The sequence below is a fragment of the Oreochromis aureus genome, linkage group 6, assembly GCF_013358895.1.
Source record: "Oreochromis aureus strain Israel breed Guangdong linkage group 6, ZZ_aureus, whole genome shotgun sequence".
Lineage (NCBI taxonomy): Eukaryota > Metazoa > Chordata > Actinopteri > Cichliformes > Cichlidae > Oreochromis > Oreochromis aureus.
Window position 1 is genome coordinate 17,004,312 of NC_052947.1, and position 144,179 is coordinate 17,148,490.

Consider the following 144,179-nt stretch of genomic DNA (forward strand, 5'->3'; position numbering starts at 1 on the left):
TCTCAACTTCTGACTGTCGTGCAAACATTTCCACTTCCTCAACATTTCATCCAGTGACACACCAGCCGCCTGTGGCTGTTAGTCTGAGAGGAAACAACAACAAAAGACTCTTGCATTACCATTATTACCGTTTTGGGTGCTTGCCAGCAACGCTCCGGATTACCTTGCATGGCAGACAAATTGGCAATCGGAACACCAGTGTAATGGAGGCTAATTGCCTGAGTGCAGGGTTAGTTTGTATTTCATGCAAATCTCATGTGCATAATAGTGAGACTTGGCTGACAAACAGGACAGGCAAGGGCCATTCTGAAGCAAAACGTAATTGAAAATGGCTCTTTGACACGGGCCGTTTACCTCATATTCACTGATTATTGCTCACAAGCGCTGATGAGCTCATCCTTACATTTACTATTTTGTGAGACAAGGTCCCAAGACAGCCATTGATGCAATAACTTCTGTGCAACCTAAAATTACCTCCTACCAAGTATTAGTAACGGTGAGCTTTTTTTTTTTCTTCCTACAGTATGATGTGGTCAGGAACTGCACTGGAATAAAATTACAAATACCTTTCGATGTCTTATCAGAGGAAAAAAGATCGTGTAAGGAAAGTTCAGCAATATGACAGCAGAGCTGTTTAGTCAAACACTTATTATTGAAGAATAAACTTTTTATTTTATTTACCTAATTGCTTATTTTTATGGATTACAGGAGTTTGCTTGAGGATCGCACATTTTTAGCCCGAAGCCTCGCCTCTTTTTGCTGACAAAGGCACAGAAAAAGTTCACTAAGGGGGACAACAGAACACAAAACTAACAAACCTGTTTTTGGCCTGTCGAGAAGACTAGTGATGATGCGCTTTGTATTCATATCCGTAAAGCTTATTGAGCTGTAAGTGGGTCAGGTCACGGTCAGTGCTACAGTACGATTAACATGTAAGTGAGTGTGTTTCCAAAATAGACCCTACTGTTGCAGGACAGCTGCAGAGTCTTTCAGGGGCCAAGGTTCAAGGACTCACATGGACCGTGCTACTGGATCGTTCAAGACTTTTCCTGCCTTCCTTAAGAGTAAAGCTTTTACTCTTCATAGCGTACACATGCAGCACACTGAGAGCCAAAGAGCTGCTCTCTAGCGTCCTGAAGAGCACCTAGTCACACTCCGCTAACTTTGCCATCTGCATCGGGCTGTTTTGGGGGAAGATAAATCACAGAAGACCCTGTCCATGCTGGAAATAGAATTTTTCCAGTTAAGAAGGTCAGGGGTCACATTTCTGGCCATGGCTGACTGTCCTCGAGGCTAAATAAAGAGCCTAGGGGTTGCAGAACAACACAGGCTTGCACAGACCTTCACACTCAATTAGGATCAAAACAGCCGTCAAACTTGGACGTGGACGAAGGTTCCTGAAAGACAAGGAAGTGATTCTGAGAAGCTTGCGGATCAACACACAAGTAATGCACACCTTTTTTCTGCTGATACATTGTCTGAATGAATGTGTTCGCAAGACTCAGTATGTGTATTTTTTGCCTCCACCACATTCACAGTGGATTTGAAATGAAGCAATAAAAACATGATTCACTTAACAAAAAAACAAAACTGTGTTAATCGTTTAGCCCTTTTTGCACAGTGTCTGCATTTGTACAGGCTCAAACCAGCATAATGTATAAATATGAGGAATATTATTGATTCTTGGACACAAAACTTTGCAGCCATTGACCACCTGAAGTCTGGAACCAGTGGATATCTCAAAATGATGAGTTCCCTTCCCTTGAGATCCTCCGCTGGGCCTTTACTGCAGCCACCTTTGGGTGCTTTATATTTGCGAGTCTTTGCGCCTCAGGAACAACTAATGTGGTTAGTGTGTGAAAAGCATACTTAGGTTTGTGGTAAGATGACTGTATCAGCCTGTTAACAAACTTCCATTTCTTTGCTTTAAATCTTTTCAACATTTGATTGAACCTGAGCAGAAGTTGTAGCTGTACAGGCTCACATAATCAGCAAACAACACAGACCCAGTTTCATTGCCACTATACATGCACGTGCCATTACACTGTGTTACCATGGTTGACAGATGATGATAGCACCTTCTTTCTCTTCTTTTCCACTTCTTCTGATACAAGACAATCTTAACTTGACAAATAATCTTTTTCAAGAACTAGACAGGCTTTTTTATAATCTAGCAAAAAATCTAATCCAGCCTCTCTGGTCTTTTTGCATATCGGTGATTTGCACTTTGTTGGAAACCTTCTGTATTTACATTAATGAACGTCTCTTTCAATGTCCACAGGCTTGACCAGCTGTTGTGAAGAGGTTTGTATTTACAGAGGAAATAATGCTATCGTCACTTTACTTATTCTCCATCAGCTTGCAAGAGTTTCTGCCATCTCTCTTCAAGTCTGTTTAGATTTTTCACTTTAATGGTAATGCCTAGGGTTAGGGTTAGGGCACATATCGAATTCCCACTTCTTAGTTTTTTAGTGAAACCTGTCATAAAGCTTTGTATCACTTGATCTCTGATGGTTTACTTTCAGGCCTGTGAAAATGGAGGAAGAAATGAGTGCAATTCTTAAACAGTTAATGCAATAGTTTATGAATTCCCTTGAATCAAAGCCTCAAGTGTACACTTCAATCATATCTTAGCTGCTTCACTGTGGGGTGTGTGGAGGGGCAGAATTATAAAAATCATGTTTCCCATTACTGATTCGTGGAATAATCAGCTAACGTGCAGCTTACATTCGGCGTATGAATCAGAGGAACGTATTTAAATTTGTCAGCCACTGCCATGCTGTTTCTAAGGTGTTTGTTTATTCTGCACTTTCCAAACAGCACCTCTGACCCAGCCTGCGAAACGTGAGAGCGGAGCCGCTGAGCGTGAGGTCAGCGCCATCATTTACATCCTAAACACATGACAGGCTGTCAGGCAGAGGTCAAAGCAGGTCAAGTTCACATCCTAATACAATGTGAGCAGGGCAATCTCTTTACACACGCAAAAACAAATAGCTGCTCGCATCTACACGTGCAGGCCGTAGATGCAGCGGAAATGTGGTAATTGTGCAGGAAGAGCCACCTTAGTTAAAGTTATTGCATATTTTTGTGTATTTTTCTTCTCTTTTGTTTGTAAAAATTTACTCTTTATCAAGCATTCACATAAAAAGTTCCACACTGTGCAGCCAAACGTTATAAAACAGATTCTCAGGTTGTCCTTGTCTTCCTTTGATCCCTTATGAAAAGGCTAGACAGTCATGCTGCAGTGATCAGTCAGGGTCAAAGTCATACTCCACTTTCCCCTCCCTCCCTCATCCCATGTCGTCTCCACTGTAGTTTTGTAGCTCTGGCAGCTGGTGGTGCTGTAAGACTTGAGTCTGCCCCCCCTTGGCTTTCTCTCCTACATAACAAGGCTGTCACCTATTCTACCCTCCTTTGTCCTCTCCCCTCCATCACTCACCTCCACACGTCAACAGCGAGCCACTGCAGCATCCTCCGTCAGCCCGCTGCGATCAGGCGAGTGGGGACCAGCGCTCTACGCAAAGTAAGCCTGGGCGAAGGAATGAAGTGTCTTCAAATGAAATGTAAAATAAAAAAGGAGGCGAATTTTTGGTGTTTAGTGATCTAAAAGAAAAACAGGGTGGTTCTGCAGAGGGTTTATAGGACAAATGCATGCACATGCAAGATGAAGAAGAACCTGCATTGATTCAAGTGTTTTTTAAAATAAAAAAAACAAAACAAAAAAAAGCTCACAGTCCGAGAGCACGATGTCTGCCACCAGGTCATTTGTGTGAATGGTATTAATTGGGTTCCCTGTGAGGCCACACGGCCAGCGGCTCAGTTATGATTCCAGTGGGTAAATATTTGCCTGCACTAACCCTCGCCAAGTGCCATAATGATTCTTTGTGTGTTGCGCTGTGTGCCGTGCCTTTCTGTGTGTGTGTGTATATATATATATCACTCAGCGCCTATGTCCGCCTGTGTGTTTTGTGTGTCTGTGTTGCGGCTCAATCTCCCTCCAACATTCCCTCTCTTACAGCTGCAGCTCGCCAGAGTTTGATCAATAACGCGTCCTTCATTCTCAAGTCAGGCCTGACCTTGGCAGCCTTTTGTCTCCTTCCAGGGGCCAGAGTGCGCATGTACAGGTTGGAAAACAAGGCTCTCAAAAAAAAAAAAAAAAAATCCATCCTTGGACGAAAAAGAATCCCCCACCCACCCCCAACCCCACCCTTCTCCTTCCAATGCCTCCACGCTACAGCATTCTCATTAAGAAACTAATGAATCATATATTTATAGCATTCTTATCTTAGCGTAATGAGGTGATGCCACTTTTGAACTCATTTGCTAAATGACCACAGGCCACACGCAGAAATGGAATAAACTTCCAATTCCTCGCATGTGCCGCCGCATTGATTTTCACGGGGCAAAACACGGCAGAGCCAATTCAAACCTGACTGAACAAAGAACACCTATGCAGTCACGGATGATACAAAAAAAAAAAAAAAAAAAAAAAAAGCAGGCCCGTTCGCTCAGAGACATTTTTAAAAGCATTACAACATGGAAGACTGCAGCAGTAGGCAGTCAGAGTTGATCTGACAGATCTGTTTACATGCTAATGCAGCCTGACATAGCCTGCAGGTGGCACCATTTATAGATTGGTCCTGCAGTCTTTGTACTCTTTGTTGGTCGGTGATACATATTTGCATGGCACATTTTTTCTTTCACAGGTAGATGTTCAATCTGCGACGGCGCATTAAGTGATCAACAAGTGTATTTTGCAACACATTCACCAGCAAAGTTCAGATGTAGGGGTTTAAAAAAAAAAAATACATATCTATCTATATCTATATATCTGCGCACAAAGCAATCAAAGCATAATGTCATATTGAGCTAAATCTTTGTGATCAATTTGCAAACTAAAGAGCCAGAGACTGAAGCTAAATGAGCCTCACAACAGGAGCTTTTGTTTATAAATTCTTGTTTTGAAGCACTTTATTTGGAATTATAAAACGGCCGATTGTCAGATTATGTGTAATGATGAGTGCATTTGTACACGAGCCATTCAGTAATGGGTTTCTGCAGGCCAGTCGCATCAAGATCAATTACAAAATTAGCACATTAGGACTGACAAATTACAAAATTATGTTCTAATCCTTTTGAAGCCTTCTGGGAAAACAGTGGTAGATTTGGATGTCTCCGCTTGCTCCGGGGATAAACTGTGAGCGAGCGATTTCACTAAAAGGACAAAAAAAAAAAGAAAAAAAAAAATAGATCATTCGTCTTCCACAGTCAGACTTCCCCACGAGCAAGGGGGAAGTCTAAGAGACGCCATTTAAGATTTAAATGACAATTATTAAAATCATTAAGCATGTATGGATATATCAGCCAGAAAGCACTTTCATCATTGTTGACTGCTACTGGTAAATAGAAGACATTTGCTAGTATAGCAGCGAGCTATGTTCATCTGTTGAGTCACATCAATTTTGTGCTGGCTAAGTGTTCAAAGACAGTTCAGTTCATTTTTACATTGAACATTTCTTTGTTTCCATGGCACCAAATGGGAAATAAAAACCACACCAGATGATGCATCTCTACAAATAGTTTAAAATTATGTTATTTGCAGGTTTGGACAGAGCCAAAAGAAATTCACCAGCTTTCTTAACCACCTTTTATTTACTTAAACATTAAAGCCCTTCTTGTTTATCAAAGTGGTCCAATCTGAGTGAGGAAAATGCAGGTTTGTGTTAAATTCTTACTTTTCCTGGTAGGAAAAAGTTAGATTGGACCATATCCGGTAAACGTGCGAAGCTGTAGTTGTTTTCCTTGTGATAATAACACCAAAATGTGTAAATGACGTTCAACGAGTCAGACATAAATCGGAACTCAGAATTTATTCATATATTCCACTTTTACAAAACAAACGCTTCTCAGGCTTTACAAAACCAAAAACGTATGACAGTCGTCTTCTGAAACATTACTAAAAACTGAAAAGATAAACTGAACACAAATTGGTCTTCACTAGACTTTCCTCTTCTGGGTGCTGATGTACAGAACTGTAAGTAGAAGAAGGGAGAAAAGGGAAAAAAAAAGATTTTATTCATACACGATGATCCATAAAAATAAATCAAAATTCAGAAATTCTCATTTGACAGATAATATACTCAATGAGGCGGGTTAAAGCAAAACAGAGGCGGGCTGACGTAGGATTTGTAAGATCAACACTGACATCTGGTGACTTAAAAATCCTATATTCCGGTACGTCGGATTATATTTTTATTTCCTTTCAGAAACACAAAAGTAAAGATATTCCACTAACATTTGTTATGTGTATTTATTCATTTACACTCCACCCGACTCTGCTCGAATCATCTGGTTGTTATAGTTGGAAACACCCTGTACTGCCAGGAGATATGCTGAAGAGCACCCTCTGCTGGTTAAATTATGTAACATCAATGCTCACAACACTGTTGAAGGGTGTTTCTCCCATCTTTAACTTGTTTTATTTATGAGCCGTTATAAATTATAGTCTGGCTCTACTGCAAAAAAATTTTTTTTCTTAAATGTCTTTAACAGAGGAGTCATTGTGTTTTGTTTTTCATTTTTACTGTGAATAGCTACTGCACCTCACAACAGTCCTAATGTGTAGCCCCAAACACAGAAGTTATTCCACAGAAACAAATCCCAAAGAAAAACCAATAATTCCAGCAACAAGAAAATGTGCTGCTGCTGATGATGATTTAGTAAATTCTATGTTAAACCTTGACCCCCTGCAGCATCCACGTTCCACATTTTTCACCTCAAAGATAATCTGTATAGTTTGTTGTACTGGTTATTTTGACTAAAATAGCACTATCTGCAGCCTGAAACACCGGCCTGCATGACTCACATTCAAGATCAAATCACACACTGGATACAGTGCATGCCTGGTGTCTGGAAAATGCAGACAGAGAGATGTAGATGTAAACAATACAGTTAAAAAAATGTTCTGACTACTGTGGTAAATACAGAATGTATTACACTATCTCTGCAAACAAGAGCCTTACACTGAGCTGATTCTAATGCATCCTGAAAAAAGGGCATACCAGTGATTAAACATGAAATCTCTGTTTCAGGACAGTTTCAGTGATGTGAAAAAGTGTTTGTCCCCTTCTTGATTTCCTTTTTTTTTTTTAAATGTTTGTCTGTTTTAGATCATCAAACAAATGTAAATATTAGGCAAAGATAACAAGTAAACACAAGTTTCCAAATGAAGGTGTTTAGTATTAAGGGGAAACCAATCCAAACCTACATGGCCCTTTGTGAAAAAGTGATTGCCCCACCCTGTTATAACATAAATTAACTGTGGTGTATCACATCGTTGCAAAGTTTGAGTCGAGTTGAATTTCTCTAGCCACACTCAGGCCTGACTAGTATTGCGCCTGTTCTCAATCAAGAAATCATGTAAAGTGGAGTAGACCAAAATATCCTCAAAAGCCAGGCACATGCCAGAATCCAAAGAAATTCAGGAACACATGAGGAACAAAGTAATTGCAACCTCTTGGTCTTGAAAAGGGTTTAAAGGCATTTCTTAAGCTGTATGACTCCAGTGAACTACAATGAGAGCTATTATCCACAAATGGCGAAAACATGGAACAGCCTCAGTTTTGCCAGAAAACATTTTGATGATCCCCAAAACTTTAGGGATAATACTCTCTGGACTGACAAGACAAAAGTTGAACTTTTTGGAAGGTGTGTGTCCCATTACATCTTGCATGAAGTGAACACAGCATTTTAGAAAAGGAATGTCATATACCAACAGTGAAAAGGTGTGCGATGGTCTGAGGCTACCTCAGGACCTGGAGGCTTGCTGTAGTAAATGGAACCATGAATTCTGCCGTCCAGCCACCTGTTCATGACCTCAAGCTGAAGCAGATGATTCAAAACACACCAGCAAGTCCACCTCTGAATGGCTTAAGAAAAACAAAATGAAGTCTCTGGAGTGGCCTAGTCAAAGTCCTGACCTGAATCCGACTGAGATGCTGTGGCATGACCTTAAAACAGGCGGTTCATGCTTGAAAACCCTCAAAGGTGGCTGAACTTAAACAATTCTGCAAAGATGAGTGGGCCAAAATTCCTCCACAGTGCTGGAAAAGACTCACTGCCTGTTATCACAAACACTTGATTGCAGTTGTTTCTGCTAAGGGTGGCCCATCAGGTTTAGGGGGGCAATCACTTTTTCACACAGGACCATGTAGGTTTGGATTTTTTTCTCTCTTAATAATAAACACCTTCATTTAGAAACTGCACTTTGTGTTTACTTGTGTTATCTTTGTCTAGTATTTAAATTAGTTTAATGTGAAACATTTAAGTGTGACAAACATACAAAAAAATAGGAAATCAAAAAGAGGCAAACACTTTTTCACACCACTTTATCTGAATGTCTTTGCACAGTTTGAGTTCGCTCCAGTCTGTCTATGCTGATCAACATGGAGAATATTAATACAAAGTTTCATAAAAATATAGCAAGACACAAGAAAATGCAATGAGTGAAAAAGGGCAGCTCCCAAGAGCTGTGTTAACAATGTGTTGTTTTAACAATAATTAATGAGTTAAAAATATCTTAATAAATCAGCTCGGGCATCAGCTAACAGCTACTGTCATTAACAGGATATCTACTGATTATTATCATATAATGATGTACTTCGAAAAATCAATGCAGGCAAAAGTTTAATTTGAAGACCAATTTAATTTGAGTGGGATTTTTTTTTTTTTTTTTTTTTTTATCTTTAACTAATTATCACCATTTGGCTAACCCTCACAATACTTTCAAGAAGGCGAGAGACCTTTCCACAGTTTAAAGAGAAAAAAAGTACTAGTGCAAATAAAAAATTAAAAAAATATAGTAAAACACATTTCTGAGTTCAGTTTTACAGTTTCAGGGTTCTGGTTACTGTTCACGACTGACTTTTACGCAGAGCTTACTGGAGCTGTACAAATTTATTTTATGAGGGAAAAAAAGGAGTTGTGTTAGACCAGAACATAGCTAAAAGGTTATGGCACCATACTGAACCGAGTCGTGTCATTCATAATGTATGCCCTCATTTAAACGGAATTAATAAGCAAGCACTGAATGTGAGTCATTAGCAGACAGACCACAGCTTCCTGTTTTGAGAGGAACATCCTACAGAGAAGGTTACTTTTCTGGGTAAGTTGGCTGATCAACCTTTTTAGATCACACTTTAACCTGCGCTCCTCACCTGTTTGTGTCATATTTTCTGCTCCTTTTAACTGTCATGAATGAGTTGCAGTTTCGGATATTAAGAGAAAAAACTGATGGCCTCAGAAACATAAACAACCTGCATTTATTTTTCTACTCTATTTTATCATCATATTAATTATGCACTTCAGTCTTCTTACAGAAGACCTATACTGCCTCAAATTTTAATACCAAAGTCTACATAAAAGGGAGAAGCTTACCATTGTTTCCTCTTAGGAAGGCATCTCCATATTTGTTCTTGAGTTGCCCGTTGACATACTCCTCTGTCTGCTCTATGGCGATGTTCATGTAACCGTCTAAACAGGCCAGAACACCTGCAGGTACACAAACACACCGTGTTTTCCTTTAAAGTCATTACTTACCGATCAGTATTGGGGGGGAAACAAGTGGCTAGGCTGTTACGTACCTCTATAATCGACACCAGAGTTCAGTTTGACCACAACAGGTCTGCCAATGATCTGCTTCAGAAAGTCACTCGGGGTCTGCTTCCTCAGGCTCATTTTGACTGTGATCTGAAAGGATGAAAGATGAGCATTAGATACTATAGTAGCAATTTATTTCATGGAGCTACATTAGCGTGACAAAAGCTAACTCGTGTTCATGTCTGTAATAGTAACGATTTCCTAACGCAAACAGGCTAGTATCGTTAGCGGCTAGCTAGCTAACGAGTATAACAAACCTGCTAACCGACTATTTTCCCGTGAATCTGTTTGCGCAGCGAGAGTCGCTGTCTTTGTGAAAATCCTGCTTACATTTTATTGCACCCAACAACACAAGGAGAAACCCTTTAATTTTATCTGCAGCAGCAATATGTTTGTTAGCATTTCACTCACCAGACCGAGGTTTTCCAGACAATTGTATTTAGCATGGACGTCAGATTGACCAATCACAAGCGTGTTCTGTACGGAAAGAGGCTGAGGACAAAAAACTTAACTGATTGATCGCTAATCATATAATCAGGTATCAAACTGGCAACAAAGTAGCTATAGTTTTGTGATTAAATGTTTGCCTGAGCCTTCTCTATTTTTTGCCCTTTTTTTTGCATATTTGTCACATTTACATGTTTCAGGTCATCAAAGATAACTTGAGTAAATACAAAATGCAGTTTTTAAATTATGATTTCATTTGTTATAGGAAAAAAGCTTCTAAAGCTACCTGGTCCTATGTGAAAAAAATAATCCCCCCCTTGTTAAGTCATGAATTAACTGCTAACTTTTCCCTAGTCACAGCCAGGGCTGGTTACTGCCAGACCTGCTGAATCAAGAAATCACTTAAGTAGAAGCTGTCTGACAAAGTGTAAAAGGTGAAAGATTTCAAAAAGCAACACACCATTCCTCATTCCTTAATCTAAAAAAAAAAAAAAAAAAAAAAAATCTCAAGAATTGATAAGAAACGTTACAAAGCTATTTCTAAGGCTTTGTGACTCCAACGAACCACAGTGACAGCCAAAGGTGCCACAGGCAGTTATTAGGTTTTGGGAAAATGACTTTTTCACGCAGGGCCAGCTTTCGATAGTCTTTTCCCTTAATCAATCAAATCATCATTTAAAAACCGCATTTCGTATTTACTCAGGTTACCTTTGTCTAAAATTACAATTTCTTTGTTGATCTGAAACATGTAAGTGTGCCAAAGTGGCAAAAAAAAAGAGGGAAAAAAAGGAATCTGTAAGGGATTAGATACCTTTAGCCTTGTGTTCAGCATCACCTGTACTTTTATGTTCCCAGCCATGACAGTTGATGTGCAAAGAGAAGATTATGAAGAAAAAGGAAATATGAATTTTAGTCCAGCAAAATAATATATATATACATATATATATATATATATATATATATATATATATATATATATATATATATATATATATATTATGTCAGCTTTCTTTTTGGACCTTTCTTTTCCTCCTGTTAGTCATTAATTTGGAACTGTGCGTTTTCTATATATCATTTCACATAATTACCATCATAGGCTGAAAGAGCATGATGAAAACAAAACATTTGAATCTGGATTCTGGTTAAAGCACAGAAAATCACTACCCAAATAAGAAGAAATCAGAGCAATTTCTGGATGAATATTAATAATAACAACAGAGATAATGATGTTGGTACTTCATACCTCTTTGTCTTGTTAAATTAAAATATAAAAAAATCATTTAGGTGCTTGCCTTGTTTTAAAAATGCATATGATCCTGAGGCAGAATTGAGTTAAACTTAATGGGTGACATCAATATATATTATAACCTATGGTTTCACAAAAGTTTGGATGCTGTAAAATGTAAACAAGAAAAAAATGCAGTAATTTGCAAATCATTTGAAGCCTGTAATTAAGAAAAAATACAAAGGCAACATATCAGAGTCTAAACTGAAAATATTATAAGACTATCAGGTACATGGGCAAAAAAATAAGCATACTGGAAATGTTGAGTCTGCAAAAAATCTGTGGTCATTTGTGGTACATAATAGCCATTAATCAATCAGAGAATCGATAAAGATTTCACCAAAATTTTTGCTGACAGGCCATGATCTATGGGCCCTCAGCTAACACTACATTAAAAATGGACATGATGCTTTAGTAGAAATCACTGCATGGGCTCAAGGTCCATTTTCAGTAAAATATTATTTGTCAACCATTCGTGCTCATATTCACACGTATGGGCAATTTTGAATCACCAGTTAACCTAACCCCACTAACTGCATGCCTGGTTGTCTGTGACAAGCTACCGACCTGTCCAGAGTGTACCCTGCCACTCACCCTGTGGTAGCTGAGATAGGCTTCACCCCCTCTACGACCCTGAATTGGATAAATGGATGGAGGGAAGGATGGATGTTATTTTTCACTGCCTCAGCAAATGAAAGTTAAAACACTACCATGCAAAGAAAGTAGATTTTTATCAGCACATAGTTCAAAAGCTGAGATCTGTGATGGTCATGTGCATTAGTACACGTGGCATGTTTAACCTGCATATCTGTAGGGCACACAGGGATAAATACACATTTTCAAGCAACATATGCTATGCAGTCCAAATGATGTGTTTCTCTGAAGAATCATTGCTTATTTCAGTGAGAAGATGTCTGTACATATTTTGCATATTCATCATAAAGAGTAAAGTAAAAGAGTCTCAGTGCTAAACAGTCCTTCCTGTTTGTTTTTGTTACACACTAAAAAACAAAATAAAAAAAAATGGATCATTGCAAAAAACAAAATAAAAAAACCCCCAAAACAATTCCAGATAACACAAACAACGGAAATTATATATCAAGTAAGAGCAAGGAAGAACTCTGTGGTCTAAATTACTGCAATTGAATTTAAGGTTGTGTTGTAAAATGTACAGGTGATGCAACACAGTGGTAAATACGCTTCTCCCTAAATGTCCATGAAACTACTCTGAATCTCACACGTTTGACTTTGATACTATTTAACTGCATTATGCGTAAATTTAACAGTAAAACTTCTACAGACCCTCACAGATTCTAGTCACCGTCTCTGTTATTGCAAAATAGTTGCTGTTCGACAGCTGAATGGTGACCAGATGCACACCGAGATGAAGTCAGATCTGCTAACAAGGAAGGAAACACCTGATGTGTGAGTACAGTCGAAAACATAACTGCCATCTCCTTTGAGAGCTGATTAGATTGGCCTGATTGGTCCTTCCACTTATTCATCGCTGGATGTTAATATCAAATCAAGCTTTATAATAAAAAACAAATAAATACAAAAAATGATTGATGACAGTGAAAGTGAATATTTTGAAGTTTCGGACTGTTTTTACAAACATTTTAAAATAAATTATTCATTATTTATCAGAATGAAATATATATCAAAATAGCACAAATGTAAAATTCTACATTAATCATATGGACAAAGTTTCATTTAATTTAATCAAAAAGCTTAACCTAATGTAATAAATTTCAATCTAAATTTTCAGTGGAAATCTTTAAAAGCTACAGAAGTTTACTTATATGTTAAAGTACGTTTATGAGTGTTTCTCACTTTGGGTTTACACATTTTTAAATCACTGTGGAATTTCTCTTGTTTTAAAATAGAAATAAATAAAGTGCATTATAGCTTTAAAAAAGTATAATGCAATAACAGTAATAGTATTATTATTTTTTTATTATTACCATTATTATTATTATTATGCTATTGGTAAGCTGTGCTGTGAAGGATAAGAGAAAGTCTACCATCTGATAAAAACTCTGGTTGTTGGGGTGCGTGACCCAAACACTGCACAGCTTGGGAGGTACATGAAAAATGGTGTAGGGGGGGAAATAGGGATGAAATGGTGAGGTGAAAGATAGAAGAGGATAGAGGGCACGAGGATGTGCCAGTACGTGTTAGCAGAGACAGAGAGGTTGAGAGAAAAAGAGAGAGAGAGGGAGAGAGAGAGGGGGATTGTGAGAGGTGGAATCATAAAGTACTTCTTGTGTGTCTAGACAGGTTGCTTGTTAGCAGGGCATGGCTAGCCCTGTGGAGGCTAGAGGTTAATTTGGTATCTGCTGCTGTGTTAAACTAAGGTCAGTACTACAAGTCCTTAAGTCATAAACAAGAGTGGTTAAGAGCCATGTATACACCTAGGCACCGGTTAATGAATATTCAATGAAGATTTTTTTCCCCCTTGTCCCTTGTTTCCTTTGTCGTTGCTTGCTTTGTAGAAAATTTTTGGAAAGAAAAAAACCACAGTTTTTCTCCATGGCCTTCAGAAATGACCTCTGCGTGCTAACATTTAGTTGTCCTTTGTTATCCTATAGTTGTAACGAAGAGTGGCTTTTTGCTTTTTGAAACGCGGCACGCTGATTATTCGCTTCCATTCTTGAACGCACTGAATGCAAATGCTCATGAGTTTTATCTCGTAGTACAATAAAAACCAATGATCTAATAAAAACAGAAAAAAAATGTCCAAGTCATGAAGTTTGTGGATAAAGCAAAACTTATACTCATGACCGGCATTTAATGCAGACGTTTTCTCGTGCTGATTTGGATCTTAGTGGAAATATAATGAGAAAATGTTTGAAGTGAGCTTACACGGGCAAATCGGGTATAATCCACAGGCTGAGAAAAGTGCTTCTGGCCTGTAACCAGCACAAAATCCACCAATGATGGTTAATAAGTCAGCTGAAATAGGGCTTAATTAAAACACTGACACTGTGGGCTGTATCTGTGGTTAACCTGTCAGTGATCGCCAGACTGTTCTGCTGCCTATGCATTACATGTGTAATGTATGTCTAAGATGCCAAGTCTTTTTTTTCTTTCTTTTTTTTTTTTACATATGCTCTAACAGCAGATTCAAAAAATAATAAATAAATAAACACGTGCAAATACAAAAGCATCAACAGGCTTTGTTTTTGTTTCTAATTTCATTGTTTTTGCTTTTAATCAGCACATGTTCTCAGATAAGTAGCAGATTTCCCTTTCTGGTGTCAAATTGCTTCAGGTGGTCTTAAATGTTTGATTGTTTTTCCTCACTGTATTCTAATTTTGTATTCATTTGCACTTCATGTGTCTTATATATGTGTGTGTTTTATACATATATATAATTTTGTATTTTAGAGTAATGGATACCTGCTCTTTGGCACCTGCCTGTGTCAGTGCCTGATATTTATCTGTTACAATAATTTGCTTAGGCTGAAATCAAGTGAAAAACGTATTGAAATAAACACTGACTAATGACCAGATTGTTATTTTTAACGCCTGTATTGACAGATTTTCACAATCACCACATCATTATTCTGCTAACAAATTAAGGTAAATAAGTGAATTTTGTCAGGCAAAAGAAGCAAGTGATGTATTTTTAATGCTTGTTTATTCATATTTTATTTTATTTTTCTAGCAGACTATGTTTATATATATTTTATATGTATATGTTTCCCAAAATAGCAAACATTTAAGTCACAGTAGTAGCAGCAATATAAAAGCAGGAAACATCAACCGTGTAGTTATTTTCAACCTGTTTTTTGGAGCCTCACGCCCACACAGAGGCTCAATAAGGCCACATTTAAACAATAATGATGATAATAACTGGGGGAAAAAAGGCAGCTTATATTAATGTTTGGACAAACAGCTAGTCATTTTTCTTCAAAAACTCTCTGACCATGCAGTGTAAACCTGGTCAGCCAGAAAGCATAACAGCAGTGCTGTCAATTGACGGACAAATCCCGTCTCCATCTCCAGACCTCTTAACCCCGAGGGATGGGCTTGTGAAATAGAAAGATTATGGTGACGGGAGATGCTATTGTAGGTGGGAAATGGGGGACTGGACCAAAGCAGGCAGGGGCTTGAGGTGAGAGGGAATAAGGAGGAGGGGGCACATCCCTCTTGTATCCTAAAGCAATATGCAGGATGGGGGTTGAGGTGGGGGTTGGCAGTGCAGGATGTGGAGAAAGTCTAGACTGCATTGACCCTTCTGAAGCCAGGTTTTCTCTTCAGGTCAAGCTTGATATGGAGAAGATAATGGAAAAGCTTGGGGGACTTTTCAAATAAAAAAACAGATTGGTAGACCAAGTATCCCTTCTCTAGCTTCTCTGTAATCCCAAACTGTATGGAGGTAATAGCCTGGAAGTGATGGGAAACCTTTTTCTTCCTTTAAAAGGCGACCAGGACAACTCAGTTGCATGTCTTGACGCTTGTATCTATTACTTTTGTAGCACCTAGGGTTCCTTTAAATGGTTGACTTGCTTAAACATCTTGCCTGCCCTCTGTTCTTTTAACTGTACAACAGCGCGGCCGCTTACCGAAACAGTTGATCAAATCGTCACATTTACTGCACATCCACAAAACAGAGCTCTGAATCCCTTCGCTGTAGCAGGGAAGTGCTGAAGAATTTACATTTATATGCATCGGTAAATTGCCCACAGAAGCGATAGGAGTGTCCCTGTGCTTTGAGTTTTGCTCCTTATTATTTTCTTGCCCGTGACACGTCGCTCAACTTCCACTTAATGACTCAGCTGTGAGCGCTGACAGTTGACAGAGGTTGGCTGGCCTGGGGGCCCCATGCTTAGAGAAGGGGGTGGCACAAGGCAGGCTAGGTGGGATGTAATCACTCCCTGTAATTTGGAGGAAACCCACTGAGCTGCTCACAGTCAAGATGAAAGCCCTGTTCTTGTTCCCGTCATTCCACAGCCACCGAGCTCCACTGCTTGCAAAAATCTGAAAAGAGAGCTTCAGAGAACCAATTCTGCCTGGTTGATGTCCCCCAGGGTTTAGTCCTGAGACCATCTCAAATCAGCTACAGCCCCGGAGCCATGTTCTTTCCCCAAGGAGTGTCACTGTAGCCAGACAGTCAGACTGCCCATCCTGTGCTGTATGGCCCGAGCGCAGCCAGCCAACACACAACTCTCCTGAGATCCTCCTTAGTGGAAAGAGAGCTCAGTGGAGCTTATGCTGTGGGCTTGTATCTGGCTGTCTGTCTGTCATTCTGTCTGACATTCTCCCATGTTGCCGTTTCCCTTTTATATCTCAATCTGGGGAAAGGAGGGAATGCATTTCAAAGCTGTTCCACATCAGGGATGGAAAAAATATATATATTTTATTTTTCACAGTATAGCAAGTTGGATAAGTTTGCCAAAAAGCACCCTGTCATGAAAATAATTGTCTGAACTGGCCAATAATTGCACTTTGTTAAGCTCAGTGTACTTCATTTCCCCGAATGACCATTTTCACAGCAAGATTGGCCAGTTTGATCACTTAGCACGCAGCGCTATGCTACCAAGTTGCCAAAGGGACACTGTAGTGGTTTTGCTTGATAGATGGTGAATGGTGCTTATACAAGGAGCCACTCCAGTGCACCCATAAATATGCATTGTGACATTTGGAACAAAGCCGCTCGTCCTCTCTTTCCTGATGAGCCCTGCCTGCATACTATAACATATTGCCATACTGTCACACCTTGTGTTTCATAGCCAATCTCTCTGTTCATCAACTTGGCAGATAACCTCTAGATGCTGACAAATGATATGGGCGATGGCATTAGAGCTCTATTGTATGCAAAAGCGGGAAGCAGTTTTCCAACAGTGATGCTTGGTGCAAGTAATTAATGATTAATCCTTGTTATTTGATGATGAATATGGTGCAGGGTTGCATGAATATTAAAAAAAAAAATAAGGCCACACTTTCTATGTTCATTTTTCCCAGTTTGCAAATAGTCAGCATCACGTAGATAGTTAATTAAATGTAGTTGCTGTTATTTTAAGTTAGCAGAAAATGAAAGATAATTAATAATATTTACTGATTCGTTAATAGCTGGTTCTAAATCATCTATAGGCAATAACTGCTTATTGTACATTTTTTTCTTGTAAAATCTGGCAGATGGTTAATGAATAGTGTGTAGTGCATCTTTGTAATAGGCATCAAAGCTGAAAGCTGATATTTATGATATTTAAAGGATTCGTGTGGCTCTCTTCCACAGCGTGTTTTTATCCTGTCTTCCTCCCCTCACACCTAACAAGTCTAACCACCTAACCCTCCATGAGCCTGGTTTTGTCTGAGGTTTCTTCCTGTTAAAATGGAGTTTTTCCTTCCCACCATCGCTAAAGTGCTTGCTCATAAGAGGTCATCTGACCGTTGGGATTTTTCTCTGTCTTCTCTGTATTATTATAGGGTCCATACCTCACAATATAAAGCACCTTAAGACAACTGTTGTTGTGATGTGGTTTGATATAAATGAAACTGAACTGAATTCAAAGCTAATTGATTGGGTTTAGGATAAGATCCTAGTGTGGGATAAACTGCACCTGCTCGCAACCCTGCGCATTGCTGATGAAGTGCAAGGATTACCTATTAACTTGCAGTTTATTAACGATCGTATTATAAATCAGGTCCCAAAACAGATTTCCCTCTATCAACAAAAGGTTTGGTCTGAGGATGTGTTCTCGCATCCACACACCAGACTCAGGCAAGTGCAGGAGAATGCTCCCAGTCCTCGCTGTAGCATTAAGAACATAGCTGGCCTGGATCTCCAAACACCCCATTGCGTTAGAAAGGAATAAATATCCAAGACAGCCAGAAGCAGTTCCTTTCAAATCCCACACACACGCATATCTCTATCTCTCCTCCATCCCTCTCTCCCTGACTCTGTCTCTCCCTCTCTCTGTCATTTGACCAGCAGTGCTTCCTGCCACTGAGGACCTGTGACTCAACAGCCAGAATACAGCAGTGTTCTTTTGCCCACCCTCTTGAATATTCATAGAAATAAGAGGACCCATCCATCTTGCATCCATCCACTTTTATATATAAAAAAAGGAATGGTGTGTGTGTGTGTGTGTGTGTGTGTGTGTGTGTGTGTGTGTGTGTGTGTGTGTGTGTGTGTGTGTGTGTGTCTATGTGTGTCTGTGTGTGTGTGTTAGAGGTTTACAAGCTAGCACTGGATATCTAAACGGGTGCTGTTGGAGAGGGTAGGGGCGGGGGTAGGGTGGTGGGGGGCTGTTTTACACTAATTTCTTTATCCCTTTCACAGGAGTGCCATGTTACAAGAGAATTCCTGAGGCGAGCCAATGGCCCGATAAATCTGCCGGAGCCTCTCTCTCAATTTGTCTTCGTGGAATGTCAGCTGGCAAGCGCCCAGACACTGAGAACCTCTTTTCACAATGCGCCAATCTAACAGACGAGATCCCATGTTGGAGCTACAGTACGAGGACTGGCATGGATAAATTGCCACGTGCCTTATCTATGTGTCTTTATGTGTAACTGTCTGAGGTCCTCACTCGGCCTCTGGAAGGCCACTTCCTCTTAGACTCGACAGTTAACCTGAACGGCCGGGTGGCTGACATTGACAAAATGCAGGTGTCGCCAAAGAGGAACCTGTTATGTGACACAGACGCTGTGTCAACCCGTCTTACGCCATATGACCCGCAGTGTGAACAGAAATTGTTCTGTTTGGTGTCGTTCATCACTGTGTGGCGCAGTCTCCCACATAGCTCGGTCCAGGTGGCAGAATGGCAGAGTGGGAGAACAGACCATGTTTGTGTGAAGATGCAACAACTATCTCTCTCTCCCTCTCTTTCTCTCTTTCTTTCTCTCATTTGCCTCCCCCTTTCTGCTCTCGCATTCGTCGTTCAGACAGAGCACTGTGTATCTCTCTATGGACACTATTTAAAGGTTGTAGGTTAGCAAACAGGAAGATGCCTTCCCACCTGTACCCCTATATGAGCCATGAGTCATGATCCAGTCATAATCCATTTATATGTACAATATTTGGAGGAAAATGCACACGTATGTACACACATTGGTGGGAATATAAAGTTTATTATTAACCAAGAGAAAGTTTTATTTTATGAAGTTCATAAATTAAAAAGTGCTATCATTTTTATGCATTATTTAGACCTAATTTAAAATAGATTATCCCCTAGATACATAGCAGTATGTCTGCATAATGGATGTGTTTATTTGTTAAATTAAGTTGGGTAAAAGTCTGTAGAGCAGATACTTTCAAATCAAAAACCAAGTAAATACCACTCGATCCTCTACATCTCTAACATTTCAACACAGCCCACCACACAAGCGTATTTCGGGGGTTCATGTTACTGCATGACAGTTGGCATGACTGTAAAAAAAAGCCATGTGCCAAGTGGAGCTGCCAATGCTCAGCATGGCTGGTTTTAATATTTTAATGTGTTTCATTACAACATTATGGGCCAGATAGCCTTTCTGACGTCCAGACAATTGTCTGCAAATGAACAAGATTACATGACAAGCCCTGAATGACAGCGCTGCCCACTGTTGCCTACCCTAGCCACTTATCTGATGGTAGCCTAGCAACAGATCCCTGACCTGGCTTTGACCTGCACCCGATAAGGTCAACACCTGAAGGCTCTCCCATTGGAGGGCTGGCTGAGAGAGAGGTGGAGCCTGGGGATGCAGGAAGACAAAGGACTCACAGAGCAAGGGCAGCCTCCTCTGCATATAGCTCCCTGCTTGTACAAAAGCATGCCAGACCTCCTTACTGGCTTGCATTATACCTGCTTGTGTCTGCGTATTTATGATTGTGTATCAGAGGCAAGGCAGTCACATAAAACTGGCAACAACAAAAAAAGCCCAACTGCTGGTCCAGCAACCCCTCATAGCTAATTTAGACAGTGCATTATTTTTGGTAAAGGGTGAAAAATATCTCCCCATTTCTCCCAGAATCACTGACAGCAAATGAGAAGTATTGTGGTGACAAGACCAGATAGATACATTATGAAGGAGGTGCTGAATGCGAAACTAATCGACCACAGAAGCCCACCCTGACAGACACCCCTCCCACCACCCCTTCTCTATTATTTGTGTGTATGCACACACGGAAACCTCACTTGGTTTAACAGCAGTGATATGGAAGTTAATCCAAATTGTGATAGTGGCAATATCCTATTAGACCATGGCAATAAAATCAAGCTGAGACTGGTAACGCATTACAGATATCCGAACATGTTCAGCACGCTCCATTACAATGCGAAGTGACATTAATCAGCAGGGGTCCTCTTACACATACATGGAGGCAAAAAACAAACATGCAAATAGTGCACACACAAGCCCGAAGTAAAAGCTCAAAGGAAATATTTGAGCCTTGAAATGATCACTCGATATTATTATTTTTTAAATAATTACTAAAATAACACTGGCTTTTTACAAGATAAGTCCAGACATATTGTAAAACAAAAAAAAGATAGCCAGGCAAGCCAAGCGCAGAGAGGTGGACAAATGAAAAGCAGTTCATAATACTCTTTGTAATTATTTTTGCTCACCCAGCCTCAGGAGTAAAAGTGATTTAGAGGCAGGTGGCAGAGAGTTTTACTGTCCTAATGCTGTGTGAGTTTCTCTTTTTTTTAAAAAGTGCCGTTATTCAGTATGCAAAGCTTTGAAATGATAAAAAGAGCACTACAGTTTTTGTAGACCAGTGTTTGCAAAGGGTGTGTCATGAATAAGCTCGTATATGATTTTTTCATTTTTCATAACCATAAGTTTTCGCATCTTTCCGTTTCTCTGATGTGCATATTCACTGAGGTTTTGTCACCGTGGCGATGATCATTCAGCCCTGTCAGGTTTGGCGCTAAAATAACTCTCGGCCCTGAGTCAAAGGACCTTTCGCTTCCCTCCAGGGCTTTTTGCAAGACCTCTGCCCCAGTTCACCCAGGGCAACCTAGGCTCCTCCTCTGTATATGTGTGTCTGTGGAAATGTGTGTGCATGCGTGTGTTTGCACTGTCTCCTTACTGTGGGGAAACTGTTGAAGGTCAAAGGGGAGGAAGTTGGCCACCTGCCTCTGTCACACTAACAGTAGCTGAGGGGAAAGAGAGAGGAAGCAGTAGCAGGAGACGTGCCACACACACACACACACTTAAAAGCACACACACACACGAGCACACACAGAGAGAGAAAGTATAAGTAAAAGTTGTATGTGTGCATTCTTTTGTCTGGCAGCTCAGTTTGCAAGGTCAGCTGGGTTGGAGCTTGGAAATCCTTAAATAAGTTGAAATTATTGTCATTTGAGTCACATACTCTTAAATTTCCAGCACTTTGTGATGCTTCCCCTTTTTTTCACTGAACATTTTATTGACCTTTGTAAAAGTTTGTTTATCTGATCCTCACACTTTTATTCTTGATTCAGAGAAGCAAGTCCTATAGGCTCCAGGAGACCCGCTGCTGAAAAACCTGATGTAGGGAGTTCTCCATTGGTATTTGCTAGAGGCGACAACCCTGCTCGCACCCTGCATAAATGTGCCAACCGAGGACGAGAGCATAGAAGGCCAGAGGGCAAAAAGGGAGTGAACCACCTGCTTCTGTCACACTGTCAGGATGAAGGCGGATAAGTGTAAATAGGGTGAAGTGTGTGTGTGTATATGTGTTTGTAGGGGCTGGGTTGTGGATGTTGTGTAGGAGGAAGGGGGGACAGGTGGCACGCCGGACAGCGCTGGCACGAGCCACCCAAGGATTTATCACTCAGCGACAGTCATGGCTGGGCAGGGGACAGATGTTGCTGTTTACCCCAGGGCAACATCTGACTGGCTGAGCCTAGCGTTGGCCCAACCAGCCCAGCCCAGCCCGCGCAGGATGGGGCCTGAGAGGATTGAGGAGAGGGAGGGAGGGAAAGCGACAGAGGAGGAGAAGAAGAAAGTGGATGGATGCTCAGTTTACCCCCAAGGTACACAAGCAAGCGAGCTCATTTCTTTCCAATCTGCTCCATGCTCCACTGAAGCACCTGAAACTCATTTAGCCCCCACTAACTGTTGTGCCACTATAGGGAAGCATTTTAATAAGTAGTAATAATGCCACATGACAATACGAGCTTTCATCAGAGGCCTGAAACCTAAACCAGCTACTGGGAAGTGAAACAAAGAAATTGTAATTGACCTCGGATGTACTGCGCATTAGTTAACAAAGCAGACACAAACACACGGCCCTTATGATGTAATTAGTGCATGCACGAATACACACGCGCTGCACATGTGTTCCACCAGGGTCATGTGAGAAGTTTTCAGAGGCTGTCACCAGCAAAATAGTTGGAGCATTCCTCCCTTGAGCAATGAGGAACGACCTTTAGGTTCAACCGTGAGTGAGGTCATGTCATTGTTGCCATGGCTACTATCAGCAGGCTGCCCTGTTGCTCACATTACCTCAGCTGCCTGGCATTGTCAGGGTCAGAGAACAGGCTGTGACCTCCCCATGGTGACCAAACTCAATGGGGAACAAAAAAAAGCTCCACTAAGACAAACACTAGTATCCTATTTGACTGGTCTGCTGTTTATGTAAATGCTTAGTGGAAATGATGGCAGCTAATGCAAAAGATATTCTTTGTGCCTTGAAGAAGTCAGCCTTGTAAAGTGAGTGTGATATAACATACAGTTTGCTATCATTAAGGATCACTAATGTGGTGTAATAAGCTAAGGGTGGACAAGCAGATCAAGATTTTGCACAGGAGCAAGACACGCGACGGCTTAAAGGAGAGAACTGCAGTGCCGCTGTTAGTCCGCAAATGTGCAAACAAGAAAACTGTCTCCAGCAAGAAGAAACGCACATTTATCTGAGATTTCATCGAAAAACTGCAAACCACATCACTGATGGTGTGATCAAAAGTAGCTCGCTCTGCAGGAGTATATGCATGGAAGCTGATCGGAAAGTAAATACAGTAAAGTCATCTGTGATAAGGCCTGTTAGCTCGATGACTCTGTCCACAGTGAACGCTCTACACGTTTATCTTTTAGTGCTTAAACTAAGAGTTTCTTTCTGATGTAGTGCAAGAAACCATCTAGAGGTCTTGTCTTTTGCATATTTTATGCTGTAGAGAAAAAAAACAAGCTGCAAGCAGAAAGAAACCTAAACGATTTGAACCTCTTTTGTTTCCCAGCTCACGTGCTTTCTGCCTGGAGAACCTTTGTCCATCTGCATGTGCACGTGAGAAACAGCTGTTTACACACGCACAAACACACTGGGACGACTCTATTAAAATTTTAATATAAATCATTGTAATATTCAGCATCACAACCCAACATTATCCTCTCCACAAATGAAAAAAAAAAAACCTAATGGAGTGTCTTAATCATTTCATGCAGGAGATGCAATATAAAATCGCTCTTTTGCTATTTGTGGAACATGTTTGTCCACTCTCCTCCTGATAGGCCCCATTTAATCATGTTGTTCTGTTTCCTAATTAGCAGAAATGCAAAGTGTCTTTGTCACCTGTGGACAGCCAAGAGGGCTAATTTGGGCTTTTCACTAATTGCCACGGTAACGAGCCTCCTGCGCCTCCGCTGGGGGTGGGTGGAAGGCATGGCAGGAGGAGGACTGGAGAATGGAAGGATGGAGGGATGAAGACACAGCTCTGCTCACACACGGCCGAGGTGTGAAAGAACGCGGCAGGCCAACAGAACACAGCCTGGAGGAGTCCAACAGCAGGGAGTGGGGGACAGCCTGCGCTGTGAAAAAGCCCCAACACCCAGCTGAGAGGGAGGAGAATTCAGCTCTGGCCAGTTTTGCTCTCTCTCAACTTTGATGGGGAGATGACTACATTGGGTTGGATAACTGTTGGACATTTTTCTGACACCGACACTTGTTTTTTCCCCCCACCTGATTTAATACAGGTTTCCACACAAATGTACTCTTTTTAAAAACTGTTCTTATTATAGACAAACTCCAGGAATAACTCTGCAGGCCGTTTTTTTACATGAAGTTTGACATGTGTGAAACCTCACTGTATTCTTCTTTATGCACTTTTCATACACATTGCAAATTATGTTGAAATTAAATTAAAAAAAAGAAAAAAAAAGATTGCATTGCATCTAGTCGTACTCACCACGAGCCCCCTATTATTTATTTCCAGTGTTTAACTTTTACCGTGACGCAAATTGAGAGCTAATATTAATCGTGATAAGGATTATTTTTATTTTATTATATATATATATATATATATATATATATATATATATATATATATATATATATATTTTGGATTAGGGTTTTAGTGAAAATTTATCCACGGAGCGCTGAATTTAATGTTAAATATCGCCCCGGATTTAGCGAGTTCCACCAGCAGGTCAGAGCTAAGATGTGCATTCATGTTTGCATGCACCGCATAAATTATCGTCACGCTGTTTTTTATTTCTATACATATATAAATATATTTATTTATTTATAATGTTTTTTTGTTTGTTTGTTTTGTTTTTGTGGGAAGGAAATTGCTCTGACTCCCTTTAATGCAACCCGACTCCATCAATATGCTCTCTCCGCCGAATTATGTCCCTGCTTTCTCAAATATATTTTCTGTTCAGTAATACACTCTGAAAGCTTGGGGGCACCTTGTCCGTACGCTGCTCTCGGGGGCGAGCTCCTCCAATGTGTACGTGCGCGCAAGTGTGCGTTTGAGTGAGTGAGTGAGTGTGTATGTGAGAGAGAGAGAGAGCGCGTGTGAGCGCCTGTGTGAGCGAGAGAGAGAGCGCGCGCGTGTGTGTATGTGTGTGTGTGCGTGCGCGCGCGTGTCTGCCTGCTCTGCTGTTGCTGCCCTTTGATCCCTGCATTAGTGTTAGTTAGGGGCTCGGAGACACACTTGCACCGAGAGCAGCCATAGTCAAGACACGGCAACAACAACAGCGGCACCTCCTCCGCCTGTGTGTTCCCATTCCCCCAACAATACACTTTAAACCGAGCAAAGCCAGGTGCACGACCAAGTCCCTGCCATCACTGGCGCCTCCAGTCTCAATGGGAAAAACCTTTTTTCTTCTTATCCCTAAACAAGGACGAGAATGTGATTAAAAACGGGGGAAAATGCCAAGGAGGAAGCAGGAGCAACCCAAGCGCCTGCCTTCACGTAAGTCGTTCGCTCGTTTTGTGCAATTTTAACGGCTCTCCGTGTGTTTTGCGCAGTAGTTTAGGGTTAAAGAGGTGAAACAGACAAAAGACTCGGCGTAGGTTATTTCTCCCCTTTTTAGGTCCGAGCGAGGCAGCCATGTTGTTGGCGATGGGTAACGTTAGCCTAGGCAGTGAGTGGATAAATGATACGTGGCTTTAATAAGGGTATAATCGATAAAGGTCCGGTTCCGCTAAAGGTTGCGGTCAGTTGGCATATGTGTTGGTTGTGTGTGCGTGTGGGGCGATAACGGCCGAGCGTTTTCGGTAATGCGTTCGCCTCCGCTAGGTCGCTTTTCGGATAGAAAGGGGAGGATCTGGGAGTCTGGCCGCAATAAAATGAAGGGTCAGTCGGATCAGACGAGCCAGACTCTGGCTACCCGTACTCCAGTGTTCCTAGTTAGCAATAGCGCTATCTAGCAACGCTCGGTAAACTTCATTTCGTCGGCAATAAACGTCCAACTTTCGCCTCATAGTTTTTTGCGGCTCCCGAGTCGTAGAGACGAAAATTCTTCTCGCTTGTTTGTCATCGACTTTTTTATTTTTATTTTTTAAAGTAAGGTTAATTTCTCTTTTCTTTTTTTCTTTCCGAGGCAATGCAATTTTTTCTCCCCCCTACTCCTCCCAGTCTGCATGCAGGCTGTGTCAGAGCCATGGTCGGTCACCTGAAGTTCAGGGTTTTTCCCCCCTTCCCTTTTGCAGCCATTCATTGCAGACAGACTACGATCAATAACGCGGTTAGAAAAAGGAAACGACACTTGTGCTTCTTTACTACGTTTCTCACGGCAACGCTGTGCAAGCGCCGCAGAAAGCCCATCAGAGAATCCCGTGCTGAAGCTGAATTGGGAAGGAGCTCGTTTTTTTTTTTCTTTTTACTTTTGTGTGTTTGACCCTACCGTGTCTTGGATGTTCGTATTGTGCCTTTTATCAGTCCAGATAATGAAAAGCTGCAGTGACACGCTCTGGCCACTAGAGGATTGCTGGAGACGTTAGCGTGGCCGATGACAACTATTATTAAAGGGTTTATCCAAGAGTGGCATTTAGTCTGCTCTTAATCATTCCTGCCCAAGACGTGCGTAAGCAAAAGAGCACAATTAGTCATATTAGTATGTAAATGTAATGAATAACTGAGTGATTCATGTTTACATCAACAGTGGCTTGATGCATTTGTCTTTGTGGCACTGTCTTCTTCTTCTTCATCATCATCATTTCTTAAATGTCAGATCCGGGGAGCTGCTCGGCCTAACCAGCACAGATCCCATTTTCCTTTTCTCCACTGTTAATATTAACAGATCTACTGTTCAGGTGTTTGACCTAGGGTTGAACTTGGGGAAATTGCAGCGGTTGGCTGGGAGGCATAGAGGTGGAGACGAGGTGACAGTGGGTGCAGGGACTGTGTGTGTGTGTGTGTGTGTGTGTGTGTGTGTGTGTGTGTGCCTGACTTGACTGACAGCGAGTCCTCGCTGATGTGCTGCATAAGGAGTGTGTAAGTCACATGGATGAACCGCGCAGAGCAGGGTCACGACGTTTAAATGATAAGAATCCGCTTCAGCCTGCGTACTATCACTACACATCCTGGGGGGGGTCTTTAATGGCAGTTGTGCAAAGGCATCTGTTTTGCCAAAGTCTTTTGTGTCATGACGTGTGTCGAGCGCTCGCCGTAACTCTGAAATGCAAGCAGTGGCACAATAATTTCACACGTGAGGTGAGAGTGACCCTTTTCTGTGAGGTGTATTCATCAGTTTGCTCTGCCATTCTCTCTTTAAGAAAGGTTTCAGATTGGGGGTGGGGGGTTTCTACTGTACAGCCCACTGTACTCCTACGAGCTTATACTCTGCTTTTCCTGGAAATAAGAACACGTCTGTAGTCCTGTTCAGGTGGAGTGACTCACTTTGTGATATATATTCAAATAAATTATATTTTTTGTATGTGTGTGTGTGTGGGGGGGGGCAAGCAGGAGGGCAGCAGCACTTGAATATCTATTAAACCATCTCAGTTTTTGCATTCTAGACTTCGAAAGAAGCAGCAAGGTAAAGGCACTGGATGGAGTTTGTTAGTTTAAAATGTAAATATTTGGCATAGCGTGTGAATCGAAATGAACCGTTCTATCAGACGAGCGGTGAGCTGATTAAAATATAAGATCCAAGCAGAGGGGAATGAGAGGGGTTGCTTAAGATTTGTGATTTAAGACAACCGGTGTTTTCAGAAGGTGCACACGGTTTTGTGATAAAAGCTGTGTTTGGCACAGTGTGATTATGTATAGTCTGGATCAGCAACACAAGAAGTCCCAGTATTTTCTCTCTTTTTGAGCACATCAACCTTTCAATTAAGCCGCTTCGTAATTGGCCTGCAACAAAAATACTCTTCACCCACGTATCTGAAACCATGCGCTCCCGTGTAGGCACTGTACTGGAGCACTGCTGTGCCTGTTCCTGGCTCTAAATGAAAGCTTCTTTTTTTTCTGATTTAGGAGTTGTTTCCCTCCTCAGTCAACAAACTGTCACAGAAAAGTATGAATTTGTCAGAAGCTTTTTGCGCTTTGTTTTGGATCTTCCCACTCTAGAATGGAAGTGTCACCCCATGCCATTCGCTGTCAGTCTGTGTGTTTTTCATTATTCAGCCAACAACACCCTGGTGGTGTGCCAGCCATCGAGCACAATATCGAGCTTCAAATCTCTTCATCTGTGGTGAAAAAGGGCAAGCTAATACACTGGCTTTAATGCTGGAGGTGCTTTATCTTAGCACAGACCCAGATATATGGGCTGTGCTGCCCAATGTGCACTGTCCTATTGTCTGTGGCACAGCTTGTGAGTGGAGACTATTCTTTAAGTGTGTGTGCATGGCACACACATGTGAAAGTGTTATGAAAGTGAACACACAACCTCTTGTGTGTGTATGTGTGTGTGTGTGTGGGTACATAAGCTGGCTATGGAGGTCACAGTACAGTATGGCGCCTTCACTCTGACAAGTAAACATGACCTTTGGTGCCACAATGAAAACAGCCATTCTTTATGACCTTGTGGTGTGTTATTGTGTGTGTTTGTGTGTAATTTTGCTGCCTTATTATTTGCGCTTCAAAGTTAGGTTAAAATGCGTAAAAGTTTGGATATTTTGCATGTGACTTTGTGCATTCAAAAATGTTGGAAGCAGCGTTTTGCCACCTTCTGTCCCCAAAATGTCCATATCAGAGCTTCCGCTTTGCTCAGATCACCCACTCAGCACCACCTCGCGCTTCTCAAACAATCAAGAAGAGCCACATCACAAAAAGCACCGTCCTCAGCTACCGGGGAGGAGCCTTCTCCGTCCGCCCCTGGTTATCTTCAGCTGAAATGGAGTTGCGTTGGACATTTCTAGACCTAATTCTGCTTGTCTTTGTCAGCCAATAGCTAGCTGACTGGGTGGCTCTGGAGCTTACTGTAATGGCGGGTCACTGGCTACCTTCCACTTGCTATGATTATAATGACCTTGGTGGGGCTGGGGCTTGAAAACATTGGATTAAGGGGAAAGGAAAATGAGAGGAGGTTTCCATTTCGCTCTTGGCATAAAATTTGTGGGGGAATTTCTGCCAAGAACACCCCCTCCCCAACACACACACACATACACACACCCTAACATCACCACTGCTGCCCCTCAAGTTGATGAGGCTTGGGTGCACTGGCGGCATCGGGCGAGTAGAGCTCAAGCGAGTAATGATACACAGCCTTTAACTTAGAAATGAATTATAGGGCAGGGGAAAGGTGGCGGACACCTCTCTCGCTGTATACTGTCTTTGAAAGAAGAGAAACCTGCTTCTTTTTCTTCTTCTTCTTCTTTTTTGTGAGCATTCACGTTCAGTGAAAAAGCTGGACTCTGCCTTTTGTGTTTCACTTAATAGTAACAGAAAAACACTGAGAGTGATGCGAGTTTGGGCAAGGTTTAATGGGCCTGGTTTCAAAGAAGTAACTAAGCCTCAGGGTGAGGATCAATATTTATACCAAATGTTAACCTTATTTGCTGCTTCAGACAATTGGCGCAAAGCACACAGACTACAAAAAAAGAAAAGGAAAAAAAAAACATTTCTTAAGAAGCAAAACTCTGTGTGGATCTGTTACTTGAAAATAATGTGAAATGAACATGCTTTGAAAATTCTGTTTCACATCCTGTTGAAGGCATCATTTGAAATGCTAACCGCTCTTTACACAACCAGGCTAATACCTTACATTATTAACTGAGTGTTTTTTTTTTTTTGCTATTATGTCTCCGTTAGGTTTTGGTTATGTTTGTCACTCGAGAACATCTGAATGTAGGCATGTCAGTTGAAAACTCTTAACACTCGGGGTCAAGTATGTTGGTCAGTGTCACGTTGGTAAAGCACAATGGAGATTTTTTCTTCTTTTTTTTGTCATTAATTCAGTTTCTTTTCACTTTAATTGGATTTTATCACAAATCCAGAAATCAGAAATGCAATACTTTGAGACACAAAACAACGAGCCTTGATTTCCTATGACTTCTTTTTGCAGTAAATACAAGTCTGGGCTAAAGCGACATCAAGACACACAACATCACTGAAATTCATTTTTTTGTGTGTGTTGGGACCGAAGATGCACAATTGTGCTGAGATTTCTGGTGATAATTTGACATGTTTACGAAAGAAATCTGTTTTCTTGGAAGACTGCGTGCACTTACGGTTACCTAAACCACAGCGTGCTAGTCAAACCAAAACTACAAGGCCTGCTTGGATCTTTGTGGATTCATAGCTAAAGCACCACACAATGACAAGTGGTGGGCCAGACATAATCCTTTTGTGTCTAGACACACTCACACAAGTTATGCAGATTGTTATATTACCTCGCCAAGTCTTTTGAGGTTTCACGACCCAAGCGTCTGTGTGCATTTTTTTCTTTTTTTTTAATTAATGGAGGAGAATCATGCGAGTTGGTCTCTTGCATACTGAGAAGGGCTATAACAGTACCCAATGCTAAAGGTTCTAAATACAGGATGATTTGCACTTGGACTTCAAGCACAGGACCAAAGCTCTTGCTGGGCTACAATGATAAAGCATCATATACACATACTAGTGTGACTGGAACATCGTCAGTAATGCCGTTTTTATTTTAGATGGTGAGATTCACTGTATTTGTGCAGAAAAAAGATGTGATTTTTCTTTTGATTTAGAAAAAGAAAAAGCTCCCCAAACTTGGAGAGTTTTTTTGGGGGGGTTTTTGTAATGCATTAACATGCAGTCTTGGCCTGCGTTATAGGAGATTAGAAGATATTAGAGTTTTTGAAGATGGAATCAATATTATCCTTTTTTTCCTCTTTATTAAATATGTTTGAGAAAGGAGAAAGTCCTGTGTCTTTGTTTTTTTGTTTTTTTTCTCGATTTGAGTGATGGAGAGAAACAGGAAGCCTGGGGGGAAAGAGCGGGTTAACGACTTGTAGTAAAGATCCAGCTGGCTGGGAATCGAACTGGGGACTTGGCTGCCTGACGGTTTTTGTGCCCATGTGGTACACACCCAATCACGCTTTGGGTCTCCCCCAGCTGGTTTAATACGATTCAGCGACGTTTTTAGCAGAAGAACTGACAGAGAGGCATGCTACTCATAGAAATATAAAGACTGTTTAATAAATAGTAAAGGAATGCATTTGGCCAGTCATGGTGAAGAAGCATTAAAAAGCTTACTGTTCGAGCCTGTGGTAAGTTAGTTGTCTTAAAAATAAATTCTGGTACAGTGTAGCAAAGTTTAGTTCAAATTGTAACACAGGAAAAAAAAACTTGCACTGAAATGGTCAACTTGGAAAGGTTTTTTTTTTTTTTCAGATGTGTGTTATCTAATCATTTCAAAGTGCTTTCTCTGAGCAGAGAGTCCTCTGCAGCACAAAATCAGTAGTCAGCCTAATACTTCAGTACAGTACCTGCCTGTCTGCCTGGTCGCAATCAGAACCCCCTCTGTGAGGAATGGAAGTGCCTCAGCCTTGGTAACGATTTTTCCCGTGTTGACAAGTCACAACATGGAGATCTACAGCTCGGAGAGCAGCCCTTTGGCTACGCAGAGCCCTGCTTGCACTGAGTAATAGCAATCTCACAGGAGTAGCAGGCTTTCAGCTGGCAGCAGTTCATACGGAACAGCTCGCCGGTGCAGCTGGGAAAGACAGAGCAGAGTGGAGAGGGAGAGAGGAGCTGGTGGTGGTAGCAGCAGTGGAGATGGAGGGAGGGAGGAAGTGGAGAGGAAGAGCTGTTAAGAGCTTTGGGCGGTTTCTCTGTTGTTGTACCACACAAGTGCATCCAGGCCCTGCAGGACAAGCCTTTAACAGGCATGAGGGATGGAGAGCATGAGAGGAGAGGAGGAGGAGGAGGAGGAGGCGGCGGCGGTGGAGGAGGGAGGTGGTGGTGGTGGTCTGGGGAGCCGAAGCTGGCTAGTCGTGCCAGACGCCCGCTCTAAACAGGGATGTGATTTATTGTTTGCCTCTGTCTCACGTTTCACTCCTAGAAAGGCACTTAAATTGCGTTGTTGAGACATAAAGAACTTCCTCAATTGTCTTAAAAGAAAGACCACCCCCTGCGGGCTGTGAAGAATTTTTTGAGCATGTGGTACATCATTAACAAGTGCACCAAATTGGGAATATTTTTGGCACAAGGTGGCATCTTGATTTTTGTTTTTCGTCTGTGGATTCTGTTTGGGTTATTGCTCCCTTTTTTTTGTTTTTTAAACTGTCTATATACACGTCCTACTGCTTATGTATATTACACATTAATTACCCACAAAGCCACCTTTTAAAAACTCTGTAATTCAATGTACGTATATTTGCTAGTGGGCCGGCCAACACGTTGATCTTTGTCACCCTTGCCTAGTGCACTCGGCACGGCACAGTGCTATGGGATGACCTCACTTCCTGTGTGGGTAGAGGAGGGCAGGAGGCCTCGTACGCACACACAAATGCACACACACACACACACACACAGACATTCTGAAGCACAGCCTGGCTTCAGTTAGCCTTCAGCGCACCAGCCAGGCTAACCCCTCTCCCTCCATTTGGCACGGACGCGTTTCGTCTTTGCGCGTTTGGGCAGGCACGAGCACGACGTGGGCTAATGTCTTTAACTAGCTGGTCTAACAGCTGTGTGTTTACAGCTTTTTGGGACATAGGATCAGTTTTATAGGAAGATTAAAAGTACAGAAGAAGGGGGAGGGGTCTGTCACAGACACAGGATAGTAAGACCATAAGGCAGTGACAGCTCTCTAGGGAAACAATATATCACCTCTAAAAGGGGGAGTGGAAGTGTTTGGCAGTGGGACAAAAATCCAGAGAAGTTAAAATCACTGATGTGATGTCATCTCCTGAGAAAGCCGTTGTCAGGGCGGCGTGAGGTTATTTACGATGCTGCATTTGCAGGTGAGCATCTTGACTAATTCGATGTTGCAGAGAAGCTTTCTCCTTGCACACGCGCTGTAGTCGTTCCATCTTCTGGCGCATTAAAACAAATATCTTGCCTTTCATTGTTAACCAAGGGCACATGCTCACTTGATTCTGCCCTTACGATGCTAATGAGATTAGCAAATAAGTGGATGTTTTTTGAGTGCAGAGTCCAGTGGCTTATGGTTCTTTTAAAGAAGCCAAAACCATAAGTAGAAACAAATTAAGCTGGACAAATTAGTCGAGTCAAGTTACCAGCGGTCGGATGTGGGAAGCTAAAAGACAGAATCAGATGGCTCAGCTCATAATTGCCCGTATGTTCCCACACCCCACCAGTGTTTTGACCGAGGTCCATGTTGGTTCAGATTGCCATGCCATTAATCCCTCGTACTCTACAGGGGAGTGGTCAGCGGCAGATGTATTTGCACTTCCTCCAGAAGGTTTTCTAGATTAGCCCAAATCCTCCCAGAAAAACCGTTTTAAAACCTCATTTGGCACGCACAGCCGGACTTTGTGCTCATAGCTGGCCAGAGAGCCGTGCCTCCCTCTACATCTCATTCTCTCTGACTCCCCAATATTATTATTTTTGTTTTCTTTTGTTTTGTTTTTTTTGTGGTTTTTATTTTTTTCCATGTCCCCTACCTTGTGGTTCTCACAGCGTAGCCCCACGTCGATTTTTGGACTGGGCAGTGTAATTGTTTGGAAAGTCGGTTCTGTCATTTGCATGTAGCAAGCAGCCACTTTTCCAGTTTCAGTGGTTTGACCTTGTTGTACCTGCCAGCCAGAAATGAGATCATCAGAAGAGTAGACGAGAAGCTGACATCTCTCCTCCACCTACCCGTGGCTTTAAGTGATGGTTGTCATAGCAATCATTATGCCACAGAACAGACTCAGTGGGTGAAGGATGGCTTTGAATGCGGCAGCCTCGGGTCACAACCTGGTTATGACAGAACAGATAGACCTATGAGGGTTGGTTGCAGTACACAGTCTGCACAAAGTAAACAGCCACATACAAACCTTGTGAGCTTCATATGCATTTCAGGTCGAGATTGAAATTATTAAAGCAGTGCCACCCCCCTTTTTTTTTTTTTTTCTTCTTTTTTTTTAAAAAATACCACAAAGAAAGAGAGGCAGGTATTGGTGTAATGGAGAGGGGGAAGAGCAGCATGGGGCGAACAATGCCTCTCATTCCCATCAGCTGCCCTGGCCAGCATTTAACATGGAGATTGGAAACGGAATAAGCCTCCCCCCCATTCTCCCTGGACCTGCATGTAAATGAGGTTAGCGGTTAGCATTTCCTGCTGTGCTACAGCAGTTCTTCCCTCTTTCTTGCTCCTCTCCTCTCCCCTCCTTTTTCTTTTTTTTTTCTTAAGTAATGGTCTGAAAGTACTCCCCCTTTTCCTGGGGTAGGAACCGGGACCAATCCTGATTAGTGTCCCTGTCCTAAGTGACAGGCTAAAATCCAAGCAAGCACTGCCTTGGGCGCCTCTGCCAAACAGCCTTCAAACCAATACCACCATATAAAAAAAAGACACCCCCTCCCCACCACCACCACCCCCCACCCCCCATTTGCAAGATTCCCTCCCTCCCCTCTCGTCCTTCTCGCTCGTCTGCTCATTCTCCCCTGCCGTCCTTTCTGAGTGTCTCTAATAGATGCCTCCATCGCTCTAACACACTGTCCTCTCACATACATGCATACATGCACATATAGAATTACCTCTCACTCTTCCCTCCTCTCCACCTCCCACCAGAGCTTGCTTTGTATCCCTGGGTGGACTGGCTGCTATAGAGCCAAGTGTCCCTTTTGCCAGTAGGGTGATTTACAAACAATACATGGACGCTGTACACACTCCCACCTTCCACCCTCCTACACTCTCTCACTTCTCTTCCACAGACACACAATCACCTCTGTGAGGAGCTTCAGTATGCCAGAAAACTACGCAGCAGGGTGATGGCCTGTTCTTTTCACACTTGTTCTAAAGAATGTACCCTGGCTTCTTCTGAAAGTTAGCGCAACACGCACGCCTCGGTTTGAACGAGGTTAGTTTGTTTTAAGCGGAAGAAAAATTGGTGGCGTCTGACTTGTGTGTCAAGTGGCTTATTATTGGTTGTTTTCAGCACCACATGAAATGATAATCTGCTCTCCATTTGTGACAATTCTGCCTTATGCAGAAAAGCAAATGCGTGAGGAATTTGTGTATTTCATTTGAGGAGTAGGGATGCTGTTGCAAGTTTGGAAATTGGTATACTTCGAAACCTTAGTATTTGTCACTAATTCCTGTGTACGTTATAACTGTAAAAACAACCAAGATACTAGTGAAAAGTGCTTACATATACTTGAATATTTTTGCATACATACATGCATATATGTAAACACATGCTTGTGTGGGCTCCATGTGGTTTTATGTGGCCACCGACATGTCTCAACCAATGAGTGGGTATGAGGGAAGTTTCTGAGTATGAGCAACTCTTCCTCACACAGCCAAGAAAGTGTGAACTCAATCATTCAGACCGGGTCTGTCAAACATAAATCAAAAGGTCCAATCAGGCCCACTGGATGACTTTGCAAAGTGTGGAGTACCTTTTTTTTTTTTTTTTTTAAGCATCTCCGGCTTAAGGACCACCATTTACATATTCATTTGTCTCCCTTCAGTTCACAGGAATTACTGCTCCTCCTAAATGTTGGTCAGATTTTAGTGAAACTTGTGCACGTTATCCCCTAATAGGTCTTTGCCCAAAATTTGCTCAGTGGCACAGTCATATTGATCGTTTTGCAGGGACCTTCCAGTTTTCAAAAGAAGCTCTTCTGCTCTTAGTGTTGCTTAACTACTCAATGGATTTTAATGGATCCCATTATTTTGTGCAATACAACCAACAACCAACCAAAGCTCATCACTCTGTTTCTGTACTTCACAAATTACAATAATATGTGAATTCTGATGGATCATGAGGCGGATGATCTAAAACGTGATTGCCAGTGTGACTGGACCTTTTACTTAACTGCACTTTGTACTAAGAAGCATTATATTACAGGTTGTACTTTGTTTTGTAGTTTTTTGTAAAACAAATTTGGTAATTTTTCATATTTTTACTACAAGTCATTTTCATATATAATTCATATATAATAATTTTTATTTCTTTCAGTGGGTTTTTAAAAAAAATTATTATATATTTGCTTTATTTTGCTATGCTTGTCTACAGTAATGTAGACATTATATTTTCAGTAAACACTTTTACCAAAGTTGTGTTGAAAATTTGACCAAATAGATGAACACAAATATTTATTTGTGGCATAAAATGTAATTAATTTTTTAAAATGCAATTTAATTTAGTTTTGATTTAGGTGCAATGTGTTTTCACTTTATTTTATGTATGCTAACTGAAACTTTTAACCAGCTGGACTGATGACAGTTTATTACAAGAGGCCCAAACTAGGACATTACCCATGATCTGTCATATTACACTCTATTAAGGTGGTTAAACTAAGGAGCTGGGCCAGTGTGTGTCTCTGAATTATGATGTTTCTTTGTAGTTACATCAGACTGTGTTTCTTCCAGGTGCTTTGTCATCCGGTTTGTAAATGGATGGTTTATTAAATGTGAGCATTTTCAGAATGTAATTGCTCTTCTTTACTCTAAAAATAGCACAAATGGATCATTATGCAATATTTCCAACCACTTGTGATCAAATTGGGCTGAGCGCATGTGGCCCATGAACTGAAATGAGTTTGATTAATGTTGTTCTTAAGTCAGTTATTCCTAATTAAATAATAAGGATGCTGTTAAAGCCCTGCTTTTGAATTGCTTATGACTTTTTTTTTCTCCCCCCAAAAATGAAAGGTTTGCGTTTTGGCTGACTTCACATAGACCTGCCATCTGGCTTTTCTCCACAAAAAAATGGAGTACTAAATTATGGTTCATAAATTTAGTTTTTGTATAGAGTCCGGCTGTATTGAGATTAAAGCCATATTGCACTGCCTAACCCAAAGGAGGACTAAAAGTAGACTATAGCAATACAAATTAGAAAAGATGGTCTATAAAAACAGTATATTGCAACATCAAACGAAATAAAGTTGGCTCCTTCCATACCTCTTTGACCAAATAGCAATTTCGGCTAGTCAGTAGTTTTATTATTGCTGGGATTAGATGATTACTTACTGACATCTAGTTTTTAAAGACCACAACCTGTTCAAATTTGTGGAAATTGTTATTTTGCCGTGAAATTTACACACAGCCACGCAAAGAAACAAACCACTAAATTATATTCAGGGAAACCAAACCGCAAAGGCGCTGAATAGTAAATTTGAACCTTGACATTTAGCACTTCTCTTTAAAAACTGTGGCGTTCTCACATTTGGAGCAGTGAACCATAGTTGTAGCTTTTGATGGTTTTTCTTATTCATTTTGTATAGAACACCCCATACAATTACTTTAACTGATAAGAGGGGTTTTGTACAGCCTTGTCAGACTTGAGATGTTCTTTTCAAATGGCTGCTTAGATTATTTACCAGCGCTCATAAAGCAAATTCAGTAGAAAAGCATGACTCATCCCTACTAAAAACACTACAAGCAAAGAAGATGCCATTCATATTAAAATAAAAAAAAAATTTGGCACAAAGCGTGACAGTTAAAATCATCAAGTGACCCGCGGCCGCTAAGAAGTTGACACAGCCCTCTTAATTGTTTAAACCAGAGCCCTGAAAATCCAAATATCCTGGCCTAATTTCTCTCTTTTTTTTTTTTTTTTTTTAAAATTAGCCAGTTAAACCCTCTCCTCTCTGCTGTGGAGCTCGAATTTCCTTCTTTATGTTCTGTTTTTATGTATCTAGCCAGAGTCAAGTCTATTCAAGTGGCTGGTGTTTCAGTAGCAACATTTAAGTCAAGGACATTCAACATTTATGGCATATTTTGCATCCATATCATAGCTTTGTAAATGATCTCAGGTTTTAATTGAACATAACATACACAAAATATCCACCACTATAGGAAGCAAGTTCATCCACTGAACAATAAGCGTGTTTTTGTATCCTTTACTCCTTTTTATTTGATGAGTGTAATCACGGCAGCCACGTTTATCTGATATTAATGATATTAACAAAACGACAGTCATGTCTTTGCAGTTCATTATTAGCTTCTGTTGACACTTTTGAAACTTTTGAAGCTGATTATGGAGGGAAGTCTTTGATCAAGGACTAATGATTATCTGATAGGCAGTCAGCATTTGTACCTTACTTTAGTGTGCAGTTAGAGAACTCGTTTCCACTGCGCCCGCACTGGTGGCAGCTAGCTAATTGTTATTTGCGGTAAAATTGTAGGGTAAATCTAAACTACTTAGTCCGTTTTATATTTGTAACCTAGTCTACATTAGTAGAAATGTACATTTCAGATTTGGATTCATCCCTCCATAACACCTGCTGCCACTGATTTCTCAGTCCACTTATAACTCACCCACACTTGCCTGTCACAGCAAAGTGGCCTGAAAGTCTCTTGACATCATTTGTATGCGACACAAACAAAACACAACAATGGAGGACATCGAGGCGATGGTATACCTGCTGCTCAAAAAATCTGTACGTTGTCATTACTGGTTTGTGTGTAACCATTTCCATCGGTTTCAAAAATGGCAAGTTTGATTTTTGTAAAGTAGTCGATCTCATGACATGTACTCTGTTGATGTTGCATTTTTGGCTCAACTCAGCTCACTTGAAAACCCAACCTAATAGGTAATAATAAATACCTGGTACCAGGTACTGCCACGTAATGGAAAACCTTAAAAACCAGTCCAGTTGAGTCAAGTCAAGTAGGTGCTAGTGGAAAAGAGGTATTTTTGTATAATTTGGCATACCTCAACCTTTTCTTCCTGTTTCCCTTCCTTCTTGACAGCCACCCTTCCACTGACACCATTTCTGATGAGGCCTCAGTGAACAGTAGATGGGTCAAATGAAGTTTCGAACACATCTCTCAGGTCCAATGTGAGGTTTTCACTGGATTTTTTTTTTTTTCCTTATTACTTAAGGACAGGACATTCAAGTACTGTTGCCCTTTCAGTTAACTATTTGTAGATAATTGGCATCTTGTTACAATGTTTGAATAGCTGAGTACACAAAAGTCACCACAATCATTCCTTCCTGGGCGTCAGGCGGCATTGATGGTATAAGTGGAATGATACCATCTATATGTTGTTTCAGAGCTCTCAGTTTACTAAATTAGGATCTAGAAAGATGAGCTGTGGAGCAGACAATAATGGTAAGAGCTTTTAATAAGGCGCAGCAACATAAAGCATTCGTCAGAGTAAGACGAGGTTGCGGTTGCAAGACATTTAAAATGCATGTGCCAGTATAATGGCCTGCTCTCACAGGATGGACAGGTTCTCAGCAGTGCTTGCATCTAGCCCTCTATACATTCTGAACAGCTGTAAACGATATACACAGATGTTTAGGAAACTCCATAAAACAAAGCATTTACTTGATTTCTTCTCCAGAATATTGATAAATTGGAATGATTTGCACATTTGTTTCATCATTGCGGTTTCAACACCTCACATTCACGCTATTATTTCCGATTACCTGCTCTGGATTCATAGTGCCAAATATCTAGCGGCATGTACTTTGGCCCACATGCACATTGAAAAACTGATTTCAGATCATCGAAGTCAGCATGTGTAGTCTGCATGATAACGCACGAATGCAACACACTAGCTAGAGTTTTTCTCATTCTTCTTTTTTCCCAGCGCTTTTCTTTGTCAACCTTTTCAAGACAGGAAGAATAAAAAAAGTCTTAAAATGCAATAACCTTGAAAGTGTTTGATAGTATAGGCACAGTGATTAGAAAATGCCTGCCTTTTGCCCACTCGGTTGAGAAGGGATTTAACAGTTTCACGTGAAATAGATGTTTCACATATTCTGAAGCTGGTTCTTTGAACAGTGACAGATTGCAGACCCTGGCCTGTTTTCACTGGGTACTTCAGTTAGTATACAAGCCTGAGCTGTTGTTTATTGTTGTAATGATCAGTTTTAACATTTAGTGGGATATTTTCAGTTTTCAATTACAGAGGGTGTTCTGAAGTCTGTGCGTGTGTGTGCATTTTTGGGTGATTATTCACTCATATGAAGTTAAACTAAATTGGTTTACATTTAGCGGAAAATAACCAATTTTATTTTATATTTTTTAATAGAAATATGGGCCAATATACTGGCAGATATTCACATTGTTGACTGCTTCAGCCTATTGACGAATGCTGACGGTGGCTGATGTTTGTCTGTTGTCACATCAGTTTTGTGTTGTACAGATGTAGTACTTGATATTTGTGGAGCGGGCTACAAAGACCTTTGAAACGGCGTGTGTGTATGTGTGTGTTTTCATTTATCCATTTCTTAAACCGTTTCCTTTACAAGATTAAAGGTTGTCTCATGAGTTTGATGATTTTAATTTGTGCTTAATCAAAGATTGTATAATAAAGGGCTAAAAGTCTTGATATATCCCTAGTTTAGAACAAAGTTTGTTGAGCCAAACTTTCATACATCTTTTAAGTACATTCATTCATGACACTTATGTTCAGCTGTCATAAGTTGCTTATATAAACTTTGCACATTGTCAGTAGAATCAAGTCAAGACCTATGTGTTTGTTTGTTTGTTTGTTTTTTCCAAACGATATATAGGATTAGAGAGTATTTGTATTGAAATAGCTTGATGTTGAGCTACATAAAGCTTTTCTCGAATAAAGCCGGCCATTGTTTGCGTAAGTCATCTCTCGCTCGATCCCAAAAGTTCTCCTGCAGCACAGAGTGAGACACATTACCTGTCAAACAACAAAGGAACAACTTCACATGTTATAACGACATGCGTGGCAGCATTTGGCAAAGTTCATTGATTTGTGGAAATAACACACTTGAAAAGAAATCAGTCTTTTCAAAGCCGCCCCGTCTCTGCTGGCAAAACCGGTCACTTTGACCTCATAGAAAGCACAAATTGTCGCCTCACTTTTGTGCTTTAACACGTAACATCGGATCCAAACTAACCTGTTAAAATACAAAGGTCATGCAAGAACACAAGCGAACCAATCAGCAGTGTGTCTCAAGCTAAAATGACTGTTTTTCTTGTCGGTATCTTATGTTTTGTGTATGTCTGCCTGCCTGCCTGGGGGGCCGTGCCAACTGCCACCTGAAGGTAATGTGCACTGTGACGATTAAGCAGGAATCTCATGATGCATTGAAAACAGTCAGTGAAATGTTTGCTCTGTTAAACATCATAATTAAATATATAAGAAGGATTTGCTTCTGAGAAAACGACTGCTTTTTAATATGAATGTTGGATATTTGCGTTCTCACATGCACCTTTTGTTGGTTATTATTTAGAGTTTAGGGCTACAGTGCAGTAATACGGACATTACCATATTAGTGTCACATTGACTTTTTTTTTTTTTTTTGCATTTTAAGTTTACTTTAAAGTGACTATAATGAAGATTTCTTTCCTTTAGGGATGAACGTGTAATGTTTCAGCTTAAAGCTGCAGGATGTAATACATACGTCTCCCTCCAGCAGTTTAGGCACATAGCTTCGATGACACATCTGAGGTTATGAGCAAGAACTTTTTTTTTTTTTTTTTTTCTTTTCTACGTGAGATGCTAAAAATGGAAGGGAAAAATAAACCAGGATGTAAAGTGCACTTCATCTGCATTGAGGAATTTCAGAGGTCTCGGGCTCTCAGTCGTCTCATTCTCTTCCAAGAACACTTCTCCTTCCTGTTTCACCTCTGGCATGCCGCCCAAAGTACCCACAAACCACGGAGGCCAAGGCCGAAAATACACAGATGGTAATTTGCGCTACATTTCAATACGACTCAACCACCATTATATATAGCACTGCTGTCTGAACTCTGATCCCTACTGAGAGTATCACCTCACCTCACATTCCAGCTGAAAGATGGGCTCTTTATGTCTTTGTCACAGACACAAACACTTGGGCAGGATAGTGCAGGTAGCTGGACAAGAGAGGCGTCGATTCTGGATTTTTATCATTTTTGAACTGAATATTTGAATGTCTAATGTTAATCTTCATCAATACATGAGATGACATGTATTGTAAAGACATCGTGTGCATATAACTGACATCCAGAGGGATGTTTTAGTGGTTTATGGATGGAGTTTTTCAACTGTCTACAGGGCTTCGCTTTCTTTACTAAATCACTGTATATAGTATTGACTTCATTTATTTTAAATATGCAGCTCTTGCTATCTGTGTTACTATAGGGTGAATATCTTGTTGCTAAAAAAAATTCTAACCTGTGACCCCTGAGGGAACGTTTTGGTTTGGGTCCCTTAGTTCGCTTGGAGGAGAGCATCACTATAAATCAATAAAAAGTTGATTTGTAGCTGTGCTTGTATCCTATGATAAAATGTTTTTGTCCAGATGAGAGTGGTTTCTTCCAGGATGACGATGCCTTCATCTGTGCAGAGCATCAGGGCTCACTGATGAAACTATGATCTCATCTTAGTTGAACATGGACAAGGTGGTATCCTCCATCACATTCTCCACCACATTGTTGAATCACCACGAGAAAATGAGTTGATCAGTCCTTACAGTAGATTTCTAGAAACTAGTCACTTTATGATGGTGTTTCTATTCATTAAAAAATAGTTCTTTAAAATTTAAAAACTAGACTAGTTAAATGGCAAGAGGTCCATAACATGATTTTAAAAAATAGGCATCTAAATGGGACGTGTACAAACTAATAATGTAATGTAATAAAAGAAAAGTGCACAGCTGACATGACTCTGTAGAGGAACATACAAATAAACACAATGCATGCAAAAGCAGTGCAAAGGCCACTAGGGCTGTTCGATATAATGATATATATCGGATGACGATATAAAAACGTCTATCGTTTCATTTTACGCTATCGTTTGTTTCGTGGTGTCGCAAAATAAACTGTTTACGGCAATATTTTTTTCATTATTTTGATGGTCACTGTAGTGGCTATATTAATTTCCTAAAGTTCTCTCTTTCTCTTATATTTAATATAACCACACTACAGACGGACAAGCGCCTGTTTTTATGCGTTGTCGTTAGCAACAACGACGGTAAAACCACCTCGTGTCCGCTTGTTTATTTTCCACATAAACCTTTCACAATAAAGCTCAAGATGAGTCTTTGTTGAGACTTTTCAAAATAAATTGAATCACGTGAAAGATGCAGAGTATTTACGGATGAGAAGCAAAAAAGAGCCGTCAGGTGCTAAAAAATAAACCTAGACTCAAACGTTAGAACAGGCTTTTCCCCGCAGCACGCTGTGTAATAAATACTCACAAAGAAAACGGCGGCCGTTACAACCTATGTCTAAAAATTTATCGTTTCATGCATCAGTTAAAAAACTCGACTCCAGGTACGCGACGCCCAGCTAGAAACGCTTCATGCAAGTCGAGCTGCCCGACATTCACAGAATTTACAGAAAATGTTACATTTTTGTGATTTATATCGTTATCGGACGATAGATGTCTTAATATCGGGATGTGAGATTTTGGTCATATCGCACAGCCCTAAAGGCCACCTTCGTCTCTGGTCCCAAGCTCATTAAGGATGGATTGAGGCGAAGTGGAAAACTATCCTGTGGTCAGCGCACAGTTTAAAAGCCAGCACTAGTGATAGTAGCAGAATGGGGGTGCATCAGTGTATTTAGCATGGGTAACTAGCGCGTCTATGAAGGCACCAGAAGGATACATGCTTGTTTTAACAATGCAGCACCAAACAACGCTGTACACACACACACACACACACACACACACACACACACACGTTAGTTGTATTTGTGCATTTTGCTGAGACTATGTTAAAACAAATTAATTGCTGATTAAAATTTTTTTTTTAATTAGTTCGATATAATCATGATTAAAAATGGTGCACGGCAAGCAGCATCTTTGGTTATTATACATTTGATCATCCATACATGAAATTAGAACCAGCGTGCGAGATTTACTAGTGACACTAGAAAGGACTAGGATAGGACAGCAGTGTTAAGAAATGCTGTGATTAATTGTTCGAATAATAGTTAGATGGATCATTACACTATCACTTTCTTTTCTAACACAGGCTTGGGTTGGGGTTTGTTCTGTAGCAAAAATTTCCAGATGTTCCATAAATGCCTCAAATGTGAACCTAAGAAGAAGATCTAATGCGAACTAAGGTCACGTTAAAAGTGAATTCTAGAAATAGTTGTTGAATAGAGACACACACACACACACACACACACACACACACACACAAATGGAGATTCCTGGATTTATTCGACAGATTAGTTTTGAAATGTTAAGCCAGGTGTGTTTTTATTTGTATGTTTTAGCATTACACAACAAATGCCTTCTTTTCTCACCTCCATCACCTTTGATTTTAATAATGCTGGCATTAAATTCAGTGAGCATTTTTATTAAAAACATTTAGACATTGTATTTTCAATTAAACAGATGTTTAAAATGATTTCTAAGTCATTGTTTTCTGTTTCAGTTGACATCATTTTTCACACTGTTACCACTTTTTTCCCCTCTTTTTTCTTTGGAACCGGGCTGGAATTTTAAGAAGTCCCATTAAGCAGCCCTGCCCCTGTTTGACACTACAGTTTATCTTAAGATTGTTAAGCAGTGGTGTTGCTTAACATAAAGGACAGGCACACTCTTACAAGTTCATTTAACGTAAATAGGTGGCATACTGTCCTGTATGACATTTCGCCTCAGTAATCACTGGTATTGCCCGTCGCCTTGTTGGTTGTCATGTTTCATCAACTTCCTAATGGAAACAACACGATGAATAAACTCGATGGAGTGATGGTCATGTTGTTCCTGCAAAGGAACATCAGTATTCAACAGATTTACAGATGTGTCCTTACTCTAAACACATGACGCCTTTCGTTTTTTTTTAAACCTTTGATTTTATATTCAAAAATGGGAAACGACAAAAGAGCCAGGATCTGGATTTTAAAAAATTTTATTGAAATTTTTTTTTTGTTACATTTTTAATTGCAGATTTGTCTGTTTAGAAAGGTACTAACTTGCATGTTTTTTACACTTGATGACTTTAAATCAAAAGTAAGTCTAATGTTTCTAATAAACGTCAATGAAGTATTTTGTTAACATTCGGTTAAATCATTACTCCTGCAGTCTTCTCTTGCTGTTATTCTTCTTCAAAGTGAAAACTTTTATAAAATTCTTGGTTGGTGTTAGAAAAAAAAAAAACATCCAAGCATCACTGCATTCGCATGAAGTATATGACAAAGTGGCTAACATCCTGGCTACACTACTGAGATTACTTTACTGATTACAGGTAATAATGAATAAAGAAATAAGAAGTAATTTCTACTTCTTTTTTTCCCTAATTGAAAGGGGGGGGGGTATGACATAGATCAAGCAAGTGAGGGTTTGTGGAAAAAGGAAAGGGAGGTGATCCTGATCCACTGTGTTCCAATTAATGGAATTACCTTCCTCCTTGGGAGGACTGTTAGTCATTTGCAGAGACGTGAGGCCGTCAGTAGTGCATCTCTCCCACCATATTGTCCAGCGAGCACTAATAAGGCAGCCCTGACCGCCGGGCGTGCTCATTAGCATAGCCCGCGGCTGTGGCAACCCCCGCCAGGGTCCAGCCGGACACTTAATTACCACCCCGGCTCCTTCTTCACCACATCCATACTCCCTGCCTTCCTTCCTATGGCCTCACCCTGTGCCCTACCTCCTTAACCCAAGCACACATACCACCATGAGCCTCCCATTCTTAGCAGGAAAGAGAGGCTAATCATTTTGATGATGTAAATGTGATGGCTCTAGTCTCGGTATGTTGTGACAGTCTTTCATGTTATTTCACTTTGTAGGGCTTTGCGGTCAGCAGTCTGTGCGATTTTTAGTGATTCCCTGACCTGCACCATCTCCCTCTCTCTATCTCTTGTTCCTTCTCTCTCTCATTCTTATATTAGCTCATGGGCACGACTCTCCTTTTGACATCAGCGCAGTATTGATGCACCCCCGTCCAACCTTAATCGGCTAATGGCCTCCTCTTCTTGCCTGCCCAGTCAGATCAGCCCCTCCCTTTTCGCCATCTCTCTATCTGTCCCTTCCTTCCTTCACTGTCCCGTCTCCTCTCCCCACCCCCCCACCCCGTTCAGGCCTGGGGTCAGGGAGGCCAATATTCATGCCTGGCTAAGCAACAGAGTAGCTTTGTGTGTGTAAGAGAGAGAGGAAAAAGGAGAGGGAACATGTTAGTCAGCAGCCTCGCAGAAGTCATGTGGTTGGTGACCTCTTGACCTACCTTTACTCTACTCTCCTGCTCTTCTCTGCTTTCTCTAATTCACACACCTCCCTTTTATATATTTACTTATTTTTTTAACTAGTGATCTTTCTGCGCGACAAGGTTAGCTGAAATATAGCTGGCACGCGTTCTGAACGTCTACATCTGAGCACGCAAGCACACACATGCGTGCACAACCCTCTGACCTGGAAAAGCCTCAGCCAAAATAATCCTGCCAAGTTCACAACTGGAGATTGTTGACAGCTCTGTGTGGTGAAACAATGAACAACTCCACTACCTGGAAAGTCCAACTGTTTTTAGCTGTAGTTACAGGCTGTGAGCCTCCCGGTTTCTTCCTTTGACAGGTTAGCACAACAAATTTCTAAACGCTGTACATGAAAATATTTTTATCTGCTCTGTGTGCATCTCTGGTCAAGCTCAACACTGTTTATTCTGGGAAGTCTTGAAGCCTTTGGCCCTCCCTTTAATGGAGTCTCAGGCTGGACTTGGACCCCTTTATAGGTCTGTCTTTGTCTGTCTATAATAAGGTGGCGCTATACATCTCAGTGGCCCAGAGAGAAAACTCCCTCCCGTTTTTGCCAGTGAATCATCCGTGTGTGAGTGATAACAGATCCAGACTGCTGAGCACCCCGCAGCTGTTTGTCTCAACATGCAAGTCATCCCCGCCATTACACCGCTAAATGGTTCCCTTTCAGTGGCAGACACTTGCCGCCTCGGCCCGTATCTCCATGCCTCCATCATCAAACCAGCCACCGTTGCAGAGCCGAAGAAGTTAAATGTGTGTGTCAGGGGAAAAAGAAAAAAAAGGAAAAGATAATCATGGGCAGGACTTAAGCAATAAAATGTGTGTTTGTTCTTCAAAGAAGATTGTCTCCATGTGTGCGATGGGCATGTAGCAGTAGCTGTAAGTACAGTAACTGGCATGAAGGCCCCTTAGAGCTGGTCTAGAGACCATGACCTTGGAAAATGTCATTCTGTCCATAGGGGTCGCTCGCCTGTGACACACAAAGCCATAGTAGTGAAGTGCGCACTGTAGCACTCAGGCAGAAGCCCAGTGGCTTAGTGTTGTGTACAGCTGCACCTAACCCCGAGGTTTAAGATTGAACTTAGGCAGCAAGAAAGTTCAGCCTCAAAGCTGAGACCTCGGGTCAGTAATCTAGCGATTTCCCTCTAACCACATTACAGCCATTAGTGGCTCTTGCTGCTTTTCTCATGTCACATGGAAATGGGTCAAGCCCTGCCCTGCATGACTCACTGGCTCCTTCTCCCTCTCCCTCCCTTTATTCCTGTTAACCCTACTCCGGTGGTAAAATGGCTTCAAGCGGCATGGTAAATTGGGTTCACAATCGGTGCATTTTGGTGTTTTTCATTCACCTTAATAATAGTCTCAACGGACAAAGTGTCACACATGCTCGTCAGTGCCGTAAAGTGCGTCCTGTAATATCTTGTCAAGGTGAAGGCTACTAGGCATGCGGCTATAGGATGTTTGGAAAGCACTAAGGCTGATATTATAAGGTAACCCGTTGCTCTGCTTTTTGACATCTTCCTCTGTGTTACTGTAAAATGTAAGAAAGGAAGTGGGGATGTGTTTGAGATGAGAAGATATCTGGAAGTGTGCAGGCCCTGTTTGATATCTGTTGCAGAAGGAGAGTAGCGGTCATAGTGGGTTGTGATTGTGGTCACCTTTGCGGACCACAGTGAGCCATGCTGGCCAGATGTCAGCCATCTCTAATGATCCCTACAGGTTGCTGGGCTGGGTTGCCTGGCAACGATTTTGCCTTTGCCTGTAAACAGAGAGCGGACCCACCGGGCCTCAGCGAGGGTCGTGAAGGTGAAGACAGCTTTGGTGTGCTTGGAAATGTATGTTGGTGTGTAAGACATCTTAAATGATATTTTCATTTTTGGGTGCCCGCTTTTTCTAATGAATCTCAGCCAGTTCCGTTTTTTTGTTAAATGTTTCGTGAGCTTTGTGTGTTCAGTAACCCAAAGAGGAGGTGTCAGTTTTGACATTTTGTTTCACCCAGGCTTGGTGCATTTGACATATTCTTATGGAGATTTGTTAATATGTATCAGGAATATTCACTTTTCTTTGTTCGCCCTTGTCTGGCAAGCTGTAATGTTTTGCTTATGAATATTGATACATGAAGTGTATATTAATGACCCTTGGTGACCTTAACCCTATCCTTATTGGCTCCCTGGTGGTATCCGCAGGCTCATGAATATTAATCTAGTTCTGTAACCTCCATTACCCTAATCTTTGCTGTCTAGCCTCCCAGAAGGACCCGTTGTCATGGTAACCCCTTTACTAGGCTCTTCCAGACCAAGGGTGGGAAAAATAAGGTTTTAAAAAAAAAAAAGACAGAAAAATCTAAATTACTCAAACATCTTGGATGTGCCTTGTGACTGTATTAAAAAAAAAAAAGAAGTTGAATTTGGGCTTTAAATCTTTAGTTGTCTGCCTGCTTTTTGCAGCTTTCAAAGGCTTTTTGACTCCCATTTAGGATTCTGCATTGTATAGTTTGTTAATCTCTGCAGTGTAGAAGCTGGACTGTGAAAGCTTAACTGTCTAATTGCTCCTAAGCATCATAAATGTAAACCTAAGTTAGAGCTGTACGGCAATTGTTTAGCTGTGAAATAATCATCAGTCTTAACTGCTCGCTAAAGCAACCTTTGCCACAGTACTCGCACACTTTTCATTAATTCTTCATTTGGTTTCCTCTCCTCTTCCAGATGTGGACAGCAACGAGGAAGGAGGGCCTGATGGCACTGCTGTGGAGGAGGAAGGCTGGTTTGGGAACGCCTCTGACACGCGCTCAGAGTCGTCGTCTTTTGGAGACACCCAGGATGAGGTCCTCCTGCCCAGGGGCTCCTCTCCCGACGAACGACCTGGAGTCAGCGCTGGGTCTGGGGATCATGACACCTGCGGAGGTGAGAGCTCGCTGGGTTGCCCCACGCCTGTCCATCGTGCCTCTTTGGAACTTCTTGGATTGGATGGAGGTGCATTCTCGGCCCAGGACACGCTCTCGTCTGTGGTATCGTCACTCTACGGCGAGGCAGCATCTCGAGCCCTGGGAAAGCCCCTCAGCAGCAACCTACGGCGCCTCCTAGAGGCTGGGTCGCTAAAACTCGACACCGGGGAGCTCTTGGGTCGGTCATCCCGGGGAGGGGCTGGGGGCGACTCTCCTCCAATAGGTCTAGCCCCACCTTTGACACTCTCCCCATCTTCCCACCACGCCCAGCAGTTAAGTGCTCTTGCCCGAAAACTGGCCAGTAACAACAACAACAGTGGCTCAGCCTCACCGGCCTCCACAGCTCCTTCAGCCACTAACATCAAGCAAGAACCCTTAGACCCCTTTAACTCTGTCACACCAAGCAACGGCAGTGGGTTTGTATGGGCAGGTGTGGCAGATAAGTGGCCCCCAGCCAGCTGCTCCACGCCCTGCGGCTCCAGCCTGTCCCCAGACTCTGCAATCCAGAAGTTAAAAGCAGCAGCCAACGCTGTGCTTCAAGACAAGAACGCTGTGGCCTCCTCCTCAACGACATCTTCCTCCTCATCCACCTCTGCCTCATCTGCAGTGCCCACCCTGGGTGGGGGTGGTCGAGGAGACGATGTGGTGCGCTTCGATGCCTTTAACTCTCCGTTTAGCCCGCAGTCAGCTAGCTCCACCCTCGCTGCGCTCTCCAAGAAAGTCAGTGAGCGGAGCCAAGCCTCGTCAACGGCCAGTGCTGCTACAGACCACCAAGCAGCAAGTTCCTTCCTCTCACTTGTGTCTATGACCTCCTCTGCTGCCTTGCTCAAAGAGGTGGCAGCCAGGGCAGCAGGAAACCTGCTGGCAGAGAAGAAAGACAGTTCCCCCTTGGCAACTACTGGGGTCCTCCAAGAGGACGTGAAGCCCCTGTTGGACAAGAACCAGAAAGCACCCACGCCCTCTACACCCAACCAGAGCCTAGAGTTGCTGTTGCCCTCTCCTCCCAAGGGCAGAGGGAAGCCCAGCAACCAAGCAGGTAATCTAAATGCACAATAAAGGACTATAATAAGCATGGGAATCACTATAAGCATAATGAGATTAGTGAATTAATTAAAATAATGGTTGCACCAGTACAGATAACAGCCCATCTTAGCTTAGGTGCATAACTCCATATTTCTCTACTTAAAATATGTAGTTTTTTCTTCTTTAGCAAGAGAGACTTGCAAAATGATTAAAGTACACTCAAGTGTTGGCTTGTGTTAAACACACAATCTGTCTGCTTAAAGTTTAAATAATGCTGCTATGGTTGAATGTGCAAGCCCGTCTAACTGCAGCAGAAAATAATTCACGTCTTTTGACTGTCAGTTCAGTTTCTATATTTCCCCAGCTATCGTGTGGCCAAACAAACAACACTATGAAATTCAAAGTCACACCGTTAGCAGTGCTAAATTATTACTTCATTGTAAGGATGACTCCAAAAAGCGCGGACTCGTGTCTCCTTTCCTTTTCGTGCAGCAGCGGCAGGTTCGCATGTCACCCAAAAAAAAAATGCCGTCGGAGAAACAGAATTGTGAACTTCGGTGACATGTTTTCTCTAGTTTTGTAATGGTTTTGTTCTCACCTCACTGGCGCTGAAGCAGTGTGTAGTGTAGCCTCAGCTTAACTGTCAGCCAAGCAGAGAGCATAGCCGAGAGAAAACAGCTCTGGCTGGCCTTCTAGTCTGGGAAATGGTCTGTGGGCTCGACGGGGGGTTCCGACTGAGACCTCACTGCCTTCCCAGACCAGCTCGTTTGTGCTCGGATGTGCGTGCTGCCAAAAGGGGGCCGTCAGTGTGTGCTCGGCACAGTGGGGAGCCCTGGAGTCCATATCCATCTCAGCAGCCTCCTCCTGGCTTCATACCCCACTAACCAGAGCCCTCTGCACTGATCAGCACAGCAGACTTAAGGCCAAACACATCATACTTTCCACTGACTGGATACAGATGCGTGCACTCTTTTTTTTTTTTTTTTTTTTTTTTTTTCCCCTCCCTCTCTCTTTCTTCTCTCCCTCGTACACGCTGTCTCTGTTACTTACAAATGGGCACGCAGTATAATCTGTAAGAGCGTGCTCAGATGTAGACGTGTAACCCAAACAAGGGTGCACACACAGATCTCACTCTTGGACAGGCGGAGAGATGGCTTCAAAGTGCAAGCTCCAGCTAAGTAGTCTTAAGGGAGAACAGAACGTTTTCAGGGAGATGGATGGGCACTTTTGAGGGATTGTGTCGCAACCCCGCCAAAACTAAAATGGCTGGATCAAATTGACTTCAGACAGATGAGGCAGTCGATGTAATATTCTGTGATCTGCATGCTAAAAAGGGGTCTGCTCTAACCCGGCATGCCGTCAAGGTCGAGCAGCACTGTAAAAAAAAAATTAAAAAATGCAGGTAGTTGTTTGGTCGCCAGACTGAAAAACGTGACCTTGATTATTGACTGTCGTGTCTTGTTTTATTGTAGACCCTCGCTAGTTCTGCTATAAAACTGTATCATGCTGGCATGCTGTGCTTTTGTGTTTTAGGAAGAATCGACTCCCGTTTCTCTAACACGTGATTGGGCTTACATAGGAAATACACATGTTAAGCACTAAACACACACGCTGCCTCCTGGTTTTATTTCTGCTTTGTTCGCCTCAACTTAGACTAAGCACAAGTCATTTCTGCATTGTGATCTCTGCTGTGCTTGGAGAGGTTGGGCCGCAGATGGTGGTTTATTGTTGCAAATAGGCAGTCTCGAGGTTTTACACCTCAGGTCAATGAATGGCTGAGCACAGTAATTTCACCAAACACTGATTACCAGATGTTTTTCAAGGAACGGCACTGGAATACTTATGAAGCCATCCTGACAGGCCCTTGTAGAATTTGTAATGCAATCATGCCTCTTTCTAATAAGACCAATTAAACAGTAATGGATGCCGGATATGAAGCCAACAACAATAATCGAGATACTAAAACATGCTAGAGTTTTTTGCTTTCATTGTTCCATCGCTTCCAGCTGGTGTTTCTCTCGTGATAGTTTTCATCATTAGGTGCGCAGACGTTGTCTCTCGCAGATCTGATCAGTGTCTGAGTAACTCCCTTATTAAAGAGGGGATTTGCATTTCTTTACAGTGGGGTTGTTAAACATGCAGCCTGCGGCCGAGAACAGGCCCACCGAACTGTCCATCCCAGATCCGCTAGGTGGCTTTGCAACGTATGAAGATCGCAGGGAAGTCGTTAACAAATCCAATTTGTTTTCAGCCAAATGCACTTAGTGCAGTCTTAGTGCAGTGGTGCCGGCATTATTACACACCGACCCTTTGAGATCAAATAGGATCAATACTTTTGGCACGCTTGCTTTACAGTAACTATCCATCCATTCGCTTCCGCTTATCCTTTTCAGGGTCGTGAGGGGTGCTGGAGCCTATCCCAGCTGTCATAGGGTGAGAGGCAGGGTACACCCTAGACAGGTCGCCAGTCTGTCGCAGGGCTAACACACAGAGGCAGACAACCATTCGCACTCACAGTACTCAATTACAGTAACTAAATGCTTCATTTAGCTAGTGCATATTCATCCATCAAAGTCCATCAAAATCTTGGGACTGGATCTTGCCTCTAAATAAAAAAAATAAATAACAGAAAAATAAAAATAATAATGACAACGTTCTTTGGTTCCCATCAAGGCTCTCCTGAGGATGGTGGCAAACCATTCCAGTGTCCTGTGTGTGGCCTGGTCATCAAACGCAAGAGCTACTGGAAGAGACACATGGTCATCCACACAGGCTTGAAAAGCCATCAGTGTCCGCTGTGCCCCTTCCGCTGTGCTCGCAAAGACAATCTCAAGTCCCACATGAAGGTTGGATTCTATTTTTCTCCTCTCTGATCTGATCCCCACACGTCGTGTTTGATCACTATTTAAATGTTTACACTACTCTTATGCATGATTCAACACTGTTGCGGCTCACAAAGAAATGTAGAAATAAAGTGCTGGAGATAAGGAGGGGTTTGACGCTTAAACCTGTCCCCATTTTTTCCCAGGTACATCAGCACCAGGACCGGGGTGAGACATTTCAGTGCGAACTCTGTCCCTTTACCTCCTCCCGTCACTTTAGCCTGAAGCTTCACATGCGCTGCCACCAGCACTTCCCACGCACAGACGTCAAGGTGAAAGAGGAGATCACCACCGACACAGAAGGCGAGGGCTCCCTGATGGGTGACGGCAGTTCCGCAGACATGAGAGCGACGGAGGTGTCCCCGCTGCACTCGGACGCTCAGCAGCAGACGTCCCCTCCAGTTGAGGCGTCCTCCAATCACGTCCACATCAAGGAGGAGCCCCAAGAGCGAGACCTGTCCGTGCTCTCCCCATTCAGCATCTGCAGGGACCGTGGCAGCAGCGCCAACTCCCTGGACCTACCCGGAGTTGGGGTCGGAGTCGGCGTCAGATCCAGTCCCAGCGCTCCGACCACAGCCTCCTTATTCAGCCCTGACATCACTACCAAAACGGCCACTGACCTGCTTATGAAGCTTTCAGGTTAGCATAGATTTATTTTTTCCTACTTTAAACAAAAGCTTTATTTATAATGCAGTCTTTACAGTGCTGCATTTAGTTAACGCTGTGCAGAAACGCATAGAAAAGCAGCTCACACAGACGCAGCGGTGGTGTAACTCCTGTAATCCATAATTGCTTTGTTTATTGTGCCGTTTTCTCAGCTTGACTTTTTAAACTCCACTCACTGCAGTTGCACTTTCATCAAGAGTTTTTCAGTTCTTCCAAACTCTCATATGAAGACATTGGCGCTGATCTCCAGCTAGATGTTGTCTCCCCTTTGCCTTAAGTTTTGTTTTGATTCTTCATTGTCACCAGAAATAACATTCGTAAGAAGTGTAAACAATTTTTTATGCTTATTGTCTCAGGTCAAGGCTGCAATATGTCTCTGAGCTGTTTTATTTTTATTTATTTTTTATTTTAAATGGCTTATAAAAACAACGAGAACCTAAAATGTCTGTTGGTTCAAACATGCAGGGAATAGAGAGTTTTAGCTTTTGACAGCGGCACGTACACCAACGCATCTCAGGCTTCTTTTCTTTTCTTTTTTTTAATTCTATGGGCAATAACATAAGAAAACATTTAAAATTCCCATTGGTGTCGTTCTTTAAATAGTGAAAAGAATAGAAACAGGTCACACTATGTGCACCTAGTCGCACTGCACAGATGGGTTTTGGCATATGTGATTGAGCTGTTTAACTTATTGAGCATAGAAAAGGTGGTGTCATAATACCACATGTATTCAAAGTAATTTCAACTATACTAAAGGAATTCAAACCTTTTAATCATAGTATACAGTAGACTGTTATACAAGCCTTGGAGCCTTGGACCTCAGCAAGCATCATCATCATCCATTCATATGATTTGTTTGTGTACCATACATTGTGGTACCCACACGACAGTAGTGGTTTCTGATCCAGGTTTTAGCCTAATGTGTTCTTTCCTATGCATAGAAATACTTGTATGTATAATAATAATAATAATAATGGATTGCATTTATATAGCGCTTTTCGAGACCCTCAAAGCGCTTTACGGTTCCACTATTCATTCACTCTCACATTCACACACTGGTGGAGCCAAGCTACAGTTGTAGCCACAGCTGCCCTGGGGCAGACTGACAGAAGCGAGGCTGCCATATCGTGCCATCGGCCCCTCTGGCCATCACCAGTAGGCGGTAGGTGAAGTGTCTTGCCCAAGGACACAATGACCAAGACAGACAGAGCTGGGGGATCGAACCGGCAACCTTCCGGTTACAAGATGAGCTTCCCAACCCCTTAAAACCAGCTTAAAATATTCCAGTAACATCAGTTAAAAAAAAAACCCTAGCACAGATGACGCTGAGATAAACACGGGAAGGTGAGATCTGGGCTTTAAATCCATATTCAAAAGCTGACACATTTCAATGATTGATACCCAGAGTTTATGCATAAGTGATAGAAACTGTTGGGCCCAACACATCTAGCTCATTTACTCACATCCTCTTCTGCCCGATTCGCTGCATGGGGCTAAGACTGCTCAGAAAGCCTTTTCTGAGCTTTTTCTGTCTCTTCTTTTTTTGTTGTTGTTGCTTATGAATTGATGACCCTGTCGGTAATGACTCAAAACATCTAACATAAATTGCTGGTAATCGGGTAAAGCGCATCCCACTGTACGCACAACCAGGGTTGGTAGCAGCAGAATGGAATATATACAGGAAATTGACTTATGTGCCACTGTGATGCTCTTAATGCTTTACCTACCAGGAGTAACCCTTGATGCTCTTTCCTGAACTGAGTAGTTTCTGTCATATTTCGGTCATGTGACTGTGTTTGTATCACCTACCCTTGGAAAAACCTGGAAACTGTCCTAATGGTCGTTGAACCACGTCTTCATAGATGTACACAGAGATGTCAAAACTCATCATTGCTGGTACGGGGGAGGTCGTCCAGTGTGGTATTTATGGGGGAAAGGGCAGAACCTTAAATCCGCGGTTCATGCAAACATGCATGTTCTTAGTTAGTCTTAGTTTTGGAAATGGCAGTTATTTTTACATATCAATACCCAAATAAAGTTTCAGTTTTAAAATCATTTATCTAGTGAAACATAAATGCAGTACGATGGGTTTTTTTTTTTTGTAAAATTGACACTCCGCAAAAGCAGTCAGGGACTAAATGATTTGCTCAAGGGCAACTCGTCAATAGTGGTCCAGGGATTTATTTTCCTCGCCGGCATCTTGTCAGTTGTCACGGGTGGTGACTAATTGTAGATTTCTGGCGTCTTCCTCCTGCTTTTCCTTGCACGCGTTATTATTACTGACAAATTCAATTCCAAATTAGCCAAAGGGATAAACTGAATATTTACACAAGCTGACTTAAAGATTGTCGTCTAAAATAGAAGACTTCATATTGGCTGCTCTTGATAGGAAGTTTGTCCTTTCCTTCTTTATTTTCCTAAGCCAGCTATGGTACTGCACTTTCTTGAACAAACTTAACAAACACGCTGTTCCCAGCCGTACAACGCCCGACCCATGTTTAGATGCATTTCACCGTGTTGCAGAAAATATCAAAGGATGAGCTTGGAGAAGATGGCAAGATTGATGGAAAAAGGTTGACCGGGGTTCAGCGCCAGGGTCGAGGCGACGACTGCCACTCTTCCTCTTAATGCTGTGTAATTAGATTGAGATCTTGAGAGTAAGGATGGGAGGGGAAAAAAACCCTGGGAACATTAGATTAATTAAAAATTTATGCATAATTCATAATTAAAAAGGAATTCATAATTTGAAATGATTAGCGCCCTCAGCGCCATCCTGTGACCCCGCCAGGATGCGCGGGGACTCGGCTCGGCTTAGTTAACTCCCGCTCGATCTTGCACGCCCCGGCTCCACATGGATGCCCCCTGGGTGCCAGTTGCGCTTCACTCCCAGACTGCACAATCAAGCCTGGGCAACTCCCAGAGGAGCCAAGATGGCTCCCTGCAATGTCAGCCCAGTGTCAAGTGGCGGACATCTTAGTCGGGGCATCATTCAAGGAGAGTGAGGCAGGATATAAAAAGACAGGACGAGAGGATGTTGAACTTGAATGCTTGATGATGGGCTTTAATGAATACTGCTTCTTTGATCACAAAGTTCTCTCCCTTTGTTGGGGGGCGGAGTTAAAGAAAGGAGGGTTATAAAAGTGGAAAGAAGTGGGCTCAGATCTTTATGAGACTTGCCCATGCTAAGGAGCAGCCAGGAAAGGAGAGGTGAGGAAGTTCCTCCTGGGACCTCTAGACTCTATTTCTTTTGACCTCCCTGCCAACCCAGATTGAGTGCGTACACGAGCAGCTCATCCCTCCTGCTTTTACACTGCTGTCTCAGTTCCTCGATCCCACAAGGCCCTATGGAGGCGGGGGGGTGTATAAAAAGCTGCAGAGGGAAAGATTAAAAAAAAAGAAAAACAGGGGGAGAAAAATGAGACAGATAAAGTGACAGCAAGCAAAGGGAGAGGGAGTAAAAGGCAAAGAGGGAGTTGCATCGAGTTCCCCAGGCATAAAAAGCCGGTGAACTCTCAGCGACCTCTGACATAATAAGCATATCATTTTTTTTTTTTTTTTTTTGGGCTGCCCTGCTTTCCGTTGAGTGTTATACTGATACCCTTTGATTTTTATCCTTGCACACTGACACAACCGTTAGCTATCCGGTGTGATCCACATTTTGATTCAGAGATGAAAGCCACAGAGGCACTTTGAAATGCACAGCCCCTACCCTGTGCCCAGTGGACCCCGAGTTAATAATGACAGCGGGCACTGCACACCCTCCGAACACCCCCTCCACTCCCACCCCGCTGCGGTGACACAGGCACAACATGCTTGACCCTGGCTGGGTGTGAATAATTGGTGTGTGTGGGGGGGGTATAGGAGGTGTTGAATCTGTCATGATGCTTCTGCAGTTGTCTTATTTATGCGTTTCCTGGGAAAGCGACTCTCATGCGGTGTTTGGGTACAGTAATGTGACACAAAAGCAGAATTCAGACATGTAAAACATGCAGTTTGTGTGTCATCCTAGCAGGAGATCGAGGTTTTTAGTGTGCATTTATGTATATTGGAGGAAAAAGTATGCAGGAAAAATTCTGTAAGGCATTTTTTGGAACGTCTCGTGACAGAGAGTCTTTTCGATTCCCTTCTTTTAAGAATGTCTAGATTTAATCGTATGTGTCCCCTGCTTTCCAGCTCTGCATGAGCAGATACAGGCAGGCCTTTTGTGTGTGACCTCTGGTCCATACATCCCCACTGCAGCCATCAGTATCACTGTCCGGTGTCTAGCACACTGTCAGCTTTTGTTGGGTTCTCAACCTGCCCCACGTAGCCCTGTGCTTTTTTTTTTTTTCTTCCTCCTCTTCTCTGAAAAAAAAAAAAAACCAGCAGCCAATTGTCAGAGGGGGAGCAGGCCGGCGTGACAGAGGTGGAAAGCTAATGAAGTTATTTGACGGCAGCCCTGGCCACGGAGCTAGAGGTGAGGTGGAGTGGACAAGCGCCTGGCAGTGAGACAGATGAGGCGCAAGAGAGAAGCGTAGCGAGGGGGAGAGAAACGGGCAGGAGAACGGCGATGGAAGTAGCGTTGGTGGCAGGTGTCAGAAGGGTGTGATAACATGGAGACAAACTGATAGCATCGTCAAACCTGAGCTAGAACCAGCGCAGGGAGCTGACACTGGACATTGGTGCGGGCATGCACAGACACACACACACACACACACACACACACAGTCACGAAACTCACAGAAGCGAAGCCCAGTCACCCAGAGATGCCCATCTCCTCCGCAAATCTGTGCTCACTTCACAAAATGATCTGCCAGGGACTGGATGCTCATGATGCTATTGTGATTGTGAATTTTGACAGACAAAAGGCCAAAAGTGTAAGCTTGGTGGTGTTGCTGGCTGAATAGTTCCTGTTGGTACTGTGCGCTGCCTTTTTTTTTTTTTTTTTTTTTTTTTTTTTTGTTCTTGAGCCATCAGCTCAGAGGAGTAAAAAAGAAAAAACAAAAAACTTGCCTACTGGATTAGGCTACTCAATTATTCATTGGGATCTGTAACATAGATTCTGAGTGGAAATGCGCTCTATTTTTAGCAATCCAAAAGGTCACAGGAGTGGTGTGACTTTGTGTGCGAGTGCACGTCCTGGAGTTGTTTTTGTTCTCATGAGGCCGCCGAGGAGAAGGATTCGAGAATCCGAGCTTGTGTTTAGTATTTATTTGTCAGTGGTTTAAGCGCAGCGCAGCGACTGCCCGGGGTTTGAACGCAGCATGACGAAGCAAGTGGCAACACAAAGTATGGTTAAATGTGAGTTTTTGTTTTTTGTTTAATCTGTGTTTGTAAGGCGCTGACCAAGTGCGCTGTCCCTGTCTGATCCGACATGGCCCAACACGCTTCTAATTAGAGGACGTCCTTCCAGGTGCTGACCAGGTTATACTTAGCCTGCCCGCTGACATCTGACAGCATGACATTTCCAGCTGGTGCCATGTGCGACCCTGCGCCACTGCCCCCCTGAACTTGAAGGTCATCGCCCCACCCCCATGTCCCCCCACCCTCCCCTCCCCGCTGCTGCTCACCCTGTTCCTTCTCAGCCTCTTGAACTGCAAGCCCAACCCCGCCATTGTGTGGCACTGTGGCATCACGACATCACATGGGTGGTCAGAACGCCAGCACCTGTCCCCTTTCCCTGCCCTGTATCCCCTGTCCCCGAGCCCTCTATCCCTCCGGCATAGATCATCATTAATCAGAGGGGCCGGGGCCAGCGCAGATTGATGATGTGGGCAGGGGGCGGCAGGCCTGTGGCGGTTAGAGATGTTAGGTGAGACGATCGGGTGAGGAGCGGAGCAGATCTCTGCTGGGGCCAGAGGAGACTGGACAGCAGTCTGCCCAAGAGTGATAGCCTCTCTTATATCCATGCTCTGTGTGTGTTTGTGTGTGTGTGTTGCAGATTGAGTGTCCATGCTAGGATGTACAAGCTGTTTCAAACTGTACAAGTGTCAGGGGTTGTGCCAGTAGATGTGAAGATGTGTTTGTCGCTGCAACACTCGACATTAGCACGGTCAAACAGTATTAACATTCATATGGAAAAATGGAAAGCCTACTTTGGTGTGGCTAATTATTCAGTTGAACTAGTGATACCTGCATAGCTCCTTAGCAGGTACTCAACCGTGGTGTCTGCTGGAGCGCTCGCAAATTGATTTATTGCAGATTGCAGTGATGTCCTTCTACAAATGAGTTATGTTACTATGGGGTAAAAATTACAAAAATAAAGATGTTATATAATGTAACTAATGTCATGTTTGGTTATCAAATGGCCACAGCAAGGAAACTGCTTTTTGACTCACATTTGAATTTGCCCCACATCACAACGACACTATTGCAGATAGTAGCACAAGTCACGTGGGCTGATCTCTTTAGATTTTGAATAAATAAGATCAAAGAAGATCAAAGAGCATGTAAACTCAGCTTTTTCACTTCATGCCACAGCGGGGGATTTTTATCCTTTAATACGTCCAATTAAGTCCAGAAGACTTTAAGTTTTCAAATTATTGTGTCCTCATAAGTCAAACGAATATTGTGCAGTGCATTTTTGAATCATTTGACATGTAGTTACAAAAAAAAAAAGAACAAAACCATATTTGGAAATGAAAATGGCTGTAGTGACATAAAAAGTTTCAGTGAGGGACTTAGATGAGACTTGCACACTATTAGGAAGTGGTTTTTAATTTTGTGGCCAAACAGTGTGACTTTAATTTAAGTAACTGAAGTTTTGTGACATTGCACAATAATCTATTTGTTAAAAAAAGTCCTCAGTACTCACATTCTTTCTGAAAAATGGTATAGTGCACCTGCACTTAATTGGTAGACAGTGGTATCCTTTAACCTTCTGTTCCCATAACACTGTATTAAACAGACGTGAAGTGTCTTTCCACTAACAGTATGGTATATTTCAGGTAATATTTTTAGCTTTTCTTTTTTTGTGTGTGTTAAAGCAGTTTTCTATTTCAACCATTTTTCTGAGCCATAACCTGTAAAAACCTTCGCTTTAGCACAGGGAGTAGTGGAATGTGCTCAGAGACACAAAGAGAGGCGCTTGCCCTGCTGTTCTTTTCTTGGCGGCTATCGGAAGTTGCTCCATGTCTAATTATTAATTATTCATCTAAGGCGGATTAGATGTGGCCCAGTTTCTCTTGAAGATGACTTTAGAGCAGAGGGATCCATGTGACAGTTCAATCCCTAACCTAGGCTACACACAGCAAAGATGGCAGATAAGACTTCGGCTGATTGCTATCAGAACTGCTGGAATTATTTCATGTCCAATTATTTCATGTCCCCTCATGAAGGGGATTCAGACGATGTCAAATGCAAAAGGAAACGAGGAATCCAGACTTAGGTTGAGAATAATATGCACAGAAATGAACGGGTTGGGGAGAGGGAAAGGCTCTGTGAGGTAGAAAAGAAAGAGAGGAGGAATTCTGAATTTGTTGTGGATACCCTTAAGACGAAATGAGATCATGAGATTGCGACCTGGTTTTTTCCCCCATATCACGCCAACTGTTGGCCAGTAAGAACTGTGATATCCCATTGTGGAAAATGTTGTCGTTCATTTGGGTTTTTTTTGTATTTTCACAGTGCTGTGTAAGTGAGTTCACCTTATGAAATGCATGTCAGGTGTTTTGGTCATCGGCTTCTTTGGTTAATCGCTTTTCCCTCTGATCTCTTTTGTCTTCTTGGCTCCAGCGGCCAATCAGAGGGAGACACTCAAATCTCCATTCCAACTGAAGGAAGAGCCCAAAGTGGAGGAAGCACTGAGCCCGAGACCATCCTCCCAGTCCCAGAGCCAGATCCAGCCAAGCTTCCCTACGACTTTCAGCCCAGATGGCCCAACGGTGGCTGCAGTAGCCACAGATCGCCCAGGGTCACTGAAACCAAGAGAAGGAAGCCCCATGGCTAAGAACAGCTTGCTGAGCCAGGATATCAACGTTAAGGTCGCCTCTGAGTTGCTGATTAAGCTTTCAGGTAGGCTGTCTGCTTATCTATAGAACTGTAGAAATGCAAAATGAGCTTTATAGCGCTCAGATCAGTCTTTGCAACAATTGGCACAGTTCTGTGCCATTAAATCTATGCAAAACACTAACTCTCTGGTCTTCAATTTGTGTCTGTCAATATATATTTTGAATTCTTGCATTGTATTTCGTGAGTTTCAACAAAGTAGTTTCTGCAAACATACATATTTAAAAGAACGGTCACCACTGCCAGTAGTTCTAGGAAAGAACAGGTCACGCACTGTTATCTTGTTATTTATTGTACCAGTTGGCTGTTTATGTTCCAGATCAGCTCAGGAGGTTAGATGTAGGCCAAAGGTTAAGATGCTGACTGACATAAAAGGGTTTTTGGGGGGGTTTCCTCCTGCCATGGCATTCCTACCTACCCAAGCTAAAACTGAGGTGAGTATTATGGACCTGCAGGGGGATAATTGTCTTCGTTTCTTTGAAGCCTCTGTTTCACTTTGGTTTTGTCTAGTGTCTTCTGCTCTGATGTCCCTCAAAACAAGGCCAGCAAATGGCAAATCATATAATATTATATAACCTTGCTTGCATTGTTGAACTTAAACTCAACCCTGACTTGCTCCTTGTTCCATGTCAGGCAGTTTAAGAGCAAGAGTTTTGACATGAACCACGTCTCAACCTGTGCGGACTGCTCTGACATCATGCAGTGCAGCGTGATTTAGCCTTTGCCTCTTCTGGTTCCCTGCCCGAGGAAGCAGAAGATGCAAACCTGATTCCTTCTTTTGGAGTGCGTGCGCTGCTGCTGCTGCGCTTAGCATTACATAAATGCAATCATTGTTTTCAACTTACTATACGGTTTGTATCACGGGCTAAATAAAGTGTTAGAGCAGGTGCTTTTTTTAAACCTGCATCAGAATCTCTACTGAATGCCAGGTCCGGTTCAAGTGTGTTATGGACAGGTGTTTGTCCACTGTGGGCTGCTGGAGTGCGTCTCTCAGGCAGTCAGGAATGAAACAGGCTGAAGTATGCACTGACACAGCCAGCTTTTCCAACTACATATGAGCAGAGTGATTCTTTCCTTATTGATTACTTAATTGCAGTGCTCACATTGTGTGTACAGTGCAATTGTTTTTCCTTTACAAGTATAAGAGGAAGACAGGCGGTGCAATCATAAAACGTACAGTGTGGCACACTCGTGCAAGTATGCATCCACACTGGAGAAAAGAAAACAAATGGCTGTCTGACGGTGGCGCAGTGGGGTGTTGCTCCATCCGTGGCTCTTCATCCTGTGCCAGTACGTGCACGCTTGACAGACACCTCACACACACCGGTTGCCATTGTTCTCTCTGGGTCGACTGGTGTTCACAGTGACTCATGCTGGCTGGGAGCTCTGTGATAGTACACGTGTGCTGCTCCAGTGCCTGCCCCCAGGTCACGTTTCCGTGTGTGTGTGCATGTCTTTGCAGAAGACGGGGATTACATGATTGGCCCGTGAGTGTAAACAGAGAAATTGAGACAATGCTTATGGGCTTTATATAATTCCTTCACTCAACTCCCTCTACCTGTGCTCTTTGTTTCATCACTGCTCTTTTCCGTCCCTGCGCTGACGTTATCCTGACAGTTTATTTGGGCTTCAAGCAGCATGACCAGCATTTATCCCCTCCCATTACTTACACTAGCTCTGCAAGGTTGACCTAGGTTAGGGAAAGATGCTGCAGCGTTCATCCGTCCGCTGGCTCCCTCTGCCCCCTCACACAGTCCTTGGAGCGCAGTGCCGTCCATTGCCATGGCAACAGTGGGGGCGGTAGATGGAGAGGGCTGTCTAGAGTGACAGCCTTGACAAGAGTCTGGACCCTCAAATGACCCTGGGGGGTGTGGAGGAAGGGAGGAAAAAGATGGTGAGGAGGAGGAGGGGAGGGAAGTGGGTAAAGGTCATTGCCGTTACAGTCACGTGTGATTACGATCATGAGGTTCAAGGGCATCTGCACTGTAACCTTTCTCTGTCCCTCGTTAAAGGTCAGGCCAAGTACACAATAAGCCATTGAGGATACTCGGAATAAGGAAAACGCATCGGGATTTTAGGTTAAAACATCCTTGTCTGTCTGTTAAAGTGTTTATTTCCACATACTTGTATGTCAGTACAGCAAATGGACACAGCCTAATTAAATTTCATCTGCTCAGCTTTCCTCGACCATGGCATTGGACAGTCAGAGCAAGTGGGGTTGTCATCATTAATGCCCATTGTGCTGTAACATAAGTTGCATCATCCCTTTAACTAGGTCACATCTTCTCTTCGCGCTCTCTCTCCCTCTTCCTCTCTCGTCCTTATCAAACATTTGCTGGTCGTATATAGTCGCCTTGCTAGCGCTACCTCCCCCACATCTGTTTAAAAACCAGGCTGCTGGTGTCTGGGGGCTAATTACGCCAGGCTAAATAGTCCCTGGCGCCAGCGGCTAACGTGTCCTAGCAGATGGGCACTGGTGTTGCAGGGCAAGGGGAACATGGCGTCACAGGACGGGAGGGGGAGAAAAGGGGGGGCGATGTAGGGCCCTAGGTGGTGCCCTGGCAGACTGGCATCGTGTGGGTAACAGCCGTGCCACCCACTCACCATCCAGCCACCCTCACCATAGGTGTGAAATCACACTGTACTCACTTAACTCGTTTTTTATTCCTTAGGAACAGGCCTTGCATCTCCGAGGACATTTTACAGGCCCTCTCCCCTCTCGAGTGCTCGTTACTTTGCTAATAAAAGTTGCATTAAGCAATTTTGAGCACTAAGGAGCAGAAAGATTTAGAGCGAGCAGTTGACAGCAACACCTTTTTAACATATGAGGTTAGTTTTATTGTTGTTGTTATAGAAAGCCAGACTGTATGCACTCACTCTGCAGGAAAAGGGACAAATGCATCACACTGGAGCCTGTTCTGATGTCCATTCAATTTTAGCTGTTAATATTTACTGGCAATTCCCCTGGTTTGGTCCACCACCTCTTTGATAGAGGGTGGCTGTGATTTTAGAAACTGTAAGGTTGGGCTTTTTTTTTTTTTTTCATCTGTGTAGCAGTATCAATTAACTGAATGTTAAATAATAAAAAAAGAAGCCTTTTCAGCTTTTTTCCAGTAGCAGCGGCAGATCTTGTAGCACTGGCCAAATCTAATTGATTGATAATTAACAGCCAGCTTCACCTGGCTTCCTAATTAATGGACTTGACACGATTATCTCAACTGCAGCAGCTACAATAACATGATAATGTTTAACCACAAATGTGGAACTTAAAGAGATGTGGATTTGTTTACCTGAAAGAAATGATTTTTCAGTGATAAAATACTTCAACTACGGTTTTGTGGAAACAATACAGTTCATGAAATTTTTTTTTAAATCCAATGAAAATCTCATTTTGACAAGCAAGCTTTTTATCCTCTTTGATTACATACAGGGATATAGCTGACAAGGGACTTTTTCTGTTTTTCTCTTTAACTAAAATGTCAACAGATGTTTTATTCCTAAGTTAACATCGTCCCTTTCAGAGGAAATAACTTGATGGTGTTTTGCATAAATGTCCAGCAGTTTTTCACATCTTGCTGAGATTTTGAATTTGCACAATTTCTTCACTGGTTATGTGTTTCAGGATTTTTGTGCATGTACTACACATCTGGGCTTTCATTCAGTTCTTTCACAACCCTCCTTTTATTGGTAGATTTTCTGTTGTGGAGATTAGGATTATTATTCTGTTAAAAGAAACAGATGCCTCACAGGTCATCGACTGGCAGTTTCATTAAACACTCCAGCATTCTGACCTTTGAGTCAGAGTTTGGAAAGTTTGAGTTTATGCTCTTCTTCTTAACGGCCAGCCTCAGATATGGAGACTGTGGTTTACTTATCTTCCTCTAGATCATCCCGCTTCTCTTCTGTTTAGAATCAGTTTGGTTGGTTAATATGAAAAATGTAATACACGCAGTGGACAATCTTTTTTTTGCAGTTTGCTACATGGGCTGATCTGTTGTTTTTTTTCCTTACAAGACTTTTTGGACCTTTCTAAACTATAATTGTACCCACAGAGATATTGAAATAGCCGAATGTATGGATTCTTTTTTTCTCCTTTTTTTAGCAGATCAATTTTTAGGGAAACAAATTGTTCATTCATACATTTTCTTAGACCACGGGTGGGCAATTCGTTTTTGTAAGAGACCACTTGAAAAACTGTTGTGGAAGACGACAATAAGCTGAACTCAGTTCTGCTCAATATTAATTTATATTAATGTATCTTCTTATAAGCTGCTACTGTTACTGTAAAATCAAATGCAGACATGCTAATTTAAGTTAGAAATGGCAGTCTTTCAAAATAAGAGCAACAATGTTGTATTGTGATTTTCCCAGAAAATCATAAAAAGAACCCACAATAAATACAGTAAACCATTTTATTGGTGACTGAAATGTGACAAAGGCTACGATACAAGTATTTACATTTGTATCCTAATTTGCCATTGACTTTACATGGGCCCAATATGGCCCACATACAGTGCCATTGTCTGTCTTAGACCACCCCCAAAAGCCTGAGTCTTTATAGGGCGAGAGCCTGGGTACAGCCTGGGAATTGTTTTAACTATCAATGTTATCCTGTTAAAGGGATCATTAGAAAACAAAGCGTCTTCTACACCTATACACACACACACACACACACACACACACACACACACACACACACACACACACACACACACACACACACACACACACACACACAAAAAAACCCCATCATTTGTTCATTTACCTAAATGTCTGATCAGTATAATATTCATTTTGTTATAATGTATATTAGATACAAACATAAATACCCTTTATTTCAAAAATGAGGTAATTTAAATGAATCCCAGCTTTGGTTTGGATGTAAAGAATGTTAAATATTTAAAATCTTTCCTCTTTCTAGCAAATAAGTGAATGCGATTGTAATTTTCTCTCTTCACTTGCACCTAAAAGGATTCACTGTTTACTCAGTATAACCTATCACAGCGCAATGCCTAAGCACCTCATTCTAATTCAAAACGCTGGCATTACTGTACGGTATTACTTTATATTAAGCGCTACACTGTTCTGGCAGTGTCCTCACTGTGCCTCCTCAGTGTGGCCGCTCGCTGACCTCTCCTACTCCCGCCTTCCTACTTCCATATTCTGTCTCACTGGCTCCTCATCACTGCCTATAAGTTCTATTTACAGAAATGCAGAGTTGATTCCTTTTGCCCCTTGCTAAATGTGTTTGCTTCCTGAGTGCCTGGTAATATATGCAGCAGTGATTGACAAAATTACAGAGGAAATCACTTGGCACCTTTTGTCCTGACCTTTGTATGATAAGGCTTTAGTATCCTTAGCTTAGCTCTGGCTTGTGTCCAATGTTTTTGTTTAGGAGTACTTCGCAAAGGCCTTATCTGGCTTCTTATGGGCTGTATATCAAGCACGCTGCTCCAGAGTCAGATGTAGCTGCAGTTTGCAACCGTTGGAAGCCTGAACTACTGCACACTGGCTGGTCGAGGATCAATTGTAGCAGCAGCTGTCTGTGAAGTCTGCAGGCAAGGCTGCTGTGGCTCCCACATGACATGCAGTCTCTACACTGCAGCCTTTGAAGCGCCTGAACTCTTCACCCCTGTCTGAGCAGGTCGGCTAGAGAGCAGCAGAATAGAGAGATTGAGAGAGCGAGGGATGGGGGCAGGGATGGAGAGAGATGTGGAATAACAGAGCAGGGAGAAGTGTAGACTTGGGTAACGGGAGGGGGAGAGGTGGAGAGGTTGTCATTTAGGCTCTAGCTATTCCTCATCCTTCTGTCCTTCTCTAGCTCTTCTTTCTCACTCTGCTTTTTTCTTTACCCTCTTACCCTGGGGTGCTTTTTTTTCTTCTTCTTCTATTCTAGCACTGTTTGACATTTTTCCCTATCGTTACCCATCCTCTTTACCTCTCTATCTCCCTCACGGCCTGTCAGTCCAAGTTTTTATTCATATGCTTTCATTGCACCAAAGTAGTGCAGTAAATTGACTGTGCATGTATTAAATCACTGGACTATGTGAGTGTTTTAATCCAAGTGTAATTGCGCAACCTGTGCACTGTGTATCCTCAGCAAAACAGGCTCCCAGGTCCACACAGATTCAAGTTGACACCTGAGGCCAAAGGTGATCACTAAAAACAGAACATCACACAAATCCCAATCACTTCCAGTCTGACTCAAACACTGAGCCGAGATGTGAAGAGAGAATGAGAATATAACATGTTTGTAGTAATGGGGCATACATTCAGAGTTGCACAGAATGGCTGTTGTTACGCTTCTTATATGAACTTTCATTTTTATGTTTAAGGATTTTAACCAATCTAATCCAAGCACATCTTTATTGCTCAACTTCATTGCAGCTTCATGTCTCTGGTAAAACAGAGACACGAAGACGTGAAGTACTGAAACTAAACCCAAATAAAACTAAAAGGCAACTTCTTATTTTAAACCGATTCGGAACGACAATGATATGTGCAAGTCTGTGAAACTGTTTCATCTGCTTTTAAGAACTGAAAAAGGTTCTTGAATCTAAAAAATGGCAAATGGACACAACTTTTGTGTCTGTTATTTTGACACGTATCAAGAGGAAGTGGACTCTTACGGTACTGTAAGTCTCAAGTCAGTCATTGAATTTCTCTTGAGTTGCAAAAAAAGAGTTTGTACAGTTCTCACGAGCTTGAAGTGAATATTTTGGACGTTGGCTGCCTTTTATTCTGTTCTGTCACGATGATCCTACACTGCTTCAATAATGTTGAGGTTCGGGCTCTGGGGAGGCCGATCCATGAGTGATAGTGTTCCACTGTGTGTGTTTTGGGTTTTTTCTTGCAGTGTGTTTGGTATCGTTGCCATGCTGAAAAATTAAGCCGTTGACAATTAGATCCATCTTTCAGGTCCTGTGTCAGTCTTCTGATTCCTAAAAGACATGACGTTGAACTGCTGTTCCATCTGCTGTACATAGTTTTTTTCTTTTTTTTAAGTTTTAGGTGTGCACTTGTCCTCTACTTGTCCATTTTCATCAGATAGTTTTTAATGACACACTCGCACTTTGCAGAGAAATGTCAAGTTTTTGCCAATAGGTTTTTGTGAGTCACATTGTTGGTGCAAAACTTCTATTTAATGTCTGTCAAACTGTGTTATCTTTACCATTTTTCATAGATTCATCTAAACAAACTGGGGCAGATTATTTATTTTTCAAACAAGCTGCTAGTAGCAACGATCCAACTTGAAATTAATTCTTTCCTAAGCTGCCTATGATCTGTAGACACAACATTGGTTCATCCCTTCTGTTTGACGATTTTATTTTATTTTTTATGCTTGAATGGTTCATAGGTCAAAACAAACTTAAACATTCCTCTGAAAATGGTCATTACGAGGACTGGATTAAAAAAATGAGTGAAGAAGCAGTGAGTGTCCAAAGAAATCCCGGATAACTAATGCACAAGACCACTTTAAAAAAATACAAGAAAGTCTGGCTCCTTGGAAGCAAAATAAAAGAAATGAGGTGTGGCTCGAGACTTTTGTACAGTACTTTATTAATTAATTAATGAAATGCTACCATGGAAACCATCAGGAAAATGGAGGAAGCTCAAAGAAATTAGCCACAGAAAGTTTTAAAAATGGAGTATTAATGGAAATGTATATCCCAGATGTGACAAACTCTTTTTACTATTTTTGTGTAGACTTGTTCCCATCTTGAAATAGTGGTGCTGGAGCAACAGTGACACTAAAGAAAAGCTATGATATTTATTGAGAAAGGGCACAGTCTCTTTTGTGCGTACCATGCACACTGAGACATTTTTCCAGACCTGATTCTGTGGCCTAATGGCAGCTGGAGGTTTCTACACTAGAGGGGAATACACACACACACACACACACACACACACACACACACACACACACACACACACACACACACACACACACACACACACACACACACACACACACACACACACACACACGCTCTTGCACGGGCTGGATTCAGACAGTCTAAGGGCTGCTTTTTATGGCTTCAGAACATTAGGCCATGACCCCAACCAAAAAGCCATAGCTATTATCAATGTGCGAGTAAGGCCATATTTTCATTTTTTTATTTGGTGACAGGTAGACTTTTCATCCAGCCTGCTGTGATGTGATCCTTTCAGTGTCGGTGTGTTTAAGATCAAATGTTTAGGGATGCATTCGACCAATCAAAATCTTGTTTGACTGAAATTGTGACTACTCTTCAACCAGTTGATTGATTGAAAAGAAATTCTGTCCATGTTTTTTCTAGATTAACTAAATTTGCTGCAGTGCATGGCACACTCTCAACTTAAAAAAAAAATATGCTGCAGCGTTTTAAATAATTTAAGGTAGTTATTTAATGCTGAGATGATAAGTGTGCACTTGTCCATATTTATATGATGGCTGAAAATCTTTATTAATCACTGATACCAGAACATGTTTGGTTGCTTGAGAGCACGTAGACCATCCAGACATGATGGAGAAGTAAGCCCTTTAAAATGTGCTACGTCTGTTATCATGTGATCGTTGTGTCATGGCTCTTTGAGGTATAAGCATATTTATCCCAACACGTGAATGATCCTCTGGTACATCGGTGCGTTTCATCTGTTTTGCAGCAGATCAGTTCACGCAGCCTCTGTCACTAGGGTGGAGATCTGATGGTAAAGGCTCGAGTGTCCCTTGGTTGACCCTGACAGTGCAGTGCCCCCTACCCCCTCCACCCTCCATTCTATCTCCTCCTCCTCTGCTGTGCTTCTCCATCAGCCTCTCTGAGGTTACTCTTGGCCAACTCTGGCCACCTGATTAAGGGATTAGTGGGGCTGATGGTTGTCAGTGTCCCCCACATGCTGGCTACTACCAATAAAGCAGACACCTGGACCTCAGGGAGGAGGCAAGGGGCTGGTTGCACTTATTTCATGCCCATAAACACAGGAGTGTATGCATACAGATGGATCAGTAAATTCAGTTTTAATGCAGGACCGGTGTTTGTCTCACGTTGGCCTTATTGACCAGACGGGTAAAGAATGTAAGAGGAGAGGTGGCAGGGTTAGCGCAGGGTCTTTTATCGCCCTCCTGTCTTTCTCTCCTGCTCCTGTAGCCTCCCCCACGCCTCCCACTGCTCCTGATGTCCTGCCAAATTTATATATCCCTTTTAATCGTGTGAGTCGCCATGTCAGCAGCGCTGTATAAACCCCACTGCTTTGTCTTGCTTCTGTTTGTCATCACACCGAGACTCTGCCTCCTGCCATCACTCTGGTCAAAGATCAGCTATCTTGGAATTGCAGATGCTTAAGGATGTCCCAATCTTGTTCTTTTTTGGGGGGTTTTGTTGTTGTTGTTTTTTTTGTGTGTCTTGGATCTGAATTATTTTTTCATTTTTCCCCATTATGCAGCTGCGCAGTGAAAACCTGCTGTAAAATGAACTCAGAAGTACATTTAATCTGGTAAATATTGCAGTCAAGACCACTGGAGACCTTGTGACACTGGAATAGCTCATTGTAACCCTAGTTTCTTCATATGTTTTTTAAACATCCGTGGATAGAGTCCATGTTTGAGTCTAGATCAGTTCAGGACATTCCTAACAGCTGCCATCTCCCTCATGACTATTTATAGCTGCTTGCTTCTTTAAACTTGCACGAGAAACGAGTCATTGGTTGTTTTAGCGTTTTACACCATTGTTTGCGAGATGGGGGGAGGGCACATTACACGTGTCATCATAAACAGAGAGGTAACATTTAAAGGGTTTTACTGTCTCTGTTGCTTGCCTCAGTAAACCTACATGGACTGCTGTCCTCAAGCGACAGCGTGACCTCCCGCTGCCCTCTTGCCCTCATAATCACACAGCTAGATGCTAACCGGCTCAGCTCAGCTTTAGAACCAGTGCTCTCATGCTTGGGCTATTATTCGGATTTCCGCTGGTTTAGATTTAATTCCATTCATGCAACATCTGTAAACACGAATGCAGGATGCTTAATTTACTTGGACCTGAAGGGAGAGTTTGAGTGTTTTGTTCTGGTGAGATTGCTTTTTCAGACCAGTGGACTTTTTAAGAAATTTTTAAATATGTTTTTTTCCCCCTTTTTAAAATATTAAACTAAAGTCTTACTTGATTCTTTTAAAACGGCATGGCCCCCTGCTGGGGTTTAGGGCCTCTGTGGGGGTAGGATGAGCAGAAGGGGTGGGTGGGGTGTGGAGTGAATCTTGGTTAAGTGAATGTGATTCAGGTGGGAAAATAAACTAGAATTTTATAATGTAATCATGCTGATCATTAAAAATCTATTTGAATTCTCTGTAATTATTATTTTTTTTATCGATAATGATTGACAACAATTGCGAAGTGAGCTGCATAAACCTTTTTTTTTTTTTTTTCTGAAGGCAGGGAATGCCAGGATCAGTGATTTAACTCAGTATGTTCAAAGACAGAAGATGTAGGGTTTCACTTTTCTTAAAATAGACTTGGCTTAAACAGAGTAATCACGTCTGTTAGGTAATTTTAGAGGCAAAACGCGCCAAATGAAGGACTTTCATCAGCAATTACACCGTTCTGTTGTCAGGTTTACTTGAAAAAGTGCAGTGGAATATCGTACTGCGCTTGATTAAGTCTAGACAAATTAACAATAGAGACTTTTAGAAAAAGTTCAATAAGGAGGGATTAATTGGAATACAAGAACAAGGGCCATCAATTATAATGAGTTTAAGGACCCGGTCTGATTGGCTGGGGGAATGCAGGCAAACAGGACAGGTGTAGTGATGTTAAAATCTGAAGGCGAGGTGTGGAAAAATGGAAATGATCATGAAATTTGAGGATGAATAATGTTATTCAAGAGGAATGAGGGACAGATCTTCATTAAACTGTAAAAGTAACATTTTAATGTCTGCAGATATGTTTTCTGTTGGACTTGCCATTGTTGTTCTTTTGTTTTTCTTTTTTAAGGAAAGTTTTACTTTCCTGGGCTTCCTGAAATGATCAGAGGTAATTGGATGATTGGATGAACCTGCTACAATAACTATACATGTATATATGAATCATTATGAGGGGTCGTAACTCCAAAACTGACTGGAACCAATGGTTTAATGTAAATGGTGTACTGTATGTTTGTGTTTAATCTTAAAAATTCATTAAGTATGCACTAATGTAGTAAAAATATACAATAATAATTGTAATAATACTGCAAATTCTTCTTATTAAGTTATTGCCCAGGGGCTTCTGTGGTTTCGGTATCACTGTAAGCTCAGTGAATAGAGTGAAATCTTTACCTACAAATATTTGGGTGTGCTGGTTGAATCTCTTTGATGAAACCCTAATAATTCTTCCTTGTTTGCTTATTTTCCATAGAGAACAACAAAGATGCCCAATACCAGAAGGTGAAGGTAAAGGCAGAACCCATGGAGGTGGACCCACCACCTGCAGACCTCACCCCACCTGCCTCCCACATGCTAGCCTTCAGCACTTTAGGGGCGAGTGAGAAGAGCGAGCCAATGAGTAACCTCCACGAGACGTTGGCATGCCCCCAGAAAGATCTCTTCTCGCAAGACATATCGGTCAAAATGGCCTCTGAACTATTGTTCAAATTGTCAGGTATGTTACCTCAGGCTGGTCACTCACTGTTTACTGAGCCATAGAAGATCCACAACACACACACACACACACACACACACACACACACACACACACACACACACAGAGGAGCATCGTGTTAGTTTTTTTTCTCCCCTCAGTACTCCGGTGTAAACCTTGGACAGTTTGTGATATTTGACCATAAAACCTACATGTTTCCATTTCCATCCTCTGGTGGCTCTGTAGTAAAGTCAGGATGTAATGACTTCCTGCTTTTTACCTGTATGGCCATGAAAGTGACATTGAAGCAGCAGACAGCTGTTTGTATTGCTAGATGAAGACAGAGCATTGACGTGTATTCATGGCCCCCCAGAGAAAAACCAGGTGTGTGCATGTGTGTGTGTGTGTGTGTGAGATGAGGTTTGTAGCCCTGGGCTGGGACCCAGGGCTCTATCCAGGCTCTGATTGCGTCTCTTAAATGCCGTACAGAGACACAAGCTTGTGTAAATCTTTCTTTTTCCTTTTTTTTTCTTTTTTACTCGTCTTGCTCTCACACATATTCACAAATTCACACATTGCCAATCGTTCTTTCCCACACAGTCTTTCCTGCACACCTTTACACACTCACACAAGGCCCCATGGGGAGTGGTGTCTGCACAAATGCCCCCTCTTCCCTCCTCCCTCTCTTTCTTTCATTCTCTCTCTCTCTCTCTCTCTCTCTCTCTCTCTCCCTCTCTCTCTCGACTCGTTTTCAGACATGCCGGCTCAAGCACACTTGGCTGCACACGCTCTCCCCCTGCACTTCCCCTCCCTCCCTCCTTCCCTCTCTCCCTTTACATTTCTCCCGTGCGGCATCTCCATGGCAACGCGGAAAGAGACCTCTGTCCTTGGCGAGCAGTGTGACGGAATAGGGTGTTTTGGGTAGGGGGTGGGTTTTGGTGGTGGTGGTGGGTTGTAGCAAAGGCGGGGGGTGGCTGAGGATAAGGAGGGTAGGGAGGGCAGCGGGGGTACGGAGTATGCCCACCCAGGGAGGCCAGGCCATCACTAGCCTGGCAACAGCGACGACCGCCCGCCTTAGAACTGGGCTTGAATGTGAGGGGGACTGGAACAGAGTGGGCTGCTGTCACACAATGAGCAATCAATATGAATTACCCAGAGCAGTAGGACCTCAGAGACACATCAGTAGCAAGGTCGCTCTGAACACCGAGATGATTGCAGCTTTGAAATTCACTTCAATGCGTTGCCTTGAAACTCACACATATGGCTCCGTTCTCAGGCATTTTGTATAGTGCTCTTTACTACCAAATACTGAAAACCCCATGATCTGTGCGCACATTAGCTGGGCACCTAGTGTCCAACTTGATAATTCTTGCTTTACTTTTAAGAGATTTCCTGTATTGTGGTACTGAAGGTTTTGATTTTTATTTATTTTTTTATTTTTTTTAAGGAGGGGGGAAAAAAAGAAAATCTTTGCTATTTTAGTACATTTATATTGATATTTCTTATTACTAAACAGTTTCTCAGTGGGAAAAAAAATTAATAGCACCTTGCTGTGTTTGTGGGCGGGGGGCTTTTTACAATTTGGGGACAATGGAAACAAAGAGGCAAGCCAATAATGAAAACAAAATAAATATTTGCCTGTTTAAAGAGTTTTCTTTGTGACCCAGTTCTCACTGTATTAAACTGCCTACTTACAGATGGGTAAAACATTAGAGGATAAAGCTGAACCATTAACCTCCAACAGTGAGCTGTTACACTGTGGGGGGCTTTCTGGGTTTACTTGTCCCCTCAGACTGATGTGTAAATGCATAACTTATTCTGTGGTCGCATTGTTGCACTGATGAGGCATTAGCAGGTTCTTACAGCGTGGCGGTGCCTGCATCCATTGGGCAAGAGGTGGTCACTGAATGGTTGGTTACATATGGAAGTGTTGTGAGTCACATTCTGTGAACTTTCCATGCAGCACATCTCAATTGAGTTTAACACCCGAGGAAGACTTTGGTGTGGCATGTGTGCATACAGTGTAATACAGTCTAATATTAAACAATCCCATCTTTTTCAACCTTCATGTTATTAAGCATCATGAGGTGGAGGTGGGGGTGGTTCCCCTTTTTTTTTTTTTCTTGCTGGGAGTTTGCAACCCTATTGATGAAGGTGATTCAGCTCTTGTGCTGTGGTTTGAGTCCATAGGTACAAGAGTAGCGGTGTTGATTCAGATACTAAAATGTTGAAAGTTTTTGTTTTTTCCCCCACATTATCATACAAGAGCATGACCGTACACCAACACATGTGTCATCTGGGTAGGCTAATGCATATCTGGGCAGCCGTGCACATTGTTATTTTTTTTTCTTTTTAAATGCTTGCAAATTGGTGTTTTTGGGTGAGCTTGTGGCACAAAGGTCAGCAGACCCGCTGGAGAAACTCCCACTAATCCAGATGGCCAGTGGCCTCCCTGCTGGCTGTGGCAAACCTGCACTTTACGTGAGCATAGCTTAACTTGGCAGTCTGGCCATAAGTTCACTTGGCGTTGTCCTGATTGTGTCACAACCAATCAAGAAGGAAAGTTTGGACAGCGCTGTTTAATTATTCATCCGATGGCTTGATCTGTGTGATTCCTCTGAATAGCAGCTCATGTGTCAAACTAAGATTGTCTGGGATGTTGGATAAATCTCTGCACGTTTCATCTCGGTGTCTCTGTCAGACAGCGACTTACGACCCACGGGGCGTTTTAGGAAACTTGCCGACTAACACTGAGTCTAAATGGACAGCTTGTCACCGGTCTCTCAAATTTGAGCACAGTGCTTTGACAGAAAAGATATCTAAACGTATGGTTTATTGTTTTTCTCTCCAGAAAAAGTCAGCAAAGCCAACAACCACAAAGACAGTAACATGGTGGGGATAAACAGGTAAGTCAGTAAATAGACACAGTAAATACACGTTTTTGTTCAATGTCTGACTTCTCTTTTACGCTTTGATTGTTATTTCCATGATCAGTAATTACATTTTTCCACATATGGCTTGAATATTGGGTTGGTTTGATGGCCGTGTAAGTAAGCTGTGTGATTTATTTCATATGTCTCTCCATTTCAGTCCATTTCTGGACGAGTGCTTCAGACAATCACCCTTTAACTCGCGCTCCAAGAGCACTTCGCCTGCAGAGGCCAGCTCCTCTACCAGGGTACCATTCAACGGTGAGACACATGTTACCGACACACACTGTGGGTGGGCCAACATCATCACGGGGAAACACGGACATGTAGATAAAAGTTAAAGATGCGGGATTCGAGTTCTAGTGTTTTCAATGAGACCTAAAGACAAATTTAAAAATAATAATTAATATGGAATTTAAATAAGTGTTAACAGAATAATTGATCACATAAAGAAAAGTAATTTGCTTATTGATCAAGAATGAAAATCATTGTGGCCTCAGCTAAAAAAAAACTCAGTGAATTGATCCTGTGTCTTTGTGTTCTGTTACGAGAGAAACTGGACTAAAAAAAGTCCTCCGTAGCTCGACAAAATATGAGACTTAATTAACTGCCAGCACTCGGTATCGCTGCATCATTCATGGTCTTTAAAGGTTCCAAGTCTTCATGTTGTTCTCACTACAGCTTCGGGAAATAATTGATAATGCGGAGTTGCTCATTACCTGCTTTCTTACAGTATACAGTATGTCCACAGATTAATACTCTTCGTGTGAATACAGCGCACACACACACACACACACACACACACACACACACACACACACACACACACACACACACACACACACACACACACACACACACACACACTGTGGTTAAACCCCTCCTCTCACTTTTTCATATATAGAGCTGCTTCGGGCCCTTCTGAACTCTCGCACATTTCCCCAACCTGAAGGCTCTGCTCAGGGCATCCCCTCTCTTCCCCTCTTTCCTGGCATCTCAGAACTTCCCTCCTTGTTCCTTTGGCAGTAAGAGATCCAGAGGTTAATTAGCTTGTGCCAGCTTTGCCTGTCCCTCTGCCAGTTAATGAAAATCTGATTGGCTTCTGGGTGTCAAGAGTGTCCTGAAAGTTAATTCGCCCAGCCCACCTCCCCCTTTCCCTTGTGTGTTTAAGCTTCACATTCAGCCTCTGCTGCCTTTTCTCTCTCTCTCTGTCTTTTTTCTTTCTTTTACAGTTGTACCATTTCTCTTTCCTCCCTCATTCATTGTGTCCGCGTTTTATTGCGTCTCCATTTCCTTCGATCGGTAAGTTTGCCCGCTGCAGCTGTAGGAAGGCAGACCTCTAAACATATTTTCAGTTCATTGGTCAGTGAACTGCCATCTTTTCCCTGCCACTTTGTGCCACCTTTCCTTTATAGCACAGATGTCACTGTGCGGTTTTGATCCTGCGTCAGCTGTCAGAGGCATACCTCGAGTCTTTGTTTAGCACTCCTGTGTAATATAATGATTATACATTCCACTGGACTCCACTTTGTTAAATACAAATAACTTTTATAATGTAAGCTATAAAGAGAAGTGTATAGGGGAAGACAGTATTTTCCTGGAAAATGCTGTCATTCAGCTGCTGTGGTCATGAGGAGACAAAAAGGAAAGATGTGCCACAACTTATAAAAGGTGATCAGTGTTTTTCTTTTAGTCTTTAGTTTGCCCACAATCAGAGAGTTTCACAAAATACCAGAGATGTAAAGTTTTCTGTTTTAATTTAGTATTTTCATAAAATCCTCAAATTTTGGTTCTTTTGGGGGTTTTTTCCTATAAAAATATGTAAAAACCAATGACCAGAAAATGACAGCTTACAGGTATGAACGAATGTCTTTAATTCTTTTGTTTGTTATTAACATGACTTGATCTTAAATTTTAATAATTTTTTAATATTATTTGTTTGAGGGTTTAATTTGATCCAGTCAACAGTTAAAATTCCTAAATGAGTTTTTTATTTTTATTTTTTTGAAGATGGACTTATTCTGTTTGTAGATCCCAACTTCAAAGTTTCCTTTTAACATTCAATTTAGACATACTATGGTCCAGTCACACTATTGGAAAACAGTGGTTGGAGACCGCGTGGTTGCTTCAAAGATGGGGGCCAAGTCTGTGACGGCTCGCTGTCAGTTGTCATCTTCAGGGCAACTTTGTGGCATCAAAACTGCAAATAAAACCGAGGCAGTCTGCTCTCAGATTGCAATTGAATGAGGTCTAACCAGCTCTTATATCCAACTGCAAACTGTAATACAGCCTTTAACTGTAATAGACACAAAAAATATAAATCACATAACTGTTGCATGTACATACACAAACTCAGGTTAACCGCTTACATTCAGAGTCCAGCCAGAACATCATAGATTTGAAACAGAAATTCCTCCATAGTGCAGTCTGATTCAGATTAATTGCAACCTGTTCGCAATCTGTCTGCATTTATAAATTAAAAGGAAGTTACTAGCAAACCTCCAATCTGTCTGAGTTATTGCATCCGGTTCAAGTTGACCACAGTTGTTTGATAGAGGTTGCCTCTCACCAGGCAACCCATGCAGTCGCCTTGCAATCCAAAGTCATTATCCATACTTGTAAGGAGGTGACTGAGCCTTTAAAGAGCTAGTTGATATCATATTTGATGTCAGTGTAAGATAAAGATTTTTCTATAAAAACCTGCATTTTTAATCTACAAACTACACTTTAATCTGTCCGTCCACACCCCCCCAGAAAAACAAACAAACAAACAAAATTCCATAAAAGAACTTAAAACCAGACTGTGAACTGCATAACAGGCGACATAACGGCTTCAGCAGAGCGTCTGTAACACAAAAATGCTCTCCATTATGAAGCAGCTAATGGAGCAGCTATCATGCAGAGATGAAGCTGAAAAGTGTGAGCATTTCCCTTTAAGCAAGAAAGAGAGAATAAATGAGTAGGAGTTAGTGTGATACCAGTGTGACTTGAGGAGTTCGCTGTCTCCTCCCTCCAGTCTGGGGTTTAGCACAATCCTTCATTTCTTGTTTGCGTCCCTCTCTTCTGCTCTAATAGCACTAATTAAACCATTAACCACTTGAAGGCCCCTACACCCTAATTGGCTTAATCATCAGTGTGTATGCCGGGTCATGGCCTTGAGCCTCTGCTGTCTGGATTCTCATCACCCTGTGTGACCAAAGCCATCCCCGAGTCTCACTTGCGTGAGTCAGGACAAGTTAATGCTTTCATGGGGTATACTTTAGCTTTAAGACATAATAAATAAATAAATATATTAGGATTTCTATAATAGGTCACAAACTGTGAATGAGTTTAAAAACCGATAGATGCAGGTAGATTCCAGCTAATGCAGGATGTCACCTCGAGGACTTTTACTGTGTGTTTGTGTGTTTACGCGTGTGAAGAAACACAAAGTCGCACCCCACCTTTGCTCGTTATTAACGTCACTAATGGTAGGTGTTGCTTGACACCGGCCTGCATGCATTTACCATCGTATTCCGGCCTCGCTCATCCTTCTCTGCAGCAGAGCGGTGAACGGGAAACAAGTATGATTACACATGTTCTGCCTTTTTTTTATTGATTAAAGGGAATCAAATTCAAAATGTGTTTCATGTTTTTTCAACATGTGACACCTTGCCTTTAATTCTATTTCTAATTAGTTTAAAAAAAAAGGTCCAAACGAGTTCCAGACTGTTGTTTTAATCTATTTTTTACTTGCAGTCCCAAATCCAAAGCGACATCTTTGGATGTTTTCACATTGTCTGATCAACAATCCAGAACTTTCCTACCAGAGGATATTTGACATTTCTGCATATTAATCAACTTAAATGTTAGTTCAAATAGTTTGACCTCCAGTTTTAAAACGATCTGGATGAATCGAGAAACTCAATCTGTTGTCAACTCCTTGAATCTTGAACACTTCCTTAGAAATACTGTCAAATCGTTATTTCACGAGTGGTTCAAGGTAGGAGAATTTTTTTGGCTTGAATCAAGTTTTATAAGAAAAGTAATTGTTTTGATAGAATTCTGTATCTATTGTCTGGATGCATCTATTGTCTGGATTCCTAGCCGACACTTATTTCTCTGCAGAAAAAGTCGAGCTGACTGTGCGTGATCTTGCTTTGACAGTTCCGAAACTCTGCGAGGAGACGGTGTGACGCAGATGACAGAACATAAACAAAGATATGCTAGATAAATTCAGTAGTTTGCATATGGAGGCTAGAGAGGCGATTTTTAAATACGTGAAGCTGTGTGAGTCACTGCAGCAGCAGTGAAATGTCCTTTCACACCAACATCTGTTCTTTACCACTTGCCACTAAACATGCCCCCAAAATGCCACAAAACAATCTTTGCTTTTTTTCCCTCATTGTGGTATTCAAACCCACACGAGTAGCTCATCGGCTGGCTAGACGGTGTGTTTTAGGACAGCCTTTAAAAAAAAAAAAAAAAAAAGTGATAGCGAGCGGTTGTTAAATATCAACAGTGGACTGAAGTGCACTGATTTCCATCTGCAAAGAATCTAACTCTGAGCTAGTGGGAGGAATGAGCAGCATTATTTTCTTTTCTTTATCATCATTTAAAAAAAGACCCTAAAGAATTTTTAAAGATGCCTTTTTCACCTTTTAATGTCTTGCACATAGAAAGGTTTTGGCCAAGGTTACCTGTGTAGCCTGTTCCCTGAACAACATAGACATTTGTAAATAAAATTTCTGCCTTCATTCATGGTAGTTGTACACCACAATGGGGTAAAAAAAAGTGCTACATGCTTTTGCGCTTGTGAATAACTCCTTGCTCTATTCATATGGTGGGGGTTAGTTCAAAGCTGCAACTTCTATTCTTCAGCGTCTGTCAAAGCATGTGAAAATGCTCAGTGTTATTCTTTTTATGTCTTTCCTTCCATCCTCTCCCAAATGAAAGGGGTGAAATACAGCGAGGAGAGTTACAGTGGTGTGCTTGTGCTGCAGGCTTCAGAGCAAAGGACTTGTGCTTGCCGTTGACATTAAGAATGCATTTAGACTGCATCCCACCTGCAGGCTAAACAACGAGCATCTGTCAAATGGTGGCAGACAGGTTTCATTCTCATGGGTTAGCAAATTAGCCCGCGGTGTATCAGTCGTTCTGCTGTTCAGACGAGGGGAATTAAGACTTTTTCATATTTATATGCCTGAAAATGTTTTGATTTGGGGGCATATTTTCTCAAACAAGTATTTTTTACCTTCCAAGCTTTTGGCTGTCGAACAGATTTTACCTTACCATGATCAAAAACATGAACACAGATTATAATTAAAATGCATTTGTAAAGAAGGAATTAGCAAAACATAATGTCACCTTTCTGTTTCATTTGCCCCGTTTCTTGTCCTGGTGGGTGGTGGGTAGGCACACACAGGCACCTTTATGAATGTGAAACTATGTAAAATTATTACATTAGATTAGAAAATGTTTATGTACCTTTTTAAGAGCCAAATACTGTGACCACCCCTGCTTAACACACCTTTTGCATGCTGTAAGTGTTGTGTAGTATCTGACCCCAAGGTGGTTGCAGCAAATCCTTTTAATTCAATTCAGTTCAAGTTTATTTATATTGTGCCAATTCTTAACAATTGCCTCAAGGTGCTTTACACTGTAAGGTAAAGACCCTACAGTATTATGGAGAAACCCCCCCCATGAGCGAGCATTTGGCAACAGTGGGAAGGAAAAACTTCTATTTAACAGGAAGGAACCTCCAGCAGAACCAGGCTCGGTGCGGCTATCCCTCACATCTGGTTGGAGCATAAGCCTATTGCAGCATAACTATCCAGACCTGACTATAAGCTTTATCAAAAAGGAAACTTTTAAGCCTAATCCTACAAGTAGAGAGGGTGTCTGTCTCCCAAATCCAGCCTGGGAGTTGGTTCTACAGGCGAGTGGCCTGATAGCTGAAGGCTCTGCCTCCCATTTTACTTTCAAAAACTCTTTGAATTACAACCAAGCTGAAGGTCTGAGAGCGAAGTGCTCTGTTAGGATAAGTCTTTAAGATATGACAGCGCCGGATTTTTCAAGACTTTATATGTGAGGAGAAGGATTTCAAATTAAATTCTGGATTTAACAGTGTAAGAGTGTGTGTTTGAGTTGGAGCGCCCATTGTTGGACTCGGCTGAGTCTTGTTCAAGCGTGTCCCCTTTAAAGCACCTTGAGGCAACTGTTGTTGTTATTTGGAGCTATATAAATCTGAAATTAAAAATAAAATTGAATTGAATTTTATGAAAAGCCTGTCAACATTACACTTTAAGCTATCAAGAGATTTTTTTTATTATTTTTTTTAACCCAGTTGTCGCGCCATGGTCACTTGGTCACTGTTAAAGCTGAGAAACTTGACTCTTATCTGATGACTCTTAGGGACATTGGCCATGTTTTGGAGCTGCTGGTGTACCCAGAGAATATATGGGCCAAGAATTTTGGTTTTGTGCATTTAGTCTGTGTTTATGCACAAGATACATATATAAAAAAAATTTTTAACTGTCATATTATGAACTGATGGTTTCAAGACTGAATTTTGGCTGATGTGTTCCTGCTTGTACTCTATATGTGGATTCTTCTCTTGGAGGCAAGCAAACCAGCTCAGATATAGTTGTTCAATACTACAAACTGCAATCAAAAAGCTTACTGTACCACAGTCTGGTTATTCACTTTCAAATATGCAATTATAAAGATAATTCAGTTCTTTACACCAGATCATGTTTCCTGCATTCAGTAAATTGACCTGCAGAACCAGCTTTTCCCTAAAGGTTTAATATATCTCAGACCATGAAACATGCTGCTGTTATGAAATATCCAACATTGTTTGCTTCACTGTGGAGTGAGCATAATGTTTTGGCTCATCAGGGTAAATTTCAAGACGGCTTAGATTATTTCAGCTGGATGCAGGGGGGCAAAAAATGGCTGGCATTGTTCTGTCCACAGTTCAAAAATAAACCTTACATATTTAAATTCACTAACAAGTATGAAAATTACAGTGTACACGCGAGATGTCCTTTTACTGCTGCTGTTTATCCTGCTGGGCTGCTGTTATTACTTTCTGCCTGTCCTGTGAAAAAACGGCCTGGCTGCTAGGTCAATAATTATTAGATGCTGTCTTCAAAGAAAGCAAAGAAGCAGATTTCTTCAAATGTGAAAATATTTCTCAACGAAAATATGAACGGATGAGTGCGCCTCAATAAAGCTGCTTCACTGGTCTGAGGAGAGAAGTAACTGGGGCATCGTAGCGGGCTAATGTTGGAGGCTCATATCCCACCTGACAACAGATTATTGAATAAAAGGAAAATGCTTAAAACAGACGAGGAAAGCGAAGGTTACCCAATAATCCAGAGAACACGTTGGTTAGTAGAAGCTCACTTAGCACAGCAGTGCATGTAGAGCTTAAGTAACTTTGGCTGAGTTACAGCAGCGTGACCACAGTCGTTTCTGTAGCCGGCAGCAAATGATGAGAACGGTTTTCTCCGTGTGTGTGTTCTAGACTCGGAAAAGGATGACGGAGAGCCGGGAAATGGGATCGCCCAGTGGAGATTAAACGAACAGCTCTTCCCCTGTCCCATTTGTGGCAAGGTGTTTGGTCGACAGCAGACCCTTTCTAGACACCTCTCCCTGCACACAGGTAAGTCACCGCCAGCATGCTGTGACGTCTTCTCCGTTCATGTGCAGGCATTAGGTATTCACCTGTGTTTGTTGATGCTGCCCACAGTAAATAAATAAGGTTGACTAGACTAGATTACCCTTCCTTTAAAGAGATTACTACCATGATTAGTCTCACTGGGAAAACTGCCCGTCTAATTACCCAGCTAGAAGGATGCCACGGAGTATCCACACACACACACACACGCACACACACCCCAGTAATTCTGATCCTGCTACGATTGGTTAGCTCTTTCACTTTCTCTCTGGGAGTCTGCCTCACTCCCTCGTGTCCTGATTACCCTGTGTTTTTCAGACTCGGCCCTCCTTTGCACCCCATCGATTCATTCTACCCTATCGCCGTCTTCCACAACTCTCCACTCTCCTCATTCCTTATTGGTTAAAAATGAATAAATAAATAAATAAAATAATTCTCCTGTTTGTAAAGTTTTTGTCTGTTCAGGATTAGTAACGAATAACTATACACACACAAAGTGCACAAATGGAGACTAGTGTACAAAATGCCCCCACACAATTGGACATGCTCTCACATTTAGCGTGCACACACTACACGACATGCACGCTCACCATCTGAGAGTGTTGGCTGTGAACAGCTTGGCCACACCACAGAGAGCAGAAGCAGGGGCATATGTCAGTGTGATGGTCTTTTTGGTTTCCCCGGCGACATAAAGGTTGCCTGGCTTCGTGTCCTTGGGGCAAATGGTGTATGTGCGCGCGCGTGTGTGTCTTTGTGTAAGCATGTGTGTGTTTGAGCTGGATGTGCTGTTATGTTAATTTGTTTTCAGATAAAGAGAAGAGTGTTTTTGCGTGGATTTCATAGCGCTCGCAAATTATTGGGAGATGATGTTCATGTGTGCCTGTTGTTGTGTTTTTTTGTTGTTTTGTTTTTTTAAAACATCTTGTGGCATCTACAGGTGTTTCCCAGAAATCTGGGGATCAGGTTTACAGTTGGGGTCGGGCGAAGGTGAGGCAGGGTTAAGCGTTAAGTAATTAGGTTTAGGCTTGCTTTAAAAGCTCAGAGGCTGAGCGCAACTTAATGAAATATCATCTGAGGTGATGTTTACAGTAACCCAGGGTCATATGTGTGTGTGTGGGTGTGTGTGTTTCCTTGCAGAAGAGAGGAAGTACAAGTGTCACCTGTGTCCTTATGCAGCCAAGTGCAGGGCTAACCTCAATCAGCACCTGACCATCCACTCTGTCAAGCTGGTCAACACAGATGCTGAGCAGATTGTCAGCGCTGTTACAGCCGACTCCACCGAGCGCAAGAACTGCCCGTACTACTACAGGTAGTGATAAGTGACCACATGTTACCACCACACCTGCTGAGGACATCTCGAGCCAGTACCACATAGTGGATTTAGGCTTTTTTTTTAATATATATATTTATATGATCTGATGCACAATTACACCCTCTCTCTGCCACTGCTACATGTTTAAAGTTTGTTTTCATTTTATCTGAAACATGCTTGTTCGCCTTCTTGCTAAAAGTTCAGATGAGGAGATGAAGTAGATCTGCTCTTGTGTCAGTCCTTTTCACATGAACCAAGACGCAGTGAACAGTTGTGCAAAAGTCCCACATTTCCTTATGTTTTGCTGGGAAGCTGAGAAATGGGTGTTGCAGAAACATGTTAGCGATACATGGAAATACAGTATAAAAAACAAAACGCAGTTTGAAAATCTAACAAGTTTGAGAAAGTCGATATTTGGTGTCACCACCTTTATTCTTCAACACAACCTGAACTCTCTTAGAGGAAAACTTGCTAACTTCTTTAAGTAGTCTTCAGGAATAGTTCTCCAGGTTTCTTGAAGGACAATCAAAGCTCTTCTCTGGATGTTGGCTGCCTTTTGTTCTTTTCTCTGTCAAGATGATCCCACACTGCTTCAGTAATGTTGCGGTCCGGGCTCTGGGGAGGCCAATCCATGGCTGATGGTGTTCCACTGCATGTGTGTTTGTGTTTTTCTTTTGTTTTTAAATCCAGGATGCTGGACACTTTCCTGTGCTCATAATTCCGTCATTTTTCACAAGATCCCCCAAAACCCTGGCTGAAATGCAGCCCCAAACCATGACACAGTCTCCACGATGTTTTACAGATGACTGTAGACACTCGTTGTAGTTTACAGTCCAATTCCTGTGTAATGTGGAACACTTCAGCTTTTTCTCTTTCTTAAGAATGATGTCTTGACAGCCAACCTTCCATCTGTGATGGAGCTTCAGTGAACAGTAGATGGATATCAGCTAAAGGGCCAGATGCATCTGTCTGGTCCTGTGTCAGGTCGTTGCTGTTTTTGTTTGTTTTCCTATTTTTTATGGATCTTTTATGGATGTCTAAAATTGCTGTCCATAAATCAATTTATGATTGATAGTTTTTATTCGTTTTGTTTTGTTTGTTAGCCCTGCTATCTTCTTTTCTCCTCCTTGTCCAGTTTTGTAATTTGTTTTAAGGACATACTGCACACCAAATCAAGAATCGAGCTTTTGGGGAATCATCTTGTTGGTATAAAAACGGTCTTTTTTGCATTTTTGTAGATTCAACTATTTGTGTGACAGGCTGCTAGTTAGGACCTGAATCAAGTATTTAAAATTGGTTCATCCCTTCAGTTAGGTGCCCTTTTTCTAATTAATTAATTAGTTTTTTGCTATTGCATAACAACACTTTAAAATAAATTAAAATAGGTCTTGTTCCTTGGAAGCAAAACATAAAGAAACCACGGAGGGCTCAAAACTTTTGCACAGTACTATAGCTTAGCATAAAGAGTGGCGTGGCTTTTTTGGAAGACAAGAAACAAACTAAATTGTGGGTTTTTTATTGTATATATTTTTTCAAAAGCAACAGTTATTCTGTTCTTGTAAAACAGCTTGGATTTTGATTTGTGAGCAGCTCGGTTGAACAAACAGAGCTTAGCTAATCATCTCCTCTTTCTGTAAATGTCTGCAGAAAAATCTAACTTGGATGAATTTCCAAGATGTTACTGGACACGTTAATGTGTCTAATGTCTTTTAAAATAGGTCAGCTGCACTATTTCTGAATTGTATGTTATCTTCAGCAGTCTTTATCACATTGAGAGGAATGTAGCTACAACATACCATTTGGCAGTTCCTGCAGGGAAAATCTAACACTGAAGCGGCCCGTCGGCCTCCTCTCATTCTCACCCTCTTCCTCCTTCTTCCTCTCTGTTCTCTGTCCAGCTGCCATGTGTGTGGTTTCCAGACGGAGCTGAATGCCCAGTTTGTCAGCCACATGTCGCTCCATGTGGACAAGGAGCAGTGGATGTTCTCGCTCTGCTGCAGCGTCTGTGACTATGTGTGCATGGAGGAGACCGACATGAGGAACCACATCAGCACTGGGCACGCAGGTACAGATAGCTGACCTGACTTTTGGTGGTGACAGCACTGATGAAAGAGTCTTTGATTTTTTTATTTTTTTTTTTGTATGTGTATTGTTGGAATGAGCTGCTGGTCAGTTTATGGAAGGAAATGTTAGGAAAGTTCCACTCCAACTCATCAGCATAGCATCAAATATGCATACAATTTGCTTTTTGTTTTTTTTCTGTTTTTCCTAAACAGAAAAGGCAATCCCTCTGGCAAGGCTGAAATATTAGACTTTACTGTTTCAGCACCCAGCTCTGTCTCATTAGCTGTTGGAAGGCTAATGTTAGCTGCGTGTTAGCATACTGCTGCCACGTTACTCGCAGCTTTTCGAATGATTCACATTTCACCGTTTCCCTCCTCGTCTGCTCTCCTCGCATCTTAGTCCCACCCACAAGAGGATGCAAGGAGACAAGGAGTCCAGGCAAAAAGCGTCCTTGAATCTGATCCTCATTTGGTGGTTATGTGTGACATGTGGCAGAGATGCATGGCCAGCCTGCTGTTACACTATTACAGCCTACTGTTGGATAGCAGATGTCAAATGAGACTACCTGCGTTCAGGAAGAACTTTTATATTTCGACTAAATAACTCAACATTTCATGTTATTTTCTTATTATTATGTATCTTAGGATGTTAATTGTATTTAATTTAAAAAAAAAAAATACTTATGGCTTCTGAATGGCAAAAAATGAATTTCTTTTCAGCAGCAGAAACAAGCTTCTTATAGATGCACTTAATGGATACGGAGGAAGACTTAGTTGTAGAGTCCTCCTCATACCATGGGCCAGATTTACTAAAGAGGAGGGAGGCGCTATACTCCTGTGGTTAGTTTTATGGGTGATTTATAGATGTTGTGCTCTAAATCAATCTTTTTTTGAATATCGAGGGCGAAACATGTCTTTTTTCCATCTTAAACATCGTGTAATTGGCAGTAAATGAGTTTTTGTGCATGATTTAAATATTCCCCTCCAGATATTATAGAAAGGAACTAATAGAAATACAAATACAATACACACGATCTTGTTGCTGCGCTCTGTTTTGTAAATACAGTCAGTATTTTTTTTTTTTTCACACCTAAACCTAATTTGGTGTAAAACATATAGGTGTTATCTGTGTCTCACGCCTCTGTAATATTTCATGGGCGCAAACGGTACCACAGAGGATACATCTGCGCACCCCCAATCGTTCCTGCCTCCTCTCAGTGCGTTTTAGGGAAACGATAGATGCTTCAGAATGGCACACTGAGATGATTTCCAGATCACAGGTAGGAGGAGATGAGGAGTCGCGTAAACTCGATGGAGAACCGTTTCCCGTATGGGCGGGACTTAACCGCACGCCGTGTCTTTTAATCTCCCTTCCGCTCGCTGTTGTTTCTGCGGGTCCTCGGAGCTGTTCTACAAAAGTACCCGATTCAGCTCCCGCAGAAAAAGAGATTTATGGAGTTATTTTCAAAATTACTCTCGCATGGAAGAGTGGGTGGTAGCTTACACATTGTGGCTCTTGTTCGCAGCTCAGAATATAAATACAGTGCGGTATTTGGACAGTGACACATTTTCTATTATTTTGGCTCTGCACTCCAACACATGGAGTTTAAATTTAAACAACGGGTGAGGTTAAAGAGCTCTCCCCCCCTTAGCAGCGCAGATAGTGCGAGCAGGGCAATCGTAGGGCTCCTCCTCTGCTCACCTTGTCTGTATGTGAACAACTTAAAGATAAAGTGCTTGGTAACAAGCATCAGAGTTGGATGCTGTATGTGCGTTTTGTGAACGGATATCAAATTTGAGAGAAATAAAAAGTGTAATCACAGCAATATAAACTCTGCCACTGTTTAAATATTTATGGGCTGCTTTTGTGTAATAAAAGGAAATCACTACGGGCTGTTTTAAGCAAAAACATCTTAATGTAACCCTTGATAAAAACACATTTCAGAGGACAGAGGGAAAGACAAGCAGCAGAGCTGGGTTTCATAAACAAGCCTCCTCCAATCGACCTTCTTTGGACTTTTAAAGCTGCTGGTCTGAACCTCTGGTGGTCGATATGACTGTTTTTGTCTAAAACAGCTTTGTCCAGTTTATTGCTGACGTTGTGCTCCTCTGCTAGTGCTTCTTGTTTGTGTGTGTGTGTGTGTATGTGTCTGCGTTTGCTCCTTATGTGTGGGTGGGAGGGTGGGGATTGTCCGGCCCAGACAGCTGAGGGGTCTTTCAGAGGCCACGGCGGCCTTGTTTATCTGAGAAGGTTGGCCCTTATCGTGCCTGAGGGGGGGAAAATCAATAGGCCTCGGGTCCTTTTGGAGACGAGCTGGGTTTACGATGCCACTTTGGCGATCTTTTAAGTCTCTCAGCGTCTCTTGGCATTTATCTCAGCTTCGCACAAGATGGACACCAGTGGCAAACGCACAAACGGTGGCGGGAGGGGGTACGCGCGACTTCAACTGTAGAAACGCGCATCCCGCCTTCTTTCATGAGGATGTTTTAATGGTTTGTCAACTGTCCAGCCCATTTTTGGTGAGTTGTCAAAAATTCAGGTGGTCGGAGAGGGTGGGCTCGGCAGCCTGTCAGATGCGTGGACACGCCCAAGCGTGAGATGGCAGAGAGCTCACCGGGTGTTCGAGCTGACCCCCTCCGGTGAAGTTTGCAGTGAGTGGGGACGGTCATGAGAAGGGAGGGGTGAAAATTTGCCTCTTTATTTCTCTTTATCATAAATGTTGCTGGACAGTCACAGAAAAGTTATTCTGTGAAAGAAAATGAAATATTTCTCAGTTAAAAGTGTGTTTTAAGGTCGAGTCTCAGTGGCTCAGGGCAGCGTCCCCCCCCCCCCCACTTGCATCTTTTGCCATTAGCCTTTGGGATATTATAAGAGAAGGCCAGCAGATGATAAATACTGCAGCAAAGGAGACAGAGGCACGCTGTATTTAAAAGCTGCTGAGACCGTGCTGTGAATGACCCTGGTATATTTAGATTTGATTGAAGGCGCTTCGTCATCTTGCGATACCAGGCGGGGGGAGACGCATGTGCGCTGCATGTGCACATTCCTGTACATTTTATGCTTTTCTCTGTGTCTGTGTCTGTGTGTGTGTGTGTGTGTGTGTGTGTGTGTGTGTGTGTGTGTGTGTGTGTGTACTAGGCTGTTATTAAAAAGGTAGGTCAACCATTTCAGGATCCGTGCAGGCTTTTCCTCCCTCCTTTTTTTTTTTTTTCTTTCCCTCTCCCTCCTGAGTGAATGCCCTTTGTTGAGCTGTGCCCTGAGATGCTCCCGCCATCTTAGCTCCTTTGGCCATGACCCGAGCTCCTCGCCCCTCCCTCCCAGCCGCCCTCTCCGCTCCTTATTCCCTCTCTCTTCCTACTGAATTGCAGACTTACAGACGGGGATCAATAAAAGCACAGTGCATCTTGATTGGACTGGCAGCAGGGCCTCAGTCAGAGCTCAGGACCATCGAGCCTGCCTGTTTTCATTCTGTTTGTGTGTGTGTCCATGTGCATAACAATGGGGATCTAAAAACCGATGATGTGTTGCTCACAGATTGTGTAGATTTTTATTTTCTCTTCACTGCCCCTGCAGTTTCTCTCCCCTGCTTTTTAGATCCTACCAACAAACGTTTCTTTCTCTCTGTGCTCCGCCCTCTGGCGTCCAGGTCTGAACTCGAGAAGTCCCCTCAGCGAGACCAAGAGCACCTCATCCTCCCTCTCGGCCCTCAGCGACTCGCTCAACAGCTCCGAGGGCGGAGACCTCACCCACGGTAACGAAGAACTCAAGAGTCTGTTAGCCCCGCCCTCCTCCGCCGGCAGCCAGTCCAGCTCCGGAAGCCACTCGGGATCGGGAACCGATGACAAGTCTGACAAAGGCAAGGGACTGTGGGAACTGTTGCACCCAAATACACTTTCAAAGTGCCTGAAATCTCCATAAACTGAATTATTCATTTCTAAATGAGCAAGAATCAGAGTTTAGGTGTTCTTAAAAAGTTGTTTAAAGTGACCAAGCAAGCAAAATGGACATATTTTTGAAACCTCACTGGGGGGAAGTTGGTCAAACTGATCAACAACTCTCTTGGCTAAAAAGTTTGAGGGTACTCCTCTAATCTAGAAAGTGAGTATTAAAGAGAGCCCGTCTGCACCATAATTACCCTTGTCTTTTGAAGGTCTATTAAGACTAAATGCTTTGGTCAGGAAGGTGCTCGCTGGGCGACGGGCTCAAGAAGACGAGACAACGCCGCCGAACCGATTCTGTCCTTCAAAAACACACTCATTAATTCAGAACCAAGCACAGCCAATGAGTACATACTAACTTGATTCACTTAATTGTATTCATATGTGGCCTCATCCAGGATGCTGTGAATTATTGTTTTTTTCTTCCTTTTAATTGGATGCTCTGCAGATTTTATCCATGAAGGTTAGTTTACTCTAAATGAGAGTCTGTGTACAAAAACCATGTCCTGTGTTCTGAAGTCGATCTGTACTGTAGAACAGAAAGAGGTTTTTGTTACAGAGCGGTAAGGGGTGATGTAAGGGGTCATTTTGTTGCGAGAACTGCAGGGTCGTGTGTTTTTTAAAGAGCTCGAGCCCTTTTTTGGACTCAGTCAGGATATTACAGCCCCTGCTGCATCTACTTGGACCGTCCACTATCACAATCTGTCTCTCGTGAGCCCCTTTACTTAAACGGAAGTGCAGAGGAATTTTACTCCTGCAGCCTAAGAGGGCATTATTAAACCCGACCTCTCCCTGTATCTGAACTCTCTCTCTCCCCTCTGAGATTTTGTCCAAATGCAGATCAGCTTTCTACGAAAAAACAAACCCAGTCTTAATACTCACCTTTCTCCTCCTCCTCTTGCTCTCTCTCCAGGTTTCGAGTGCGTCTTCTGCAATTTTGTGTGCAAGACACGCAGCATGTACGAGCGCCACCTCCAGATCCACCTCATCACACGAATGTTTGAGTGCGACGTTTGCCACAAGTTCCTCAAGACGCCCGAGCAGCTGCTGGAGCACAAGAAGTGCCACACCGTCCCCTCCGGAGGGCTCAAGTAAGGAAAGCAAGTACAGACAGAGGTTCCTAACTCCGCCCGTCCTTCCCCTCCCTTCCCCTCTCAATTCACTACACACAAAAATCACATACTGTATATACACACTCATTAGAGTACCTTGTGGGGTGTGCTTGTAATAGAACATTTCGTGGTAATGAAACCTAAAGCTTGCAGCTGGAAACAAAATATAAATGAAAGCCATTGTCGCACACGTAACAGCGACTTATTATAAATGCACCGGTTTTAAAAAATGCACAAGCATATATAAGTATTATTCATTTAAATAAGAGCTGATTGTAACCGACACGTTTTTTTTATTTGAAGATTATTTGGGCCGCATGCCTTTAATCGCTTAACCTCCCTTTTAATGGTTATTATCTGCGGCCAGCAAATGAAATGATACTTGATTCAGTTTTGCTCGACAGCCTGTCTTGGCAAGTCCAACTTATTAGACAGCGGTCTGTGGGTCTGCAGTGGCTGTTGTGAACAGAAGGGAGAGTGGAAAGGAGATGGAAACGGGCTTCCCCTCAGGGTCTGTTGTTCCTCTGCCCACCGCTAACAGGCATGCCAAGGAAAAAATATCTTAGGAAACCTGCATTCCACAAAACTACTTCCCTCCCTCCTCAAAATAACAGACACATGGTGCACTCTGCTGTTGATTATATAAAATTTGTTGGCACACCCCTAAAAGATAATCAAGCGCGTTACAGGCACCCCATAATCACAAATGTCTAAATCACTCACAGTCTGTTCAGTCTAAATGCATGCAGTGGAAAGAATTGAACAGCCTTTAAATACCAGTGTAAACAAACACACATGCACACTGCATATGGTTCTCTTATTTTTAATGTATTCTGATAAAGCAGCCTTGTTTTTATTATGCTACAGTCACACTAGAGGAAAACGGCAGTCGGAGACCGCGGTGTGACCAAAAGTATTGCGACTGTGCGCAATCAACTTGAAGTTGTTAAATTTTTAGAGACTGCAACCGCTTGTGGTCAGTTTTGCCTTCAAAGCAACTTTGGCACATCAAGATAGAGATAAAACAGCAATAGGCTGTAGTCGGTCAGCTATCCGTTTCAATCTAGCAATCAGTCAGCTAAATTGCAAATCTATTGTCGTCTACATGCACAGAATTTCATGTTAACTACTTGCATTCAGAGTCCAGCGAGAACCTCAGAAATTCCTCCACAAATAGTGACGTAGTTACCGCAGGACAAATAGTTGACTACAAAGTGACATAGGCGCTCTGCAACTTCTGTGGCTTTTATAGGAATATAATGGAATGCAGCCAGTCTGCAACCAGTTGTGCTCATGGTTGCAGACTGACTCTGACTGATTGTAAGATGTTGGCAGTCTGTGTTGATAAACTAATCAGCAGCTATTTGTAAACCTTCACCAATCTGTCTGTGAGTCGCTGCACTCAAACCACGAGTGTTTTCAAACCAGTTGCATCCCACCAGGAGACCTGTGCGATCAAAAGTGATCACAGAGAGGCTGAGAGTGCTGCGCACTCGACCGCTGAATGTGGAAAAAATTCAGCGCAAACACCGACCAACCACCAACTTTTCCTCTAGTGCGACTGAGCCATTAGCACCGACTGTGTGTACAGCTCTCGTCTCCTCACGCTTCCCTCTCCATCACCATACTCCAGTCCCACAGGAGCCTTTGTTGTACTGTGACACGTTTTTGTGACATTTCAGGCCTGTCAAGCTAACATAAAACTCATCTGCTGACCTCAGCACCCCCCCACAAACACACACACACTGATAATGTAGCAATGTACTTAAACACACCTTTAGCTTCGGCCATGTTAACGCCACTCTGGATACAAGATTCAAGCTTCTGTATGTGTCTTAAAAAGTAAATGCAGATGTTTTGTGAAGATTCATTTCAAGCAACACGAGCCATGTTTTGTTTTTGTTCTCGAGTCTCTCACACAACTCCAGTCCCGTGCATGTGCAGAACCATCGAATATCATTATGAATACCGCCTCATCTTGTCACGAAAGACCTGTATTGTACATTTTTTTGTTTTTTGTAGTTTTTTTTTCTGTTCAGCCATCAGTGAAGTTCTTAACATTGCTATAAATGTGTGGAAAAGGTAGCATTTCACTGAATGAAAACAGGAAGCTGCTTAACAGAGTTGCACTGACTTCTGTCTGATCTGAAAATACGAATGCAAAAATGACACAAGAAGCCCCTTCATAGCTCGAAGGCCTGCACACGGCGTCTTTTAGTCATTACCTCGACACGTTGCTGCTAGCTATAGTGCGAGCGATTAAATGTAAAGGACTTCTTGTTTAATGATCTAACTGTCTGGTGTACGTTTCTGAAGCCAGATTAATTTTTTAAGCCGGTATAGAAATAATACAGACCTGGATAGAGGATATTTTAAACGAGAAGAACGGAGCTCTTTTGATGTCTGTGTATTCAATCCGCTCCAGCTCGACTCGTATACCTTACTGTTAACATCTGCATATGTGACCTTCTGCCAGACGCACGCAGCCTCTTACTTTCTTTAAGCCACTTTTATATTTACTAATAAAAGCAGGCAGAATTAAGCCAACTAGAAAAAAGTTGAAGAACCTTCGGGGAAAATTGCTTTTCGATTGCCTGCATTTTCTTACCCCCCTCTGAGCCCAGATCAATACTTTTTTTTTTTTCCACCCCTCCCTTCCCCCTCCCATCCTGTGTGCGCACACACACATGTATGCACTCGAGCAATGTAAAGTGTTTCTGTATATGCAGGAGTGTGTAGAGAGGGAGAGAGGGCCTTGACCATTTCGAGGTTTTTCTGAGGTAATTCTGTTCTGCAGGGTTTGTGAAGCGCTTTGGGGCCCAGAGCAGATGAAAGGTGCTATTTAAATGTAAGTGCCACTCCATTCCTTCATTTCCCTTCATGTCCTACTGCTCCAATCTTTTTCTCCTGCCTGTCATCTCCCCTACCCCACACTCCCTCACCTTCCTCCTTTCCCTCCCCTCCCCTCTCACACATGCATACCTGGTCACTTCAATTCTTTCACCATTAAACTTCCACACATACCACCACGAACACACAGAACTGTACATTGCACACAATTTTCCTTTATCTGTCCTCCTCCTCTTCATCATTCTCGTGTTATTAAATTTCAAGGTGTCTTACATGGCTGTGGACGTACATGTTTCTTTCAGCTGTCTTTTGCTTTTGTGTGTTGTGTCCTCCCTCCCTGCCCCCCTTCCCTTCCTCCCTCCCTCCGTCCTTCCTTCCATTAACCAGGTGCCCTTTTTGCATCTACTCCACCAATCGTCCAGCGGCCATGGAGTGCCACCTTAAGACGCACTGTAAGATGGAGTACCGCTGCCGCATCTGCCAGGGACTGTGGCCCGACCAGGCCTCGCTGGAGGCCCACATGCGCAGGCACCGCCTGGGCAACCACTACAAGTGTGAGCAGTGTGGCTACTTGTCCAAGACGGCCAATAAGCTCATCGAGCACGTGCGCGTGCACACGGGCGAGCGGCCCTTCCACTGCGACCGCTGCTCTTATAGCTGCAAGCGCAAGGACAACCTCAACCTGCACAAGAAGCTGAAGCACGCGCCGCGCCAGACTTTCGGCTGCCAAGAGTGCCCTTTCACTACCACACACCCCTTCGTCTTCAGCCGCCACCTCAAGAAACACCAGAGCGGGGGAACCGGGGGGATGGACGGAGCCTTAGGGGGAGGAGGAGGCGGAGGAGAAGAAGAGGAGGAAGACGAGGAGGCGGTAGGGGAGGAGCTGCCGATGGAGGAGACGTCACCGGGTGGCTCGTCGTTGCAGAAGAGCCAGGAGAACTTCCTGTTTGGCGGCGGCGGTAGCAGCAGCGGAGGCAGCGGGAGCAACAGCCCTCTCATGAGCCTCACGGCATCTCAGGCGCTTCAGTCCGTCGCGCTGTCGCTCACGCTGGGCAAGTCCCAGCAGCTGGACCCCGCCGGCCCCCGTCATGGTTTGGTTAACGCCAACGGCGTTGGCGGCGCCGCCCCAAGAAACCCCAGCAGAGCGAGCGTTGCCGGCGACGGCGGCAGCCCCTCCCTCTTCCTCCCTTCCTCCCGCCACATGTTGGAGCAGTACAGGAACTGCGACCGGGCCCACCTCATCCCCCTCACCACCCTGTTCACCCACAACAGCCGCTTCACATTCCACTCCCAGCTCCACTCCAGATGGCGGCCGGCCACGTCTCCTCTCCTCTTCTCCTCCAACTTGGCGTCCCCCTCCCGCTCTTCCCCCTCGCCCTCCTCCCACAAACACTCCTTCCTGGCCTACCTGGGACTGATGGAGAGGGCCAAGACTGTCTGACCTCACCCGCCTCTCCTCCTCCACCCCCGCTTCCTCCTCCTTCCCCTTCCCGCTCTTTCCCCTCACTCCTCGGACGGTGGTGTGAATGACACTTGACCACTGCGGCGGGAGCAACCCTTTTTTCCAATCAGACCAGCAGAATAAGCTGGACCAGAGAAAAAAAAGAAAAAAATAACATTTATAAGAGAAAAAGGCTGTACATGCTAAAATGCATTTATATAAAAAAAGCTGCTTTTCTTATCAGTTCTATCAATTGAATTATTACTACTTCAGCATCAATTACTACTCTCTTTACCTGTTTTTTTTTTGTTTGTTTTTTTTAATATTTTGTTTTTGTTTGTTGTTTTTTTTTTTGTCCTTTTTTTAAGCATCTGAATGACCTGGACCCAGCTGCATTACCTGACGGAACTAACATCTCTCACTTTTATAGCTAATTTTTCGTTAGTCATTTCGAGGAGACAAAAAGACGAAAAACAAAACTCGCAAGTGCTACAATTTTAGTGCATTTTTGTCTATCGCTATTATGCATCGGAATAGCATGCCTGTTTCTGTGTTTCAAACTAGCTTTGACGTCATTAGAAAGCGAAATTCGAGATATCCTGAAGTGTTAGCGGTGCAATTGTGGACAGAACCAATGAAACGGAATGCTTTTCAAAAGCAACGCCTCAAACCACGCACTTACTTATTTATCAATCTTGTACATAGTTTTATAGCCCTCCCTCTTCCCATCTTTTGTTTTTTGTTTTTTTTTTACTTTTATTATTATTATTTTTTAAATTTCCGTTGTTTTCTTTTTGTTGTATAATGGTGAAACGGTATTGTGCGTAGCTGCTGGCTGATATCGATCCCATCTCAGAGTTAGTAGTTATTTCTAAGCTCAGAAAAAAATATATATAAGCTGTGATGATGTAAATATGGAAAATCCGACCTGTCATCAATCAATCTAAATATGAAATATTACAGGAAAAAAAAGTTACAAACATCCGTTCGTCTCTCCTGAGACGGGATCGATGTCAGAGCAGCGTCACATGCAGAACTATGTATCACGCACCTATACTTAGAAGAGATATATGAGATAACTGTTTTGTGGAGGTGACCCGCTCGCGGGTTTAGCGAGCTAGCCCGCAGCAGGCGTCACCGCAGGCCGATTCAATGGTGCTTTTTGGAGCTTTTGTAATTTTTTTGTGTACAAAAAAAAAAGGAAGAAAAAAAACTGTTCCAAAATGACTTGAATGAATGTATTTTTGTTTATGTACATGGAGAAAAAAAAAGAAGCGATACAGAAGTGTGAACAGTCAAGAGACGTCTTCAGTGCTGGTAAAGGCGGGGAAAGTTAGTGTTTGGTGGCCTTTCTGTGTCCTCGTTTATTTTTATTTTCATTTTTTTGTCCTTTATTTTCTTTATTCTATTTTTAACTGAGCCTTTTACATCATAATAAATCTTTTCTACTAACATCCATAGAGAACCCGTGACGAGGCAAAGCTCCTGTAGGTGCCACGATGAAGCCAAGCCGGGCCCCTGTTAGGCCGGCAGACACGGTACTGCTTTTAGTCCCCCCGCCTCCTTCCCCTGTGTCAACCTTTTGAGTTTTAATTGCACTTACTTTAGTTACACTTCAAGCCAAAAGCACTTAAACCTTTTATTTTACACCCCTCTCCCCCCGTCTTTTTTTTTAAGTGCAAACTTAGATCCACCAAGTTAGCATAATGTGAAGTAGGCAGTAGTTGCTGGAAATGACTCAATCAACACCCCTTAGTTTCACATTTAGACGTTTCTGGCAGTGCAAAAGGGTCTGCCTCTGTGAAATCAGAGAAAGCAAATGAATACAAATTGCATGAATTAGACAGTAGAGGTCAAGCTCCCCCTGGGAACTAAAGGTCCCAGGCTAAATTGTGATAGCCAATTTTGCACAGTGCTGCACTTTTTGATTATGAGACTATGTATTTATCCGCGAGAATGCTCGAAAACAAGTCTCTTTTTTGTTTGGTTTTTTTGCAAAATGGAGCGGCACAAAAAAAGAGCTTTACCTGTCATTGATCGCGTTTGTGTTTCCTAAGTGGTCTTTAAGCCAAAATCCCTTATTTGTAAAGGGATTGTTTTCCTTTATTATTTCCATGTGTCTGTTTTTACTTGTGCATTTTCTTTTTTTAAAAAATGAAATATTGTTGCATGTTTATTTTGGGTTTTTTTTACTTCACTTATGTAAGGTAAAAACAAAAAAAAGAAGAACGCATCGATTGGACAGAGAACGTAAATCGTCAAGACCAAATTGAAACTCGTGGCAGGACGTGATGTTAGGATGGAATCCGTCACGTCCTGCTCTGGAGTGATGCCTCGATTGTCTCCCCCCTCCTTCTTCTTCTTTTTTAAATTCCCGTTTGTTCCTTTTTGTTCTGTCGATGTCTGGCATGCTGTCTCTGGAGTAAAGGGAGCATCTCTCCAGCACACACACAGACACACACACACACACTCTTTCCTTGTACTATCTATGTTATCTTTTATACTCTAGTGCCACTTGGTGGAAGGAAACCACCTGAGACTTCTGAGAATGAGTCAAACTAATTGTCAGGGTCCAATAGAGGAAAAAAAACAGAGATAAATAATAAAAGAAAAAGAATGTGTCTCCTCTTGACACCTTTTTAAAATGTCTGCCTTTTTAATACAGCGTAATCATGAATGGCTGCACTTCTTTACGTCCTCCCCCCTCCCTGTCTCCCCCCTTTAGTTTGAGTGTAATGTTTAAAAAGGCAACAGGGCTCTCTCCTTTTGAAACCCAGTACTCTTAAGCACTTATTCTCTTTATTTTGCCCAACTGTAAGCAGCACAGTGACCTTTTTTTTCTTTTTTAATGCTTGACTACCTTTTTGAGCACTTCAGAGTATGCATGACATTGTCCTCTAGTTCTTTAGCACTTAATTGTGTTTCAAACTAACTCCCCCTCGGTTGCATTTAGTTAGCATCACACTGCACTGTCTGCAATCAGTTAGCTTTAAGTTTGGCTGTATTTTATGATTAGAAAAGGCTCAACTATCTTAACTTTTGGCACTCGGTAAAGATTGGTATGTGCTGTACAAAGCTTTTTTTTTATTACTCCATTGTTAAGGCTGTACAGGGTTGTGATGATAACTGGTAAATAGATCATTTGTACTTCTTTTTTTTTTTTTCTTTTTTTTGGTTTTGTATTTGTTTTTCTTTGTTTGGCATTATTTTATGTTCAACTTGCCAGATCTAAATGTAACAGGATTTGAAAGTAAAGCTTACATCAGATATTACGTCGGCTGTCTTGTCTTTTTCTCGCGACATTGTCGGATTTCGACGCTCGCTTAACCACACAAAACATCTTCACAGATGTAGGTTTTGGGGGCTTTTTTTCCCAATCAGAGACGATGACCAAGACTTTTGGCTTATTTCCCCAAGGTTGTCGCCACAGCGGACCAATGTTGCGTGTTTGATTTGGTGACACTAGATGTCCTCCCATTTGTGTGGGCTTGGTACCCAGGACTACAGTTGGATTAACTTGTGACCCAACGTTTTTTAATACGCCACTTTGCATTTAATCATTAGTTATTATTCATCTCTGGCTCTCTTCCACAGTGTCTCTTTCCGTTTCGTCTCCCCGATGGCTCTTCTTCCTGTTAAAAGGGAGTTTTCCCTTCCCACTGTCGCCAAGTGCTTGTAGCGGGGTCATCTCTGTTATTATAAGCTCTTACCTTACAATATAAAACACCTTGAGGTGACTTGTTGTGATTTGGCACTACATAAATAAAATTGACTTAAATGTCTCCAAAAAAAAAATCAAACAAGGGGAACCTTTTGCTTGTGAAGCAGATGTGTTAAACACTACAGTTCAGAGCCATGCCAACAAAGTAGTTTAATTATAAACTGGTTTCAAAATTGTCTAGAAACTGTGGGAAAAAAATTAAATTACAAAGACATTAATACAGGCAGATATAATCCATCTATTTTTTTCCAGTTACCCTATTTAAATTTGCAGGTGGGCTGGAGCCTGTCCAAGCTGTCATGGGCCGAGCATACACCCTGGACAGGTTGCCAATTTATCACAGTGGTAACCAAAAGAAATGAGAGAGCCCGTTCACTCACACATGCATACCTACAGAGCATCCAGAAAGCACTCAGAGCGCTTCACTTGTTCCACAATTTGTCATGTTACAGCCTTATTCCAGAATGGATTAAATTCATTTTACACCTCATCGTTTTCCACACAATAACCCATCATGACAAAATAAAAAGCCTTTGCTTGCAATTCTTGCAAATGTATTAATACAAAACAAAAATGGAACACGTGCATAAATATTCACAGCCTTTGCTCAACGCTTTGTTGAAGTGCCTTTGGCATCAATTACAACCTCAGGTCTTTTTGAGTATGATGCTACAAGCTTGGCAGAACCTCTCAAGCTCCATCAGGTTGGATGGGGACCACTAGTGCACAGCTATTTTCAGATATCTCCAGAGATGTTCAAGTCTGGGCTCTGGCAGGCCACTCAAGGACGTTCACATAGTGGTCCCAAAGCCACTCCTTTGTTATCTTGGCGGTGCACTCAGCATAGTTATCCACTTGGAAGAGGAACCTTCGCGCCAGTCCAAGGTCCAGCGCACTCTGAAGCAAGTTATCATCCCTGTACATTGCTGCATTCATCGTTCCCTCAACCCCTCAGTTTCTGCTGCTGAATAACATCTCAGCATGATGCTGCTACCACCATACTTCACTGTAGGGATGGTATTGGTCAGGTGATGAGTGGTGCCTGGTTTTCTACAGACATGACACTAGGCAAAGACGTCAGTCTTTGTTTCGTCACACCAGAGGATCTAGTTTCTCGTGGTCCAAGTCCTTCAGGTGCCTTTTGGCAAACTCCAGGTAGGCTGTCATGTGCCTTTTAGGTGTCGTTCTTGATATCCTCCCTGAATATGGCCCAAATAAGGTACCCCGATCGGGCAGCCAGCTCTTTCTGTACCCTTCCCTAGATCTGTCCTGTCTCTAAGGTCTACAGACCGTTCCTTGGACTTCATGGCTTGGTTTGTGCTCTGACATGCACTGTAGACTATGGGACCTTTTTATAGCCAGGTGTGCACCTTTCCAAATCATGTCCAATCAACTGAAGCGTATGTTGCCAGATGTTACCAGATGTTGCCCATGTCAGTAATTCTCTGAACCATCACTGATGCTGACGTGTGAACTTTGTTCCCGACCAGCTGGTTTCTCTCCTGTTAGAGCCAGAGGGCACACGGCCCACGGTTTCCAGAGAGACTTGAGGCTCGGAGAAGTGGAGGATCTGGATCTAGTCTGCTTTTTATTTTATGTCTTTGCATGTCAGTGTTTTAGATTGCATTTGTGGATGCAGGGACACACTGTGTTCACTGATAATGGCTTTCTGAAGTGTTCTCAAGCTCACAACAGATACATTTCTGTTTTCAATGCAGCGCCCCCCCCCCGGGCCTGAAGATCTTGGCTATTCAGCACTGCTTTCTATTCTTGTCCCTTTTTTCTTCCAGTTTTCTGAATCATTAAATGACATTATGTACCACAGATGATGAGATCCACAAATTCTTTTCAAATTTTAGGCTGAAAAGTACTTTTTTCGTGTGGTGAACCCCTGCCTGTTTTTATTTGTGAATTACTCGGCCTCTCAGGGATGCTCTTTTGTTGTCCCAACTTTTTTTTTTAAGATGTTATCGAATTCAAAGTGAGAACACATTTTTCAGTGGATGAAATTTCTCCATTTCAACATTTGCTGTTATCTTTGACCATTTTCATTTAAATCGAGGTGTCACATGACTTCCATTCTGCATTGATTTTCATTTTATACAGCAGAAGGTAGTAAGTGAAGTGGACTTGAGATGAGTTTGCTGAATTAAAACATGACAAAGGCAGAATAATTAATAACGGTGCTCACGGTAGAGGTCATTTCAATACATTGTCATGTTCAAGAAACTAGTTTGAGATGATGTGAGCTGTGTGACATGGTGTGTTGTCCTGCTGGAAGCTGCCATCAGAAAATAAGCACACTGTGGTCATAAAAGGATGGAGATGGTCAGCAAAAACATTCAGGAAGGCTGTGCTGTTTAAATGTTGCTCAGTTGGTACTAAGGAGCCTAAAGTGTGCCAAGAAAATGGATTATATTGCCAAAAGTAATCACCCATCTGCCTTCACACACATGAAATTGAGTGACATCCCTAATCAATAGGGTTTAATATGATGTCACCTCACCCTTTGCAGCTATAACAACTTCAAGTCTTCTAGAAGGATGTTCCACAAGGTTTAGGAGTGTGTTTATGGGCATGTTTGACCGTTCTTTCACAATTGCACTAATGTTGGACCTGAAGGCCTGCCTCACAGTCTCAGCTCTTATTCATCCCAAAGATAAGAGGGATTGAGGTCAGGACTCTGTGCAGACCAGTCAAGTTCTTCCACACCAAACTTGCTCATCCATGACTTTATGGACCTTGCTTTGTGCACTGGTGCACTGTCATGTTGGAACAGGAAGGACTTGTCCCCAAACTGCTCCCACAAAGGTTGGAGCATGAAATTATCCAAAATATCTTGGTATGCTGAAGCATGAAGAGCTCCTTTCACTGGAACTAAGGGGCCGAGGCCAGCTCCTGAAAATAATCCCCCCTCCACCAAACTTTCACCCATCAGATGCAGTCAGACAAGTACCGTTCTCCTGGAAACCACCAAACCCAGACTGGCCATTGGATTGCCAGACAGAGAGGCGTGATTTATCACTCCACAGAGCATGTCCAGTGGTGGCGTGCTTTACACCTCTGCATTCGACACTTGGCATTGAGCTTGGTGATGCAAACCTTGGATGCAGTTGTTTGCCCATGGAAACCCATTCCATGCACTGTTTCGACCCTACCATCTGAAAATTGCTGTAGAAATTGAGACTCATCAGATCAGGCAACATATTTCCAAGCTTCTGTTGTCCAGTTTTGGTGAGCTTGTGTGAACTGTCGCCTCAGTTTCCTGTTCTTACCTGACAGGAGTGACACCCGGTGTGGTCTTCTACTGCTGTCGCCCATCTGTTTCCTGTTGTACATTCAGAGATGCTCTTCCGTAAACCTTTGCTGTAATAAATGGTTATTTGAGTTACTTTTCCTTCCCATTAACTCAAAGTAGGCTGATCATTCTTCTGTGACCTCCAGAGAGAACTCCAACTCACTGGTTATTTTCTCTTTCCAACCATACAAATGATTGTGTGGGAAAATCCTAGCTGTTTCTGAAATGCAAGCAACCATGCCCAATTCTCCCAAAGTAATTTAAATCACCTTTCTTCCCCATTCTGATGCTCAGCTCAAACTTCAGCAGGTCATATTGACCATGTCTGCATGCCTAAACACAACGAGCTGCTGCCATGTGTTTGGCTGATTAGAAATGTGCAGTAATAATCATGCGTACCTAATGAAGTGTGTGCGTCAGCTTACAAAGAGTGTGATTCTAAATGTGACCAGGCTGTCATCTTAACAGTTTAGGGTCAAAAAGATGAAAATGAGTGACTGAAAAACTAAATACTTAAATTGAAACATTTACATTTGTAACTGAGCAAACACCATCTGCTAATGAAAGCTGTGTTCTGTGCATGATGGCGAACTCCAGAACAGCCGCTAAATGAAGCATGCAGTGAGATTGTTTTTCTCAGCAACAACAAACCAAGCCCTAATTCCTCCATCGCCATCTTGATTATGAACGCAAACGCTGTGGTGGCTGTTCAATAATGCTGCAACAAATGTAAATAATAAGAAGATAAAATAAGAAGTGAGAAAGATCACAAGTTTGTCTCAGACCCACAGGAGCAGAAATCATGAGCAGCGAGTTAAGGAGAAGCACCGATCATCTTTGAGGGACGTGGCATTCTCGAAATTTATAACAGCGCCATGCCATCATAATAATAAGGAATAGGATCTGTCATGGGGTCTAGCTGGTGTTTTTATTAGACCGATGGGAAGTCTCTGCGCCTCTCCTTTCTGTGTTGTAGTAATGAAAGTTACAGCACGTTCTCTCCCAGCCAAAGGTTGGCCCTGCCTAATGAAAACAGATGAAGCAGAGATAAAGTGTTTGCCGACATTAAGGGACTCATTTATCACCGTTAGCCCCCGAGCTATAGAACACCTTGGTCTGGAGCTCTCCTTTAACAGGCCCTGCCTCACAGCACCCCGGTGGCACACTGCAGCCTTCCAGGCGCATGCACACCTCCATCTTTACCTCTCTTTTCCCCTTCATTCTTTGTGCTTCACACAGATATATATATTTATATATGTTTGTTTGTTTTTTCTACTTCTGTGCAAATACACAGGGTTTAGAGAGGTTTTATAAGCCAAAAGAGAGCGTTTTAGTGAAACCTTTATCAAATCTAAAGGATTTGGGAGTCCTTGTGGGACCTTCATAGCCTCTCCCCTCCCAATGTTGACCCTTTGTGGGTTCAACAGCCATCCGGAGCCGAATCGCCTCTGCTGAGGGGAGGGAGGGGGTCATGTTCTCATCTTAGCTGCTCATCTTGCCTGTGTATTAATGAATCTTTTTCGGCTGTGTTTAAAGCTGCTTAATTAAGTTCAAAGCAGCGCTCGGGGCACTGTGCGCCTGCTCGGCTGACCTCCCTATGAGTGGAAGTGTTGATTAGGAAGTAAAGAGACATGGAGGCACTGCAGGGGATGGCTATTGATTGAAAGGATAGAGAGAGAGGGGAAAAAACTCATTTGGATTGTGGTGATTGGAATATCAGACTGCTATTTTTTTTATATATATATATATAACTCATCTTCTGAATAACAATAACTCCATCCCCTACGCTGACAGTTTGGTGAAAATTGCCAAACTTAAGTGAGGAATTTTCTGCGATAAGACCAAACGCCAGAGTTTTCCCTCATCCCAATAATAGCCCTTCACCCTCAGCCCGAGCTGTCTGCACGGTGTCGACCTCTCGACACCACCTCGTGAAAGTTGGCCGCTGTGGATCGATAGCGTGTTAGCTTTTTTGTTTGTAGGTTCAGGGCTGCCTTGGCTTTATTACAGCTGCCGAGAGTCACGGGGGAGTCGTGCGCGGCTTTGTGAGAAAGGAGCTCCCTCTTGTTTGCCAAAAGTGTAATCCCGCCGTGACCCGCCGCGACCCTGCCCTGAGAGGAAAGCTGCTTAGACAGAAGTGCGTGTCTGTGGGAGCTCCCAGCTGCCTGGCCTCTCTCTCCATCTCCATCTCTCTGTTTTTTCCTCAATACATCCACCTCACTCTCTGTTCCCCCCTTGCTTTATAGCACCGTCTCTCCTTTTTACCCCTCACGCTCATCTCATATATCCTCACCGTTTATTTCATCTCGCAGCAAACTTCATGCATTCCTCACTCCACATCAATACTTCTGAGACTCCCTCCTCCTCCTCCTCACACTCCCCCATCCTTCCACTGTCGAGCTTGTGAAGGAGGCGAGGCTTTGCTAAGTGCAGACAGATCTCAGATTTTTTTCCTTCCAAAGGAGAAAATAAACACACACACAAAGTCTTAGACAGACTTCAGTACAGTGAGGGTGGTGGTGGTGGGGGTCTGCAGAGCGGGACCAGTGGTGCAGGAGGGGAAAAGAGAGAAAAAGGAAAGGGAAAATGACCTCTGGAATCGATTTGGCATGGGTTGAAGCCAAGGCTAAAACTGTGCGCGGCGAGGCTCCGCCGAGGCTGCTTGTAGATTTGTAAATCTATTCATCTCTGACAAAAAATTAGGCACAGAAATGAAGTGGTAAAAATGTGAAGCTCCATGTTGATTCGAGCACTTAACGCCTGCAGAAGTTGTGCAAGTTTGGTTGCCAGCTGCTGGAAGAGCGACTGATTTTATGCAGAAGAGCCAGTCGATGATGTCACATGTTCCAAAAAAAAAAAAAAAAAAGGAAAGAAAAGAAAAAACAAGAAAGAGGGGCAGTCAGCACCTGATGCACGCTTCAGATCATCTTTGCGGGATCGCCTAGAGGGTCACTTCACTGGGACGCTCTTGATTTGGACACGCATGGTGGGGACGTGGATTTATAATGCAGGTTTTGGTGCCCGGCCCAGGGGGCATAGCATCACTGCCTGCCTGCTCCCCCTGCTGCGCCCGCTCCCCCGTCCTCCAGGGTGAGACATCACTCGGCGGGGGTCAGCAGCAATCTGATTCAGGAAGCACTGCAGGGGAGGAGGGGGGTGGCGGGTGGGTTGGAGGAAAACTGGGGAGCGGAGGTAGGTGTGGGCGAGTGGGGGGGGGGGGGGATTACCCACAAGTCTTTGGGCTTGGCATATCCAGACTTAGGGCAGCCTGAATCAGCAGGAGGGGGACAGATCATAACCCCCTGCTGGCTGCTGCCTCAAATATAAAGCTAATGCTTGGCCACTCCAACTGGATGACAAACACATTATAGAAGGGAGGACGAGGGAGGAGGTGGTGGAGGAGGAGGGTGGTGGTGGTGGTAATGGGCAGAGGGAGAGCAGCTCTACTTAAGTATGATCGTGTGTTTGAAATAGATAGGAAACAAGCCAGGCTCTGCTGTTACCATGGCATTCTATGACAGTCACCAGCCATAGGTTACTTAGTTTCTATGGGTAACAGTCTGTGCTGCACTTCACATCCACCGTGACACTGAACCTACAGATATCGCCCACCGAATCTCAGCAGCTCACAAGAAAGAAAGAAAGCCTCCCCTGCATCATTCAGAACATCCACACGCACCCCGGTTGTTTTTGGTTTTTTCCCTCTCTTTACCGTGATGATTTCAATGATTTTGGGGGTGGGGTAGGGGGGTGGGGGTGGTCTGCTGAGATCTGAAGTGAGGAGAGAGCTTAACAGAATAGTCCAAGGTCGAGCCCAAACTAATCAGGCTCCTCATTTCCCTGGATGGAGTAATGAAGTAGAACGCTGACCCCTGGCTGACCCTGGGAATCTGTAGCAGCAAACTGGCCTGGAGACCAATTAGGCAAAAGTAAACGGAAATATTAAAGCACGGCATTCATTTTTTAATAAATATAATCCCAGTCTCTCTCACACACACACACACACAGACACAAAAGCAGCTTCAAAGCTCAAAGAAGGGCTTGATGTCTTACAGACTGTCAGGGAAACTTAAATCTTGCAGGGTAAGAAGCTTCTTTTTCTTTTTTCCCCCTGTGAAGACCAGGGTTGATTACAACCTGGTTAGCTCTCCTAATTATCTCCTGCACTTGAGCTTTTTTAATGATTTCCATGATTCAATTACCCCTAACTGAATTCCTGTCTTCAATCAATTAAAGCCAAAGCTGCGCGCTCATCCATCTTCCAATCAGGACACCGGGAATCCCTCCATCCATTCTCATTTGAGGAGAGAGAGCGGGTCAGACAATTAACAGAGTTTGCATCCATCCATGTCTCTTTCCCCCCACCTCTCTCCTACTTCTAACCACCGCTTTCAGTCGGTTTAAGTGTGGTTCAACTTAAACTATAAATAACTAACTATTAATAGGCACCGGCATGGAGGCTCCTGCCAACAAACAAACGCTGCTCTTGTGAACGTGTTCTGCTGCAAAACCCTGAAGAAATACACCATCGCCTTTCATCCGAGAACCTCTTCGTCCCGCTCCACTCTGCTGGCTGTTGTGTTGCCTAATGTGAAGGTGAGTTGAGCGACAGCGGCCTCCTTCGCCTCTCAGGAACGTTCCTGACCGCACAAAGACGTACTTTTGTGCACCAGCCCACACTTTTTGGCACCATCTGCTGGAACCCTGAGAAACATGGAGAAGAAATCATACTTATTTGTAACAATAACAATAAAAAAGCAGGTGTGGAGGTGGGGGGGAGAATTTCTTCCTGTTCCTTTTTTTGTTTTGTTTTTTGACATCTTAATTGCATAGCTGCTACTTTTTGTCAGAAAACTAAATGTATGTTTGATTGATGAACGCTTGCAGCTGAATTAGAAGTAGAAGTAGAAGAAGAAGAGTCTAAGGAGCTTGGAAAGAAAAGCGTCTGGACTTCTTTGAGTTGCTTGAAAACTCAAAGAAGTCCAGACACTTTTTTTTCCAAGCTCCTTAGACTACGATGACCTGGATGACTGAGAACCTTCACAGACATAGAAGAAGAAGAAGCACAGAAATGGTTGCCAAGGTGCCCAGATAGTCATTTAACCCTCATTGGTTGAGAGGGAAGCCAAGGGCAGCGGCAGCCTTTTCACATGCTGCTCTTTCCATCCCCATTATCTCCTCTGTCTCATCCCTGCGACCGCCGGTATGGTTTCCTTAAAAGGCTTTTGCATTCTTTTAAAATGAAAATACCAAACGGTGCTCTTTCTGAGCAGACGTGCGGGATGGTGCTGCAGATTAGGTTTGATGTTTTATCGTCATGGCGGCTTGCTCTTCAGGAAAAAAGAAAAATCATTTAACAGCAGTGCCAACTGCAGAGAGCAGAGCATTGGGGAGTGTTTTGGTCACGTTTAACATCGGGGAAGATCAAACACAAACGGAGGCCTACTAGACTGCAGCGGCCTTGCGTGGGATTCCCACCATGATGAAGTCTGCGGCAGAACCACGGCCCCAAACTTTGGTCTGATCGTCCCCATCATGATCATGTTACTGGGAGGCTTCGGATGTCTTCATTCAGAGGGCAGCCTCGGGTACATCTTTCCTCAGAGTCTTAGCTTCTTTTTTTTTTTTTTTTTTGTCCTTTTGGATGGCAGCGAGCGCGCATTCCCTGGCACGATTTTCAATAGCGCTCCCCCGGGGTAGCAGGGGAATGGCTATCTCCACAATTACACTGACAGCTCTTTTCTAAAGTGCACTTGATTTATTTGATTTAGCTAAGATTAATGGTCCTCCCACCAAGCAGGCCTGGCTGAGATGCGCAGCACAACACAGACTTCACTGCTGCAGATGCGCAGGTGTATGCCAGCACTGATGTACCGGAGATTTGTATATTTATACACATATGCACGAAAAGTCACAAATCCATGACCACTCTGATCCAATCGATCTGGTTTTTGTTTGAACTACGTTGCATTTGAAAATGATAAGAGTAGAAATCCACTAAAGAGTCCAGAACTGCCAAAATAAATCTAATTATTTAAAAAATTGTTATTTTAATTCATATATAATCATATTTACCTTTCTAGTTTTAAAAATATTGCAAAGAAATAACAAAGCAATTAATGTTGGAGTGATATGCTTTTATGTATTCAAAAGCATATGACTGCAACATATAAATATGTAATATATTGTAAAATATACTTCTATTTAAAAATATTTTGCAATCAATGGGAAGCTGAGTCTTGAAAATCAGAGAAGCTGTCTGACAAAGTGAAGTAGGCTTAAAGATCTCAAACAGCAAAACATGGAGCCACGATTGAAAGAAAGAGATGTGAAGCAAAGTCAGTGACATTTATCAGAGTCTGGAAAGAGTTACAAAGCCATTTCTAAGGCTTTAGGACTGCAGTGAACCACAGTGAGAGCCATCATCCACAAACGGAGAAAACTTGGAGCAGTGGTGAACCTTCCCAGGAGTGACCCGCCTACCAAAATTACTCCAAGAACGCACTGATGATTCATCCAGGAGGTCACAGAGGAATCCAGAACAACATCTGAAGAACCGCAGGCCTCACATGTCTCAGTTAAGGTCAGAGTTCATGATTTAACAATAAGAGAGAGTCTGGACAAAAATGGCCTCCATGAGAGTTCAAGGAGAAAACCACTGCTGACCAAACAAAGGCTCGTCTCACATTTGCATAAAGACTTTTGGGAAAATATTCTGTGGACTGATGAGACAAAGGTTTAACTTTTAGGAAGCTTTACGTCCTGTTACATCTGCATAAAACTAACACAGTATTTCATAAAAAGAACATTATAGCAACAGTCAAACACGGTGGTGTTAGTGTGATGCTCTGGGGCTGTTTTGCTGCCTTAGATTCACTGGTGTAACTGATTGAACCATGAATTCTGCTCTACCAGAAAATCCTAAAGGATGATGTCCGGCCATCGGTTCATGCCCTGAAGCTGGAGTCAGTTATTACACCTCCTTCAGCCAAGGGTGGCACCACCAGTTCTTGGATTTTGAGGGCAATTACTTTTCTACTTAGGGCACAGTAGGTTTGGATAGCTTTCTTTCCCTTAATAATTGAAATCATTATTTAAACTGCATTTTCCATTTTCTTAGCTGATCTTTATCTGAACATTAAAATGTTCTTGATAATCTGAAACATGTGACAATCAAGGGGACAAATACCTTTTTTCTCCAGCATACTGTGTATTTTAAAACTGTAAGCTCTCCTATTGTAGCTGATGTTGGCTGTATCCATAAATTTTTAAGAAACTGCTGCTCGTCTGTAAACCTGCCGGAGACTCCGTGGGCTAAAATACTGTGAATGAATGTGTCAGCAGTATGAGCCATGCTGGCCTTTGAAACACCTGTCACACATTCAGGTGAGATGTTTTTCAGTAAGCTGTTTCTTTGTGTTTTTAACTAGATTTCATTGCTGTACTGGCACGCCAGCGCTGTGACAGAAGTGATTTCATTTTTGTGTGATTTTGTTTGGATTTTTTTTTTTTAAATTTATGGTTTGATCTTATTTTCTGACTCAGAATTTCAAAAACAGACACGTGTTCCAGAGACACCTCCCCCACCACCGTGTGCCAGGAAAAGCTTTGTGTGGCTAGCTGGCTGACAGTTGCCAGGCCAGTGGTCCGGTACAGTCCAGTGCTCCTGGCACTGACGCCTGCCCATCTGCCTGAGTTGACACGTTCGCTCCCACACCACTTGTCCAGGAGGACAAAATGTGCTACGGTGTCCTGGCAAAGCTCCCTGAAATGTCAACCTGGCGTGACAAACCCATACCGTCCCCTTGGCCCTCGTAGGCCTGGTAGTGTTGGTGGGGCGCTGCCCTGGATCAAGCAGGGAGCCAGAAACATGCCAAGGTAACAACAACTGCTGATCGACTGCCGGGGCGCTACCATCTTGTCCAGTGTGGATCGAGTTTGTTCGGGATGGCTGTTCTCATTACGGGGCTTGAACCTTGTAAAACTTGGCGTTTCCTCGGCTGAAAGAGCGCAGCTGGAAGGAAAGGAGGCAAACCATTCCTTTAAAAACCGTTATGAATAAAACCCATTTGTAACTTGGCGTCTCCTTTTTTTTTTTTTACAAGCCAAAAGACAAAGGATGGAGAGGAATAACATGCAGAACATGTTCTCCGTTGTTCAAGCAGATGGTCTTGGAGGTGCTGTGAGGGCCTGATGTTGGCTGACTCTGTCCCGCAGCCCCCTCAGGGCAGCAACTGTGAGTGGTCATTAACACGGGGAGCAGTCCATGCCAGGAGAGAGGGGAGGGCTAGAAGTAGTTAACAACCACTATCCAGTTAAATCCTCTTCCTCCGTGCTAAACATGAGCAACTGCAGCCTTCCTACTGGCTGCCAAGGCTGTAAAAGCAGCACATCATGTAAGACCTTTAGAAAAAAAAAGACATTGTTTGGAAAGCACAAAGGAACAGAGCGGGAAAAGGTGTATTTCTACGGCACTGTGCCTCATCGCTCACTTGTGCTGAATCTAAGGTTACAGCCGGGGCTGTCTGGCAGTTATCCATACACAGTGAATCATGGCGTTCAGTGTGTGCGTGCGTGTGCGTGCTTGTGCGCGCTGAAGCTGTGGACAGGTATGACAGGGCTGACCTCCACGTGTTACCAGAGAGAGTGTGTGGCCCAGTGTTACCTGTCATAACATGGGCTGCCTCGAGCCCCGGAACACCAGCCTGACCAGGCCACTGGGCAGCCAGAAATAATAGAGACTGGCAAGAGGGCAATGAGGGGTCACACAGACGGGGGGGAGGAGGTGGTGGTGGTGGTGGGTGGAGGGGAAGGACAGGGACATATGACAGGAGGACTTGCAGAAGCATGAAGGCAGGAGAGCGAGAGAGAAGGATGGAGTGAAGAAGAATTTACTCCAGCGAGGAGGATTGGTAAGGATAATGATGCAGCGGGGGGTGGGTGGGGGGGAGCAAGCGGGTCAATCAAGTAGCAGAGAGGAGGACAAAAGAGAGGAAGGCGAGGGGAGCGGCTACTGTTCTCGCTCCACACCGCCTCTGTGGAGAGTTAAAAAAAAAAATCACGTGTGAAGGCGGTGAGGGGTGACAGTCGCCCTCTCCCACCCCCCACCCACCCAAACAAGAAAAATAAGCCTCGCATCGCTTCTCATTTGTTTTGGAAGCCAGTTTATCTTCGCGAGTATGATATTCTCGAGGTGCAGCCACTCGCCTGCAGAGATGGAACAGCTGAATTCACTTAGGCAGGCTTTGGCCAGCAATTAAAGTGCCGGATTAAGAGTGATTGCATTTTGTGTCCTGAGGAGGCGCTGCCTGCCATCTTGAGAGGTCTCATTAACATGGCTGCCGTAGGCTGTGCTGAGCACTGCCACAGGCAGTTAAAAAATAATGGAGACATTATCAACCTTAATGTCTTGTACCTGGAGTGGAGAAGATTTTATAATCACTATTGTGATGGGCCACAGGCTGCCAGTTGTGCAAAAGGGAAAGGTTGGATGAAGATAACCCTTTTTTCTGACCAGACCCCTGTGTGGGTTTTTTGATCAGCCACTACACATGGGGAGCCTGAGCAGCTGGATTTCATTAATTGAGTGCTGGCAGCGTTCTGCTCTGGCGGCAGGGGTGAGTCACACTGGTGGGATTGGTCTCTCTCTCCCTGATATCATCTTCCAACCATAACTACAAATAATTATTCACTCAAATCCATTACCGGAGGTCAATCAAGTTCCCCAATCAGTTCTAAAGTCCAATTACTGGCGCCAAGGCTCTATTCGCGCCTTCCTGCAGATGAAGGCCTTAGCCCACAGGCTGCCCAGTAAATTACACATAGCAAACAGAGGAGCGTGCGCGTGTGGGAGAGCGAGCCTCCTCAGGTGCGTAATAAAGCAGAGGTACACAGTGGTCTCTCCCTGGGGCATTCTGACCGTGCCAGCCGGCAGACTTCACCAGGTTAAATAGAATTAGCCCGTGCAATGAGATGCACTTTGAATACCAAACCACCACGTCTCATCACTCCACAGGCTGGAGAGCACGCAAGCACGCCCAGTGCAGCCCAGCATTAACATCCATCTCAGCAGTTGATATAATAAGACGTGTCGCCATGAGGGTCTTCTTATGAAGAGGCTGCACAGTGACCCACCGGAGCAGCATAATGAGTGGGGTGCTACATCTGCAAGCAAAGGGGGGGAGGGATGGGGCTCCTCGCATCGTTTTTGTGGCTGTCTCGAAAGTCGAGTCCCGAGCCTGGAGGAAATGCTTCTCTCTCTCACACACACACAGTCACACACACGCTCATCTGTCACTACAGAGGGACAGCAGTGCAGCCAGGCGAGTCAGAGCGGCCGGGTTGGCAACGAGGCAGTCAGCTCGAGTGTGTGCGACAGGGGATGGATGGATGGCTCGTATGTATGTACAAGATGTGTAAGCGGTGAGCCGGCCGGATGTTCATGTGTGTAAGAAGGGGAAGAAAAAACAAAAACAACAAAAAAATAAAACAAGAGAGAGAATGGAGAGGGGGAGGAGGAGGAGGAGGAAGGTGGGCGAGTGTGATGTTATGTGCTCATGTGTGAGGAGGAGAGCAAACATAGAAGAGATGGCTGAGGCTTTGTGGATCAGCAGCCCATGACCGGCTGTCACACTACACATAGACACACACACACACACACACACACATCTCCAAAAATGTGGCTGGTAGCAGGGCTGACATTTCCCTCTGTCAGGCTTCCCTCACGCTCTGATCTGACCAGAAAACTACTACGCTGATGCATCCTACAAGAGGAGAAACATGTGTGGCTCTCTGTGCTACAGTACGCCCGCTCTGTTTACTGACATGTGTTGTAGCCTCATTTTTCAGCATTCGGGCTCTGAGGTTTTTCTTGGAGGGGGTTAAGCTGAGTTTTTAGGCAACAATCACAACAGTCTTTAGTTTGGTCTTTAACCAAGGAAGGCATTTTGACTTCAGACTGCTGACACAATGAAACGCTGTGAATGTAAGCCCCCCTCCTCCTCTATTAAACATGAAAAAACAACCAGAAAAAGAAAACCTCATCAAAGAGCCTGTCTCTGTCCTCTGCTTACATTCAAGAGATCCGGCAAAATGCTAAACACATGTGTTTGGGCTAAGATGGCTGAACATGATCCGGCAGCATTTGAGTTAATCTTCCTTAGTGAAACCGCATGGTGTTGTTTACACTGGAGACAACTGTGTGTATATGCATGGATGTGTGTGTGTGTGTGCGCGTGGAGGGAGTCCAGAGCTGCAGAACTCACTGTTCCCTTTTGCAAAGCCAGAGCAGTTACAGTGTGTATGTGTTTGTGTCAGCATGATGGAGGAGATGGGTGTTACTCAGACCTAATGAATCCATCTGCATTCAAGGGGCATTCTTCCTCTCACACGCAGGCGGGAGCAAACGAGCAGCGACCTGGGAGCCCGTCCAGCGGTTGGTGGGGGCTCTCGCAGTATTTCCAAAGCAGACTAGAAAGTACAAGCACAGATTAGCACTGAATTCACCCTTTTTTTTTTTCTTCCTTTGAGGAGGTTGAGAAAGCTGTACAGTCACACACTCAGCCCTCCTGCTCTGTACTGTACCAAGCTTGGCTCCTTTCTGCTTTTCAGTGAGGATTGAGAGCGAGAGGAAAAAAAAGCAGAGGAGGGTTGTGTACAGAGAGCTGGGACTACAGTACCTCGAGCTCGACCTCGAGGAGAGTGGCAGCTGTTGATGTCTTCACCTCTGAGTGACCCGGCACCCTAGGCAACCTCGATGAAGAATGGATGGAGGGCAGGAGGCGGGGGCGCTAAGAAAGGGAGGGCGGTTGGCACTGAGGGTTCAGTCATTAGGATAATGAACCCACAGCTGAGTGGGATTTGGGAGACCTCTAGTGGCTGAAGAAAGCACAAACTTACATTTACAGAGCACTGATTGTACGATAAAGATTATTTACATAGTTTATAAAAGCAAATCCAGTTCTTAGTGACCTGGAGGAAATGAATCCCGCTTTCTTGATCATGTGACTGCTTCAAACTACACCTGCCGGCTTCTAAAGGTGAGATATTTCAGGCATAAGTAAGTCAGATGTGCCATTTTGGTTACATAACAGTGATTCTTCCACACCCGCAGAAAGACAATATCTAAAATACAAATTTAGGAGCTTATTGTACTTTTTCTCTTGGACATTTATGCAAATGTGTGCATATTTAATGAGAACATCTCATTTGCATATAATAACCATGGTGATACGTTTTATTTGAAAAGCATAAATATTAGTTTTTCAGTGACGTGATATTACAACACAAAGCTGAAAGGCCACATTCAGAGTAACTGTGTTTATTCCAAGCAAGAAATCTCCAACTCAGCTCTTACATCAAACTTTGTTTATATTTCTAAAGCTGCTTTTTTTAAACAGATGGATTTTATTTATATAGCATTCAGACACTGATTTATGAACATTTATTCATTTTTTCTGATTTATAAAATGATAAAAAACAGATTTTATAAAGACTCTAATAATCTTGGCTTTAGTCATTGTCCAATTCGATTTATGATCTGGAAAACTGCAAATAATAAGACTGACAATGCCTCATTTACATGCTTAAAAATACATTTTCAGAAAACTTGCAATACAGAGTATTAGACAGACAGGAAATTTTCATGGTGATCTAAACAGTTTTCTTTCTGTATTCACCTGTTGTTTCTCCTCTGTTGATCCTGTATGTAAGAAATACCAAAAGTTTAAACAAATTAACCACATTTTTTTTTTATCACTTAATCAATTCAGGGTCTTGTTTCTGCCACAAAAAGAGAAGATGAGTGAAAATTTCAAGTTATTATTGCAAAATTTTGACTTACTGAGTCAAACTTCTGGGTGAGTTGAAATTTTGATTAGATAGAAACAAGCTTCCGTATGCTTGTCTTTTTGGGAAGAGAAGCCTGATTACCTGGAAAGACCTCCCTCAGGCACGGAGAGGAACATCCAAACTCCACACTGAAAAACTGTTGGATTTGAACCCAGGACCTTGTTCCAGCAGGATTACAATCATACCTCCCTGAGCACGCCTGATCTCGGACACTGAGTAAGGGTCGGGCCCGGTTAGTACTCGCATGGACCGCCTGGGAATACCAGGTGCTGTAAGCTTAGAGTGACTGTGGTTCAGGAGGTCGAGCAGGACATCTACTAATTGAAAGGTCGTGGGCTCAATTCCTGGCTGCTCCAGGTCTGCGTGCCAAGATGGTGATCCCGATGCGTTCATCGGAGTGTGAATGTTGGATAGAAAGGACTTGGATGTACTAAAAAATGCTTGTGTTATAAAAACTGCTTTTAGTGCTCAAGTAGAAAAGTGCTGTATAAGAACCAGCCCAAAATGCAAAAGGTAATAGTTCTTCCAAAAGACTCAAAGAAATAAGCTCTCAATACCAGTTTAAGTGACTTACTGTATGTCAAAAGCACCAGCAAGTTTACACCCATTTAATGCCACATGTACACAATCTCATAATTAGACCAACGGGACAAACGCAAGGGAGTTCTTCAACATCATTGTGTTGACAGCCTTGACTGTTGGACTATGATGGGTACAGAAACCACACATCCTGCTGACCTCTTGTGTTTTATTTTATATCTCATAGATATATTACTCTTTTTTTTAACTTGATCTTTTAGCATTTATTGGCATTTTCAGTGAGCTCAGGGCATTTTACACTGTAAGGTAACGATTCTACAGTATTAGAGAAAAACCCCCAACAATCACGCGACTCCCCGTGAGCGAGCACTTGGCGACAGTGGGAAGGAAAAACTCCATTTGAACAGGAGGAAACATCTGACAGAACCAGGCTCAGGGACAGGCGGCCATCTGCCACAACCGGTGTGTAGCGATGGAGGGGAAGAGAAGAAGAAAAGAGAGCGTAAGGAGACAGCGCAACCTGGGACAAGAATGTTACAAAAGGGATTCTCTAGACTTTCAGAAAACTTGACCTCTGACCTTGACCTTTAGATCGAGGTCACCGGGATTTGAACTCATCTGAGATTTTTAGTAGATGCACCTACGGCATCAATTTGAAAACCCTACATCGCCTAGTTCTCGATTCATCGCATTCACACACTTGGACGTCCACGCCACCTGCTCGCCCGGTGGGTTGAAGACAATACTCCAGTGTGTGAATTCAGAAAATCGAATCCACACACTGGATTTGAACTTTATGTGACTCGTATAATCTCGCATTTTCTTCTGGTTTGAAGAACACTTTCAACCCTACAAGAGAAACTGAATTTGTGGCTCCTGGACTGAAACTGGAGGCCACAACGAGGCTTTCCTTCAGTCTTCAGATGTCAGTTTGGAGTCTGGAAATTATGATGTGTACATTTACGTAAGTTTATATATTAAAAAAAAAATAGCTGACGGATTAACAGACACTAAAAATAACAGGTACAGCCTATGAATGCATAATGGGTGGGAAATACCCTGTGTATAGATTAGACTGTATAAGAATATGCCGCTGACACCGGCGTCTGCTGCGGGTCCCTGAATAAAGCAGCTGCAGCAGCCTCTTTAAATAATAAAGTAATAAAGTAGCTGCACCGGCGTTATGAGTGCGTGACTTCTCTTTGTGTTCAGTTCTCCGGTGGTGTCCGGGAGCGCAGCGCAGTATGAACTTAATTCTGGAAATATTAAAGTGTGTTTTGCCTGAATTCGAAGCAACCGTACAGCTGAGTCATTCAGACGAAGCCCAGCGCTGACATTTCTGGCTCCGGAGAGCCGAAAAGAAATGTCATTAAATCTTTGACAAATCTCAGGGCTAATATTCGTAGAGGTAACATTAATCACTCGGCCCTTTTTCATATCGTGAGCAAACACGCGGCGGTAGAAGAGCTCGGCCAACTGCGCCGGCAGATTTAATGTAATTCACTTGTCCACTTAAGATTCAAATTGTTCTTTAATAGAAACCAAACAGTGGATTAAAAAAGAAAAAAAAAAAAGAAGAACACAGATTCAAAGCCTCGATGCTTTCCTGAGGAAAAACTGTTATTAGAGCATCTTCAGTAGTTCAGCAGCAGAAACACGGGGCCCTAACTAAATCGATTCTACCCAAGCCCGATCCTTTCATTGACGCTTTGTGGCTCACAAATAGGCTGTTATTACTGATCATGAGGAACGAGTCACAGCTTTACTGTAACACGCCGTTCATAATAGTGAAAGATACCGCTCAAACTATTCTTCAACTGTAACCACACGACCTTTAAATCCCCCTTCACTGATCTCGTTAAAACTTCTCTGTAGTGTCCAAAAGAGACGGTCGCTTCAGCGTTTCACATCTCGCAGCTCAAATGAAACGCGTCTCATTTTTGCCAAACGCGAGTGCTCTTAAAGCCGCTGACGAGAAGTGACGACTGTCAGCGCTCTTCCTACTCTTGTGACTTGGATGAAAGCAATCAGAAAGCGAAGCCTCTGTAGACGGGGGTGACTCTCACGTATTTAAATTTTTAAATCATGTGTTAAAAGAGCAGAGATCGAGTCTTTTTGTGCAAACCGCAGAGCCAAGGTCATTTTCTCACTCTCCTTTTCAGTGAGTGACCCTGATCAGCTAACTGTTCCTTATCTGACAGTGCAGTCCCAGTGATTACTGTGATGAAGAGGATGAAGAAAAGGCTCTGAGAAGCAGGTCAGCAGCCAGTCCTGGAGAGATGGCTCCTTTGGTGACCCTCTCCTCGAGGTGGGGCAGAGCTTCTCTGACACCGGGGTGATTTTGGAAATGGCACAGGACGCTCTCCTGGATCAGACTCCACATCCACACCCTTTGCTGGGCCCTCCGCCGGCCCTGCAGCTCACCGCTGGCCAGCGCGGCCTCCCGGTATGCCTCCATCTTAGCCCAGACCTCTGGGATGCCCTCGAAGGTTTGCGAGGAAGCCCGCACCACCTGTGGGTGGAGAAGGTGAGGGGTGGGAAGATTCATGATTCAACTGTTCAAAATGAGCATTTCAAAGTCATAGCAAAATATACAGAACAGAGAAAGTTTTATATTTTAAATGGATTTTTATGCCTCCTTTATGTTAATAAGTCTTTAAAGCAAATCATCATTTTCATTTCAAGGGCATGTCAGTACCACAAAAACGGCGGTAGCTGCCAGAGGTAAGTTCAGATCTCTGGAAGAGTATGTTTAAGAAAGCTGACAGGTTAAGTAAGAGAGCCAAAAACTGCAGTTCCTCTAATGGCCACTTGAGGCTGACCCCAAAACCGAAACAATCCCCATTGAATCTAATGTTATACAGTATCAAAACGCACATTTACAGCTCCATATAAACACTTTGGACCTCTACGCAGTTTCCTCTCTTCATGACAGATGAACAGTGGAGGATTTTGTTTTTTAATTTTTAAGACAAATCAACAGATCAGGATGCTGGTAAGATGTGGGCTGTTTTGAAAAAAAAATGAAATGAACTGAAACGATTTTGTGAACTTGGAAAACTAACTAAAATAAAAAGATAGAGGAAATATCTTTAGCTTCAGCATCTGTTAGCTTGGTGAAAATGCTATGCCGAGGCATTGATGAATGTGTTTATTGAAACTCAGGGTGTCTACAAGACTGTGACTGTTTTGAAAAGTTTTGTGTTTCTCTCGTTCTGTAATTTTTTTTATTTTCTTGCCTCTGACGAACACTTTCCTTAAAATAATAAAAGACAACAAAACTAAAACTAAACATTTTCAAACTGTAGTAAGAAAATCTTCTCTGAAAACTAACTGCAACTAAACTGAAGTAAAAATAAAAGTAAAAATGAAATTAAAATAATTAGATAGTTCACATGAAAACATTCAGCCCGTTGCAGGATTTACATTAGTTTTACGGACAGTTGCTGCACTTTGTGTTCTCTGCATGCGTGCATACCTGCACATCTGGCTACAGGAAGGTTTTTTGCATACACCTATTAGTTGGGTCTGATTGGATGGAGGACCACCACCTCCTCTCGGTGTGGTTGGTTTGGATTACTGTGTTCACGTCTCCCCAAACAAACCACGCCTGGGCGGGAAAACAAACCAGAGCTCGATTTTAACGGATGAAACAGCACAGCTGTGCCCTCCCCCCTTAAAGTTAGGGGCGTGGCTACTTTGCCTAAATGTCTCGAGACAGGCTGCTGCGACTGGTTAGTGTCTGATATAAAACACATGCGACCAACAGATATGTGCTTTTAACTTTATACGTTCACTTTGATATACCGATACACGTGTGTGTTTTTATGTTTTAAAATGTCTCGTTTTTTCCTGTCGACTTCAGCGTTAATGTTTTATTTTTAACTACAAGTGCAACATGTGCTGCTGAGCCAACCGTGGCACATTTACATTGATGTTTTTCAAATGCCAGTGATGATTAAATCCTGAGCAGGTTACCGGTTCACCAGTACAGACTGCTGAACAGGAAGTCTTCTTGGGAAAAGCCAACCTGAGCTTCCCACAATACACAATAAATGTAGAGGTTATTACTAAAAATAAAGGTTTAACCAAAGACGGGGTTTAAAACTGCATTAAGCTTTCCCCCCCACGATCATTAAGAGGACATTTTGGATGTGGTAAATGCATCTGAGTCTGGGAGTTCTGCATTTAAGGTTTTTTCCTTTCAGTGCACCTCCAGCCTACAAGAAGCTGTCAAGTCACTACGCAAATATCAAGCATTCGTCTGTCCTTAACACCTTGTTCACGCAGGCAATCTGGGGATAAATGTCACTTATGTGTTTAGTACTTCAACTGCACGTCTCTCCTCAGAGCTTAATGCAGATCCGAGAGCGCATGATGAAATTCAGAGTAACATTCGGTTTGTTGAAAGCAGGCTGGTTTACAGGAAGACACAAAGTTCCATTCAGATGTGCAGATCCCTTCTTTACTGTATTTTATTAAATGAAGTGATAAACACCAGCTGACAATCAAATTTGAGTCACTTAAACAGCTCAGAATGAAAATGGCAGCTGTGATCAAAATCCACTTACACATGTTCCAGTTACAACGTTAAGGTGAGAAGAAGAAAGATCATGTGACTTACTGTACTTACAGCATATTCTCTCATATAAATTATCTTTTTAAAACTACTTAATACATTCACAGACCGCCTTACTTACCTCTGCTGGTATCTAGTTACACAAATGCTTGTAGTTCTCCAGGTTTTCAAGTGTTACACATCTTTCTAATATTCGTCTCTCCACCCTGACATTGGTTTTGTTTCTGCTGGTCGCAGCATTGAAAGCTTTAAAGCCACTCTCATTGTTCCTCCTTAAGAAATCATCAAGATGCCACTAAAAGCCGAGAGGGAAAACAAGCTTCTTGTAATCTGGATGTAACAGCTCTTAAAGAGGCACTTGAGGAATTTCGTATTGCATTTCTAAAACACCAGGGAACAAAAAGCTTCAACAACCCTACGGCTTTCATGACATCTAAAATAGATTTGTGTTAAACCGACACGTCTTGGAAATGCCATTCAAAGACGTCGGTCTGTCTGTCTCCTGGTTTTACAATAAAGTAGCCTTGAAGCTCAAACTGAAGATTAATTTAACTAATCTTACAAAACCAATATTATAAGTGCTGTGAAGTTACAAAAACTGATTTAAAACTCATCTGAAACAACATTTAAATCTAAAAGCACCAAAATAAAATCAGAAATACAAAAGAGCAGAGATATAAAATAAGTGTTCCTGATTTCAAGTTTTTTTCTATATTTGTCAAACCTGCATTATTTAGATCATAAAACAAATTTTATTATTAGACGAGGATAACTTGAGTAAATACAATATGTAGTTTTTAAGCGATGATTTTGTTTATTAGATGGGAAAAAGGTTATCCAAACCTGTGCAGCCCTATGTGATAAAGTATTTGCCCCCTAAACCTAATAACTGGTTGTTCCTGGCTTGGTAGTAAGAACTGCAATCAAGTGTTTGTAATAACTGGTGATGAGTCTTTCACGTCACTGTGGAGGAATTTCGTCTCACTCTTATTTGCAGTGTTGTTTTAATTCAGACACATTGCAGGGTTTTCGAGCATGAACGGCCTTTTTAAGGTCACGCCAAAGAATCTCAATTGGATTTGAGACTTCGACAATGCAGCGAGATGCTTTTTTGGCAAATGTAAGACGAGCCTTTGTGTTCTTTTTGTGTCAGCAGTGGTTTTCTCTTTGAACTCTCTCATGGTTGCCATTTTTGCCCAGACTCTCTTATTGTTGAATCATGAACTCTGACATGAACTGAGACATGTGAGGCCTGCAGTTCTTTAGATGTTCTGGGTTGTTCTGTGACCTCCTGGCTCAGTCCTCGATGCACTCTTGGAGTAATTTTGGTAGGCCGGTCACTCCTGGGAAGGTTCACCACTGCACAAAGTTTCTTCCATTTGTGAATAATGGCTCTCACTGTGGTTCACTGTAGTCCTGAAGCCTTATAAACAGCTTTGTAACTCTTTCGAGACCGATAGATATCAATGACTTTATCTCTCAGCTGTTCTTAGGTTCTTTAGATTGTGGTATGATGGAACTTGTTGCTGTTTGAGATCTTTTTGCCTGCTTCACTTTATCACACAGGGTCTGTTTAAGTGATTTTTTGATGCAGCCGGTCTGACAATAGCCAGCGCTGGGTGTGACTAGTAAAACTAAGCGCAGGTTTCCAAAAATGTGATTAATCACAGTTAATTCATGATGTGCATGCACTGTGTATATGAATGTAATCATTTTTTAAGCAACGTGTCTAAAACCTTTTTCTAGTTTCACTTTCCAAACTCTGAAGTTTTGCTCTTTCTTTCTGATGACATCAGTGTAATCAGTCTTCGGGGGTTTTGGGTTTTTGGATGGACAACAAAGATTAAATTTAAAGATGACTTGTCTTGCTTCTGAACTCCGGACCATTTACCTTTTGCAATTTCCTACATAACATAGACCAAACGATTAAGTGATTGCGAGTAGAACCATAAAAGTCGCCTCACATGCCACCAAGAACTTAATCATCAAGTCAAAATAGTATTTATGTCACATCATAGCACCACGCAGAGCAAGAGACTAAATCTCTGCCATACAGTCGGGAAACAGACACGAATATGCACAACAAAGCCGAGCGTGAAGCATAAAGTGAGAGGAGCTGTAAGAGAAGCCTATCAGATTTTATGAGAACGAGCACTTTTCTAATCAGTGAAATGCATGACACAGCAGCCGAGTATCCAGTGCATTGGGAGCGGGGGGTGGGGTGATGAGGGCTGGTAGGTGGGGGTGTTTCCTGGCTGCTTGCCCGGTGGGCAGATGCAGCACTGGGCTGGGAAAACAAAGGGACAGGGTTAGCCAGGCGAGCGGGTGAGGTGGGACACTGCAGCACTGATGCCATGATGTTATGATGACCCACCCCCACACTCCTCCTCCTCCTCCTCCTGGGTCAGCTGACCTCTCTGTGGGATATCTTGTTGGGTCCATGTGCTGCAGCTGCCCAGCAGGGCAAACACCAAACACCACCAAAGCCTTGTTACCGACTCCTTGCATCATTACATCACTACACACACACACACACCTTAGGGTTCCAGGATTTGGACTGTCTTCTGAGCAGTTTGAGTGCGCTGGTGTATTCGGCCTGGATCCTCCTGGCTGGTACCACCAGGTCTCCATCTGACTTTGTCACCACGACCAACTCGGCCCTTTCGATGATGCCCCTTTTGATGCCCTGAACAGAGATTTTGTCATTAGAGAGGAGGATGATTAAACGATGAAAACACTGCCTGATGCCTGAGCTCCTCAAGGGTCCTGCATGGAGCTGCGGTCAAGTGTTTTCAAGCCTGAGACTTTAAAAGTCTTAAGACTGTGTTTCCATTCAACATGGCTGATTTTTGCAGTCGATCTCAAAGAGAGGTGGAATCTAATTTTATTAATATTTTCTTTTTACACAATGCAAAAGTAAATGGCCAACCCTTAACCCTAACCCCAGGTATGAGAACTGGACTGAAAAGGCAAAGAAAACTTTAAAAGACCTTCAGAAAGCCTGGAGAAATATTGCTCATGACCACTTAAAGAAATGAGGGGTGGCTCAAGACTTTTGCACATCACACACCTCTGTGATAGTTTTTCTATAATTCGCTCGAATATCGCTATACCTATATAAAATATACTGTGGTATGTTTAGAGCAGGAGCTAACTGAACATTTTGACTCTGAGTAACACAGGTTGATTATTAAGCACTAATTTACTGGAATGAATTTTCAAGTGTGCTGCTTTCCTCATGTGTTTATGTCAGAGTGTTTCCACATTACAAACAGTTATTATAATTAAAACAAATGCCACTTCAGCTACCTACTGTCCCACCATAATCACTGTAGCATTAATCATCATGAGGAAGGCCAATGAAGTGAATAATTTTCCTAATTAATTAAGTGGAGAGCATATAGTTATTGTGAGCATGTTTATCTTTACAAAAAAAAAATGTGGACACACAATCTGCTTTCCCTTATAAACAGTGTTTCATAAATATATTCATTAGGTAATTTAGTTTTGGTTTTATAATTCTGATGAATTTAAAGATCGTTGATATCAGATAATCAGTGGCTGATAAATGACAATGGCTCAATCGAAAACTGGTTTTACTAACCTACACATTAGCATAAAATTAACAATGACTAAATTTCACTGGTCGATTACTTTGTTCCAGCTCCTCACAGATGAGCTGAAGGGCTTGTTTTCACTGACCTGGAGTTCATCGCCCCCTGCTGGTGGAATCAGCAACACAAACATGTCAACCATGTCTGCCACTGCGAACTCTGACTGGCCGACTCCTGGAGGAAAAACAAAAAAGAAGAAGAAACAGGGGACTAGTTTAACGATCACTGCTGAGTGATAACACCACAAAGTATCCTCTCGTCTGAAACTAAATCTACGTAGTCATAAACGGCCTCATGCTTTTCGAATGAGACATCCAACGGTCACACTAAAAGTTTTCCTGTGTTTGCGTTGTCAGCACCACATTAGAACCTGTTTAACAAAACAAAAAAGAAGATCTAAAGAATTTAAAGGAAAGCTGTTCCTGGTGAGGACTTGCTCAGTCATTCAAAAATCATGAAAGCTCATGAATAATCATGAGCTTTCACAAACTTCAGAGCACTCACAGTGAATAAATTTTAGCCTGGAGATGCAGAGCAGGTGCCTGATGACTGGCGCTGCTATCAGACCTCACACTGAACAAATTATGTTTGCATTAGAAAAAAAACTTGGTACAAGCAAAAGAACAAATACTTGCTGACACTATCAGCTAAACGGTAAAGCTGAGATTATGGCTTTAACACACTTACTCCGAGGGTTCACGTCACAGCATCTTACCTACAGTCTCCACAAGGACGATGTCGTAACCTGCTCCCTCGCAGAGAACAATGGCCTCGTTGGTTGTTCTGGTGACACCTCCGAGTGTTCCCGAGGTCGGCGATGGCCTGATGAAGGCGTTCATGTCTCTTGAGAGCTCAGTCATACGAGTCTTATCGCCCATCAGAGACCCTGCAGCAAGAGGGATGAGTCACTTGGCAGCAGTTTTACTGTGCAGTGCTGCTCGTAATTGCTCAGTGATTTCAGCCTATTCAAAGGGGACCTATTCTGCTTGTTTCCTGCTCTATATTTTATATTCTCTCAAATAAAAATAGCCTGATTCATTTATGGAAAATAAATCGTTTGAAGCAAGCAATTTTAACTTCTCTCTCTTTAAGGCCACCCCCTGTGTTAGACAACTTTCTGCTGCCCTTTGCAAACAATTTTGAACAGCGGGTGGGCGGGGCTCTGCACCTGAAATGGCTGTGTTAAAGAGATCCCTGCTCAGTGACTTTACACCAAGAGCAGAAAGGAACAGTCTGAAACACAGTGTAATAGAAACAGTACGATATTCCCTGAACCTGAAGCCAGCATCTTTAAACATTACATAAAAATTTTCCCTGTGCACTGTAAAGCTCAAAATAATAATAGTTCATCTGTGCCACAGTAAAAGCAGGTGATGAACGTGTCAGAGGTTACCCCCAGTGGTGCAGGAGGATGGGTCGACAGCCAGCACTGCAACTTTATGTCCACGTCCTGTCAACATCTTCCCCACCACCTCGATGAAGGAGGACTTTCCTGCTCCGGGGGGTCCAGACAGACCTGAGAAATCAAAGAGACCTCGTCAGTTTGCAACAAACAATGACAATGACAATTTTATTTACGTAGCACATTCCACTACATCAGTCGGTTATTGAATGTACCCACAGATGTAATTGATCTCAAGTGAGCAGGCAGCTTGTTCCAAAGACGCAGAGCACAGTTACTGAAAGCACCTTCAGGTTACTTGGATCTGATTGTGGAACCAGTTAAAAGAACCTGATGACATAAGAGGTCTGACTTGGTTGTCAGACATGTACTGGAAGGCCAAACCATTGAGAGCTTTGTGAACTTACAGAAATGATTTTATATTGTAATGAGAGCCAATGAAGTGGTCTTCAATACTGGGGTAATGTGGTCCAATTTCCATGTACCTGTAAGGATTCTGGCTGCTGTGTTTTGGATAAGCTGAAGATGTCCTGTTGATGCACTTTGCAATAATCTAACCTTTTTGATATGAATGCACGGAGTCAGTTTGAAATAGTCATTTCTAACTTTAGATATAAGTGATAGGTAACCTTATTGATCTGGTTATCAAAAGTGAGATCACTGTCCAAAATGATGCCTGACTTGTTCACTGTGTTTCAGAGAAATGAATGATAAATATGAACAGTATTTTTGTCTCTGACTTTTTTGGACAAGTGTTTCTGTCTCGTCTCTGCTCAGTTCTAAAAGGTTTTAAGACATCCACCAGTTAAGGTCATTAATGCAGCTTATTAGTTTGTGAACAGAGGTTAGATCATTATCGGAAAGTTACAAGTACAACTGTGGATCATCTGCATAAAAACGGTAGTCATGATTCTTGTGGGAGGGAGTTTAAAGGTTAAACTGTAATGGATGGCACCAAACAGCCCCAAGAGCTGATTTCTACTAACCTAATTTCAATTTGTGTGTTAAAGTAACTACACAGTTAAATCTGAATATTGTTTCTACTTTCTGCTTTTAAAACTTTAATAACACACAGTTTAAAATTTAAAAATTTTAAACTCTGCAGGGTTTTTTTTAAACACACACTTCACTTTGGGGTCAAGTCTGAAGAAATTTGAAAGCGAAATTGTGTGACTGTATTTCTTTGCATGACATAGAACATCAGAGCCACTGCTGCAGAAACCGTCTCATGAAGGATTCATTGCACAGGTGACATGTTTATACTACGAGGTGTGTTAATCATAAGGCTCGGGGGGCAGAACTAAAACACAAAAGGGTCCTAATAAGCCCACTGCATGGCTTTGCAAAGCCTGAAAATTTCAGAGAATTAATTTCCCCCCCTGAACAGAAACACTGCTGTTCAGTTGTAAAATAGTCTTCATATGAAGGTTTCGTGCCTTTATAGCTCCACTGTGATCTGTAGGTTAAAATGCACACACAATGGCACTACCCTTAGTTAAAATGTACTTATTTTAATACATTTTAGGTTCAAAGACACTTAGAGACAGGAAAAACTGAGTTCAGACAACCACCACAGACTTAAGCCTACACACCTACTCTGAAGGCCACTGGCTTTCCTCCATTACGGCTCTCCTGCTCCCTCCTGTAAGCCAGGACCCTCTGCAGCAGCACCTGAGCCAGCTCTTTCTTTCTGGGATGCTGGGTCTCCACCAGAGTGATGCACTCTGCCAAAGACGCCCGCTGTCCTCCGATCAGCCCATCATAAAGTTTATTCAGCAGTCTCTGCTCAGGCCCACTCAGGTCCTGTATGTGCTGGCTGGCTGCTGTGCTTTCAGTCCGTGTCTGCTGGCAGCTGTGAGCCGGGACGATGCTCCGGTACTGAGGGCGTGAAGCAGTGAAGCAGAGCCTTCTGTGAAAGCGGCACGTCCCGGTGAGAGCGAGGGCAGTGGATGAGGAGATGTGGCGGAGGAGAGAGAGGCTAAACCGTCTCATTATGTGTCAAAGGTAGGGTGGTCTGGGAGGGCGTACAGGCTTACAGTTAATTTAACCAGCGGTACTTCCAGCTGAGGTTTGTTTTGTTAGCTGTGCTTACAAACGTCACCGTTTAAGTTACAGCAGTTATAATAGTCACCGTCAGGCTAATGTTTATTCTTTCTAACGTCAGCACGTAACGTACTCGTTAAATGCAGTTGTTAAAGACGTAGTTTGGACAAAATACCTACAAAGTAGGTGAAAACTACACTCACTCTGACCTCGTCCCAGTTGCACGGAGACGTTACAGGTTACCTATCGCCGTCATTTCATTCATTCACTTCCGTTTCCGTTGACGTCTGACACCGCCCACCGCAGTATTTCCGCCGGTTTATTTAGGAAGTAAAAAGTTTCCCAAATACATCTAAAATGTGCCACAGAAGTTTAAATATGCGCGTCTTTATTTTTTTTCTTGTTTTGTGGGTTTTTTTTAAATAAAAGACGCAAGTAGTTAAATGAAAATTTAAATATGGCAGTTGGCCATTTTAGCCAGCAGGTGGCAGCAGATGTTAAACCTTCACGTCTTCACGTCCAGGATTAATTCCCTTTAAAAATAATCGAACTTGATAATACATGCATGTGTTTTTAAATTAAATTAGTCAGTATTTCCGGCATGTATCGAGCCTTTAACCACTGTGGCCCCAGGCTTTGGAGCAGTCTTCTTCAGGGTGTGAGTGACACCACCGTTTTTTCCCTTGCAGCAAAAAGCACTAAACCTATTTTCAGCTTAGCCTTTATTTAGATTGTCCAATCATTTATTCTTCATTTAATTTTAAGCATCTCCCTTATTCAACAAGGATCACCTAACTGGTATCTATGGATCTTGGGAGGCGATTTTGGGAGGCAAGGCTGAGATGTTTCGGACATGTGCAGAGAAGAGATAGTGGAAATACTTGACAAAGGATAGTGAATATGGGGCTCTCACTGTTATTAAAGTTGTGCAAAGATTGTGCTTATTGTACTTTCGAAAGAACTCTGGGTTTTAGAAAGACAGCTGAATTCAGTATGAAACTCATTATCATTCTTCACTGTGTTGCTGGAGTTTGAATAGTGGACCATACGTGAAAGTAATGACAACTCACTTTAAAAAAGAAAAAAAAAGGCCTTTTTTAATTTATTTGATCACAAACACCAATTTGTTATCATTTTACTGGTAAAAAGAATCAATTAAAGGGGGGGACTGGAGAAGCTGGTTCAAAAAGCCTTAAAACAACTAAGATGTGTTGAATACTTGGAAACATGTAGCACAGTAACAGGAGCTGGAGACTCAATACCAGTGAGAAGCAAAATAAGAATTAGAGAGAAAATAATCATCTATAAAAATACATCTTATAATAAACTATTATTTTATCCCTGCTGTTTTTTAAGGTCTACAGTAAAACAAGTTTTCCTGTTTGGCTCAAATATAGCAATAATTTATACAATGCCATTTATGAAGAGGTTTCAGGGCCTGTATGTTGTGGTTATTTAAATTCAGTTCTGTAAACAGTGTTGTGTGTCTGCATTTCAATCTCATAAGGAAGAGACTCACTTTTATTCTGAGTACACTGCAGGCCTGAGACAGTCAGGCTAGAAAAACACTGGGATTATTCCACCTGACATGCTCGTCTGAGCAGTCTACAAGAAACATGCAGCCTTGTAGGAGGCGGCAGAACTAACCACACTGCAACCATGCCACCCACATCACAAAGTCAAATGAAACAGCTACACTCAAACCATCCAGTCACCAACTTCCAGAAGACCTTCCTGGAAGGTTGTTACAGTGCCATCACAACATGCGTCTTAAATAAAGGTGTGTTTGTGTGTGGTGGGGGGTTATTTTATGCATTTCCATGCAATTTACTTGAAAATGCAATTATGCTTAACAGTGGTGCAGTTGGCTTTGACATGCTCTTGTAATTGTGCGTTTCTAATTGAAGGTCTACTTCCAAATATACATACAAACACAGGAGGAGCTCTTCCATCACTTCAGAGGACATTACAGTGACTTGCATTCATTTCCCACTTGACTAACTCTTACCTTAAATCAAGTCTACTCATTAAAAACATAATTAATGAGGGGATTTGCCGTTTGTCCCCAAAATCTGACTGGGTGCAACGATTTATGTCCCTACACAAGTACAAGCGCGTGTACTCTCACACACACACATACACACACACACACCAGCTGTTTCTGCAAGTCCCCAACAATACATGATGCATATTTTCTTAGCATGGGTGGCCTGTAATTAAACCGAGACACAAAGACAAACATGCAGAGACAGTGGTCATGAAAGAGACAGAAATATTGCAAGTAATGAAACAAATTTATTGACTCTTCCAGTAGAGACTTGATATTCATGGAATAAAACTGCTTTTCTGGGAGTTTTTACTGAGCAAACCAGACAGAGGGAGCGAAAACAAAATAAAACCAAAACAAAGAGGCAACATGTGAAAGTGCAAACAAAACTAAAAATGTTCAAAAAATACAAAAAGAATGTAAAGAGTATAATAGTTTTACAGCAAACAGGATTGCTCAAAGCATAAAAATAATTGAATGGCAAAAATCTGCATTTTATTTAAAAAAAGGATTTGGGGAAGTCAGTAGCTGACACCCTTTTCTCAGTCATGATTAAAATCTGAATGCTCAACTTTTTCCCATAACAGTCATTTAACACGTTTTGCTCAATGTAATAAGATGATGAGGCGCAGTCACTGAAATATTAATGTCCTCAATGCGACTCGACTCTGCATGACACATAAGATTCAGCTGCAGAGAATACAGCAGGGGACAAACTACACTGTACTTGTGTTTGCCTCCGCTTCATTTCATGTTCAGCTACCAGTCTTAAATGTGTAACACTACACTAACCAAACTAGGCTTTGCAAAACCAGACTGCACAGCACATAATCTAATAGTGAATATATCTAAACACTATCTGTTTTTTCCTCTTAAAATTCATTTGAAACACAAGATGAGCAACACTTAAAACTGTTTATGTCTGAAATGCCCTTTGAGTGCCATGCACCACACTAAACCCTACACTAAATGCTCAAACGGCCCTAATTTTGCCCTCATATTATTCTTCAGTACTTGTAATAGTGGATTTTATGTTGCTGTTATACAGATAACTTTAACTGCTCTCACTTATTATAACCTAAGAAACATTTTTGACAACCCAGCACACTTCTTTACATATCTGGAGATGAACATTTTCCTGCTAACAGTTTACATTTCAGAAGCACATTTCACGCCAACCTGACTGCAGTTGGACAGAAAACAGAAACCAACTGCATTTCGGCGACCTGGAATGTCCCAAAATTATTGTGACTACATTTGTATATCAGGATTTCCGAGGGAAGAATTAAATGGAAACTAGTTATGAGTCAGAATAGTAGAAAGATGAAAAAAAAATGTTGTGGGAACAAGATCAAAGAGGATACTTGCATCAATATGAGTATGATGGTCTAATTATTACAGTTGGTCACAGAGATCAAGTATCTTCCAGTTGCATCACGCTCACCTTGCTTACTCCTCTCCCAGTCTGTAAATGTGCCCAATTCAGACATCCTTCAAGTAGAGAACAAACCCATTTAACAACCCGCCCAACCTCAAAGGTCCCGGAAAAGTTTGTATTTCAGTCAAAACTTCAAACAGTCTGACTCAAACACAAACCAGTCTGGCACCAGCTAACCCCTGTTCTCGCTACTTAAACCAAAATGCTGGGGTATGGACAGCCACCGGGCCGAGCACAGTGAAGCCTAGGAGACGGAGGATATGGGGTTGTGAGGGGAGCCCATCTGAGTCAGCACCTTATCCAACCACTGCAGGGGGCCGTGCAGGTGAATCTCAATCCAGCAGGGTGTGCTGGTCACATCTTGGCGGTGGTACTCTGCACCCCAGCCCTGACAAGCACAAAAACACAGGTTTTATTTTCTTACAATTTGGTGGATTTAAAAGAAAATGGAAAATACTAATTATTTTTGGACTGTCTCATTATAGATGTTTTACCACATTTAAATTAATTTTCACCGTAAAAAAGTGCCTTGTTTTTAAAACTTCTGAGTTTTAAAACCAGGGCACAGTTTAAGTGTGGAATGACTGAAAATTCATGGTGTAATAAATCTGCTTTCAGCTGTGAAAGACCATCGGCTGACATTAAAATGAAAGATTATCTGTAAAAATTAATGTGTATTTATTGTAGTTTTATGAGAATTTAATTTATAACTATGTCAAATTATACAGTGTTACCACAAAATAGAGACAGGCACATAGTTTCATTCTTAACTGGAATTATGTTGCACAGCATCAAACAAACACTGTGTGTGTGGCTGCTCAGCTGTTTGTACAACTGCTGCCATAGACCATATAAACCTTTTTTAAAAGGTAAAAGGCTAAACATCTATCGTCCAAAAACTTTACATTTTTTAGAAGGAAAATTCAAACCAGACTACCTTAACAAAGCTCATGCGGATAGTGCACATCTTGGTGAGCTCATAAACGGCCTCAAAGCCGTGGTTGACAGACTGAGCCAGCAGCTCAGCGAACTCCTGGTTGTTGAAAATCTTTAGGCTGCAGCCACTGGGAATCTTGCATACAGTTGTGGGATGGAAGCCGTGGTGATAATTGCAGTTACGACTCTGGACGAAGATACTGCTGTCACTCAGACATTCTGCATACACCTCCCCTCCAACGTAATACAGATGGACGCCTAATAGAGAGTATTATCAGATGAATTAACATTGTGGTTGAGTCACTTTTATTAAAAGAAGCCAAACATCCATGTGGTCAACCTGAAATCAACAGACTGGAACGTTTAGTCAATTTGTCGTTCCGTTGCTCGCCACATCTCAGTCCCTGCTCACAACATGAATTGATTTAGACTAGTCTGCAGACAATTGCTTCATTTTGGTCACTGACAGGTTTTCCATGTTGTACCTTTGCCAATGTGCCGCCTGGTATTCTCAATAGTAGAGTTGCGGTTGACGTTTGAGAGCAGGCCGAGGCAGAATCGGTTGCGGTTGTTGGAGGGATCTGTGAAGCCATCGACGAGCACATTGGTGGAGGAAGCCTGGAAGGCCTCTCCAACACGATTGTTGAGCTCGTAGTAAACAATAGAGCACCAGTGCTTGGGTTCCTCATAGGCCACAGGCTGCACATCTGCACAGGAAACACATTAACAAGTCACTAGAGTGAGTAGAGTACACGCTACATGCCTCACACCAGGCACAATTGTGAGGCGCATTTAAAAGTCGTGTGCAGCGAAGCTGATGACAGGAAACCAAATATTTCATCAAATTGCTCCACACTCTTCTTTCATTCAAATTATTCCATGTTGCCTATAACCATAAATAAACATAAACAAGCATATCTCCATATATTTATTCTAACCCAAATCAATGCAGATGTATTCTAAAGTGTCAAGGCCATCTGTGGTCTGCATGCCAGGGTTTATTGAGCAGGCAAACAGTCAATAGACGGGACACGAGCATGCTCGCTGAGCCTGGTATCTCAGGGTAAGCTGGTGCCAGCTGGCCTCACCCTCTCTCTGTAAGGGGAATAAATCATGTTTATTTAAGCGCATACTTCTCCCAAACTTCCTCTGTAGCGTGGCACTGGCTAGCAGGTGTGTTTTGTCTGTCCCTTTCCCAGAACTGGCCTACAATAGAAACCTGCTCCCCTGTACAGGATGCAGCTTGTGGAAGAGAACTGGAAAAAAAAATTCCCAAAACTCCAACTGCCAGGAAAACTTTTAACAGCTCTACTGTCAGCATGCATGGGCACAATCTCTAAGCTTTAATGACACAAAAGTTCAGGCAAAAGTCAGTGCTTTATCAGCGTTTGTACCAGCAGATAACTGCAGAGTGCAGCCATTTACGGGTTTAACTCTAAACAGTAATTTTTTTTTCTAAAAAGGGTCAAAATCAAGCTCAGTCCCAGAGTATCACCTGATCACAAGTCCAGCCCACATGAGCTGACACCTTAGACATCCAATTTAGAAATCTCAGATGCTTATTTAGCCATCAAATGTCTGACAAATCAGCATTATGCCAACTGTCACTGATTCCATACACCATCTTGTCACCACCAACATGAGCAAACAATGAAGAGGTTCCAGAAGACATACCACCAAACATAACTACACAAGTAACTATTTCAACCAATGATTTGAGGTATAATTCAATTTGTGAATAAGTGATAATTATGCTAGGTCAGTAACACATAGCCAACAGCTTAATTAGGTAAATCAGTGGTCTCCAACCTGAAAGGCTAAATACTAACGAGGTATTATGATTCTTATTAAAATGCTACATAGCTTATGTTTCAGCCCTTAAAAATTTGAAACCAGAAATTCAATGTGTAAACTTAAAAGTATATTTACATCAGACAATTTTACTAGAGTTTCCTAGGGATGTTCCGTGCAACTAAGAAAATTAGATTAACCAACTAGTGTAAAACTGAGAAGAAGAAGAACACTTAAAATAAACCGATGTTAAATATGATAAGCAAACATGTTACTATAAAATATTTTCACGTATTATCAAAATATGACAAACATCTGAAAAATTACTGAACTGTAACTAAAAAAGTGTGTTGCATTGTGCCGTGTATTTTGAATGATGCACACTATTTGAAAATTCATGACAACCACGTCATTAAAAGTTAAAATTTAAAATAAGAAAACAAATTATCCATTTTCTTCCACTTATCTTGAGTCGAGTCATAAGGGCCAGGATTGGGTATCAATTAAAATGTAAAACAGATTAAACTAGTAGATTTGGTACAGACTAGTGACAATAACAATGATTAGTTGACTAGTCGCGCACATCCCTACAATTTACCTTTGTTGTCTCTATAGTTGGGTAGCCTGAAGGTTTTTTTTAAAACCTGCCATCGTCTACCATCAAACTTCTTTACAGCTGTAATCCAGGTCTTTGGATTACTGATAAAAATGATTACTGAACAAGCTATAAAATCTGAATCAAAGGGCTTTGGAGTCCAATACATGTCCACTGCTTAGTCTGTTACGCATTTATGAATGTAGTGCTCAGTTGCTGTCTGTGTAGCACAATAAAGTCTACAACACAAAGTCAAGATAGCAGCAATTACTGCACCGCATTTTAGATTTAAAAGTAGGAGGCAATTAGTGAACCTTATCGTTAACAAGTTTTAAGTCATTACCAGCCGCAAAGATGACATAAGCCTAAGCTTTTATAGTCCCCATAAAACGGCTCTGAGGCCTGTCTTAATTTGCTGAGGCTTTGAGCTTCCCTTGAGCCTGCACCCACAGACAAAGCCTACTGTAAACTAGCATGCCCTGCCCACACGCCGTTTTATCTGACACGATAAAGAACAGTGGCCTCACTGAAGTTTTCACTTTGTGCATTTCCATGTGACCACAAGCAAAAAAATACCCCCCCAAAAAAGAGGTATAAAGAAAAAAGGTGAGCAGGTACAGACAGCTTTTTGCAGATATCACATAAAATGTGTGTGTGTGTGTGTGTGTGTGTGCGCGCAAGCGAGACAGTAACTAACATGGTTACCTGCCCGGTTGTTACTCTCCAGGGGCAATGGTGGAGCCATGAGGTTGGTGTCCATTGGCTGAGGGCAATCCTGGCTCATCTGCTCCTCTGGGGGCATGTAGGCAGGAGGGGGGGTCTCTGCATGAGGAAGGAGACAGAGCAAAGTAAAGTGAGCTTTAAAGTGGAGGAAAAGTGTAGGAGAAGAAAGAAAACAGAAAAATAATTACTACCTGGCATCTGGAATGGACTGCCGGGGTCAGAGCTAGATGGTGAATGAGGAAAGGTGACGCTGCTGCCACTTCCAGGTGAGTTTGGGTAACTGTTCCCAGGTGAATGTGGGAAAGGCAAGGTGTTGGCCTGACCAAAGGATTCTGGGAAGGTGGCATTTTGGGGCATGTGTGGCTCGTTCTGTTGTAAGGGGTTGCGAAAGCGAGGCAACATCGTATGTTTGGCATTAAACTCGCTGTTCCTCGGTACCAAGACAGGTGGCAGCACTGTAGAGGAAGAAACAAACAAATGGTGTTCAGAGAGAATATACCGAGTTGAGTTAAACTGGACTCCACCCGTTAGTCAGAAAGTCCTATTATGTGACACTAAAGCTTGCAAATTACCCCCCACCCCAAATAGCTAATCATCTATAAAGAAGGTAGGAGATTTTTTTTTTTTTTTTTTTCATGCTTAACATCAGAGGTGGGTGAAAATGATATATTGATATAAACTGGGAGATGTAAAATCTGCCAGCCAAAACAGCAGCGACAGCAGTCATTCAGCCTCATTTACTAACAGTATGTAAACACAAATGAGTACATAAATCGTACTTACAAACCTTTCATGCACAAATCAATTTACTCGTACAAACAAATTTAGAAGTGCTTTTTCAATATCTACTGGGCCAGAGTTCCAAGAGAGCTGAGTTGAGCAGAAAATGTGGCATCAGGCTGCCTGCCAGTGACTGGCTAGGGTAAAGTTTGGGATGAGCCCTGAGAGAGACTCTTTTACAAGAATCAAACCCGCCATTTTTGAAACCCAGCAACAAGTGGCTACAAACAAACTATCACCGTGGTCCAACAACAAGGTACAAGGTAAATCAATGGTAATTTTTTTGTACAGACTTCATTTTGGTGCAGAACTGCTCAAAGATCAGTTGGCTAACATAACTGTAGCGTTAGAACATTCATTAGGTAACTTGTAGATGTAGCTTATGTCTAAAAAATGTTTTTATTTCTTACAAAATTCCTCAATGTGTAGGGCCTAAAGGAGGTCTGGAACAATTAAACAAGCATGTGGCAAATTATTTTAGTTGTTTATTTTGTGATGTTCCAAAACATATTTATGTTGAAATGCATGCATGCTTTATCTTTTTTTGCTGATCCGGTCTCTTGGGGATGTGATGTACAAGATCAGATATCCACTGTTTCAAAATCATCTTTTGGCTTCAGTTTTTAGTTCATTTTGACAGCACTTAATCAGAAAAGGAAACTGGACATCAAATTCTTTACTTGTTTCATTTCTTTCTCTTACCTTGAGTGTTCTCTGATTCATCTAACACCACAATCACCCACTGAGGTAAATCCTTCATTAATCTCAATCTTTAAACCCCCCCACCCACAAAAAACAAACAAAAAAATCAAAACAAAGAAAGATAATTACTTTAACCGCTCATCATATCAAGCTCTACCCATGTAGAAAAAGATACATCTGAACTCAATAAGTTATTTGATTCCAGCACAACAAAGGAAATCTGTTTCTGGCACTTTCCATGATTCAACATTCTGCGCACAGATGTCGCTACGTTTTTCAAATGTCAGCTTCCAGGCAGTAGGTCTTAGCCAGCAGTATTGGCCCAGGCTCTTAGGTTTCTGCACTAAAAAAGACATTTTGAAGCAAGCTGTTCTTGTGGAATTCATCACTTGGGGTAAATATCCTGGCTGAAGGCTGTTCAGGTGCAGTACAAACCACAGAGATACACTCCACTTGTGTCTATAAATACCTGTGCAGATAAATAAAGCTAGTGGTGAAACTTTAGATGAGACTCGGGTTGCTGTCTATATTCCTGCAGGTAGCCTGAATGTGCTGCAATAGGCCAATGGATCAATATATAAATAAATGTTTATTTTACAGGCTATTTGTGGAGCAGTCAGACAGCTGTGCTTTTATGTATAAGGTTGAAGGGAAATTGGCAGGATGTGTTTGAGTAGGTGGGCTGGCTTAATAGAGGAAAAATAGGGTGTGTTGTGGTGTTGGTTGTGGGGGGGAGTCGTGTGGCCAGACAGTTGCTGTGGGGTTAAATCACCTTAGCCCCATCTTCCACCCGCTGCGAAAACAAAGCGTATGTGAGGCAGCCAACAACTCTTTCCTCCTATTGTGAGAGACTAAGTATCTTCCTGTTCCAGCCATCCTCATCGAAACTGCCTGCAGTCATACATGTGTGTGGGTGTGTGTTCTACTTTTTGTGACATGCGTGCAAGTTTGAGAGTGTGTCTGCCTGTATGAAAAAAAGTAGAGCCTGCAGTACTGAGCATGCCCAAAACAAAGCCCTCATTCTCCCCAGATGGAATTTCCTGCTACATACATACACACCCACACACACACAGCACCCCGCAGACAGCTGTTTTTATCTTGTCAGCTGACTTTCATTTTGTGTTTAGTTAAAGGCCAGCTTGTGTTTGATTTGTCTTATTTTTGCAGGTAGAACCCCAAAGCAGTGGACAAACCTAGGCAAGGAAATAACTCAAACTCGGGTAGTACAAAAACTTTTATAAAAGACATTATCCTGAGTTTATTTTTTTACCTGAGATCTTTATTTTTTTCTTTGTAAAGTCATTTTTAGTGTTGTTTTTTGACTATATATATTAAATCTAATTGTGTGTGCCCTGCCGCTTTCCAAGTGGCCAGCCTCCTGAACCTCTCCTTAACAATAATAATAATAATATTTTTTTTTTTTTTTTTAAATGTCATCTCTCTGTGATCATCCATGTAAATAAAAAGTTGTGTGGACATTCTGGTTAGGGACTAAATCTGTCAGACAACAGAAAGGTAACTAAAACAACATACAAAAAAAAATATACAGAACTGATTAATGGAAAGGAAAATATAGAAACTTGAGGATCCTAAAAGTTTTAAATAGTTATTTTGTCATGATAAATATGAGAAGGCCAGGAAAACCAAACCAGGAAATCACCATTAGTCCAAACCCAAGTGTCCCAGTGTCCTTGAATTGAAAAATGTGTAGAGTTTTTGTTCATTTTACAGTTACAATACTTGTATTATACTTTCCATGGAATCATTCAATCTTTTCTCTCATGGCGTCATCTATACTTAAATTGCAAAGTATCTGAGTTTGAGTACCTTTATTTATTTATTTATTTATTCTTTTACATTTATTATGACACTGTCAAAGAGTCTGCACATCTTATACAGGTATTAAGGTCAGTGTAGAGGCATGCCGTTTCAAGTTACCTCGGGATTTCACTCACCTGGACTGTCCACTCGTTTGTAGTGGTAGGGATTGATGCACACATCCTTCTGTTTGGAGCCAAAGGGGTACTCGCAGCATTCCAGCGCTTTCAGCTCATGGTGGGATTGCAAGTCAGGCCAGCGCCAAACCCGACAATAGATGACGTGGGGAAGGCCTTTCCTGTGAGACACCTGCAGCCGTCCATCCAGTGAGCGGGGGATTGTCACACAGTTACTGGGCTGACCTGGGCAGCTGAGAGCCCGCTCCAGCTCCTCCATGGCTCCCTTTTTCTTTTTCAGTTTCTTAACCAGAGCATCCACTGCCTTTTCTGCCCATTTCTCTTCCTCATCTCCCTGCTTCCAACCCAGCAGCCGTTTCACGGCTGGGCTGGTGAAGGAGAAGAGCGAAGTGACATTCATGTTGGCCAAGCCGCCCTCCTCCCCACTCCTAAAGGAAGCGCAACCAGTCGTTGGACACTGTCCAGTCACTGAACACAAAGGTTTAAATATTATTTGTTTGTTTTCTTATGTTATAATCCTTGGCTTCCAAGATGCAAGATAAGGTCCTCTTCACAGTCACTAGAAAAAAAGAAAAAGAAGTGTAAGTTAAGAAGTATAAGCACAAGTTCCAAGTGTAAGTTAAAGTCCTTCACAAAAAGATGTACACGTCACTGCCTGCCTGTCTCACAAAGCTGCTGCAACTACAAAACATGAACATAAATCACCTCCTCCTCTTTAACGGCACTAGCAGACTTGCCTGTGTAAGCAATGAAGCAAGCAATGATTTCACCCATACAGCTGGTCTGGTCATATCAGTCATGAGTTCTGGGAAAAGGGCAGGAGAGTCACAGAGGACACCCTCCTCTGATCATCAGCCCTAACCAGACATTCTCCCAATAACTTCCTGTCTTTATGTCTTGTCACATTACCACCAATTACTGATGTCATTTACAGGAGAAGACTTCTTATATGTGCAAAGTTAGCACAACCCACAGAGAGAAGCAGCAAAACACCTGGAGAATCTTTGTGGAACAAATGATTCCATTCAGTCAAGAATAGCAGAAAAGAAAGAATATCTATATATCAGAGAGGTAAAAACCAGCAAGTTCTGTCAAATTTGCTTTATATTTTCAAACAAAATCAGATTTTGAAATTAATGTCAATTACTTTCCTGATTAGACGTATCGATTACTAAATACATTTTTTCCCAAACAAACAGGAAGATCATATTTAGTCAAGAACTTTATTTAAAGTGCGCAACTTTAACAGAAACAGCTGCATCATGTAATGCAGTGAGGGGTTGGCAAATCAAACATTAAAAACTATTTAATTCCAGGTTTGTAAACTTATCATCATGCATTTTTAGTGTATTTTGTCGCTTTTCTGAAGGTCATTTGTACATTTTACTCTGACCTACCCAGAGACTATTGAGACTGTCTTGTTAAATAACCAAACAAATAAATGTTTGTGTGTCTGTGGAAGTGCAATATGACAGCATACTGATTCACATCGATATGATCAAGGCTTTTAGTATTGCTTTCTTTCTTATCTCTTATTCTTATCTTGTTTCTCAGCTTAATTTTCTAAGAAGATTAAACGTATTGTGTATATACTATGAGATTTTATGATTCAACAGTGCAAAGACAACTTGCTAGGTAAAATAGTGTGCTTGACAACATCCAGTATGAGTTTTAAAAGATTTCAGAGGAAGGAAACTTCTAATGAGTAACCTGCTGAGGCAAGTGATCAAAAAAGCTTCAACACCACACACCGGCTCTGGGCAGGAATCTGGCAATGTGTAGGACAATAAAAAGGAAGTGCATGCGAACCCCAGTATAAATGTGCCTATTCACTGGGGTCCCACGGGAGCAATTCAGTAGTCAGAAGGTACACACATTTTGGCTTTTGAAAGGGAAAACAAGAGCACATTCAGCACTCCTCGTCCCACCTTCTTTTCAAGTTATGCCTGAATGCAATTAGGCAGATAAAACAGAGTTATGGTTGAGGTTTGGCTGCAGATGAATGTTCAAATGTGATCCTTGAATCAAATAAACAGCGTGTCAGGAATCCACCAGCGTTTATCTGTAACCGATCGTGGGTGAGTGTGCATCACTCTCTGACAGTAAAGCCTGCAGTATATTGGATTTCCTAAGAGCAGGAACAAATACATCATTAAGGCTGCTCTGTAGTTATTCCTGGCCCTTCAGATTATGGGATGAATAGTGATTTCTATCTTTGTCAACTACTGCCTGTGTAAGCTACCTCATACTGGCATCTGGACTGGGAAGTTTGATACGAACAGGTGCCATTTACAAAGTGTGTGTGTGTTTGTGTGCATGTGTTGTGGAGGCCGTGGACACTTACTACTGCCAACCACACTGACTGGAAAGCTGCAAGTTAAAACTATAATTAGCCTGTATATAATCGGCTCATCTAAAAAGTAATACAAAACTACAGTTGTTCAAAGGACGGGACATTTGGTGGGAAAACTACATCTTAATACTGACAAAAGAGTTGCCACCTTAACAGAAACAGGAAACAGACTGTGTTTTATCTTATGTGTCATCGCCTGAACAACAGTGACATCACTTCCTTCTGCTGAGACTTGCAGGCTTTTCCACAGGTGCAGGACAGGAAACAAAAAAAATGTTTCCTGAATTGACCATCCCTGACCTTTTTTTTCCTCAGACTCTTTCACGATGAACAGCTTTTCATTTTAGTGAAACGTTTAAGGACGGGTAGTCAAATTGGATTTCTGTCATGTTGCCCTTAACTTCATTTGCAAACTAACTGTTCTATTTATGAGGAACAAGTATTAATACCAAGATTGTTGCAGTTAAATAAAAGCTAAAACTAGGTGTGAAAAACATTTTAGGTAATTAAAATTAAAATTTGAGTAAAGTGGATGGCATGTACTCACAATACCTTAGTTTTGTCAAGGTGGTCAACTTTATTAACACAACAAGCATCAGGAGGCTTTGGCATTTAAGGTTTTAGTAAATGCTATGGATACCTGTATTATCATAACTATTCTGAACTTATGCCCCTGACAAATACCACCAAATTATAACAAGTAATAATCCTGGTTACTAATTTACTTTTTGTTTGTTTTTTTTAAAACAAGAAAAAACAGACAAACAAAAAAAAACAACTGACTTTTTCTGCCATTGCTAATGTTGTCTTGATAATAATTACAGAGAATAAAACTACTACTACCTTAAAAAAAAAAAAAATCCCAAAACAAATACTACTACTACTACAATTAGGTTAAATGTCACTGAAATGAGGACCACTACATTTTTAAACACACACAGTGTCAGAGTAGTTTTCTTTGTGTCTAACATTAGCAGGACTAGCCCCAGTAGCCCTCCTTTATCGTATGCAAGCATGAAAATTAAACAAAAAAATATTTTAAAAAGAAATTAAAATGACAATTTAAAAAAAAATATACAGTGACAAGTAAAATTCTTACCAAAACTTGGGAATTCAGCTAAAATTCTTACTAACACTAATAACAGGATTTTTTTTTTTAAACTGACTTATTCAAATAAGTGTTTTTTTTACAAAATGAGATTAAGGTGACATCATTGATTGTCCTGTTTTTTTTTGTTTTTTTTAAAGTAATCCACACCTACTGCACCCTACATTAACTAGTGGCTTGCTGCTAGTCCCCCCCCACACACACACACACACACACACACACACACACACACACACACACACACACACACACACACACACACACACACACACACACACACACACACACACACACACACACACACACACACACACACACACACACACACACACACACACGTAGACCTTTTTGTGTAAATCAAACACAAGTATGACTAAGCTTCTGACACTTGTCCTGCTTGTTTTAAACCTAAAACTTATGACGCATTTCTCTTGGTCTGAAAAAAAATAAATAAAAATAAAAATAATACCAGTCAACCTTTGCTGTTACTGGCTGTTGTTGTAGCATAAACTCGTCCATTCACATGACTATCTATACAAATTAAAAATCTCTGAAAGCTGACATAGACTATATCTCTATGGTGACCTTGTCAGTGTCTAAAGTAAATCTGACTGAGCACATTTTCAAACTACATGAAACAAAACATTTACTGGAGATCTGAGTCTGCTGTGTAAAAACAACACACAGTTCAAAAGGTAAACATCAGCATCATCATATTACTGTCAGGGTCACCACCCAGACATATAAGAAATTATTCTGATTCACATCCAGCCACAGAGCTTCTTTGATGGTCTCTCAGTAACAACCAGTGCTATCAGTACAAGTTCAGGACTAACTGCACAAAGACTAACTTTAATGCATTTCAGATGGAGGATTCCAGAAAGCTTTGTACAGTAACATCTGGAGCAAACCTAACAATCCTGTACTGTCATTCAGCTGTAGATGGAGGCCATGTCTCTTAGATATTTCCAGCCCTGGCAGTCAATAACATCTGACTGCTCGCCTGACCACATGCTTATTTAAAGGCCCTGATATGGCACTGTGTTTCTTCTTTGGACAATGCTAG

At 42.4% G+C, this 144,179-nt stretch overlaps 4 protein-coding genes and 1 long non-coding RNA gene across 9 annotated transcripts in view; 2 read left to right on the forward strand and 3 right to left on the reverse strand.

Moving 5' to 3' along the window:
* Window positions 1-5,851: 5,851 nt before the first annotated feature.
* On the reverse strand, window positions 5,852-10,163 carry lsm6 (LSM6 homolog, U6 small nuclear RNA and mRNA degradation associated). 2 transcript variants are annotated; one of them, XM_031752222.2, is made up of 4 exons: window positions 10,069-10,163; window positions 9,642-9,747; window positions 9,436-9,549; window positions 5,852-6,032 (listed from the first exon to the last, which is right to left on the reverse strand). In XM_031752222.2, the coding sequence occupies exons 2-4, from the start codon at window positions 9,733-9,735 to the stop codon at window positions 5,998-6,000; spliced, it is 243 nt and encodes an 80-aa protein (XP_031608082.1). In that variant the 5' UTR covers window positions 9,736-9,747; window positions 10,069-10,163; the 3' UTR covers window positions 5,852-5,997. The 2 variants fall into 2 exon arrangements, with proteins under 2 accessions (XP_031608082.1, XP_031608083.1); XM_031752223.2 differs by lacking the exon at window positions 10,069-10,163 and adding an exon at window positions 9,988-10,042.
* A 14,977-nt stretch (window positions 10,164-25,140) lies between these two features.
* On the forward strand, window positions 25,141-95,762 carry znf827 (zinc finger protein 827). 3 transcript variants are annotated; one of them, XM_039613707.1, is made up of 15 exons: window positions 25,141-25,500; window positions 48,946-50,220; window positions 52,881-53,053; window positions 53,236-53,728; window positions 61,469-61,747; window positions 73,108-73,350; window positions 76,181-76,235; window positions 76,420-76,520; window positions 83,770-83,907; window positions 85,060-85,231; window positions 87,133-87,299; window positions 90,945-91,154; window positions 92,150-92,327; window positions 95,146-95,196; window positions 95,586-95,762. In XM_039613707.1, the coding sequence occupies exons 1-14, from the start codon at window positions 25,458-25,460 to the stop codon at window positions 95,192-95,194; spliced, it is 3,576 nt and encodes a 1,191-aa protein (XP_039469641.1). In that variant the 5' UTR covers window positions 25,141-25,457; the 3' UTR covers window positions 95,195-95,196; window positions 95,586-95,762. The 3 variants fall into 3 exon arrangements, with proteins under 3 accessions (XP_039469641.1, XP_039469642.1, XP_039469643.1); XM_039613708.1 differs by having other exon boundaries at window positions 95,621-95,744; XM_039613709.1 differs by lacking the exons at window positions 95,146-95,196; window positions 95,586-95,762 and adding an exon at window positions 95,078-95,097.
* Window positions 95,763-110,618: 14,856 nt separating this feature from the next.
* On the forward strand, window positions 110,619-111,638 carry LOC120440561. The gene is made up of 3 exons (XR_005613336.1): window positions 110,619-110,707; window positions 110,932-111,044; window positions 111,204-111,638. It is a non-coding gene; the product is annotated as an uncharacterized LOC120440561 (long non-coding RNA).
* A 4,323-nt stretch (window positions 111,639-115,961) lies between these two features.
* Window positions 115,962-128,988, reverse strand: mmaa (metabolism of cobalamin associated A). 2 transcript variants are annotated; one of them, XM_039612935.1, is made up of 7 exons: window positions 128,889-128,988; window positions 128,235-128,656; window positions 126,634-126,756; window positions 125,956-126,126; window positions 125,329-125,414; window positions 124,163-124,312; window positions 115,962-119,559 (listed from the first exon to the last, which is right to left on the reverse strand). In XM_039612935.1, the coding sequence occupies exons 2-7, from the start codon at window positions 128,632-128,634 to the stop codon at window positions 119,263-119,265; spliced, it is 1,227 nt and encodes a 408-aa protein (XP_039468869.1). In that variant the 5' UTR covers window positions 128,635-128,656; window positions 128,889-128,988; the 3' UTR covers window positions 115,962-119,262. The 2 variants fall into 2 exon arrangements, with proteins under 2 accessions (XP_039468869.1, XP_039468870.1); XM_039612936.1 differs by having other exon boundaries at window positions 128,895-128,982.
* Window positions 128,989-130,960: 1,972 nt separating this feature from the next.
* Window positions 130,961-144,179, reverse strand: part of smad1 (SMAD family member 1) — a 17,683-nt gene continuing 4,464 nt past the window's right edge. Inside the window, exons 2-7 of the mRNA XM_031752195.2 lie at window positions 139,653-140,211; window positions 136,407-136,670; window positions 136,198-136,314; window positions 133,592-133,813; window positions 133,108-133,364; window positions 130,961-132,558 (exon numbers count right to left, since the gene is read on the reverse strand). Of these exons, the coding sequence (XP_031608055.1) occupies window positions 132,415-132,558; window positions 133,108-133,364; window positions 133,592-133,813; window positions 136,198-136,314; window positions 136,407-136,670; window positions 139,653-140,052 (1,404 nt within the window). The 5' untranslated portion in view covers window positions 140,053-140,211 and the 3' untranslated portion in view covers window positions 130,961-132,414. The remainder of the gene's footprint in view (window positions 132,559-133,107; window positions 133,365-133,591; window positions 133,814-136,197; window positions 136,315-136,406; window positions 136,671-139,652; window positions 140,212-144,179) is intronic.

Coding starts and splice junctions, on each gene's coding strand:
- mmaa (XM_039612935.1), bottom strand. CDS start 128,634: ATGAGACGGTTTAGCCTCTCTCTCCTCCGCCACATCTCCTCATCCACT. Junction 126,757..128,234: donor GCCAGTGGCCTTCAGAGTAG/GTGTGTAGGCTT, acceptor TTGATTTCTCAG/GTCTGTCTGGACCCCCCGGA. Junction 125,415..125,955: donor CGTCCTTGTGGAGACTGTAG/GTAAGATGCTGT, acceptor TTTTTCCTCCAG/GAGTCGGCCAGTCAGAGTTC.
- lsm6 (XM_031752222.2), bottom strand. CDS start 9,735: ATGAGCCTGAGGAAGCAGACCCCGAGTGACTTTCTGAAGCAGATCATT. Junction 9,550..9,641: donor CTCTGGTGTCGATTATAGAG/GTACGTAACAGC, acceptor GTGTACCTGCAG/GTGTTCTGGCCTGTTTAGAC. Junction 6,033..9,435: donor CTTCCTAAGAGGAAACAATG/GTAAGCTTCTCC, acceptor TTCTACTTACAG/TTCTGTACATCAGCACCCAG.
- znf827 (XM_039613707.1), top strand. CDS start 25,458: ATGCCAAGGAGGAAGCAGGAGCAACCCAAGCGCCTGCCTTCAC. Junction 85,232..87,132: donor AACTGCCCGTACTACTACAG/GTAGTGATAAGT, acceptor TTCTCTGTCCAG/CTGCCATGTGTGTGGTTTCC. Junction 87,300..90,944: donor CATCAGCACTGGGCACGCAG/GTACAGATAGCT, acceptor TCTGGCGTCCAG/GTCTGAACTCGAGAAGTCCC.